The sequence below is a fragment of the Aphelocoma coerulescens genome, chromosome 3 (genome assembly GCF_041296385.1).
Source record: "Aphelocoma coerulescens isolate FSJ_1873_10779 chromosome 3, UR_Acoe_1.0, whole genome shotgun sequence".
In the NCBI taxonomy this organism is placed as follows: domain Eukaryota; kingdom Metazoa; phylum Chordata; class Aves; order Passeriformes; family Corvidae; genus Aphelocoma; species Aphelocoma coerulescens.
In genome coordinates, this window is record NC_091016.1 from 92,590,083 (window position 1) to 92,734,261 (window position 144,179).

The following is a 144,179-nucleotide window of genomic DNA, read 5'->3' on the forward strand; positions in this document are numbered from 1 at the left end:
ACACACCTAGTTTGTCTTTACAGCTGTTATCAAACCTTTCATCTCAGTACCACTCACTTTCCAGCCTAACCCATATTTTTTCCCCTCTGGAAGATTGAATGAGGACAGGGACATTGCACAACAGATACTCGATTTGCTTACAGCAATGTCCTCAAAGCCATCATTTGAGGAACAGCCTGGTCCTTTATGTGCCAAAACTAGGGGGTTTGCCCCCCTTTTTTTGAGGATTTGGAGAAGGGCCAAAGATTTATAGAGATTCTGCTATAAGGTGACAGACATCTGTAGGCTGTTATCAGAAGAGCAGCTTCCTGCTGCTGCTAACACACATTTGTAACAGAAAGCTGTCCTTGCCTTCAGCTATTCCATACAGCACTGCACTCTGGGAGTAAAGAGAAGATTGCTCTAGAAGAAGAAAAACAAGAAGAAAATATATAAGGGTTATTTATCCAAACACACAAAAAAATATAAACCTATTTTTTTTATTAGACTCACCAGCATGCTGAGCTCTGAACTGTGTAAACCAGGGCTTCAGTCAGAGGCTGCAGGAGGCAGAAATGGACCTTGACTGCTGCTCATGCCATGGGATGCAGCTGCTCATCCTGCTAATCCTACTGCAGGAAAATTGACTGAGCACTGTGATGTTCTCATGTGGGCAAAGATGGACCTGTTTGTACCCAAGTTAACTAGATGGCTGGGGCTAGAGCCTCAGGGTGGGACCTCCACAGCAGGACCTCCACAGAGAGGTACCTCGTGGTAATGGGGCGAGGCATTGCTACAGACAGAAAACAGTGGAAACCAGGAAACAGAGCAGGAGCACGTGGACAGCATCCAGCGTGGCAGTGATTGAGAGTGAGCTGGAGATGTCTACTGGTGTTGAACAGGCACATTCCCCATAGCCACCAAATTAACAAGGTATACACAATTTGAGGAATTTCAAAGGAGTGGAAAAGGTGGCATGCCCTTGCTTGAAAGCCAATGAACACCAAAAGCAGACATGCTGTTCAGACATTAAAACATCTAGAAAAACAGTAGCTGCAAGTTTTCCTTTTTTCCACAAGGCAGAAATTTTAGAGAATACAACGAGAATGCAAACTTACACACAGTTCAGCTACAGAGAATTTTTTATTAGTTCCAGCTCCAGCAGAAATATTTCAATGCACACCCACAAGGAAATGCTTGGAACAGTAAGAATTGAAGCTGTCATTCAAAAAATCTCTCACTGCCAATTCTGCTGAGTATCTTCACGTGATGGGGAAAAAACACCACAGGAACTGCTAAAGATAGAGTGTTGGGAAAGACAAAGACCTTCACAAGAAGGCAGAGCAGATGGATGGACTTCAAAACATTCTTCATTTCCAACTGCTGAGAGATATTAAAACTTAAAAATCACTCCTCCACCTCTGCCCAAGGTTTTGACATTTTTTTTCTACAGAAGAAATAAACCTTACTGACTTATACAGTTACATGTTTTCTGAAGAAGGTTAATGGGACCTCTCAGCTTAACTTCTCCCTGTCACATCTGCTGAAGTCATCTGAGAAGAGGAGCCCTACGAGGTCTAAACTGTTTCAAATTGCAGCTACAACAGACACACAGAGACAACCCTCTTCCCATATCACTTTGTTTATTCTGAGCACCAGGTCTCCAGGGGTGGTCTGGACATTTGCCTTGCTGTCCAGAAGAGGAAATTATAGTTGTAAACGGTTCCATTGAAGAAAAAGGTGTGGCAGAGGTGCATTGCCGAAAAATGGTTAGGAGGAATATTTTGAATCCTGACAGTTCTCAGCTTGGTAGAAACCTGAGAGCTCCTTTTGAGAAAATTATAAAAATCATCATAAAAGGCTTCATGTTGGGAAGGACCTTCAAAGGCATCTAGTGTAACCCCCAGCTGAAAGCAAGGCTAACTTCACTGTTAGATCAGCCTGTTCAAGGCCTTTTTGAGTTTGGAATTTTTCTGGGGGTGGAGGCACTACAGTGTCCCTGAGCAATGTGTTCCCATGTTTAGACAACTTCACTGTGAAATTTTTTGGTGGTGATGGGTTTTTTTGGTTCTGGGGTGTTTGGTTTTTTGTTTTTTGTTTTTTTTTTTTTTTTTGCATATGTGTGTGCTTTTTTCCTTTTTTAAATATGAGGGAGTAACCTGGAGAATAATTTAACACTGACATAGGCCATAACTTAAGAACTAATAAGTTAAGCATCTGTCTTCCTCACTGCATACAGAAAAAATTAAGTTTCTCAAGAGAACTGTGGAAAGGTTATGGAGGACTTGTTGTTAGCTGAGGTGAAATTCTCCCCCTTTGCGATGGGGTTTTCCAAATACTCTACAGTGTTGTAGGTCAACAAAAGGCCTCTCCATGCTTGTGCACAAGCCAGCAACACTGTTGTCAGCACATACAAGCTTTCTGAGGACAAGCTTGGGAAGAGCCTGCCTTAGGAGACCAACTTAGCACACACAGAGACACAAACCCTGCTCAGGCATCAGGTCTGGAGGGGCAGCAATCAGGTGCTGAAGAGCAACCTCAGACTTTCTGATCTGTGTTAGCCAAGGATCCTCACCCAGCAGCACAAGCTGACCCTTACAGTCACCCATATTCCCTTTTCTTTTGAAGCAAGATGACGTCAGCACAGTATAAATAACTCAGTTCTTAAACTTTTTGTAAATCAGAAGAGGAATTCAGCTATTGTGAAAACAAGAACTTATCAGTTAGAGAACACAATGAGATTGATGGCAGGGAAGCCCAAATGGCCTTGATGGGAGGGAAACCCAAAAAACCCCACTCAGTTCATCCTGGTGAAAGGACAAATATATCATTGAGCTAAGCAAATTGAGGGTTAACAGATGTCAGACTTCTGCCTCTGATGGGAATTGCATACTTGCAGGTCTGACTTGGGTCCAGAGTCTCTGGCAAACACAGGTAAAACAAACATAGCAGGTACTGAACAACTGAGTCACAGAGGAGAGAGCTCAAAACACTGTGATCCCCTCAGCACTTTGATGCCACCACACAAAAGGACATTCAATACTTTTTATTCTCTTTTTATGACTTGCTAGAGAATAACAAAATTTCTTGTATAATGTAGCACCCTAATAGCTTTGGAGGCTGATTAAATGCTTTATTTCTGTGTCAGCTATTAATTTATCCCAGGGTTACCCACGGCTTTATGTTTCAAATCAATAGAGATTATCTGTTAAATGACCTTTAAGGACATAAGAAAGCAATGCAGAACTTGACTGAATGGTATACATAAACCTCCCAGAAAACAGTTTTATCTCTTATTAACTCAGCAACATCACCACAGGCTTTCAAGGTATGCAGGGGTGAGCTTTTTAAACCAAAAGGGGAGCACTGATTATCTGAGGGCATTTTATTATGAAAAACACAATGATAACTAACATCATACCAGTGACTTCAGGAAAGAACACAGAAGCTGAATGTTGTAAAAGCAAAGGCATCCAGAAGGGTACCCTTCTCCCTTCACTCCTACCACCCAGCCCTTGGGCTTTGTACAGATATGGAGACCAGTCACAGGGGTCTGGGGAGAGAAAAGAGACAGATAGCAAAGCCACTCCAGGACTAGGTCCACTCAGGATAAAGAAAATTTTATGAGGAAATTGAATGGAAGGAGGGGTTGCAAAGGTCTGACCCATCTTTGTAGTCTTTGTGGTGCCTACACAGAATACCTGAAACTTTTGCTCAGGGAATGAAAAAGTCTTGCAAGATTCTTTGCAAACTAATACACAACCATCACACTTCCTTTCCCCCACAATAGCTCAGCTAGGGCTGTTTAAGAATATAATTTGAAAGATAAAATTAGTCAGACTCATCATTGTACTGTTATGATAGTATATAGTATGTACTGTTCCAAAATTTTCTGGACTTCTTTTGTGCTCCCATGATGTTAGTGCTGCACAGTTCTACAAGAAAATTGCGGACAAGCAGCTATTTTGATACAATAATATGTAGAAGAACCTGTCTTCTCATTCTCTTCATCCTTTTCCGCTTAGATCTGTTCCTGGCTCCTCATTCACTAACCTAAATTCCCATGAAGTCTGTATAAAACCACAGAATAATAGTCAAAAGTTCTGATAAATGCCAGTTTTGAGAGGGTACTGCTTCACCCTCAGTATTTCCCAAAGTGCTGAAGAAACACATTTGTTATAACTGTGACATCATCCACTGTGTCTGTAGGCAGTAGCAAAGGCCTTAATGAAGAATCCCAAATATTTTTTTTTTATTATTAGAGACGCCTCAGACATGTTCAGTTTTCAAAATTTCAAAACCTATTTATACCCAGTTTGCAAACAAAGCCACACTGTTGGAAAAAGCAACACAGTAGGAGTGGCCTGAATAAATGAGAATGGGCAAAAGTCACAGGAGTGGCAATTTAAGGGCGTTCAGTGAGAATTATGTCAGACTGCAGGATTCTGTGCATGCATATGTGTACATGAACCCAAGGCCTGGGATGTGCAGGGAAATCCTTCCTCTGATAATCTCTTTTTTATTATGCATTAATATAATGACTAAGACACACAGCAGCTTGTGAATGATTCATCTTGTTTCTTATTACTGACAACTTAAATCAAATATTTTGCTATTACTTAACATGGTATTTGCTAATAATTAGTGCCCAGTTGTTTTTTTCTTTCCTGAGCACAAGCAACATCAGCTCCTCAGCAACCAGAGCAGCCAGAGTAATGTCTCCTCCCCTTCCCACCCCCCTTTAGGAGTAACCTGTCACACAAACAACGATTGCGCCAGAGGACTGATGATAAAACCTCACATCAGTGTAAAGGTCTCTGCAGGGGAGCCAAGGCACCACAGACTCTGGAGACTGAGTTTCAGCTCAGATGAGACAGTAGAGCCTGTAACGAAGAACAAGAAGGAGATGGATGGAGATGGTCTCCTGGGAAGGTGACAGTGTGGTGTCTGTACCTGCTGCACTAACAAGCTGGTGCTTGAGTAGGATAACAATGAGCGTGTATATAAAGGTGATCCAGCAGATGTGATTTATATGGATTCTCTACAACTGACAAGGTTCTTACAGAAAATTTATTATAGGAACTAACAAGACCTAAGGAAAGGTCCCTTTTACAAATTTTTATGTTCCTATTTTTTTAATAACCAAGCTTCCTAGAAATCCCTGAGAAGCTCTCCCATCAAATCTGCTGCTCTTTACAATGTGGTGAAGACACAAGTACCACTATTTACCTTTAGGCCATCTGAAAAGCCCTAAAAGAAATATACATCTTCTATCAGGAAAACCAAGGCCGTGCAAAGTAAAGAAACATCAGCTGCAATCTCAACTCTAAATTTCCAGAAAATCTAAATGCCTTCCCTAGGTACCTGTAACAGGCCGTGTTTTCACATTTACATTTCTGTAAACTGTGAGTCTACATGAAAACTCAGCATCAGCTTGGGGGAAATAAGGTGTAACTCTAAATTGAAAAATCCAACTTTGCTCTTGTAAATGCCAATGGTAAGCAGTCCACCTCTCCAGTTCCCCACCCAGCTGTAAGTGTACTTGATAAGTAAATACTCTTTTACTGCTCATTTTCCTTCCTTCTTTGCAAACTGTATCCCATTCATTCCCAGATTTAGTGTTGGTGGCTATTGTCCTACCTACCTGGTTTTGCATTTCTCCTGAGAAACTGCCCAATCTTATGACTTCATTAATTCAGTTGTAGGAACCTCGGTTCATAAAGCTGCTTAGTAGATGGATGCTCAGTAGGACTCAGCCCTGCTGCTGTCCCACATAGCTTTTGTGAGTATTTAGCTCTAGACATAGCCTTTTAACTACTACCTTTCCAAACCCCTTGTGGAAGTGCGAGACTTGAGCTTCTTTCTTAGCCTCTTGGCCCATGAGCCTATTAAGTTATAGCAGCTTCAAATGATTGCTAGGAAAAAAATATAAGATCCTCATATTCTTCAAGGATGAATCTTCAAGATGTGCAGCAATAAATGGGGCCACAGATCTCTTTCTATGCCCAGCCTGGCTGAATCCAGTCCTTCAGTGGTCTCCCTATGTCAAAAGCCCAGAGAGGACCTTACAGCATGGAGGATGTGTAATTTTCTATTCCTTTTCAGAAACCCAGCACCATTCACAGGAGAGGAGGTGAGAAGAGGAGGTGCAGTTTCAGCCTCAGTTCTTGGGCTTAGATTCCTCCATTTACAGCCTGCCCTTTGACAATAGCACTTCTCCTTTGCTCTCAGTCGCTCTTTCTTCAGATCTTCTCAGGTCCAATATGGCAGATGGCAGCAGGCAGGGCTGTGACTGGGGCTAAGGAAGCCACATTTACATGGAGAGAGTACATGGAGAGCGGGGAAAGAACTGATTTGGGAAGTGGGAGGACCCAGAGACATGTGAGTGTCTGTCAGCATTGACACAGCAGTTGCAGAGAGGAATTAATGACAGAGCAAGAAGAATGATTTCCTATGGCAGGTGGTAGTTAAGTAATATGCACAAATTTTGGGTGGTGAAAGACCCTGAACACGAAACAACATAAAGTATTGCAATGAGAATTTGCAGTGGCATAAAACCAAAGTACTCGGTGCAGAAGAAGCTGTTCTGATTTTCTCTACTCATCTCAGGAAAAATACTTAAGGAGTCCACCATTGTTCCAGCATGAGAACTCTGGCAGCCTTCAGTACTTTCAGGTGATTGTTTGGCAGTTTGAATAATATTGACTTTCTTCTGCCTTTCACAAACAAATAGATGCTATTTTCCACTTACCTCTCTTCATTGCTCTTTTAGAATCTGTTTTCATGTAGAAATCTGTCATTTTTTCTTAGATAATTAAGAACTCATACATACAAGTTATTTTGACAAGAACTAACCTACCACAAAAATCTTATTTGCAAGAATTACAGTTCTGACATACTAACAGTGAATCTTGCTACCTCAAATTTTTATGAGAAGTGAATGTTCAGTTATCACAAGACCATTGCAATGTGCCAGAAATCTACTGACAAATAAACCTGATGTGGGTTCCCATCCATACAGGCATAAATCCTTTACAAATGACAGGAGCTAGACAAGCATGTCAGGTGGAGCCCATTTTACCTAATTTAGACATTCAAATTAGGAGTTACATAAGACTGCCAGCAGTTCCATCCTTTGCAGTCAGTAGAATGAAGTAACAAGTGAAAACATGGGTAAAACACACAAGACAAACTTCCCTGTACATGTGCTTGTTACCTAGCCATCTAGGAAACTCAGGCTGACTAGAAAACTAAATGTTGCAGAGAAAACTAAAGCTATGAATCCCAACAGGAAAGGGGAAGGCAACCACCAAGCAATGCACTCTAATTATAGAGATCTTCCATCTATTTGTTGCATGTCTTTGTATTTGTGAGAGCTGAGCTGCAAAGGGAAGGAAGTTTCAACATCCTCCATGGTTAGGATCTTGGAGGATGTGTGGGACTGCAATGGAAATGATTATTTCAGACAATCAGAGATCTGTTCTGGAGCTAGCAGCACTCAGTGATAGGTTATTTTTTTGGAGCTGAATGGCAAAATTGGGTCTTCACAGTTGCACTAAGCCAGGCACATTCCCTTGCCCACAGTCTGCTTCTTGTACGTGATTGTCAATGAACACATTAAAAAAAGTGTCCCCTGAAAACAATTAATTTGTGCCAAAAGGCAAGGGATGTCACTCATAGAGCTGCCTTTATCACACAGAGCAGGGGCAGAGTAGCTGAAAGTCCTAGCACTACCCACACCATGAGATGGCAGTCACCTCTCCTGGACATCACCAGGGTCAGGCTGAGCCCCTTCAGAAACGTGGAGGGGACACTGCTCACGGGTACAACTTCTGACATTGGAGAGAAGACATTTTATAAACTTATTCCTCCTTGTCTTCAAAAAGGAGCAAGAGGATTAGCAAGATCATCCTCTGAATAAGCCAGACTCTAAAATCTGTGGTTTTCCAGACCCCTCCAGGCTGGTGGGGGCTGGCATTTAGGAGCAAGGCTGAGCCTTGAATAAGAGCTATTTACTGTCCCATGGGGAGACACAGACTGGTCTTCTCCACTGTAACTTAAACACTGGGAAGCATGAACAATTTTGTACAGTTAGCTTCATGTCCAAGACCCATCAATAGCTGCATCTCATCCCCAGGACTAACACACAAAACTTGATTCCAGGGATGACTCTAGAAATACCACACAGAGCAGTCGTCTGGTTGTAGAGCAGTATCAGCAGCTGCTATTGCAGTACTCACTTCCCAAGCTCTGCAGTCTCCTCCTGCCCCTCCTCTTTCCCAGCTTGCCCCAGCCATTATTTCCCTCTGCAGAATGGTGAGAAGCAGTAACAAGATTAGTGCTGCTTGAATAGAGCGTAACTATAGAGACGAAGGATCATTTCACTGATCAGTGGGCTGTAATTTAAACAAAGCTAGTCATATCATACCACAAAAACCCCAGACAATCCAAACCAAAACTCTTTTGCTATTAGGCATATTAATTTATTATAAAATCACCACTTAAAAGCTGGGATTTCACACTGACCAAATTACAATCAAATTAAATAAATTACCCTGGGAAAAAGATAGCAAACACATTTATATGCAACTCATTGGTATGGTTTTTATGGCAACTAAGATACAAAATTTGTAGAGAAAGGGTAAGAAAATATTTTTTCAAAGCCTCAAAATAAGTCCTTAAGCTTTATACACACATGATTTTACAAGAACAGATCCTGCTATTAAATTTTGAATTTGAACAAGTGCCACTTCTGTGTCTAGATGGCAAAGAATTACAATCACAGAATATGCTGAGTGGCAAGGGACCCACAAGGATCACAGATTCCAGCTCCAAGCACCATCCCCAAGAGTCACACCAGGTGCCCAAGAGTATTGCCCAAACATTTTTTGAACTCTGTAAGGCTGGTGCTGTGACCACTTCCATGGAGAGCCTGTTCCAGTGCCCAACCACCCTCTGGGTGAAAAACCTTTTCCTAATATCCAACCTAAACCTCCCCTGACAAAACTTCAGGCATTCCCTTGTGTCCTGTCACTGTCACCAGAGAGAAGAGATCAGTGTCTGTCCCTCCTCTTCCCCTCATGAGGAAGTTGTAACTGCAGTGAGGTCTCCCCTCAGTCTCCTCTTCTCCAGGCTGAACAGACCAAGTGCCCTCAGCTGCTCCTCACACAGCTTCCCCTCAAGGCCCTTCACCATCTTTGTTGCCCTCCTTTGGACACTCTCTAACAGTTTAATGTCTTTCTAACATTGTGGTACCCAAAACTGCCCCCAGCACTCGAGGTGAGGCCGCCCCAGTGCAGAGCAGAGCGGGACAATCCCCTCCCTTGCCCAGCTGGTGATGCTGTGCCTGATGCCCCCCAGGACACACTTGGCCCTCCTGGCTGCCAGGGCACTGCTGACTCATGTTCAACTTGCCATCCACCAGGACCCATCCCAGGTTCCTTTACGTGGTGCTGCTTTCCAGCATCTCATTCCCTGCTCTGTCTGTACATCCAGGGTTGCCCCATCCCAGGTGCAGAATCCGGCACTTTCGCTCGTTGAACTTCATGTGGTTGGTGATTGCCCAGCCCTCTGATTTGTGGAGGTCTCTCTGCAGGGCTTCCCTGCCCTGAAGGGAGTCAGCAGCTCCTCCCAGTTTTGTATTATCTGCAAACTTGCTTGGTATCCCTTCCAGTCCTGCCTCCAAGTAATTTATGAAGATGTTGAAGAGCACAGGCCAAGGAAGGAGCCCTGTGGAACCCCAGTAGTGACAGGTCACCAGTTTCATGTCATGCAATTCACTATAACACTTTGTGCCTGATCTGTGAGCCAGTTGCTCACCCATCTCATAATGTGTTTATTGTGGGCTGGACATTTTGTCCAGAACGATCTTGTGAGAGCATTGAGATAAAGATATTTACAACACTTGCTTTAAACTGAATGCTTTAACTGGTATTCTGAATGAAGAGAAAAAAAATGTACTAAAGTTTAAGTTTCCATCAGAAGTTATAAGGTTTGATTGTTTTATTCTATTTTTCAGAAATCACATTTTCTACTAATCCTTTGCTTCTATTAAAAATATTGAGCATTTCCAGATTGTTACCTCAGCTATTTTAACTAAATGTGAAGAAATCCACTCGTGCTGCCTCAAAACCAGCAGGAAAGGATTTTCCCTGGTTTCTACAGGCAATGAATACTTAGATCACAACCCAAAATCTGAAACAAAACTGTAAACCATTTTGAATAATAAGAACACTGAACTGCTTCAGTTCCACTCCAGCACACAAATTATATTGGCCATTTAGCACAACTTTGATGCAGGAGCTCAGCTACAAGTCCAGTTTATTATCAATCCCAGCAACTGCAAGGTAATGCAATTTCAGGAAATATCAGGCAATTTGTCTCCAGCCAAGCAGCCCATCACATGTCCTACCTCAAGCTGTGCTCATGAGGTCCCTGCAAACAAATTTAGCCTGAGGCACTTGTGCACCCAAAGGACCGTGCAGACCTGAGGCTTAGGGGTACAAACACAGTCTCACTGGGGTTCTGCTGTTACACACACCAAAATGGGGCTGTTAAGCTTGGCTGCTGTGCAGTGAAGTGATTTCAGCACAAAACAAATAAGGTTTGAGGCCCATAATTGTAAGCAAGCAATGATTTGTATTTCTTCTCAACGATAGAGAATAATTGTCAGTTTTTCAGCTCGAAGTAGTTGCTGTCATCTAGGAAGTCATTCATTGTTGAGGAGATCAAATAATTTCCTAAATATCTTCTAAAAATTCCTTTTTTTCTTCAGGGATTTAATCCATTTGATTTATTAATTCATTATATAGAAGTAAAGCACTTGTTAATGATGAAGAAAGATGACAGAATACAATTTTTATCTAATAATACTATAGTGAAGGGACTTAAACATGCTTTTGAAGTGGAAATATCTACTAAAAATTTATAGTGAAAAAATTCCCATTAATTCAGCTTTCTTAGTAGACTGCAGTTTTTATTTATTTATTTACTTATTTATTTATTTATTGTAGAAAGAATGGGTTCACATAGCAAATCTCAGAAAAGTTTTAGGAACACGTTAGAGAAATAGTCATCATAAAATACCTGCTGAGCTTGCACAAGTGGGATGAGATGACTCTTGGGAAATATTTTCAATGCTCCATCTCTTTATGAATGTACTTAAAAATTTGGCACATTGTAAGAAATTCTTCTAGACCTTACAAAGGATGTAGTAAGATGACTATAATCAATAAGACTACACTAAAGCAATTCAGGCCAGAATATTAAAAGAGAATGAAACCAAGGAACATGGATTATTTTAAAAAAAGAAAAAAGAATTGGACTAACAGTGCAGGAAGACACTTGAACTAATAAAATAATTTTGCTTTTTCTTCCAGCAATATTACAAGAGAATGAAACCAAGGAACATGGATTATTTAAAAAAAGAAAAAAGAATTGGACTAACAGTGCAGGAAGACACTTGAACTAATAAAATAATTTTGCTTTTTCTTCCAGCAAGAGTAGAATGATTGAGACAGTGAAAATTCCATAAATATGTCAGAAAACAAGATGGGGGAAAAAAGAAGGGTGAACAAACCCTACAGATATTCTATGTAGCTCCTATAACCTTTATAATCTAAATGTACACAGCTTGTCATACTATGTTTCTTTTCAGTTGTGCTTTAATTCACACACATTCATTTTGTGGATCCACCCCTCCAAGAAGGACTCAGAGTACCTTAGTTCATTTCCCTGGACCCCTGCCAGATCTTTTCAACCTCATCTCAGGTCTTCAGTGAAAACTCCCATACAACCTACTACTTCTGGTCTGTATTCTGATCACATCTATCATGCAAGTTTCAATTAGATGAATTATGAATTAACCTTTGGGCAGCTTCTCCTTGCTCAGGAGTCAGAGCTTTGATCTTGGACAGTAGATAACTGAAACCAAAAAAACTGATCCTGATTACAGTTTTTTTCAATGTTTGCTTTCCTACTGGAGGAAAAAAAAAGGTGTTTCTTCAAAATGACACACTGCCTATGTCTCTCAGTGGAGACGCAAGTTGTCTTGTGAATCTTCTACAGGCCAAGATGGTCAGAAACACAAGTCTTGGTCATGATTTTAAAAATTTTCTTTAAAGCTTCTTGATGAACAATGTTAAAGCTGATGCACTACTCACTAATGTGGTAACAAACATAAACAGTCTTGTTTAGATTACAGATAGAAAAGATACATTGCCTGTGTGAGACCTTCAATGACACCTTGCAATATTCAAGCACAACCTGGAGCATGGAAACACCTCTCTATTGCCATTTATTCCCTCTTGCTTGTGTCAAATTAACTGTAACATGCTTTAAAATAGTTCAATAACCAGTGTCCAGGGACTTCAAGTGACAGTCACACTGTCCCTATGATCAAGATCAGAATAAAAAAATCTTACCCTAAATTCTTAGATAAGAAAATTGAGATCAGAGTGAGTAACTAAAAATCATTAATAAAATAATAAATAGTCTAAACAAACTGACAGAAAAAGATTATGAGGGAGGGAAAGTGGAAACACAGTGACAGTCCTTCACACAAACACTAGCTGGTCTGATTGAGGCCCTCTTGAATGTTTTCTGCCATGTGTAATGCAAAGTATCCTTCCATCTCTGTAATCATTACTTTAGTCTTCATCAGAGAACTAAATAGTTGCATAAGCCTCAAGATTTTCAAACTTTATAAAATGGTTTTTGGTTCACAGAATCCTTTGTAGCCTGTATAAATTCTGTGTACCAGAAAGTTTTAGCAGATCTGATAACACCAGCACATACTGCTATGCAATATATGTTCATCTTCTTCATTAAAAACAGACAGGCAGAACTATCTGCACTTTGTACCATAGCTCCTCTGATGAATTTGTATGACAAACACTACCAAACAATGCATTTCAACCCATTGATTGCTTCATTTAGAAGGATCCTGAATTGGCTCCTTACCTGGTACTAGTGACAGTACCATCTGGCCCATGGATAACAAGCCCCAGAACAAAATGCACCAATCTCCTCAACAGAATAAGCAAACAGTGCACGTGTACATATAAAGTTCATTAAACTAATTTTTTCATGCATTATTTTCAATAAGCTGCATTCTTTTTCACTGGGTGCCTGCAGCTGAAAACCCTAACAATGAGAAATCACTTCTAATACTTTTGTATGTATCTATGACAAAGGATGACATTCAATATTAAACATATTCCTTACTGCTATTTTATTCACTTTTCCCTCTAGATAATAACCTTGGTAGGTTACAGGGGAAAAGAGATTTCAGGTAAAAAAATAAAAACCTATAGCTCTGCTGCCTAGAAGTTCCTACCTCTAACTACATTACTCTTTATATTAAATATTCTTTCATTCCTCCTTTAAAAAGATTTAAACTGTTTATATTTTTCTAATTTGATTAGAATCTGTTGCCTGAAAATCCTGACTTGTATGTTAAATTGAACTGTCAGGGACAGTTTATAGCTGGTGTGGGATCACTTTAGTCCAGGAGGTGGCTATTGCAGTTCAAAAGCAAGATTTAGTTCCCAAAAAACTGAAGCATCTGTATTTTTCATTGGCATTATGTACCACTTATACCTGTATTCACAACACAGTAATTTTGAATTCCTCAGGTAACTTAGTCTTCTTCTCAGTGTCCGTTCTTGCCATGTAAATACTGACTTGCCTGTTAGATAATCTTATTTTTTAGAGAAATGGTATTGTCTGAAGGATATAATATCTCTACTAATGTGAATTAGTAGAGATGTCATGTGAATAAAAGTAACTGGAATAATGGGTTATGTGACTAAACAGTGACAACTGATTATACTCAGTTCAGCAAACATGGACTGCTCATTTCATTTGCCCGGACTCCTTGTAGCAGCACAGTGCAGGTGCTCCTTTGGAGTTACCCAGCTGTGGCTTTTACATGGTCAGCTGCTGCTTGCTTGGTATCATCAGTATTAACCACAAAGCTGGTATTCCACTTATTTTGTAATGTACACCATATGCCAACTAACATCTCATAAATTACTTCATTATTTTCAGTCTGTATTGACAATTTTGGCTTAAGTTTTTAATATTATACACTCCCAGAAAAGTGAGTTTGAGTCAGCAGAGCTGCTCTTCTGTGATTGCACCTGATGGACCCTGCAGAATGGTGCCTCTCCCAGAAAAGGGTGACTGCCTTGGCTACCATGACAACCATTGCTGTGTCTGACAATGAATTCCCTACTCCTTTCAGTTTTAAAGAAGTACCTCTCTACCCTGTCTACTGTAACCTCTAAATTGGTGGTTAAGATAATCTTCAGGACTACAGCCAGGAATACAGGGGCTAAGGAGAATCTTGAACCCAAGACTTCTTTCTTTGAATATCAATCTTTTTGAATGTATATAAAAAGTAAGCAGTACCACCAAATAGCTATCCTTTAAAAGAAAAGGCTAAGCCTTGCCCCCCTATTAATGAATAATCATAGGCACATGCTCTGAGAAGAAGGCTACAGATAGGGTCACCAGAGCAGAAGGGGCTTCCATATAGGTATTTTGTAAGCTGTCTGCTCTGGAATATCAATGCAGGTCTTTTAAGCTACACTCAGACTTCTTCCAAACTTTCCTGGATATTCAGCTTCAACCAACCACTTATTCAGTGTTCTGTCCATTTGGATCTCATTCTGACATGCCAGATGGTCCTCACAAAAGATTACTATGATTGTGTACTGAAGTGAGCTTTGTGTTCCTTTGTCAGAAAAAAATCCAAACAAAAGGATTACAGTATCTTGATATAGCACATCAATATTTAAGTATTTCATTTGGTCTGTTCCTAATTTAGAGATATCTGGCTTAAAGGAGATGATTCTGCTTCTGCCATAGTGCTATCAGCTTCCACAGAGAGCAGCTGTTCCATTTTACTCCAGTAATCACCAAATTTTTCTTAAATAGCTGGATAATTCCTCGATCCTTTTGTCATCTCATTTCAGATGGTGAATGAAGAAACAGCTGTGATAGCTGTGTGCCTTTGCCTTTAGCACATACTCCAGACACACGGAGCAAAGACTCTCTTTAACATGCAAGGCAAAAGATAATACAAATTACTTGTGCTGCTGAGACTGGAGAACTCTTAGCAACTAGAACTCTGGGGAGAGATAGTAAAAGGGGCTGGACAAATTAAACATCCAGTGGGAAAATCTGAATTCCTGTTCTGTTCCAATTATTCTGCATGAAACTTAAGAAAACGGAAACCTCAAACTCTACAGCTGAGACAGAGTTATCCAGCATGGCAAAAGTTTGCCTGGTGTTGGTGTAGAATAGCTGTCATGCATCTGAAGGATCTCTCCTCAGTTCTTCGAAAAAAGGGCATCTGGATCCCTAGGATCAAGACAGTGTTCAAGCCACGTACCCCAAAGTGATGAATGGGTCAGCAGGACTCGGCTTTCAGATTTTTATTTACACCATTTCCCTGTTTTATTCAGCTGTGCTTTCTTTCAATTCTTGGTGACTCCATATCTCACCTGCTTCACTTTTAAAACTATGTTCCCCTTGCACTGCATATGGGAGTGAACTATCTAAATCTAGGTCTATTTTAAGTGGCAGGAACTTACAGAATTAAGAAAGCTTTAATTTTATCTTCTGTAGGCTGCTTTACTCTGTTGTATCTCCTTCCCAGCTAAACTTTTTTCTTGTTTATGCATCTCAACCCGATAAACTAGAGGGCTAGCCAGTTGCAGGATATTATTATGACTTTTTCTTTGCTGGGCACCTTGATTAGGCATGGAATTTCAGGCTCTGACTTTCTTCTTGGAGCCCAATTATTAGGAAAACCTTGAGGCTTTCATAGCTAACATATGCTTTTCCTTCATGTTATTTTTGTTGTGAGAAAGCTTATCCCCATCCTTGAAACTATGCTACAATACATTCCTGCATTCCCATTGTCTGCTTTAAACATCTCGAACACTTTCAGATTTGAAGTCCTCTTGTCTTGACTGTTGCTCATCATCTCTTTAAATCTTCCCAGTAAGTACACCCCACACGTCAGGTGGAATATATTTTATATTCCAGAAGCTGCACCTTATCAGTCGCTTTCCTTAGCCTTTGTGGTATTTTTAAATCAAATTAAAACTTTTCCTCCTTCTCTGAAGGATCTGTAGTAGACTTTCTGACCTCTCTTCTACACTCTCCTCCACGCTTATTCTACACCTCTGATCTTGCTCTCCCCTCCATCTTCTCTATTTGCACCATACTGTATATCCTGAAGATTTTTCTCCCTATCTGAACCTCTGGTTTATGTTAGAAACCTGCTCTACAGTTTAGCCTTTGACACTGAAACACATTTTGCTTTCTCTTTTGTTTCTCACGATACAAGTCCCTTCTCACTAGCTCATCCCTGAAAGTTTCCACCACTCACTCAGAAGCTGTTAAATTCCATCCTACTGTTCTGCTCCTTGCTGTGTCCCTATACTGCCAGAACTTTTTTGCTGGCATAGGGCTCCTACACAGCACACTAATGTATATTACTGTACACATATGACACAATGGCAATATGTCACTACCAAAACTCAAGCTTTCTTCTTATTGCTCAGATAATTTTGTCTGATTTTTTCTTCCTCATTAACCAGAGTGAAAAAACATAGCATGGGATAGTAAATCCTCTCACTATGGCTACCAAAACAATATTAATAACTACTTATGCTGGAAGAAGTGACATTCACATAGCAAACCTGTATGAATTCTACATACTTCTGCAGACAAAAAAAAACCCCAAACCAAACAAAAAAAACCACTACTTTTTTTCAGATCAGGAAAATGCATTTGCTGCTCTGTAGCAGCCCTTCAATTTTACAGAAATGCAAGCTCTCTTTTCTTTAATAGACTTGCATGACACACTGCATGGTACCCAGTATTATTTTAAAACTCACCAGAGACTCAATGCAAAAGTTCCTTGTGTCTGATGGTCATTTCTTAACTGATTTGCGCCTTTATTGAGAATTTTAGTGAGAGTCTAGGACATTAGGTAAACATAAAGCTGGTCTGTTAAATCATAGTGGTTTTTACCTACAAAATTTGGCAGTAACTCACAAACATAACTAGGTGAGTTCTTGTGCATGCACAGTTCACAGTAATTTGCATGCATGCTTCATATTGAATCTCAGTTTCCGTTGCCACATATGACAGTATTTCTATTACTAAGCTATGACTTTTTATAACTTAGAAAACAAAATAAGCATCACTTACATATAGATTGACTTCTGTGCAGACACAATTAGAATACAAAGAAGAAAAAGTACTATCCAAGGAAACTGAGTTGTAAAATAATCCTGTTGGTGAAAGTATTCCAGTTTTATTCTGTGTTTTAAAAGGACAAATAGATTTTAGCAACATTTTAAAAAATACAGTTGTTTATCCTGTGGGAGAGGAAAGTTATTTTTTTGGATGTTCCTTTGATTTTGTTTTAAGGATAAAATAGGAATGGTGAGAAATAATTACTGAACAATAGCTCTGCCTGTGTGAAATTATTACCTGGTTGTGTTTCTCTCTCTGATGTTGATTCATTGATGTGTCACATTGGGACAAAACGCCTCAGCTCGGAGAAACATTGGGCTCATTTAAGCCATGTAGAGTTGAACTCCCTCCTGTGACTCACTAGTGGGCTCTAGAGATACTTTACAGAAGTCTGTTCAGATCCATTGCAAAGCCTATATATTCACAGATTAGAAAAATCAATATCCCCTTCCTTCCCATCAGATGCCATGTAGGGCAGGCACTGGCAGAGCAGCTGCAGGGGTTCAAGGGAAGGCTGGTGGGCTGAGCTCCCCACTGCCCTTCTCTGCCAGGGGCAAGGAGCTCACAGCAAGAGCAGCAGAAGGGTGCACAGAAAATCAGTACAAATCAGCCTGTGACCTCTTTTTCTCTACCATCCATCAACAGCTGGTTCTTTACATCTTCTTGACTCAGAAGATGGTAACTAGGTGTGATGCCAAGCACTGCAATAGCCTGCCCAGGGGAGTGGTTGAGTCGCCATCCCTGCAGGTATTTAGGTGGTGTTCAGGTAATGGTTTAGTGGTGAACTTGGCAGTGTTAGGCTTATAGTCAGACTTGACCTTAAAGGCCTTTTCCAGTTTAAATGATTCCATTATTTTCTGTGGCTTCTGGGACTTGAGAAGGTATAGAAGAGAAGTTTGCAGTTAGATGCAAGTGCTGCTGCCTCCTCAAGTTCATTATAGGCCACGGCCACATCTATTTTAGTTTTCCTACAAATTTGCTGCAGCACTATCCTCTCCACTATCTCCAAAAATCCTCCCTTCTCAATTTTTAAAACAGCTTCCTCAGAGGCATTAACAGTAACAGAGAAACAAAAAAGGAAATATCTATTGATACATGCCACTAGGTCACAGACAAAACAAGACTTAGTTAAATGCTAGCATTTGAAATTTGCAAATACAGTCATTAGAAAACTAAGACTATTGAAGTAGGGCTTCAGTAATTATGAATTCTGAAAGAACTCTACCAAAAGTTTTGAAACAAAGACATAATGCTTATTTGCTTTCCTTTGTAAGGCTGATCGTGTTTCGTCTTACATCAAAAAGGCAAAATTATACAGTTTCCTGTGATGAGGAAGAAAGGGTAAATGAAATTAAATGAATCAATGAGTGTCCTTATTGAAAATCCCGTAATTAACTTAGTGGAAATAATTAAGAACCTGTGGATTTTTTTCAAAATATACATATATATATGTATATTCATATATGTCCTGTTGAAATGTAGCAAAGGCAGAAATATCTAGGAGCAATGTTGGGATTCTGCATTGTATAGAAAGGTTTGGGAGTTGGGTTTGCTTGGAGTTTTTCCCCCTCTTCCCATGGTATTCAACCTATTCACTCAACAGCAAGGGAGTTTTCCAGGTGACAAGCATACTAGATACCATTTCCTATAAGAGTGCATATAGTTGCATCATTAATTGTGAATTAATTTCTGAAGTAATAGAGCTTATTAAGCTACTCATCAGATGAGAGTCTGTCCAGTTCTGAACTCCCAGGTTACTGCAGTTTATGACATCAGTCACAAAATCCATGTGACTCTTGCAAGGGACACAAATAACAATAGCTTTGTTTTGCAATGTTTCCTAATGTGCACATTTACATGAAGCATAATTTAAGGGTTTTGTTCATTTTTTCTCTTAATTCAATGCCTTTCACAAACAGAATGGCTTCCCTGTAAAATACTAACACCAGTTTGGCAACCATTCTAAAGCACTTCATGTGTAACGTTGCATAAAACACTTAGAAAAGCCTATTTGTTCTACTACAAAACCATTTTAGTGCAGAAAGAGGGGAAATTGGTTAGGCTTTTGTGATTTCTGCCATTAAAATTGCTCCTATCAAAGTCTGCTAAGTAAAATATGCCGGTGTTCCAACACAAACGAGTTTTGCTCCAATAATCACAACATATCCCAGGTGGAACATGCTGGAAATGCTTGGAACCAAAAATTATCCAAACCTTTTGAAAATTACTGTTTGCCCTAGGTTTCCCACATAAAAGATAAGGAAATAAATTGATATTGACAGGTGTATTTTTCTAATACTGGAAGGAAAGAAAGTTTTTGAGAGAAAGAAACTTTTTGTTACTTCAGACTGAATTTTTTGAATCTATTTCAATATTATCAAGTAAAAAAGAAAACCATTTCTTAACTAGTGTTTCCTAGAAACGCCCAGAGGAATTAGAATTTATAAATGAACACATGGTTTGATTACCACTTCTAAACCAATAATCATTAAAACTCAGATTTAGATCCCATTTTTTAAATTCAGATGTTAATTTTGGGACCTGAAAAAAAAAATTAAAAGTTATCTTTGTTACGTGGGTTTAACTGTGTAAAGTTATTTCACACCCAGTCTAGTAGGAGCAAATTTATGCTATTTAAATACAGTTTAAACCATATAATTTATTACAGGCTTTTGAAGCACTAGTGTATGTTTATGTAAAATTTATTCCAAATCCTTCAACCAGCACACTATTAGAGAAACTTAATGCCTTAAAATTTCTCCAGAAAACATTTACTCATTCCCTCCAAGTACATAACCACACATATCCTTACAGAACGCCCTGCACCAGAGTATCCCTTCCTTTTTCAAGGCAAGATTTTTGATTTCAGGCTATTGGAGATCTTTTTCTCCAATCATATCAGCATTTGCAGTGTTTAGTATAATTTTTTTTTTTTTTTATATTTTCTGGGGCTCTTGAGGAGTTGCAGTGTCTCATTTTCTCTGTAGGCACATCCTGTTGATTGGTAATGAAAAGGACAGGGTTGGCTCTTCTTAATATTAATGATCAGGGCTTTGCTTAAAATACCTCATCACCAGATCATGTTAAGAGGGGACAAGATGTACTTCTCATTTCTTCTTTCACACAGGACATGAAATAAATTGTTAATTTTAATTGAATACCCTCCTATAATGGGTTTATGATCCACCACTTGTAACACTTACAAAAATCCCCAGTACTTGAAATTCACATATTTTTTTCATAAACACATTGAAGCATGATTGAAATATTAACAAGAAAACATCAGGGGTGAAAAAGATTGTACAACTGATACAATAGTAAAGAATAAAAGCACACATTAAAATAAAATTAGAATAGTGATCTCTCACTCATACCAAAATGCTTTTGCATGCATAATTTAATGAAGATGCTATTTAATTTCACTGAATTTTTATGCATTCAGTGGAGAGGCCATAAGTCAAAACATTTTACCTGAATGTTTCCAATAAAATTGCCATATAAAATCAGGAATAATATGCCTAGAGAACGTCACAGAATTGTTTCAATGCTCTATTTTGAGTCAGGCCAGATCTCTAGATTTATTTATTTTCTCAGAGGGAAAGAAAAAAAAGCAATTCAGCATTTCTCAGAAATCATAAACAAGTAAATGTCCTTGCGTAATAATAGTAAAAAAGTAGTTAATATTAATCAAGTTGGATTCCCATGGTATTTCTTTAAAGTAAAGCCAGATCTATTGACAGTTGCCCTTCCCAGTTTTCACTGTTGCAAAATGGGAATTAGGAACAATGTTCTCCTTTTTGAATCACATTTAGTAAAACAAGCACAGTTGTGTGCAATCCAAATAAGCCATCAACAGCTGGGTAGAAGAAAATCATTGCAGCTGGACTAATAGGACAGATGAGGATTTCCTCTGAAGGTGCTTTCTGGACACATCTTACTTGAGGGTTAGACTAGATGTTAAAGGACATGTTAAAGGTCCCTTTCAACCCAAACTATTCTATGATTATTTAAGAATATAAGTATTTTTCATAGATAATGAAAGATGAAATCAGTGGGCAACAGACACAGCACTGGGAAGCATTATCACAACAGAAGGATGTACCAAAATGAGAGGAGCAGAGGCAGTCTTACACTTGGGAATAATACACTAAAATGCAGCTTAACCAGCTGGAAACCACAGAGGAGCCCCAGACATTAATTTAGGATGACTTTAATGCTAGATTTGAAGGACAGCCCAAATGTGGAGTATCTTACTTCCACAGCTTCCTCAAGGCACCTCACACCACTTAGCAGACCCTGACTGACACAGAGCCATGGCCTCTCAGCTTTGTATTCACCTATGGTATATCTTTCCCTCAAAACACATGAATCTTCCTTATTTGCTTTTAATTACTGAATTTATTGTTCATTTGGGGGGACACAGAAGTATTACTTTAGAAAAAATGGCTTAAGTAACTGAAGTTATTTGCCAAGTTATTGACAAACTTGGAGTTAATGATGCAATTTGAAAGATCAATTCTCTTCTCTGTGTAGGGATTATGATTAAAGGAAGAAGTGAATAGCAATAACAATGACTGGAGCTAAATTACTGCAAATTGTTCAGCTAATTAAAAATAAACAATGAATATATCAAATCAAAGACTGAGTGAATCAACCAATGAATCAATAATAATTTGCTCCTGAATTTTGAAATTATCAAGTCACTGAATTAATACAGAGAATAAATCGGGAAGCTGACATAAGGAAAAAATATCTTTTTAAAACCCCCAAAAATTCATGCATAGAGATACTGCTGGAAGATGTATTACATCCATTGCTTCAGGAAACATAAAAGCCAAAACTCCGTCCGTCCGTCTCCTTCCTGCCCAATAACTAACGCCCTATAGCCTTGACTTAACAGTTGAAAAAACTGAACATTCATTCTTAATGTAGCTCTTTGACTCAGGGAGTTCACCCAAAAGGGCAGCTAATTGTAGGGAAATAATGAGATTTAAGTACTTTCCCTTCATTCAAATGCTAAAATCTCACTGCGGCTACAGTGAGTTTTTCCTCCTGCTTCCTTCACAGAAATTAACAGAAGTCTTAAAAAATAGAGGTAACTACTGAAAAATTAACAACTCCAGCACAATTCTTTCATTTTAACTACATGAATTTAGGTAATAGCCAACATAAAATTATAAAAAACCTCAAACCAATAAAAGAACAGGACAAGTAGATGTTTAAGATCTGAGATCTTGCTTGAACAGTGTTGTTCTTCATGGGGGTTGTTAGGTACAACTAGGAGAAGACTTAGAGGCCAAGATGGGAGTGGTGCCAGAAGAGGCAGGAGCATGGTCAAGCATGAACCAAGGCCAAGAAAGTGAGAAAAGAAGGCACCAGCCTGAAGACCAAGGCAAGATAGGACCTGGAGGCCGAGATGAAGATTGGCCTTTCTACCAGTCTAAATTCTACCAGTCTAAATTCTACTGGGAAAGAGAGTGGGCCAAAAACCAGACATGATTAATGGAACAGAATTCAGAGATGCACTGTCTAAAAAAAGCATGACAGCTTCATAGACGTGGGTAGGAAATTTACTGCAATTATTGCTCAGAATTTGCACTACAAAATATAACCTCACTCAGACCATCTTCTAGTAGCCTATCAAAATTGTTGTTCCCTTAAATCTGACTTGAGAATTCCTAGTGGAGCAGTTCATGGAGACACACATGACTGTGGCCCCACTGTGGGCGCACTAATACTCACTCAAGCACAATTCAGTCTTTTAAAAGTCTGTAAGGAAAAGCACAAAAGTACATATGAGAATGAATGTGCCAAATAACCCTTGTGTTGTACCTTGGAGTCATTGCTTGTAGGCAACTCTTCCCTGATGTGTGAGGCTCAGACTCCAACCAAAATAAAGTACAGCTACAAAATAGGTCACCCAAGGTCCTGAGGGATTATAATGCCAGATAAATTGCACTCGGGTGGAAGCAGCATCTTGGTATGTGTCAGTAATGTGTCAGTATGTGTCCTGTATAACTACCCATAGCTATCTCTTGATGAAAGCAGTGCTTTTATTGAATTCCAGGGAGTGCTGAGGATAGCTCTCATCCTGCTAGTCTCATATTGGAGCTTGACATAACTCATTTATCTAGTTTAAGAACTTCTAGCAGAAGATAATCCTACATTTAGTTTTCCCAACTACCAGCAGAAACAATCTTGGGGACTGATTTCTGTGGTGAAAAGCAATGTGCTTTTGACAAAGGATGTGCTGAAGAATTAGTCCACTTTTGGGATAAGAAGTTCTCAGTAGAATACAGGTTGATTAGTCCTCTGAATTAGATAAATCTCAGAAACTACAGGGAACCCATGTATTTGCATCTAGAGGATGAACAACAGAACTCAAACCTTTTCTCCCCTTCTGATGATATTACCAAAATTAGAAAGACACTTAAAAATCAGATGCAATGTTAACATTGCTAAGGGATGGAAAAATGGGTTCTCAGAGTCCCCTGTGTCTTGAAAGAGTCCTCAGAAAGTGGAAGACTGTCAGTGAAAGCACGATATAGATAATACTTCCTCAGGCCATGGGATTTATGAATTCATGGGACTGTGTTGAAAAAGCTTTTGCTAGAGGGTTACTCAGAGAAACTGAAGGGGGTCTTGATGCAAAGTCATTAAAAAATAGACTCTCAGGGGCTTTCAGAACTTGGAACTTGGCTGGTGCCCAAAGGTATGACACATTCCAGACAAGAAGCTGAAGCCTCTAGCCCTTTTCAGTCAAAGGAAAACTCCAAAATCTGCTTGTGCAGCGGTTTTTTAGCTTACTCTCATTTTCCTGAGATGTTCTTTGGTGAAACAGATGCATAACAGAGTGACTATGTTCAGCCACTGTAGATGGAGGTTGGTGGTTAAAGACAACATGACAAACAAAAAAAGATAATCAATGAAACTTTCATGGCAAACGAGTAGGTGATGACGAACTACACCGACAAGAACAGATGTGCTACATAGGAAATATTACATCTGTCTTGAGCCACTGCTGACCAAAGGAAAAGAGAATCACCACACATTTTGCGTGGCAGTCTTACATAGAGCATTAGAGAAAGGAATGTTTGAGAAGTAACCTATAATAACACAAAAGTGAACAATCCTTCAGTCAGGCATGGTTTGGCATATGCATTATCCAGAAATTTAATGAGAATAGAAGGTCCACCGTGCAGAACTTAAAATTCCATTTTATATAATTTTAATATCACAAAAATGGATTTTTTTAGAATTCTGAGCATGTACTAATACATCATATTTACCCTCTGGACATTAATGCCCAAATTAAAACAATCTGAAAATCTGAAAAAAAAAACCACTTTTTATTATGTCATCTGCTGTTATAGCTGGTCTTCTAGCTTTGGCTTACTGCTGTGTTAAATTTAATTTAAATTCAGAATTACTTATGGCAGAAACTTATATTTTTATTATTCTGTAAATTCCATGTTAACTTGTAGTGCAGTCTAGTAAGAGATGGTGATAAAATTGAGAAGAAGAAATGGAAATTCTGAGTGAAGTTGTATAGAAATCTATTTCTCAATTTATTAAGTGTCTACTGGCCTGGGTTTTTTTAATTTTCTACTCCTATTCTAGCTGCAGAGGTTAGAAGAAGTGGTGTTTTTCACTCCTAAAGGAAAACAGTATCAGTCAAAATATTAGACTACTCAGTTGAAGTTTGAAATGAGAAATTAAATACACCTTCAACATGGACACCTGGGAATCCAGTGTACTGCTACAGAGATGAATTCTGCTTCTCTCAGGAGTGCAGCAAGAAAAAAATGACAGAAATGCCACCACTCTTGAATAGCTTATCCAGTAGACAGAGAGGTCTCCTCTACTTGCTTTCACTTTCTCCCTAAAACATGAGGATGCCTAATATGAATAAGAAGTTTGGATATTTTCTCTGAACAGACATTATTCTCATTCAATTTTTATCTCTTCTAAAAGCTATGGATTAAACAGAACAAATGCCTCAAAATAATTTCTGCTTTCTTCTTTTTTATTTCAGCTGAAAGATCAAGTTTCTGACAGAGAGTAAAGCATGACTTAGTTCTGTCTGTACTTTAAACCAATCCTCTCTAAGCTGTGGTTCAGCTAGAGGATGCTCCACCTGACAACTCTGTTCTCCCATGCTGATTCCTGCAAGTAACTTTATAACCTTCAGTGTACATATGAACCAGAAACTCAGAATCAGATATAATATTTAAATACACATTTTATGTACTTGAAACTGCTATTAATTGCTCCCCTAAGTGTTCTTTATTAGGCTAAAGAATTGTAATTTTCCAGTGTTCCCACAAATATACTGGTAGATATCTAATCATGAAGAAGTTTAAAAAACCAACAACCCCACTGCCAATTCTCTGCCTACATAGAGATTATCAAGGAGCCAAAGCCAGGCTTTTCACAGTGATGCATGAAAAGAAGAGAGGTAACAAGGATAAGTGGAAACAAAAGGCATTAAGACTGAGTAAGGAGAAACATTCTCACCATGAGGCCAAACAAACAGCAGACCATGCTGACCAGAGTGGTCATGCAGTCTATGAACTGGTCATGCTTCCAATTGAGCATCCTTGGAATTTTTCAAAACTCAGTTGGATAAATGGAATTTTCCTACAGTCCTAAAAATCACAAGCCTACATTTTGGAAACTCACTAAAACTCTGAAAAAAACCAGGTGGATCGAATGCTATGTTGTGATGTTCACAAGTTTGGCACATACTGCTTTTTTACTTAACTATAACCCAGTATATTTACCACTGATGCATGAAGTTGCATTTAAACTGTCAGCCAACTATATGGAATTAAATGAGTTTTCTGAGCTCTTATTTTTGTTCCAATGAAGGCTAGAAAAACAAAAGCTGAGCAAACAAAAAAATCCCCACTAATAAAGAACTCTGTGGACATCTTATTTGTCCCTTAATCTGCCCTTTATTGCTTGCCAGTTGCATTTTTCTTTACATTTAACAAGCTCACTTGCAAGGGCAAACAAGTATTCTCCTAATGATGTTCTGATGGAAGAAACATAATTGCACACCATAAAACCTTAGTAGCTACTTTAATTGCTCCACAAATTATCTTTAAGTGCTGTGCATGATTAATAGTAGAAAAACATTCCCCCTTTCAGCAGCTAAATAGAGCTGACTGGGAACTTTCAAGAAAAGTTTTTTTCTTTTTTTGTAGCAAAATGTCCACCAGACAAAGCTATTTTTCAGGGCAGTTTTAATTAAAAAAATAAATTTTGCTGAGTAAGTTTTCTTAAATTTAGGTAGAATTTTTAATCAGAATCAAATACCAGGTAAATGAGATTTTAATCACAGCCAGAATACCTAAGGGGTGAGAGACAGGGAGACAGAAAATTTTTAAGCTAAGGCAGACAAAATGATAGAAACAGATGCAAAATATTTATTCAACCAGATTGGAGAAGAGTAAAAATCTTGAAATTGGGTCTAGGTGAGGGATCTCTCTTGGTTGAAGGTTTGTCTTTTCTACTGTACTGGAAGGAATTTAATTTAAAAGACAAAAAAATTCAGTAAATGAAGTTTTTGTTTGCTGATGAGCCCTATCGTCAAATAACACTTAGGCAGCTGTGAGACAATAAGCAAACACAAATACTTGCATAATTACAGCAATTTCCACACTCCTCATCACCTCAGCATTTTATAACAGTAAATGAAGTGGCAACTTTGATGCAGAAGTGCATCATTTTTAGACAGAAAATACTGCTGAAAGTAGAAATATGAAAAGATCAACATTTTAGAAAGTGAAAACTGTTTCTCTACAACAAAGCTCTACACTAATTAGGCCATATTTTAACGAATAGGAAATAGAAATCAGTGAGGGATTAGGAAAGCTTTTAGAAAGAGACAAACTTTGTAGCTGTTCCATCAAAGGACTACATTCTACTATAATTGCATCTTATGTTTTGAAAGAGTTGCATATTAATGGATTCCAGCTCATTAATGAAAAGTGTGTGTTTCCATAGAATTAATTGTTGACACATCTAAACAACTTTGAGCTGAACTTAATGCAATCTGATCTGCTGAATGAAATCCTTAATTATTAGTACGTTATTGAGCCACTTGCAGTCTAAAACCTTTTCAAACACAAAGTACTGCAACAATTTGCTGTGTACTTAAGATGGATATAATTATTTTCTAAATGAGACAAATCGACTGTGATGTAAAACTCACCTACAGAGGGTTTAAGCTGGAATTATTACAAATGCTAAAACAAAACAGTCCTAAAGAGTAATAGGTAACAGGAAATCTAGAAATCCAAATAAGCTCCGCAAACTTTGTAAGCATAAATTATATGTGAGAACAAAGACTTATGGATAGCAGATCTTTAGCAAGTGCTACTCAAAAAAAAAAAAATCAAACTTAGGTACTTTTCTTCTGTTCTGTGCCACAGACCACTCTCTTAGGAGACAATGACTGCAGAAACATCTCAAGTTTCAAACTGGAGGCACCGAAGACAAAATGACAACATATTCAAGAAGAACTGAGCATCAGCTGCTCATAAGATTTAAACCAAAGAAAAAGCAACAATTCAAATCACAGAAGTTTCAGTTGCTATGGCATATCAATAGCCATTAGTATTTTTGCATAATTTATTACAAAATTACGGCACATAAAAGAAACAAGTCTAAAATAAAAGTAAATATACAAGTAAGGTATATACAAAGTATATGTATAAGTATATATGCATATATATTTAAAAACAGAAATAAACCAAATATATAATAAAAAAATGAAATTCTAAGATAAGATTCTAGCAGGAAAAAAAAAAGAGAAACTATGTCACTCCAAATCATGCATTGTACAAAAAGAGTTACAGATATTATATTTCATGCAAAACAAGTACTATCAAAATTTCATTACAACTCTAAAGCAAATTTTTATGTCAGCACTTTCCAGATTCATCTTGGGCTTAACTTTTTTCTTTGAAATTATTCACAAGTTTGTGTGTTCACACTTTTTGTCTCTGTAACTTACACAGTTTCTGCGCTAGAGGAGGATTATCCTTAAAATTTTGGGCAATTTGAAGACTTGAATATGTGAAAGTTGTTACTGGGTATAGCTGGCCTCAATTTCTAGAAATTAAAATAAAATTTTCAAAATCTTTTTACTTCCATGTATTAATCTTATGAAGTTAATGAGTTTTGAAAGAAAATCCTGTAAAACCAGATATAAATAGAAATTGAATGCTTGATAATTCTAATAAAAGTCCAAAATACAAAAGTTTAATTACAAGAAATATAGACTACTAACTCTAATGTATCTACCTTACTCTCAACATCTGTAAATGAAAACTTGCCCCTCCTGATTTAATGATGATATCTGCACTGTAAAGGTTAATCTTGAAAGTGCTGTGAATAGAAATCTACACTAGCATAAATTCACAACAATCACAATTTTAACATAATTCCTAATGAACTTATTAAAGCTGAAGAAGTCAATATTACTTGCACTAATTACTTTTTATTTTTTATTGTTTATTTATCTTCTTAATTTCTTGCACACTACTGAATTCATCTTCACTTTCATCTTCTCTCTTCTGTAATAACTCAGCAGCAGCTGTTTCAGGAGACAGCCTTTACTGAAAAACAGGCATCTCATTGTAACTTTTTGAATTGTTACAGATTTTTATAAAAGTTCCTTTTTTCCAGAGTATACTTTGAGGCTCTATTCCCACTAAAGCTGTCCTTTTGAAGGTCAAACCAAGATACTCTTCTTTTTCTTAGTGATTTACCCTCCCCTGTGTCTTAATTTCTTTACTGTCAGCTGCTCCCCCTTACAGTTACTATTTCCTTCAGGATGATAAACACCGGAGTTGATAAATGGGTAAGATCAGTGGTGCTATCAAAGATTTAAACAGGTTCTGGGGATGGAATCTGAATATATAACAGGACCCTTAGCTTTGAGGATACCCCCTTTAAGCCTGGCTTGTTCTCCTCTACCTTGGGGACCTTATGTGGACTGTCATTTAAATTTCCTCTTGGAAGTTTGCCCATGGCTCAGACATGCTACTACTTGAGTAAACTGAAAACTGACAAAAGCAGCGTTAGCAAAAAGTAATGATAAATGTTGTGGACTGACTGCAGAGAGCTATCCTGGAGTGTATTGCAGGGGACAGTGATAAGACTGACAGTGGTTGATACTGTCATAAGTGATCTGCAAGATCTGCAAGAGATTGTAGGGCATAAGGAGAGAACTTGCAAATCACAAATGTGGTGCAGAAATCAAGAGGCAAAATTAATCAGAGGAATAAATGAAACACAGAAAATTTCAGTTAACAGAAAAAAAATAAAATTAATGTCTCCAGGAAGAAAATAATCTTGTATGTACTAGAGATTTCAGCCCAGGATGATATCTTGTCTCCAGCTGCTCATTTGTGGTCTAGCTGTCCTATGCCATCTACTTTGGACACAAAGGCACTAGCTCTACTTTTCAGGAATCCTTTTACTCTGACTTCCCTTTTTTCTCCTTCCTGGAAGTTCAGCCCCCATGGCTTGTTACCCATCTAATGCTCTGCTCCCCTGCTTCCTCTAGGACTTTTCCTGACACCCTCTCCAGAGCTGAGAACCTCTGGTGACATTTCCTTTGGAGTAGGATGACATTTAAAGCAAAGGGCACAAACCCTGCAATGAGATTTGTAAACACAGATAACTACATATTAGGCAAAGCCTAACACACCTACACAAATTTCTGGCAACAGCCATATCTGTGAGAAAACCTATTTCAATCTCTGCATGACCTTTGAAACCTGAGGACTTTGTCTGTACTGGTGAATTAGAGAGTGTCAGGACAGAGAAGTTAAATCATCTATTGCTGAAATGTCAGACTGAGTAGGGATCACTGATTTTCCACACTTGGATGAGTGACTCACCTGGATACCACATAAGAAGAACAAACAAATGTCCTTACTACTGCCTTCAGGGGCCGCCTTTTGAACCAGGAGACTACAAATGCCTTCTGTGAGAAGCCCTACAGGTCATATTGGCTTAAGGTAATTCTTTGATAAATCTGTGGGGTGAGTGATGCAAACAGGACAGGCATCTATCACAAGGAGAAAATGAAGAAGGGGAAGGGGGAAAGAGAAAGCAGTTAAGCACACAAAGACGAAAGGAGAGCCCAGGAATAGGTAAGGTTGCAGACACACCTACTTTTTCTTGAACTGACTGAAAAGGTCAGTTCCCAAAATTACTTCTACACTGCAGGGATCATGACAGTCTACTAAACTGCTCTTCTTCATGCACCAAAACCATCTCAGTTGAAATGAAGAGCACATTTGTGCCAGACTGAGCCATCTTAACCAAACACCTATATCAGTGTGATCCGAAACTGGTTAGATCTGGATAGAGTTTAGCCACTTCTTTCTCTGAAAAAATATAAAAAAAGCCATGTCTAAATCTTACTGCACAAATCTGTCCAGTAGTGGACTTAAGTGTCCAAGATACCCAGCACAATGTACGGTGTTCTTGTTCAAGCAGCTACAACGTGCTCAAGGAAGACTTCAATTATACAAAGCAGACCAAGTACCGTCTCAGCTAGAATTACTACTCTCCAAGCAGAATAATGTTATCAGAAAGTTATCAAATCAGTTCAGGATATCAACACAATAATGCTGCCTGGAAGACTGAATCATAGGGGAGAGCCTGAAGAGTTAAATTAAAGCAAGTGAAGAATCTAAGATCTGACAGGGACATGGAATATAAAATGGATGTATTCCTGTTTATCGACACTTTGTAGCACATTACCAAGACAACATGTAAAATGTTCATATATTTATCAGTCTGTAAATTAGTAAGATTTTTTTTTGCTTATAATTTCTCATCTTCCTTTAAAGTGCTGCTGATGTGAATTCAGTCACTGAGCTTGAAAGGGAATTTGATCATTTGGTTATGATAAGCTCTTTTCTTCAAAATGTTTTTGTAAATAATCCATCCAGAAGAAATACATAAAAAACCCTCTAAAAATGACACAGGCTTCTTCATCAGTGTAATTTATAAGGTTTTTGTCTTTTCTGCTTTTTGGAACAAGAGTGCTATGGGAGCTTAGGACTCATGCTTCTGCTTTTTTATTAATTCCTGCATCATGAGTGCTTCTTGAAGCTAAAATTAATAAACCAGGAACAGGAACAAAAAAACCCACTCTAAGTAACCCTGAGTAAAGAATGTAGAATCTAACCCTTAGTTATGTCCATGTGCCTGCAGCCACCAAAATAGAGGTGAAAGATCTTGCAAGAATAAAATAGGTAAGAACACCTTGGGATTGTTTCATTTTAAAGGTGATCACACAATCTCAGAATTTCTTCCTTCTCATTTACTGTCAAACAGGTACAGTTAGCTCTCACTGTATGGGCTGCCTAACCAAGGCTGAAGCCACAAAGGAAGGAGTTAATAAGGGTAGATATGGTATTGGTGTGCAGTCTAGTCACAGAGCACAACAAAGCCTTTCAGCCATCAGCATTTTCCCTTGGTAAAAATGAAAACCCTTAGTTTATTTCAAAATAGCCATAAGGGAACTTTGTGAGGAACAGGATCATTAACTTAGCAGTGAAATGATTTGAGTGCAACCTGCCTCCAGTACCTTTTTCAACTTTACTAGAAACTAATGAGTGGAAAAAACAGAAAGTTTTTTTCCAGTGAGATACATGAATGGCACACACTTCTTTAACTTATTTGTTTCACTTACTGCCTTAAATGGTTTTAATGCTGCAGCATAAATAATGTTTAGCAGATTTTCTTTCTCATTCGGAACAAAAAACTAGAAATGCCAAACAGAATCCTAGAGTTCTAGTCTGTTTACTTCTTACAGTTTGGGATGTCAGTTTTAGTTTATATAATCATTAGGAGGAAAAAAGTGAAGTTGAGTATGCTGCTCAAGAGTATACATTAATGTCACACAGAGGTGTTTGCAACCATACCTTAGTGCAACAAGGAATTTGTAGTAGTATCCATGTGGAACAGGCTTCCTTTGTGCTTCTATTAGCTTCTAATATATGAGTAGACTTTTGACAGCTCAAATAGTACAATCTGTTTTCTGAATAGTAGAACAAATTGCTGCACTAAAAACCTACCAAAAAATCTATTACATTCTAAGGGTGGTAGCCCAACATTTAGTGTTACACAGTTTCTTATAAATTCTCTCTACTCAAAAGAGCATTTTATATAAAAACAAAAAGAGAAAAACAAAGTCTCCTTTGAAATAGTTAGCTTGTTTGCCTTAAAAAGTGATACCTAACAGAAAAAAATAATATCAGATGGGACATTAGCAATCTACCTTGCCTAGTTATGAGGGGTTCCTTTATTTTTTTGACAAAACACACATGAAAATTGGCAATTGACTCTTTATTTAGGAAGCAGACTATGCTTAGTTTTATAAAGAAGACCTGTAGTGAATTACCTGCCAAGTGTCCAGGTGCCTGCCCTGGTGATCCAAACCAGTAATGCTGTGGATCCCTGAAGTGCATAGTGCTGAGGACACTGCACCAGCAAGAGGGAGCATTTTTCTTATTGCCTGTGCTCACTCCAGCCTAATGGCAAGGACCCTGAAAGCCATCACTTTATTCCTGCTGCTTGGACCCTTAGAAGGATGACACACTGCTGAAGGATTTTAGAAAATTTCCCTGGAGTTTGCACTTTCTGGGAGGTCTCATCAGGTTTTATATTTTTGTTTCTTTTTCTCATCTGTCTCTTTTCCCTTTTATTGTGAGGACAAGACAGCCTCAAAGTAATGTGGAATTATATGTGGAAATACCTTAGAATAATTTTTATGGATGGCTACTAAGATAAATTGAAAGATTAGCTGAAAAACACTCGGTTGTCTTTAAGGCCTGAAGAACCTTGATCTTCGTAGGACTCATTACCACATGAATAAGGAGTACCAGTGAGGTTCCAGTGAGGTATCTTGATATCCTGTAAAAGTCCTGAAAACAGGTATTGAGACTTCCCCTGAGGATAGTTAGCCCTCTTCTTTCCACCACACCATCCCCCCAAAAGAAAAAGAACTTAAAGGAGTCAGTCACTAAGAAAAATAGCAAGCTACAAGATTAATCTTTCATTCTTTCTTTTTCTGGCTCAAGATCTATTTTCTAATTTCTGGTTCAAAAGACAAAGCTCAGAATATACAACGGCCAAAAGTAACAACTTTCCAGAGGAAGACAGAATGCAGAGCTGTGAAGGTCAGAAAGGACCTGGTATCTTCATCTGATAACAAAAAGTGTAGTATATAAGTGTGTTCACAGCCTTCTTTGGTTGTAAAACCTTCTTGTTAATTCTTTACGTCAAAAAGATAACAAAAAATTAGGCTGACGCAATTTTTTCTTGCATTCAGCAGAAACAAAGCAAATGCTTCACTAAAGCAATAGAGCTCACTTATGTTACAAGAAAACAGATTAGGCTCTGTGCTTCCCTTGAAATAGTACCTTTGCTTTCAATGTTTTATCTGTTTTATCTTCTTTCAGTACATAATAGTAATTTACAGGAGTTGAAATTTCTGTTGTTTTCTCCAGAGATTTACTTCATAATATTCCTCTGACTGTACAAACTCAGCTGAATACATGAGAGAGCATACTTATGAAATCCGTAGGTGTCGTTATGCTGTGGTCAGAGGAAGTCAACTGCTCTGGAGGACAGAAACGAATTTCAGTCTCCACAAGCTGGAAAGAAAGTCTTCAAAGAATATAACTAAAGTCAGTAATTATAACTGCAAAAAACCTCCTGTGCTTTGACAGAAGAAAACCAGAAACAGCAGCTGACAGAAGAAAGCAAGAAATCATTGAGACATCTTTGAGGAGTAACCAGCATCATTGCTAAAATCTGCAGTGTACAGTTTCTCCTGTATGTGCCAGAGAAATTGTTAATGAATGCATGTGTGCTGCTTTTTAAGCTGCATGTACTGAAGAGCTGAATTCTGTAAGGTGCCAGAATTGGCCTAAGTCACATGAATCACTGGCATTTATGAGAATAAGCAAAGAAAAAAGACTGCCCTTTTAAACAACGCCAATCAAAAGATCTTGTCTTGGAACTATTTCTATTCACTGGGGGATGTTACTGGTTTGCAGAGACTGCTTCCTCAAGTGTAATTTGAGTGATTGTCTCAAAAATGAACTCAAGCCTGGTAAGAAAGTGATATGCAAACAGTTCTCCTCTCAAGGATGAGCCTCTCTTCACTGTAACTATTTTAATGGTGGGCATAACACCTAAGAATTCAAGATGAATTTGAAATCAGCAAGTTTAGAAGAAACCATACTGAAAGAATGGCTTAATTAAAGCAGGGCTTTAAACTAACTTTGTTTGTTCAATTAAAGAAGCAGGTGCAGACTAAGTGAATTTACTTATATGCAAAAAAGAAAAAACTAAAAGATAAAGAGGGTGAAACAATTTATGTAGGGGGGAGATGATTTAATAAAGGCCTAAGTGAAGCAGACCATCTGGATGAAGCTGCAGAAATTGTCTCAAATCAAGGCAATTAAGAACTGCAGAACAGAAAAATACCCTTACTAGCATGTGAGAGACAGAAAAGCACAATCCGGGAAAGCTACAAGTATAAAGCTATAGAAACAAAAAAGCAATAAAACGTCTTTGAGTTAAAGGGAAACATACATATGTGGACAGCTGCTCAGGGAACAACAAACATCCTTTGCTTTTCCTGTATTTGTGCTTAGCATTATGAATAATTAAAAATACTTTAAAACTTGCCCTTCTTTTCATTACTTAACTGAAACAGAGTAAGATGCTAATATTAATGTAGTCCTCTGATTTTATCTGACTGTAGTTCCTAACTACTTCTCTCTCAAGCTGATCACTGAGACTGGCACTTCAGGAAGGATCAGTGCAAAGTGTCCAGCCTGGGAAGGAAGTCTCCTTTGCAGTGATACAGGCTGGGAGTGCCTGGCTGGAGAGCAGTTCTGCAGGCAAAGTCCTCAGGGGCCATGGTGGCCAGTGAGCTAACTGTGAGTCTGCAGTGGCCGTGGCAGTGATGAGGGCCAAGGGCATCCCGGGCTGTGTCAGCAGGAGCACAGTTTAAGGGAAGGGATCACCTCCCTCTAATCAGCACTCATTAATCTGCAGCAATACTACTGCCCATTTTGGGCCCCCAGTAAAAAGATGCTGATAAACTAAACTGAAGTGTATTCAGCACAGGGCTATAGAAATGCCTGGGGCTCCAGCATCTGTGCCACCAGGGGGTTAAGGGAGCTGGGCCTGATTAGCCTGGGAAAGAAATGGTTGCAAGGGGATCTAACAGCAGCCTCCAGTGCCTATGGGAAGGGTATCAAGGGGACAGATCCAGGCTCTGGGTGGTGAAAAGACTTAAGACGCTGGTCATAAATGAAGTAACTGTATACAAGTTCAGACTGCATACAAGAAAACATTTTTTTCACCAGGAAGACAGTCAAGCAAAAGAGCAGTTATCCAGTTTCCATCCTCGAGAGTTTTCAATACCTGACTGAATAGCAACAGACAATATTGATTCAACTAACATTGATTTGATCCCACAGCTAATGTTGATTGAAGCAGGAGGTTGGACTAGAGGCCTTGAGGTCCCCTCCAACCCGAATTTTCCTATGATCCTGTGAACATCAACTAAACATTGCACCACAGTAAACTACAAACTGTATCAGATAGTAATGCATAGATAATTGAATAAAAAAACTCCCAAATTATTAGAGGATTAAAATAAGGTACAACTTCATTTTCACTGTTACTAACATATATAAGCAATAACTTGTAAAATTAATAACTTACAAACAGATTATGAAAAGATTTCAAATTAAGTTTACAAAAACATCCTGAGACAGTTCACTTCAAAATCCCACCCACTGCTGTCATTAGTAGGCATGCAAAACTCTTCAGGGAATAGAACAGTCAATGGAGCAGCACTAGAATAAAAATTTATTTTCTTTGTCTCGTAATTTTTCTATTTTCATAAAAAGAGACACTCTACCACAAAATTCTTTTAAAACAGATAGAGACAGGCATGAAAGTCAGTCACCCAGAAAGCTAAGAATGTGGCAGAATAGCAAATTACAAAATAATAAACTGCTATTAGGCTACTAATAAATAAGCATTGCTAATTCAACCATATAAATATATAATTTAACTGTGTGTGTGCTTATATATACATCTATATTTATAAGGCTGAACAATTTGCATTTGCAAAACATTAACATTTTGCCAACATCTAAAGTACATGTGTTTACAAAAAAAGAGATGTGCAAGAAAAAAGAAATATCCTTGGATTGTTCATTTTAAAACTGTAAGGGTAACTCAGGTAAAACACTCCAGACAGCAATGACAAGTCAGACCAAATTATTTTCAGTGTTTCCTATTTAAGTGTATGAGATGTTATGCTCAGCACATCGGACCTTGAGATTGTTCTTTTGAGACATCCAATAGTCTACACTCAGCAAAGAGCACAGGTACTTTCTCTGGATTTGGTATTCCTCTCTGGAAGCCACACAAGTAAAACTTGGACATGGTCATACCTACTTAGTAAGTACCTGAAGGCTTAAGTCCAAGATACAGGCAGGTTTCTTGTAACCTAGTAGTAACCTCCAGGGACTGTCTCAGTCATCCTCTTAATTTCAAAACTAAAGACAGTGGTGTTTACTCAAGTTACGTCTAACAGTCATTGGATAAGAGCAGAAATTGTCTGAAGAGCAGGGATTTAAACTTATTTTAATTTCCTACTCTAAAACATATAAGGTATCACAAATGTGGGGTTTAGTTTTCAGATTAAGAGAACTAAATGCATGTTTGTGGTGGTGAGGTACATATCAAAGCTTCTGCTATCACCACAATTCAGTTGCCTAAGCAGACACATTTAAGTGACAGTGCCACTAAAGACGCTCCAGGATATCAGAGGCATCTACATGAAGAGAGAAAATGTGACACAGGACTTAAAGAAGATCTGCAGTCCTTTGGGGCAGCAGCTAGATACCCAGACCAAAACACTGGGTTACTTTTCAAGTGTTTCATAGATTAGATATCCCAACCACATGGAGACATCTAAATGTACAAGTCTACCTTTGTGCATTTTTGTCTTGAGCTAAGTCCCCTCTTAGTGAAAAATCTCCAAGAAACAAGAGACAACAATCTAGTAAGTATTCTGACTGCAGGGGTTATTGCCCCCACCAAAGCTGAGGTGTTCATTAATGTGGTTCACTGCCCTATTTAATTCTGCACTAAGCAGATAAGGAGAGCCCAGGTAACCAGTTAACAGCACTTTTTGCAGAGAGGCGAGTGTGTGTCTAGATTGCTACAATGGCATTGTAAGGGGAACTCTCACTCTGCCTCAACACTTCCAAAGCTGCACAACTGTTCCAAATCCCTGTCAGAGCATAAGTGCCATGTAGTTGTGCCACCTCTGGACACAAACCCTTGTCCTTCTGTATGCTGCGAAAAAAAATTTCAAAAATCATGTCTCAAGTGAGCAGTTACTTCAAAACTTACCAAGGATGAATATACTTCCCAAAATATATCCATTGCTTTTCCAGTGGCCTAGAGAGATTGCTGGTGAGAAAGTGCTACAATCTGCAAAGGGGAAAATATGTGTCCCTTTTTACCTAAGTTGCTTTACTAACAACAAAAATACTTTTTGCCAATTGATGAGCAGATATGGTGTGCAATCTAGGGTGGAAACTTTTCTTTTGAACAACAGTCTTGAAACAACACACATTTTGCTATTATATAGATGCTATTATCCTTCTGAGTTATGTGTCTTTTGCTTATATACTACTTTTGGATGAAGCTCTTTTGAAAAAAATTAAAATGAGAATTATTATATCAATTAGATAATAGTTCATTCCTTTCCTTAATGCTTTTGTAATCATGCTTTCAGCACTGTGGAGGGAGAAGGAAGAACTGATCCTCCACCAGACTAAACAAACAAGCAACAAACAAACAAGTAAAGCAGCAACAAAAAGGTCACAGTAGTTTCTGAGTGGCCTCCAAACTTACACATTGATTTATTTTCTTTAGTTTGGCTAAACTTTTCTGATTTTCTCACGTGACTATTCAGGAATGCTTGTTTTGCAAATCAAACGTTTCTGTTGGAAGAAAGTTAGCTAGAAGAAAGCACTAAACAAACGTTACCATGTGACATAGCAAATATGAAGTTTCAGAAAAAAACCCAGGGGCTGGTGTCTTAACTAAGGAATGCTCTCTGGGGAGCCAAGTCACCATCAAAGCAACCTGCTTTCTAAATATCGATGTATTTACATATACATAAAGCAAAGGTTTATTATGAAATAAATGCATTCAAATTAACAAGATAATGGTGTTTCAGAGAATTTTCCTGATATAAAAATTGATCTGATGAAACAAGTCAAGTGGAAGGACAAGGACTAATAATCAAAAATACTTTGTATTTATTGTGAGTATACACTTCTAGGAGGCATAATAAACCTAAAATGTTGTTTATCTAATAGAAAAAAATGCCATTAATTATAATAGTTACCTTTTAGATTTATCAAAGACTCTGGTTCAGTTAAGGTGTTGTTGAACTCACACTTCAAAGACTATTTAAGATAATTTCTGTTAAAATATGTTACTTTAATTATTACTATGAATGTAATACCATCACACAGAAAAAAAAAAATCAGATAATATGGAAATGTACCAAAGGGGATTTTATCAATGTTCATTAGTTTTTAGCAGAAAGTTTTAAAGTAACCATTAGATGAGCTACACTTCTTCAGATTAGATCTCTGAAATCATTACTCAACTCAGAGTGAATTAGGCCTATTGTGCCTAAACTTGTGCATACACAAGTAAACCCAAGCAGTATAGAATGAATGGAAGAAAGTTGTGACACTGAGCACCAGATTTTATTTCGCTCAAGTAATGACTCGTTTGATTATCAGTAACAAAGTCGGTCCTATAAGAATTTGTACTGATAAGTTACCAAGTTTAAAATAAACGTTTCTATTTCAGCCAACCAGATACTGTCTCTAAATCATACAGAAGCTTACAACTCTTAAAGGACAGGCATTAGTCTCCTAACTTGGAAGCTCTAGACACATATTATGACTCTACTTTAAAATTCATAGTGTTTACTTTAAACAGCACTTGAAACAACTTTCTTTGTTCCATTTTCACTGTGTGCACAAACACCAACACACTGTTTTCCATTATAAGAAACAGCATTTATTCAAAATGGCACCTGGATTATTACATTTTTTCTATATTCAAAATTGGAAATAATTGCGTTATCTCTGAAACTGCTGTATAGAATAGTAGTTTAAAGTAAATGTTTTCCAATAAGAACAATTTCCCTGTCTGGCTCGAAAACTTTAGAGTGCAATCCCACAACAAATGCACAGTTAAAAAGTAGGCTGCTTGTTTTAATCAATTTGCATTTGACCTGAGTTCAAAAGAACACTCACTCTCCATAAATATAAAGAAAACAAAGGGAATTCATCTGAGAGATGGAGAATAATTTGATCAAGGTTCTTCAGAAATTTGATTTTTTCTTCTCCTCCATAGTCTGAGCTTGAAATGTTACTTTCTTGTGTCTCATTTTGAAGAAGTTGTTCCAGAATCATGCACAAAAGAAAAATATTCTCATACTGGGTGACGTCATACACAGACTGGACCTGGGAATAAAGAAAAATCAGTACATAAGTAGAGTGTGAAAACATTTCTGCAGCCTAACATCTCAGATGACAGTTTAAGGGATACTGTTAAAATTTGCAGTAATATTTATATAATCGGGACATCTATACACTCAGTATGATTACTTCTAAAAAATGTTTTCCCTTTTGTGGTAACAGTCAAACAACTAACACTGCATCACACTGCCAAATGAGAAGTCAACATAACCTCCTCTTCATGAGAAGGTTTGCTTTACCTAATTATCCACAGGCTATGACATACCATAGTGATGTACAGAAAAATAACAACAATAACAGCTTTGTTTGTTTTGGGCATATAATTAGAATTGGTGGATTTCTGTTTTCTGAGAAATAAAATAACAAGTCAAAAAGAATTTTTTATTCCTATATATAGACACTCATCTATTCAAGTGACACCTCCAGAAATCAAATTAAAAGTCCAAATTCAATAGAAAATGCTCAAGCCAGTTCTGAGCCACTTAAAGTGGAATATTCTGTTTGTCAAATAAGTTGGAACAAGAACACTGACCAAACTAAAAATGTTTAGGTGTCTTACAGCTTTATCCAACATAAATTTACCTGTCCTGTATTCAGAAACTGGAATTTTACACAGAAGCTTTCAGAACTCTTCTCTCCATAGGAAATAACTAGTAAGATACAAACTTAAACCTTGGAGAGTTGTCTCTCTGGAATGAAATTCTGTGTCCTCCTTAACAGCAAAATCTACCAATAATATGAGATGACTTTGTTCTGAAAAAGTCTGCAATTACAGTAGGTAGGTGATCAGAACTGAAAGGTAAAATCATAACTGCTAGAAAATTAATTATATATTTTTAAAAATGGACCAATAGCTCTAGCAAATCTAAAAATCTGTTTAGACCTGTGGTACAAAGTGAGATGGGTGCAGCCTTCAACACAGGTCTATGAAAAAGCATCAAATCATTTTACTCAGTCTAAATTACATACTGTAAGACTTTCCAAAGTGTGAAACTTATTATACAACCATTGCTTTTACAAAAAATGTAAGTTAATTTTGATTCCACTAGAACCTAAGAAAAAGACAGCACTTTACCTTCTCCAGCTAAAACTGTGGAAGATGGTGGCTCAGAAATTGCTCACTTGGATTTTCTGAGACAGTAGTTATTAAATCTAAAATCTGTGTTGAAGCACATTAAGGTAATGGTATTCAGGCAGCCTCCCACCTCAGAGACAAAATTAAGACACACAGCCATCCTATTGCAAAGCCTCAATGTAGCAAAAGAATTTTGCTGAGTTTTCTAGAAATCTTGAAAATTAGGTTCGTTACCAAAACATATACCAAAACAAAACCTAGCCTTGCATACTCCTGTTCTCTCTGTCTGGAACCTGGTAAGAAAAATGTACAATTCAGAAGCTTCTGCCAAGAATTCAGTATTGACATTCTTTTCAGAACAGACAGCAAAAAATGTAAAAGGACAATATTAAGTATTTGCATACTTCTAAAGTCCAGTTAAATCAAACTGCCTAATTTGGGGAAAACCTCCTTCCAAAGCAGAGGTAATAAAACAGTCTGTTTCTTCAAATGTCAAACACCCAGCTCTATGACAATCATGCCTATACACTGATTGTTTTGACTATTAAATAATAGTGGGGAGCTAAATATACTTACTTTGCTTATTATACTAAATTACAGCTTTCAAAGTTGAGAAAATAAGTGTTATTAATGATTTACTGAACTTCTAAGAAATAGATGATTCTAAAGCCCTACAAATTCTGTTCCTAGGACTTTCAGTGTAGGGGTCATCTGACCAAACACAGGCATCGACAAGCTGAGATAGTTATCCCTTGTTCCTGTTTCAGCCGAAGGGAAGCAGGGGGTGGGACACAGTTGCCTGAATGCAGATATCTATTGCCATTTCACATGCCCAAGGGTAGCAACTGTAAGCCAGGAGGAGTACCTTAGATGTGCTATTAGATGGCTGAATTTTTGCAACTGAGTAGTTCCCAGGGTCTTTCAGCATGTAATTCATCCCACTCCAAACCAAAACTTCAGATATACCATGTCCTGGAACTCTTTACAGTGATAAAGTGTGACTGTGCCCAGAAAAAAATGACTATGTGGTAACATAAATAAAATTTCTATGCTGAATTCCTATAATGTGGAAATTAGATGTACAACATTACAAGCAGAAATCTTTGTTTGACTCTCAAGCGTTGGTCTTGAAAATTCACTCCTTTTATATGAGTAATCAATATAAAATGTTTTAGAAAGGCAAATTATGTCACTTCACTTAACTTCCTGTAGCCTCAGGCTCTCCCAAGCAGTTAAGCAACTGTGCTACTTTCAGTGGGTCTTGAAAGGTGCAACTAATTGCAGCTTAGTAAACTATCTGATTATGGATAATAGAATCCACAAGTTAACTAATTAGCTTCCTCTACAAATAGTACTGCATTACAGGAAAATTGCTTTAATCACAGAACTGACATTGAAGAGAAAGGTTAAGTATGATGGCAAAGAGGAAGTATTTTTTTGAGACAATTGCTTTTCTGGAGACAAATGTACTTTGAAATACTGTATTATATAACCAAGGAGGGGGGGAAATCAGTCTAGAACGTTTTCTGGCTCAAGGCTTATTATTAACCTTTCCAATCCATTTAATAATCTGAACAAAATGTGTCTCTCTTTCTTTTGTTAGATGCCTTCTGTAGCACTGATTGATGCAATTACTACCAATGTAAATTTATGCCACATAATTTGTAAAGGGATGCTTTGATTGTTCCCTAATGCTGCACAGTCAGACAATAGGCCTGTTAATCTTGCCCACCAATATGTGTGAGTGGGTAGCTGTGCACGTATGTGTACACACACAGCTATCTTGAAAGTTCAGAAGGTGTGTCTATAAAGCAAGCCTCATATATATATGCTGCTCTTCCAGAATATATTAATACCAACTTTAAGCAACTTTAACACTAACTGTTTTTCAATGAATATTAAGATAATCACTCTTACAAATCAGATAGGTATGCAATATGGATTTTCAGATGCTATTTTTTATGAGATCAGTCCTCATCAGTTTTGCCTCACCAGGTACTTGGAAATGTGTTTCCTAACAGTAATAAGCATTTTTCATGTACCTCAGTATTTAATTTTTGAAATTATTTTCTTATTATGATTTCTCAATACAAATAGACTTTTTAGAGTTAATTAATTTAAAAAATATATATTATTTATATGAAATTGAGCTTTACATAAGATGGAAACAAGGGTTACAAGGACCTCCTGGCTGGATCTGACGATCTGCTAATCAGAATTAATTGTATTTATATCACCAAGTTCAGAAGTGCAAGAAGTGTCAAAATGTTTGGTTGAAATTAATTCTTCAGGCTTCTCCTACATTACATTGTGACCACCTGGAATAGGACACACATTTACTACATAATTTGAAAGCAGAGAAGAAGTTCTGTTACCTGTCTTTGTTACAATGCTATCACAACCAGTACTAATATGTTAAAAGAAACTGCTGTGTCCCAGATCCCCGGCCCTTTATACTTCCTCTTTGCAAAACAACAGACCAGATGGCCACAGATCAAATTCCAAGCCATTGCTGACTTACTGGACAGGTTTGGAGTCTTGGTGAATAGATTAGGAAACAGATTCCAAATTGTACTTAGAATATTTTTGTCTTCTTGGGGTGACTTTATGATGTGTATCCTGTATCGCTCCCCTATGCCCAGAAATTAATTCTTGTGCCTTTCTATGCCTCTAAACTGAGCCTGAGAGGGGGAAGGAAAAACTGAGCAAAACTTTTTCAAAGCAGTTTGCAGCTTGTTCAAGGTCACACAGAGATAGCAATTTTTTTTTTTCCAAGCTGTGGCAGGGGAGCAAGGAAGCCCCCAGCTTGCTGCTTCCAGGTCAGTTTTTGGCCAGTTTCAGCTTCTTTTTCTCCAGAGAGAGACTGAGAGTTGAATTTTTTTCCCTTCCCTGGAATTTTGGATTTTCTCCCTTTTCTGCTGGACTGCTTCAATATCAGAACACATTGGGAGGACTTTCCACTGAGCACAGAGGGCCTGGCCCTGGGCCAAGCCCCAGCTCTGAGGAGACCAAAGGGAGGACTCTTGACACTTTCCCAGGTTTTTTCTCCACAGCAAGAGACTTTATTATTCATCATTATTTTCCTTTTCCCGTGTGTTTGTTAAATAAATAGTTTTATCTCCTTCACTTTCCTTTGAGGAAAATTTATTTTCCCCAAACCTGGTGGGGGAGGGGTGGTGACCTGCCTTCTCTCAGAGGATATATTTCTAAATTTGGCCAAACCGGATCATTGTCTTAGTGGTTCATGCATATTTATATAATTTATTCAAATGCCCTTAATAACAGCAATATAAAACCAGAAAAGAAATCAAAGAAATTCTCTACAATTCTTAAGCCAAGTCACCAGCCACAAGTCAAATTTCTAGTGATGCAGTCTGTTGGGCCTGGAATTTTCACATGCAGAAGGCTGATGGCACTTTCTGGGTAGGGGCAGGTAAATTTTATTCCTTTTACATCTCAAAGGACCTACAGAACAGAGACAATACTTTATCAGTGCAAAAAAAATTAGATGAAAAGAAAGAGAACATGTCCATGGCAACTGCTTTGATGAAGCTCAGATGCTTATGTAGAAGTGTCAGCAACACCTGTACGCTCTCTGGGATACAGCACGAATGACTCAGAAAAACTTTTTTTGGTTTAGAATAGAAGATTTAAATGCTGAAACTTCTGGCAAAAGAAAACAATTAAAATTAATTTAGAAGCACCATTATGTTTGATTAGTAACAAAAAACTTCCCTCCTTTTCTAGCTCCATAATTTAGTTAACATCTGTTTAGGTTTTTTTAGTCCCATGACAATACCAAGTTTAAATATATGTTTCAACAAATAATTCTATACAACATAATGCTACATAAAACACTGACATACCAATACAAACCTTACTCAAACTGGAAAGATGAGTGTTTATATACCTCTGCTATTTAGAAAGTAATAAAATTGACACTTCTAGATAGTTATTTTAGTGGAAAAATATTCTGCCCAGATCTCCCCAGTCCATCATATTCTAACAGCTTTGCTTCTTGTAAATTTTTTTTGCAACTTTTGCCTCTTTCATTTCTTGGCAAACCTCTACTATTCAGCCGGTATATAGCTTTTCATGCTAGCAAAGTGTCTTTCCTATGTTTCATGAAATTCTAAGTAAAATTTCACTGAAATATCAAGTGTTAAAAGTTAGTATTTCTCCTCTTATACATGCATCTTTTTCAGAGAAGCATAAAGGGTAGACTGAAATATACAATGTGCTACAGCCTGGCTCATTTTGCCTTCCAATGGAAGTACAGGCAGTAGGAATTGCAGCAGCATCAGCTGCTGGGCTGTGACTACTTAGTTAAGGAGCATGGAGGATAGAAAAAAACCAAATCTGACATCTAGCCATTTCCAGGAAAAATCCCCCATGGCCTGTCCCCTCCTCAGGCAACAAAATGTAGCCAAAGCTCTTAGAAATTTTCCAGAGCAGGTAGAAACAAAGAGCATACATTTCTCTTGACACAGCCAACTACCAACAAACAGACCATCTCAGCAAACAGCCCCAGTGCCCCCTTGCTTCCTTGCAGGTGGCTAGTACAGGCAGGTATACATGCAGACTGAATTCTGGGCAAGAAAATTAAAATTCATGGTCTAGGAGGCCACAGAGCAAGTGGAAGCTGATGTCCCACAGGAACATGGGACTTACCCAAAGCACCTGAAAATGTTTGAAGAGGAGCATGTCTGTTAGAAAATGCCTGAGCTTGATTTACATGGTTCTAGAGACACACAATCCTGGGTAGGCTGTTTAATGGACAATAACCCCAATTCTTTTTTTGTTGTTGGTTCATTTCATTTTGCTGCCTTGGCTTTCTGGTGGTAAGAGGGGATGCTCCATCTAGAACTAAGAGAAAGGTGACTGGGACTAAGCAACAAGGAAGTGACATACTAAATGTAGCCACTGATGCTCACATAAATGAAAAAATTATTTCTGTGTTCACTATGCCTGCATATAGGAGGCAGACTTGTCTGAAATGGTTTTCTGCATTTTAACACTACAGTTCTAATGAGTATATAATTATAAATATAAGTTCCTAAATGGAGAAATAATTGACATCTTTTAAGTAAAACGTTTCTAAATTAGCGTAATGAAAAACAAGAAAAAAGAGACTAACTGGAAACTCTATCAACTAAGAGTCACCATTTGGTAAATTTTGTGTTTGCTAAGGGAATGCTGAAAACATAAGTTTTCAGTAAAATCAGCACTAGTTTATTCTACTCATCCAGTCTAGGTCACAGATTAATGGAAATACATTTCAAGAATCACTGAATTGTTTCCTCAAGTGTCAATACATTCCCATCTTGTGAATAAAGATTAATTCTCACAGGGAACTCTGCTCCTGACCCTTCAGTTTTCCTTTGAGAAATCCCTATCCAGGTTATTTATTGTTGTGTTCAAGTGCTAAATACGAGACAAACATTTTTCAGAGTACAGTTAAGAACATATGGATAGTGGGCATTTTATTTCAAAACAACACAGAAATCTTCTTAACTGGATATTCCACAAATACATAAATAACCTCTATTTGATCACTAAAATTTACAAACCAAACAATATCCACAGTATAAGAAATCAAAGTAGGATAAAAGAGATTATAGATAATTTTTGTTTAGTGTTTAAATAACATGCAGATATGCATCTCTAAAACATTTAAGGCAGGCATGCATGAAAGTCTTTACTAGAAATCTTTTTGCTCTTTTTTCCTTCTACTGTGTTAATGTAAAGGGTAATTACAAATTGTCATGATGCAGGATTTAGTTTTAGCTAATTAGCATAACTCTTTAAGATCTTTTTGTTGTGATTTGAAATGCCTATTTCCTGAACAACCTTTCCAATAATCATAATCCTCATAAACATGTTAATTATTCACCTGCCAAGTAAGTTCAAACTGATATATGTCCTCTTTCAGTAGTTCAAGCAAAATTCACATCATGTACAATTCTTTATTTAAATTTATAGCCTCACACCCCAAATTTTCAAAATACTTTCATCTTTTATTCAATGGGTTCTGAAATTCTATTTGTATCTTTATTCATGCTGAGTATCACTTTACTCTCAAGTAGCTCCTTAGGTTTCAGCTATTCTGCTTGCAGACCAAGACAAAAGTGACTACAGAAAGGATCAAGGAATTACCAATATTCGTGAAAGTTAAATTCCAGAGGAGAAACCATCAGATAAACTCTTGGAACAATTTAATCTACAGCATATGCAGTGACTAGTCCTGAGCAAGATAGTGCCACCAATACTTTAGAAGTCCCAGACAGTCTCATGCTAGAGAGGTTTCAAAAGGAACCATAAGAATCTTGCAAAAATAGTATCTGTCGAGATATAATTATTTGGCATACCCTGGAAAATACTTTTGATAGAATTTAAAGTGTTTGTTCTCTTTGCTATCTCCCAAGGGGTAGATACTTATCCCGGAGGCATCTACACATTGTGCCTGTTCCACATATCACTTAGCAGGGTCATCTGTTACTAGCCCTTACTATGACACACTGAATTACGAGGAATTCCCAAGACATCTTGAGCAATATTATTCTTACCTAGTAACACAATTTCCACAGCATATTGTAAGAAATTAAATATGGCAGCAGCAGAGCACTGACGTTTCCATTTTGGAGTAAGAATCCCAACAACTGCCTTGCAAATAACATAACAAAGACAGAGAACATTTAAAAAACAAATTCTAATCCCTGTTACCCTATTAAAGAAAGCTAAAATATAAGTCACAAAGCTATCTCATTTAGAGAGAACAGACAAAAAATATAAATCTGTGAACCTTCTTAGGATAATGGGAATTTATAAACACATTTTATTCCAATCTACAAGGCATATACTTCAAATTTGACTTCTCTCAAGTATATTATTTTTGAAATTTATTAAAAAATGGCAAAAATTAATTCTTCACAAGTCAAAGCATGTGAAATATGTTGGTTTGATTTTGGTTTTGTATTTTTTTTCAGAAAAGAATCTGAAATAAAGATTGGGAATATATCTATTATAGTGTGGGTCCTTCCAAATCAAATGGGTGACTTAAGAATATTTCTAGCTTAAAAATGAAGTTATAGATCAGACAATCCCATGGAAGATCTCTATCAGGAGAAAGAAATCAACAAAACAATCTAATAAAATTTCTCAGTTATGAACTTCATTATTAGAGAAAGGGTTTTGTTGGGGTTTTTGTTTTTGGAGGACTTGTGTACTTACAAGTGTAAGAGTACCACATGAAATAACCATATAATTGAAATAATAGATGCTGTTTGTTGACATAAGAAATTAAGTTCTCATCCTGTGAGAAATGTCATAAGCATACAGCAAGGCCAGTGATCTAAGCAGATCTTGAAAATAAATGTCATATATATAACATTTTTATAGGTAATAGGACACTAAGGTAATAAGATTAAGTTTTGAATAATAGTAATAATAAAAAGTCCTCCATTAATTAAAATCAAATCAGAAAACAATGGAATGCTGAAAAATACAGCTACATTAGATTAAAAAGATTTGACAGTTCACCTATTTTAGAAAATGCACAGAAGTATTGAAAATAAATAGCAATCACTTTGTTTTAGTGACTCTAGCACTGGATGGGCAATCCTGACAGTAATGCAAGATACACATGTATTTGTACTTAACCATAATTCATCAATTTTTGAAAAGAAGCTTTTAAACATGCTTTTTATGTTGTAAGGCTTTTCTTTTTTTTTCCCTATAAGCATGATAACTTTGCCTCACATTGAGCTTGACTTCCCAAAATTATCTCTTCCTAAAATTATCTAGGGATGGAAAGAATCAGCTGAACCTAGCAAATGGCAGATGGGTGGTCCAGGAACAAATCAAATCAGAAGGCTGTTGCAGAACGTGCACTTAAATTGCTTTCCACAGGATACTGTGAAAGCTGAAAGCTTGTATGGGGTGAAAGAAAAGTAAACAGCTGTAGGACAGTGAAATTCATGGATATACATGTAAAAACAATCAATCACTCTTCACCTGGGATAGCACAAATTGATGGACACTGGGAGAATGCTCTTGAAAACATCTCCAAACTCCTCTGAACATTTACTTATAAGCACTGTGAGAGGCAGAATGGCCATTCTCACATTTTTCTATCTCCCAGTGTAATTTGCTGCCCTGCCCTCCACTAATGTTAAGTTACTTCAGAGAAGAAAATCTTCCACTTTTCAGTTTGCAGCTCTGGAAGCTTGCAACCAGTGGCTCCACATGCACCCCCCACTTCATTTTCAATGAGATCAGTCCTTGCTTCAAAGAGACAGAATCCACCACTCCAGGTTCAGAATCACAAAGAAAAACAGCCCAAACATAAGCAAACCTAGGTGGTTTTGAACTAACTGAGAACAAATGTGTGCTTGATGCAAAAGAAAACAGGAAATTTTATCTGCTGCAAAAGAAAACAGGAAATCCATGATAAACAAGACAAAACACTTAGGAAGGAGCAAGTGGAGTGATTCTAGGAATTGCCCTATTGTGAGGAAAAGGACAAATCTGGTTGGAACACAAGCTTAATATTTGTAAGAAAAAAAGCTGACATCTGCTTTCTGAATCACTTTCATCCAAGGAATCAAAGTTTCTGTATACTTTTAACAGATAAAAAATGATACTGCTAAAGAAGACAGGTTTCCTTCTAATTACGCAGTTATTTTTCCTCTTCCATAGTTAGGAACTTAATACTCTATAACTGTATATATATTTATTTAATATATACATCATATTTATTTACTATGTATATACATATATATATTTTATATATATTAAATACTATATATTTAATTTAATGTCAAACCAAACTTCGTCTTTTATTTAGGAAGAAGTGTTTTATCTATTTATTTTTCCTCCTCTTTTAGAAAAAATCTTGTATTTATTGTCCAGATGAAAAGTCTTTAGGAAAGTATTTCTGTTACACATACATACAGCATTTTACCAAACTATTTTCCTAAAATGGATTAATGTTTCCATTAGATATAACTGAAACAAGACAACAACGTTTTTTCAGTGATTCTGCCATCCGTCTTAAACACCCACTTTCCACTACAGTTATGTCACCAAATCTCGTAACAACCCCTGAATTTTCAGAGAACACCATGAGAGTCTTCCAAATTTCAACTGTAAAACTCAAGACACATGGGAGACATGGAAGACTCAAGAGATATAATGTCATAAAAATCTGAAAGGGTTGACAAGCAGTGATATTTTTCTTATTTATTGTATTTAAAACTATGTGGAATATGTATATAGAAGAAATATTGAGTGGGTTAATAAAATTTAACACTATGAAAAACTGTTTATTTACCTTCAATATGTGAGAAATTACAGAATAAACATATTTAATTGAAAATTACACAAAATATAAAATGTCATGAAATCATGAGAACACCACAGTGTATCTAAAAGTTTGCATACATGTGTCAAAACATAATTTTGGAAGGAATTAGACCTTTTGACTAAATATAACAAAACAGAAAATGGAACAATCTTTTTAGGCTTTGCAGTAACCAAAGGGGTATGACTGTAACCAAATATATTTTTGCTTTCAAATTTTACTTTTCCATTAATTATCTGGGAGACTCTCCTGGAAAGCCCCAAAATCAGAAGTTGCCTAGACAACTTTACTTTTTAAAATGTTAGTTTGTTTCTTTGTTTCAACTGCTTGAGCAGCACAGTAGTGTAAAAAGACAGGTTTTGAAGAGCTAGAGCAGCAGTTTAGAACGCGTGAGGGTCATGGTGCTGGAAAGCAGTGCTATGCAGTTCAAGATTGGCCCTCTAAAGTTCAACATGCCAGCAGTAACTCTAAAGACAGTTACACTTAGGAAGATCCTTTTGAAACTGAAAATCTTCTGCAACTTGTGTGAAAATTGCAGCATCCTGACAGAACAGAAAAAAGCAGAGTAAACTTGAAAGGGATTAAAGTCTAAATTGACCATCAGAAGCCAACTAGTTTTTCTAGCTTTGAAGGAGAAAATAATATAAGAAATACACAGAAATGATTATGTACAGGAAAATGCTTATAATTCTAAAAGTTATGATATCAGCTGAAACAAATAATGAAAGAATTCTTGAAGAAAGTTCTGTGCTCTGAGTACTATTATATAGTGAAATTTACTAGGTCATAACAAGTCCAAGGGCTTCCTTTCCATAAAACTGGAATAGTCTGACTCCCATTCAAAGTAGTCTGGGGAACTACTTTGTCTGGGGTTTGTTCTGGAATCTGGGTGAAGTTCTCTGCTATGCAAGTCAGTTGTCACATGGCCAACCTGTCACCTGGATGATTCTGTAAACCTCAAATATGTAGGCTGACAAGGGTACAACTGGCCTTAACTAAAGGAAAATATCTTCAAGAGCATAAAGTCAAGCCAAAATTTGGATGCACAACACCACCATTTTCAGCAAGCACAGAGTTTTTTATAGCAGGCCTCCTTCCTTGTGCTAGATGGATTCCATCAAAAAGGAATCTGGGAATGCCAGGATTTGAAATGACCCAGAGGAAAGCTAAAGAAAATTTAGGACAATTTACATATGGCAAGAGAATCATGTGATTTTTCACTCTGGTATAATTTCTTATGCCAAAGCTTCAACACAGCTCAGTAAAACTAACTAGAACTGAAAAGTAGTGGGGAACTAGTCTGTTTGAAGGATATGTTCTGAGGTTGAATTGGATACATTAGAGCTGGATACCCTAGGAAAAATACAGATGATTTTATCAAATGGCTTTGCTAAGACAAATATCTAAGAAAAGAAAGCTAAAAATGAGCAGAAGTGCTCTCTTTTGCATTGAGTCACCCAAAAGGAGACTATTAAAACCAAACAACAGAGACATTATAGAAGTTTAAAGCAATTAAGTTCAAATCAGAAGCATTAATTCTGGAAAAAGTTACAACCAGAAAAAAACCAACCCAATCAGAGCTCAAAGTACATTCAAAGTCAAGAAGGATATGAATGAAGCCCAGTGAAGCAACACTTGACTCAAGAAACCTAAAAGACAGTGTTTTTGGTCAATGACTGAGGTGTCTGGTGGGGGACCTGTAGGGGTCCATATGGGACCCTGATAACAGTTAGTAAGCTAGGTTTCCAGAAACACTGTCATTCATGGGAATGTGGTACGACAGCTGCATAAAAGAAATGTCATAGTATTGAAAAAAACCAGAATAACAACAGAGAATAACATAATGGCAGCAAAAGAATGGCACGTCAGGGATGCTACTGGAAGTCAAGAATACACATGAACTTGTTGCAGCTGAATTTGAGAATGGCCTGGGTTGGAAGGGACCTTAAAGATAATCTAGTTCTAGTTTTTTGTAAAAAAAGACAGCTGAAATCCACCTTTCAGCTACGGCTGTGATTTCCTCTGATGGCCTGAACCAATAATATTACATGAGCATCTGAAAACCTCTCCTGTCTTCCTTAGTGGTTACAAACTGCCCTGCCACTCCTTTGCCTGCTGTATTCCCATCACCATCCTTTTGGCTTTGCTCTATTTTTTCCCTCCCCCATCTCCAGAAAACAGAAGAAAAATGTCCCACTGGCATGACTATGAGTCTGGGCCATGTCTCTGATTTTGAAATCTGGACAAAATACTTTTTTTTTTTTTTTTTTTTTAATTTCCCACAAGAACATGGTATTGGAGAAAAAATGCAAGACTGGAAAATGAACAAATCTTCAAACTGAAGAAAAAGATACAAATCTCATTACATTCACTACATAACTATGGATGTTTTGAAGGGGACTGGACTATCAGAATAATTAGCACTGCATGAAACACTGCACGTGGCTTCTATGGAAAAGAGGTTAAAAAATGCAATTAGGATATGGCATTTACCTGAAAAATTTCAAAGCTTAATAGAGTTTCAAGCAGGTTACAGAAAACACTCCCTAATCCTCACCACCATTAAGACAGCACCTGACCTTTCGTGTAAAACAACAAATAGCATCATCCTACCAAAATTAAGATAACTGACATTCAGCCAAGATTCTCAGAGACAACTCTGCTCTTCCTGCAGCTTCCAGCACACTTGTCAGGTTTACTGGGCATAAGAATGCATTGGTAGATATAGCATGGTATTTATTAAAAAATTGGCCTGAAAAGATCAGAAAAATTTCAACATTTCAGAGGATGACTAGCCTTTCAAAAAGATAGCTAACCTTCAGTTTGAGACAGATTTTTTTTTTTTTTAAATTAAATGGTCTAGAACAAGAAATAAAGCATATTTCTAACTGCGGACCAGATGTAAGAATTCAAAATGTTAGTATGTTATTTTCGTACCACATTATTTACAATCAGGTAGTAATTACCAGTAGGCAATACATACAAGATTCTAACAAAGCTTTTAAAGTGCCTTTAGCAACACAGCTCTATTCTCTTTGCTGTAAATTTAATGCAATTTAACATAATTGCTTAATTTATCAAGCAAGATTTAAATCACTGTGAAAGATATTAAAAGATCATATTAACAAATCATAGTAAATGCACAGGCCACCTAGCTCTTCAAAATTATTTCAGATGACTGCAGAAATACATTAACAAAAATATGACAGAAAATCATTAGAGACTGACTCATTGAAAGAGGAGAGAAGAAACAAAATCAAATCCTATCAGAACTGAGGTACACAGATCATCTTTGTTATGCTGTAACTGACTCCTAGCAAATTCCTAGTTTTTAGAAGTCCTGGACTATCTGGCATCGTAATTGTAACATTACAAATGAGTGAAAGACATCCACTGCACTACAAAGAAACCCTCCTATTTTAATGCTTAAACTCATTTTATAAAAAAAAAAAAAGGTCACTATTCTTGTCCTTATGCTTTTGTGGAGAATATGTATGCACAGGGAAAACTTCTGGGATAATACAGCAATTTAGAGAGTGAACAAATAAGAAAGAGAATACTGCTACATTTTTATGGCTCTAAGGTAGCCATGCAATACATTCCTTCAAGATTCCCTGATGACAGCAAATTAGCCAATAGGGAACTCATGCTCCAACTGTTTCTGCTACCGAATTTAACTCATTTAAATTGAATTAAGGCTCTTCTATGCCATATGGGCACAGTCATTTATTTAGTAAAGCTTTTAAGCTTTCCAGTCTGAAACGTAAAAATTTCTCATTTGGTTTTGTCCCATTTCCATCTCTCTTCCTTAATACTCTGTATTTTATATTCCCTACTGGAAAGAGAGGAGATAGGGTTATCACAATGTAGAACTATGGCTCATTTAATGTTCTTTTTCGTTCTCAATCCTCTGGACAATAACAATTTAAAGACTTTGACTTTCTTCATCCTAAAGGGTTAATTAGGCTCCTTCTACCTACTGTTCCCTCAGTGGGATCTTAGTCTAGTGTTCAGCAAGGTCAACCTTGAACCATTACTACTCTGTCTGTTGCTCCACTTTCCCATGAAACTTTCTTGACAGCGATAATCTCTTTTCAGAATAAAATTTGACCTATCATTTGTTCCAAACACTTCTGTCCCCAAGTGACACAGGATTTAGCAACAAGAAGGAAATCCATTTGTGTTATTTTTTCCCCAACCCAGATCTTGAATGTCTGATATTGTATCAGAGTTATCACCTCAAATACTCATATGAAGATGAAGAAGCTTAACTTATCTTAACTTTAATTCCACTTTAGGAAAAAAAAAAAAAAAAAGGCAAAATCTTAGCTGAAGAGCCTTCTTTCCTTTTATAGGAACCTGAACTTTTTTTTAGGACCAGAAGAAAACCTGTTGTGAAAGATCTTCATGAGCATCATTCCTTGAAAGGGGCAAAGTTAACAGCAGTTCCAGGTGACAATACGGAAAACGAAATTGAACCATTTCTGGCTGTGACAATACAAATGTACACACAAAGATATAGAGTAAATATAATTCTTAAGGGATTATAGTCAAAACTGGAAATATTAATAATTAAAGGAATGTATTAGGCCTCTTGGGTCTACTACAGTGTGAGAGTAGGTATCGTATCAAACTTTTCTCAAACTAGGCTGTTGTGTGAGTGATGCTAACACTATTATTTCAGTGGACCCAACTCTGGCTGTAGGTGTGGAACAGTGAAGAAGTATAGCCCCACTAAGTATGATCCACAGAACTGGATTCCTCTGAAAAGTAACTGTCATTAAGGCAAGGGATCTTAATATGGTTCTAAAATCTTCAGTGAAAAGAAAGACCTCATCTACGCTATCATTTGAAAGAATTAAGTTACCTATAGGTAGATGACCATAGGGAAAGGCATTTCTCTAGGTAAGCATAGAGACTCAAACTTGGAGGTACTCTTTATGAAACACCTTGCTTGACAGGGAATATCAACACAACCACTGCTGCCTGTAACATCCATGTCATAAATTTATAAGCCTTGGAAGAAAAACTCTTGAAGTCATTACAAAAACATTGGTGAGAGAGGGCAGTTTATACAGAACTTTAAATTTGCATACATAGCTTAATAACTAGCTGGAGAAGCTGATGATGCAAATAAGTGCACTTCTTCCCAATTCCAATGTTGTGCTTCTGGTCTTATGCCTAGAACTTAACTTGTATTCACATTTCCACTTGTTCCCATGCAGCCACAGAAGTAACAACAAACCTCCTTCACCCAAAAGAAATTAAAAGTAAATCAACTTATGTTGATTTTTTTGGTTTTGGCTGGTTGGTTGGCTTGGGGGTTTTTGTTGTTTTTTTTTTTTTTTTTTTTTGTTTTAATTTATCTATTCATTTCACAGCTTGAAACTGGAGATTTTTATGACTTTGCCAGATTTAAAACAGCCTTGTTAATAGAGAGATATTCTGGCCAACATCTGGTGACAAAGGAAGCATTTTTGACATGGATGTACGGTGATCTTACGATCAAACCAGAACGAGGGGCAGGCTGAAAGACCTCAGGGATCAACCTGGGAAAAAACACGTAGGGTCAAACCCAGAAGCACAGAGAGTATACAAGTGCTGAACAGTGAAATACCCCCTCATGACTTTCATGAGGATGATAACTAATTTTCTAGAAGGATTTGTGTTGCTTCTCCTATGCTCTCACTTAGCAAACAATTGAAGAAAGGAAGGAGGCAGAATCCCATGCATGTGGAAAGTCAGAACTCACAAAAGCAAGTCAGTTGTGGCATCATGAGGAGCATAACAAGTCTGAAGAGAAAGAAGTTTCAAAATACTACCAAATCCCCAAGCCAGCTGGTCTAGCCTGAGGTTGTGTGGAAGAATTCAAGCAATTCCAAAGGTAATTCTTCTGAATTTTTCCTCAGTTTAGAGGCATAGAAAGATACAGGAATTAATTTCTGGGCATAGGCAGCGATATGGGATACACATCATAAGGTCACCCCAAGACACCATGAAATAGTATTACTATTACCATGAAATAGTATATACCATAAAATATATATATATATACACCATGAAATAGTATTACTATTACTTTGAATAGTAATTATGAACATGATGCCAGACACAGTATATGCCTCTCTGGCTGGTGTTGAAACATGAGACTGAAGACTTCCTTCTGGATAAAGTCAATGCCTTCTGCTGCCTTTCTTCGGCTTTACTGGATGTGAAGGAAAAAGTTACTACTAACAGCAGAAATTATGCAAAGCTTTCTGAATTTTTTTCTTTAACACTGAAAAAAGGTAGTAAAACCTGAAAAGTCAGCTTTCTGCCTTCTTCACTCATCAGTTGGAAATTGTCATTGTTTGGGACAAGCATCTTTCATTTCACAGCTCTGTCTGAACATTAAGTTCATACTGCTAGTGACTTAAGATACTGCCTTTTTGTCAAGTAAAAGTGCAAAACAGCAAAAAAGGTGAACTCTATTCAACAACTAGCAGGACTGTAAGAATTGAAAGATTCAGACAGTCAATAGAACATTCTTTCTAAACCAATGTTTTCTCACTGCACTTGTACTGGAAAAAAAAAAAAAGCTTAGCAGATCAGGTGGGTAATCCACATGCATTGCTTTTAAAAGCAATCAACATTCAAAGATGGGAGACTTTTGTGACAAGGTAATAGTTATTACTATAGTTATCGGATCATCCCATCCTTCCCAACAGGTATCCCATTCTCCTTCTGAAAACCCAAAACAGTTTTGGAAACATTCAGAAACACCAAGTGAGGGTTTTCAAAGAAAATTTACAGTTTTTTAATTCTTTAGTACGTTTAGAACTCCTTTTTTAAATTGCAGCATCCTCTGACAGTTTCTGAGAGCAAAGAATCTCAGTACTTCCAGAATTTACTCCTCTTACTCACCCTTTAGGATCCATTAGATGTGGATCATCAGAGAAGCACAAAGTATTGGCTGAAAATTCTGCCTTAGAGAGAAGCACATCTGCAGTGATACCAAGAACCCAAAGATAAAGGTGAATTAGGGAAAGAAGAAAGATTACAGAGAATTAGCTCATATGACAAGAATTTTCATGGAGTATTCACACAGAGAATGCAGCTAGAATGTTCTTGTGCAGGATCTGAAGATCAGGAAAGAAAATATACTAGATATTACCTTTGAACAAAGGGGTCTCTTTCTCAGATGCAAGGATTTTTCTTGTATTCAAATTTCAATCTAGTTCTTGCATAATGGTAAGGGCCAGGAAAAAATACTCAGTTCATCTCCTTTATATCATACACTGGTTTATACACTTCTGTTGTAACTCTCATTTGTTTGCTCTTTAAATCATAATCTTTAGTTCTCTCAGAATAAATGATTTTACAAGTCTCTAAATCTGTTGTGTTTATCCAAACTCTCTCTAGTCTGTTATGTATTTTCTGAGAAGACATTATCACATGACCAATTTTGCTGCAACTCATCATTTATTTCTTTACTTGCTTCTCTTACAATCTTAATTGTTCTAGAAGAGTTGCTCTCCATTGAAACAATAGCTAAAACCCTATTTTCTGTACTTGGTTAATGACATTAAAAACTAACTCTTGAGGGTTAAACAAAATAATCACTCATTACATTAATGAATAAAAAATTACACTAACCACAATCTTCAAAATTTAAATTTACAATAGCTAGCACCACCTTGCTACATTAATTGATGAAAGAATAATGACAAAATACTTGGAGTGGTTTTTAATTTGCTGCTCTTGCATGCAGTATGATTTATCTTAGGATTTAAAACTGTGCCTAATTGCATATTAAGCGATGGCAATATGTGCAACAAGTTTTTATTAATATCACTGCCTGTCATATTTCATATTGAAAACAATCTACATTGGCTCACCTATAAAACGAACTTGTAACAAAGGCCTACTTCACACTAAGTAGCACATTAGTATTCTACACAGACTGTAATTGCCATTCTACTGGTTTTATAATACTCATGTTTTGAAATGCTCTCCTTGCATTTATATTAAAAGCATTTGAGAAGACAGTCACTGAGTGGTGGGAATAATTTTGCAGGAACACAGGTACATTTTTGAGATTTATTCTGACTTTGTGCATGTCTGAAAGTATTTCTTTTTTTTTTTTAAGTTAACTAATTCATGTACAGTGATTACTCCAGTATCTGCAGTATTCACTGCAGAGACAATCAGGCTCAAAATTGTTTTAAAAAGATACAGCATGATAGTAACACAATTAGAGCATACTGACACAGATGACTAAGAGACTAATGTAAATTTATAATCTCTTTTAAGAATGAACTCTGGGCATTAAAATGGTGTGAAGGCAAGTGAAAGAGGAGGAAATGCAATACAAATGATGTATAAGAAAATTAGCATAACACAATACTTAAGGATAGTTTTGGTGAGAAACCATGAGATAGCAAGATTGGGTGTCCTGGTTTAGGAATGGTATTCTCCAATTTAGTGCTCCCGTTGAAACCACCCTGCCATTTGCTTGCTCCCCTCTACCTCTGCACTGGAGAACTGGAGGCACAAAAGCTAAAGATCTTGGATTGAGATAAGAGCAATTTACTGGAAATAGCAATGAGATAAGAAAATGAACAGTAACAGCAACAATATTAATGACAGAGTGTACAAGAAAGAGAGGAATGATTCACACGGAAACAGCAATACCTGACTGCTCCCTCCCCATGCTGTGGTGATACAGAAGGGACCCCTTTCTCCTCAGAAGAGATGCCCTTCCCCTTGCTCCTGGCAATGACGCGAGGTGGTATAGAATAACCTCCTGCTGCTGGCCATGCCCCTTCCTGGCTACTGCAAAAATTAATCCTGTCCTGGCTGGGACCAGGAGGACACTGGGAAAATGTAATGTGTCTGAGAGGAAACATCCCGTGCTGCTAACCCTTTCATGTTGTCCAAGTGCTGTGGAAGGCAACACAAGGGCGCTTCCTGTTTATTCCCAGACTGGTTTTACTGTTCTTATTTATCAAATGTGTATATTATGTAAGTGGTATTTCAAGTGGTATGGTAAAGAATATAGTAAGCTGTGAAGAACAGCACAATCTGTTAGTCTAAATCAGCAAGTAAGCTGTACAAATCTCTTTGTAAAAAAGTAATTTTTTGTAAGAAAATGAGACATCAGAAGCACTTTAATGTACTGACTTCATTTAAAAGGACATATACAAATCTCTTTCCCATTCCCAACTTGAAATAAAAGGTTTAGGTGTTTCACTATGGAAACCACTTAGGGTTTGTAAACTGCAATACTGCAGGTGAGCTGCACAGAAAAATAAAATTTAAGGTGAACTCTTTTCTTTAACCAACAGTACAAAGAATACCTTTTGGGTTTTTTAAAACAAGAAACAAATATGAATATTTACTAAAAATTAGATGAATAGCAGTTTAGCTTCCAAAAGTAGTCAATCAAAGTATGAAGTTCTAAAACTGGAAAAATCAACAGTCTTAAAGCAAACTGTATAGTGAAAGAGTAGGGAAAAATTATTAATAATGCAAAGCTGACAGAGTTGCAAAAAGATTTGAGAAAGACAGCAAAAACTGGCTGACAGCAAAAAGCCAAACTATGCTAGTGACTCACCAGCCCACTTTGAGCAGTGCCCCCTAACTAGGAAAAGACATCTATTGCTCAGTCTGAAATATTATTCACAAGGAAATAGAATATCGTTAAGTGCTAGAGTAAAAAACCCTGTCCAACTGAACAACCAATCAAACAACACAACCACAAACCAGAAAAACCAAACCAAAAAAAAACCCCAAAACAAACATCCCCTCACAAAAAAAAAGAAAAAATAAAAAAAAATATATAGTGAAACACCTAAACTTTAAAATATATTAGAAGTAAAAGTAAAGCCACAGATAAAAGGAAAGACACCCTACTAAATGTAAGTAAGAAAATTTTAAGTAGCTATGGAAAAAAACCAAACCAGAAATAGTCTGGAATAGTTTCTGCTCCAAACCGGAATTGGAAGAAAAGGACATTTCTATTCCATATGATGGTGTGGATGGAACTAAAAAACTGGGGATATGAAAAATCATCTGCAACAACCGAACACTTCATGAGTAGATGCTATTAAATTTTTCCCAGAGCACCTTTGCAGTATTTCCCACACTGAATATATGTCAAAATCCACATTAGAACATCAAACTTGTATATCAATCCTAGATGACTGCTTGGAAGATCTGTTTCAACAAAATAATGCATTTGACAAAAAGGCAGTGGGGCCTGTCTTCTAGGGAATTTCCTTTATCCTAGTACAGTTATGAATTGACTGGAACACAATTCTGGCCCTATGTTCACACTGAATTTTATGAAAATACAAATTTTCTAGTGTAAAAAGCGTTATGTTCAATACAAACATAGTATTTCATGGTTTGGACTGCAAATAAAGAATATCAAAGGAAGCAGACCTTTCTTCTACCCCAGAAAGTTCTTGGCACTAACAGATATTTGATTAAATTACAAAAACATAATTTTACTTTTACATAGTTAATTAATTTTAAAATAGCATGAAGAAGTGGAAAAATAAAATTTATTATTAAGGCTAATCATTTCAGGGACTATAATTATTTCTCAAATAGTATTTGTAAGATGCCAATTTATTTTAAGTATCACAGTTCACTGCTTGTGCTCCAGGATACAACTGGCAAGTAATAAAACCCATCTACGTTTTATTTATTAACTTAGCAGACAGATGTGCACTTACTGAATTTCACATTAATTGCTAATATTTCCCTATAGCAACAAAGCCCTGAAGGTCTTGTTAGAAATATGTCGACTGAAACTGGAGTTCTGTTTCTGAGTTTGTTTTTTAGATGCAACTGCTTTTACACTTAACTATTCAGACCTTGGGGAAAAAAAAAATCTTTTGCCAATGATAGAAACAATTATCACTGGATAAGACAATTGTCCATTGCTGCTCCTGCAGACCCTCAATATACCACAAGGTCAATTAAATCAATATGCCTCAATTGTGACATAATGAATTCCATTAAAAAATCCACAGACTGCACTGTCAACCTAGTTTCATAACTACACTCATAGCTACAAAATTTTAGAAGTCTTTGTATTTCACATGATGCATTTGACTGAAAATCCTGTGTCTTTTAAATTCCTACTGGAAAAACAGGTTCCTTAGTAATAAGTTGGTATTTTAGACTCTCAGCTTTAGATTTTTTTACTACTTTTTTTAAGTCTTTGGAATTTGGAACTTAGCATAGGGTGATAATTTACAAGTAAGATATTACTGATCAAATGGTTACAGGCATGTTATCTTTGTCAGTGAAATTCTAGAAATCTGTCTCCTGAGTCAAATGCAATTTAAAAAAAAATTGGTACCTTGTGCACAGACTACAACAAAATTTGCCATGTTTATTTTATTCCAGTTCTTGTATGTGCAGAAATTCATTGGGAGCCATCACTTCTGCACACATAAACTGCACTCAGTTGCTCACAGAGAATTAAAATCTGCATACTGGCACAGATTAAGGAGGAAAAAGAAAGTCACATTCTTTCCTAACACTGAAGTGCTTATTTGAATAAAAAATCGTCATAAGGAATGCATCTTTAAAGACAATACAACCAGTGAAAAACGGAGATCTTTTGGGTGAAGAGGTAGTGGCACTGTATGTAGAGTTAAAAGCAATGTTGCATGCTGCTATTCTGGCAGAATTTCTCATACCTGCAACAGTGACAGTAAAGTGTCTTTAAAGCTGCCAGCAAAGATATTTAAAATGGTCTGCACAGGTTCCTTTGCCTTTACTTTTCAGTCAGGAGAATCAATCAGGAAGCAGCTCAGGATGATGAAAGATGTGCCAAGGTGCCAAGTCAGCAAATGATCCTTTGGCTCTAAAGGGAGAACTGCTGCTCTGCGGCTTGGCAGCAGCTCTCCGGGGCGCTGTCCTACAGGACCAGAGACTGATGGGCTACCAGGGTCCCACGGAAAAGCAGGAGCCCTCCCAGTTGCTTCCCCTGTCAACAGAAAGAACAGCTTTGCCATGGCAACTGTGCCATGTACTCTTCTATGTTTAGTACATCTTATTTTGGATATATCTTTCTGGGGGTTGGGTTAAAACCAAAAAACTTCTTCCCCATTCCAATAGTGTTAAGAATCAATAAGACTGAATTGCTGGAGCAATCTCAAATACCCTTTTCTTTGTATCTTGATAACCCCGCAAAACCTCTACTTAATTTCTTCTTTGAGTATCTTACACTGCAGTTTAAAACTGTTCATACAAGGGCAGTAAGAGAAGGAAAATGTGGATGGCATGAAAACAATCATAAAGTAGTATAGATATTTTAAACTATTAAGATTTCTTTTTTCTTTAAACTAGACATTTGTGTTTGTTACTGAATACATATTACTGTAATTGATGCTTTCTTACAGGAATCATAACAAATGTGGCCAATAAAACTTTTGAAAATGCAAATAGAATACTTCAGGTTTGCTAAATGTGGTACACTTTGTGAATGAGGAGACAGAGGAGAGAATCGTGTTTCAGAGTATCAGGCAAAAGAGACAACCAGGGCAGACATGACTGATAAGTACAGGTAGCATTTTGTAATAGTTTGCTTCATAAACAACAAAAAATGATGAAATCATGCCTTACATAGGGCCATTATAAAAATTAGTGATACAAACTAAGGGCAATGTGAAGAAGCAAAAATTATAAATCACTAGATAAAAGGAAACTCAATTAAACTCACATGAACAAATTCTTAATTCTTGTCTTAAATATTATTAATTCTAATTTAATTCTATTATTTCAAGAGTACCCAAACTCAGCAACTATATAATGTTATCATAGTATAAATCCAAGCATTTAATATAATTTCACTGAAAAATGGAGTCCTCTAGTGATTGCAACAGGCTCTGGATCTGGTCTTTTAATTTTGAATTAAGTACTATACAGAATTACTATTAGACCATGAGTTCTAGGAAAAATTTAGTTTCCCACAGATGGATTTCTTCCTCAAATAAATATTTTGACAAACAGATAATAAATTACAAAACAAAACAATATTTAGTCAATGCTATTAATTTGAGTGGATTCAATGTAAAACTGGTTGGAAAATTGCTTACATTTCATTCATAATTTCTCTAACTTACTATACAATTAAACTTTATATATATATAAAAAATATAACCTTTTGTAGCTGCAATACTATTTCAGCATATTTTATCAATTTTGATCAGGGAATTTTTTTTGTTGGCTTTTGCTTTTTTTAAAGTTTTTTAATAGCTGTTACTTCATTTTATGCAATAAAATTCAGATAGAGAAAGCCAAAACTTATAAGCTATTATTAAAGAATGAGGAGAATAATAATTGTAAACAATGAACAGAATCAATAACAGCTTTCAGATTTGATGTATTAATAACACATTCTTAAATTCAGCATCTGGAAAGATCTATTGCCTGTGTAGAAAGGTGTTTGGACTAAATGACTCCCTCTGACCTCAGAATCCATGAACTAATAATATAATTTAACTTTCAAATGAATTTAAAATATTTTGCAAGGAAGTTAAGAAGTAGGTTCTGAAATTGAAATGTATGCTAAAATACATTTTGAAGAACAGCTCTTACGATAAATAGACATATTTAAAAATGAGAAAAGCATTACTTTTTTTAAATTGAGTATTACTAATTTTGTCATTAGCATAAAACAACCCAGAACAGTCCATATTCCTTGAAACACTATCCAAGTGAACACAGCTGTAATCTACTCATTACTCAGATCCTTACATTTAACTGTGCACAACACCTAATGTCTCGATCAACGGTGCAGTCCAGTCTTCAGCTACCTTTTTCTCCCAGTTTTCAAGCCCTCTCTTAAGATTACCATTTCCTCCACCTTTAGAGATAAATTATATTATAGACAGATGTTACGGTGAATACTGAATATAAGCAGGGACACCAGAAGTCATCTGTCTGAGAAACACAGAATTCACAGGACTCCAAACATGAAATCCCAAAAAGGCTTCCTCTGATGCAAACCAGTCACTTCTGTGCAAAAATTACCTGTTTAAAGTGCCTGCCAGGAGACATCTAATCTACATCCTGAATTTTTATTACTGCCTGAAGAAGAGAGTTTTAACCTCCTGCAGTTTGAAATCCTGACTCTGTGATGTGTTAGTAATTTTCTAAAATGCGTCAAATTTTGTAAATTTTCTGTAAAGCCTCTTTCCTGACTTACTAGCATTAATTATTACATCCTTATTATCCAATCTCCCCAAAACTAGCATTCACATTGTTAGTTAAATAGTATTTCAATTTCTTCTAGAACTCAGAAGCATTGGAAACCTGCAGTGGAGTTTTGCCTCCTTTCCCCTCTGTGAAAATTTTGACCACAATTATCAATGTTAATGTAATATATAAATAGGAGTTTAAGAGTTCAGATATATGGCTGAAAAGGTGCTGAAATGTTTAATCCCACCCCTCACCTTGAGGTAGGTCCAAATACAATTATGTCACCTCCAAAAGATGCTCATCATCAATGTATATTGATACTTCAGTAGGTCTGACAGCTAACCTTGATCATCAGGTATGTTCCTTCTTGTTCACTCCAGGACACAAAAGGATTACTCCTTGTGTAACAACTTTTCTTGTTCTGGAAGACAATTACAACTGCCCTTTCCCCTCAGTCCTCTCTTTTTCCAGGTTATTTTATGGAAACTGACATTTTGTCAACAATGCCTCTAAACACATCAAACATGCACACAAAGAATCCCATGAAGAATACCTATAAAAAGATGTAAATGCTCTATTCTATGATTCATTGTATTTTTAAATAGATGCAAAACTTTAAAAAAAACCCCAAACCACAAGCTACCAATAATAGGGTTTTTTTCAGTAATCATAATTTATTTTTGACATTTTGATCAACTATTTCTCAAATATCATATGTTGCCTAGTTATATACTAGCACAATTATAATGAATTATAATAAAAATTATAATGAATATTACACTACAATTATAATGAATACTGGGCAACATTTCACAGTCCTCATCACAAATCACCCTTTACTGCTTGGCTATTTAGCAACATTATCTGTAGAAAACAGATGAATTTTGAGAAATATATTAATAATTTTTCCATGATTTCAAAAGTTACACTCTAAAGGTGATTAGTAATGCTGTATAGCAAATAACAAAATATTATTTCATAAAAAAGATAATTCTGTAAGCAGTTTAATTCCCATGTGACTCTTAAGCCATTAGGGGAGCAGAAACCCTCTTCCTTTTTGTTAGTCTTAAATCATGTATAAGGAGAATCCCAGCAACTTTATGCTTTCCCTGAAAGTTAACTTCCTCTACTTTTCCTATAATGGTATCTACACTCAAGTGAAAGAGACAGGTATAGTTTAGAAAGAGCTGTCTTTCGCATGGTAATAATTTTAAGAACCTGTGACCATGGAAAACTGTAGCTTAAACTACAGACTGGAATCGGCTCCTGCGTTACAGACAGAAAACATAGGTACAAACTTCTAATTAATTAAATTCAGACACTTGAATTTAAGTAGATTCTTCTTCCAAGCTAAAATTGAGAAATTCTTGAGCAACCACCATACAGAATAAACTAGTGGGACGCATTCCAAAGGTTGGCCAAAGCATTCACTAGCAGAATCATAAAACCTGAGGAAATTAAGGTCTATGATTCAGACTATGTTCTTTAATATTGCAAATAATGATTTTATTTATTTTATATAGTTTCTTAATGTACTACTAGCTCCCTGCTTTTACTAGGAATGGCGATTTTAAATCCATATAATGACACTACAAGCCTAATTTGTTTCTTTTATACCTACAGGTGCTTGGCTGTGGTTTGTTTTTTTTTGGTTTGTTTTTCCTTTTGAAAAAGGTTGTTGTTTCTGTTACTATAGAGAATGGATGATGCTCAATTAGAAGAAATATTATTCAGCATTTTTTCTGTTCTTGTTATATGCATAGGCATGAAAGGTGTAGTATTCAGTCTCTGCTCTGAATACAGAATACTGTCTTTTTTTATGGCAATCATTGCTATAATCCTACACATACCACAAATATTACTTTAACTTCATAAATGCTTTTAGAGTGAGGTAATGCTTTCCTACTTTTAAGAAAGAATCTTTTAAATACTCAATGTACCTGCTAATCCATTCTTGGCTGTCTAGGACATTATTTTACAATGTCTGCTATTACACAGAAGTGCATAAATTCAAAGCAAAGCCCATGCTGGCTTCTGTGAAAACTGTGGACACTTATGTCTTCCTCTTCACATACAGAAATAGCCTGAGAAAGAAATCTGCAGAAAAAAAGTTTCAGTCTGAATGGTAGACATTTTCCAAAACTTACAAATTGAAAAAAAGCTCTTATGATAGAAAACACTATCATTTACCTGATCTAAAGTGTGGGTGAATTTCACTGTGCGAGAATTGATTCTTTTATCTTGCTACCATGAGAGAAAAGTATTCTTTTCACATTATACCTGAAAATGTATTCTGTTTTCAGCAGATGGTACAATAATGTCTTTCAACCATACAGCATTTATCTGACAGAAGCACACCTCACTAGCCTAATTTTGCTATCAATATTGGAAATACCAACTGGAATTATACACCATACAGTTTTGAGAAAAACATACCAATTATCTAGAATTACTTATTTTCAGTGAGAAAGCGTTTTCAGGCTTAAAAGCGCCTTGCCCTCTTCAGCCCCAGACTTCTGTTGATACCTTCTCCTGTCTACTCTGGAGCTAAGAGTCTGTGAAAGACAGACAAGGTTTGGTATGTAAACAGGTCTGAGAAGTAAAAGGAAAGTAATTGTGATGGTGTTTAGGTGGCTGGAAGGGAGGTGTGATAACATCAAAGAGATAGCAGTAACACAGTAGTAGCAGACAGGAGCGACTAGACAATGAGAATACAATGAGAATCTAGATGGACACAGAAGAGAGATTAATCGAAGCAAAGAATCACCATGTTGATGACTCCTGCTTGTGGCAAGCACTGCTCTAGATGTAATTTGAGTTCTCAGTAATCCTTGGTCATTTTCCTGTTCCCTCTGCATGGCCAAATCAGCAGCAGTTTACCTCCCCCAGAAGCAAAAAGAATGTATGTTCTCTGACATGAGTGGACATAAAGAAAGGTTCAGCAAGCTTACCATATAAGCTGCAAGGCTTCCCAACTAAACTACATATCCAGATACAAAACAAAACAGCTCCTAAAAGATCCAAGTACTACAGTTTCTAGATAAATAATTTTGCTAGCTTGCTCAAGTTATTCAAGAGCCTTCTTAAAATCAGGCAAGTTCTCAATTAAACAGATAGAGAAGCTAATGTGTTGCTTTCCTTGAAACTGCTTCCTTCATTAAAATAATTTAAAAATAACAACAGCAAAGATATGGAACATACTTAAATATCATTAGTTCTAGCTGTTATTTAAGCTCCCTCTGAAATATCTTTCAGCCCTGGAAGACTAAGGGCTAACTTAGTGGGTTATGTGCTATCCTCCTCCAGGTTTCTTAGGTACATGAAGAGTTTTCTACAGGATGTTTGAGAAAAATGAGGAGGTTCAGAGCATGTCTCAATATTCACCTTATGTTCCCATAAACTGATAAATATTATATTCACAGGTTTGTAACTCCTAGAGTGTTACTGAAACTCCTATAAGCTTTCCTGAATAGTATTACTCCTTTGCAGGTAGAAAAATGACTTGTCTCTATATGACTTAACATCTTTTCTTTTAGGAACTCAACTAATTTGCAACTATAATCTCGCTTCTAGAAAATTTATTAAACGCAGCAGGTTTAGAGATGATACAACAGCAGAAGAGATGAACATACCAGACAATTGTGCTATCATTCAGAATGACCTCAAAAGGCTGGAGAAACTGGACAAGAGAAATCCTGGGTTGCCACAAATGGAAGTTCAAAAAATGCTTTGAGCAGGTTGTTATACTAGATCATCTCCAGATGTTGTTTCCAACCTTTTCCATTCCATAATTCTACAATCATTCAATGAATTCACTCTGTTTAAGTTAATCAACAGGACTGAATCATAGTTAACATAATCAAATTATGTAGGAATAACTCAAAATGGTTAACTTATTCAGTTACTCTAAAATAAGTTCTTTTATAATTTATTCCAATAGGCAGAAATACGACTTAAATTTTTAACTCTCTTACTCCACTCTCTCATATTTATCATACACAATTCACTGTAGTATTCTGTGTTAAATGCTGTAGCTAGGCTTAGTACAAGAGCTTTGATTAAATGATAAGGCTCCACAAAGACTTCTTGAAAACTGCAAGTTCAGCTGGAAGTTTAATAATCTGAAACCTCAAGAGACACTAGTACTAACTTTTAATGAAAGGATTAATTATAAAGATGAAACAGAGCCCAAATGATCTTGTTTCAAGACAATACACCCAGAGGTTTAACTGCGCTTTGCCAACTCCGTTCCAGGAATGACAGATGCCGAGAAATTCAAAACATACAAGCTACATCTTCAAAGTCTGCACTATAATCATGGAACCCGGCATGCCACTGTCTATGAGAAAGGAGATATACACATACAGTTTTCTTTGACTTTTCTCATTTTCCTGCTCTATGCATTTGACTTCTTCCTATGTGAATTGCTATTGGAATCAAGTGAAAATAATCCATTCTTATATACAGGAAGCTAAACTGGAGTGGATACAGGAAGGTTATTTTCTAAAATTACTTTAAATTCTGTAATGTTGGTGCTACATGCATTTCAAATGTATACTACAGCAGTAAAGAAATAATTCTACAAGACATGCAAGACAAATTGTGCTGTCATAAATTCTTCTGTGATAATGTCTGCATGTGTGCATTTACAAATGTGGTTCAACTCAGTAGAGGTATCTGGTTACCTGCATTTCATACAAGTCCAAGACTGCAACCAGCAATGTCTTAATCCTTAGTCTAATCAAGCCATATAAATCACATATCCTGCCTGAGCACACTTCAGCTTCTCTGTCAGGAACACCTCCAACTTCATAAAACGTTCTCTGCTGCACAAATCCTGGAAATCCAAGCCAAGCAACTCACATAACTAACACTCAGATCTGAAGACACTTAGCGGCTGCTGTCTTTCTCCCTCACTAGAAACCTTGTCCAGTATCCCATTCCTGTATCTCCAAAGTCGCTATGAGCCCAAATAAGCTCACTCTGACACTTACTCAGGCCAACCAATACATTAGCCCCACTGAATCAGTTGTGGACTGAGGCTACATGGTCTGTGCCTACCTTAAATTGAACCCCCAGATTCCTAAGTTCTCAGCACAACAACTTTAAATCCACCTCTGATACCTTCTATAAAGATGTTCAGCTTTAGCTCATCACAACCTATCTCCCTAAATTAAATCTACACTAGAAATGCTGTCAATGTAGCAACGAATGAGTTGCTGCTGACACCAGTTGAGAAACTCACTTTTCCCTCTGGGCACAGAATTAATAGTGGTGTGCTGTCCTGCCAGATCAAGTCTCAACCAGCCAGGGAGAGTGCTGTCACCCAAAATATATACACTAAGTTTAAAATACGCTATGGAACCAGATTTCATCTTCTACATGTCTCAGCCTTAGAAACCATAATTCCAACCTTAGCTGCAAAGCAAACTCTATGCAGCTAATCCCTTCCACCCCAGATATAAACCTACTCTGCTAATAACTTCTACATCAGTTAAATCCATGAGAGACAAATTCTGCTTGTTTCAGAGCCAAACTTGGGATAGCAGCTCCTTCTGACTGTGGTGGCAGCACTTGAACATTTTAGACAGCACCAAACAAACCAGTTAAATCTTTCTAGTCTTTCATATAGTAAAGGTTATGTATAAACGCTACAGTAGATAAACACAGCTTTAAATGCATTTTTAGCAAACCAAACAAAACCAACAAAAGAGGTTTCAATGGGGCAAGCTGATGTTTTAAGTCATTATGTACAGATCTGTCACGTTTAGAGGAAAGTGTGTGCAAAGCTAAGAAATCCAAGATATTGATGTGTCCTGTAAAATGAAAAGGTTTTGAAAGAAAGATGAAGTTATGATTTTACCCTAGTATAATCTATAATTTCATAGTTTCCATTTACAATTTACTAGATTTATCTAAGGTCTTAAAGACAGTTTTAATTATTAGCTGTAGTTACTCTTTAAACAAAAAATCATTTTATCAGTAATTCCCAGTTAGAAATTCTAGGGCTACAACTCTTTCCTTTTCCATTTTATGAAGATATGAAATACTAAAGCAGCAAATAGACCGCAGTGCCACTGACACAGGAACTGTGCATTTATACCGTATCCCAAAAAAGCATTTAGTGAAACTGTGGTAAAAGCACACATAATAAAGACTTTAAACCATTCTCCAAAACTAAAAGCCAAAGGTAAATCTGTAACAAAATCTGCTACCTTTCCTGGAAACTGAACTTTTAAGAGCACATATGGCATATATGCTAGTCACATAGACAACTGCAATATCCAAAAAGCATTAAGGAAGCGGAGCTCAATTTTCTGCAACATCATTCCATTTTGCAAATCATTGTCTGTAAGCAGGAATGCTCAATGAAGGAGGGACCTTAACAGGAACATTAAAACTATCTATTTGAACACACAGGTTTAAGCAAAAATCAAATTGTCTTCCAGACTAGCATGTATACCACATATGCCACAAAAATCTGACGCTTTTTCCTTATCCATGCACTGCTTCCAGGCATGCACAAGAACTAAACGAGCTGTAAAGAAAGCAATAAGAAAAGGACAGTATTAACACTGAGAATAAGGAAGCAAAAGCAGAACCAACCCACATTAAAAAAAAAAAAAGTGTAATGAAAGCTTAACTGCATCAGAAATTCAAATAGATAATTTTATTTAATTTATAATCATGTTATTTTTGGTTTTGTTGGGTTTTGGCTTTTGAGGCTTTTTAAGCCTGAATTTTGTGCACAATTTGAAACAAGAAGATTTCCAGGAATATTACTTAGTAGCTTTTTGAGGGATGATATATTTTGGTATCTGTAATTAAGCATTTTTCCTTTTCCAGTATTATGTTTCCATGAACGACATGATTCACTGATATTAAGAGTAATAATACTCTAGTTGACAGAGCTCCCTCATGTAATCGATATTTGCTGCTTCTGCTCCCAAACACACCTGAGGTTTTCTGATTACATGTCATCCTCAATTTTGGGAAGCACCTAAGTGTTGTCAAAGCCCTGCTACCTTTTAGCTCGGTAGGAGTACTTCTAAGCTCCTTTCTCCTTAATACTATCATTTCAAGATAATATGAGAGGGAAGAGAAAACTGTATGAACCATTTGTCATTTTCCAGTTCTGTCTGACATGTAAGCACCTTAAAATCTAATCTGTAATAGGGGATGACATATGCAGCAAAAACAGGTATACACTTCAAAGGTGTATGGCACTGTTTTAGCATATACCAAGTCTTGACTGATTGTTTCATTCCTGCCTTTCAGGGAAGACATTTACATTTTCCCAAATCTGTATCTCTACACTAGGTATGTAAGAAAAAAATGCAGATTATTCTATCCATCCATTATTTCCTTTGTTATCAGTAGCATCAGTAGTCTCATGGAATAAAAATTAACCCTACATTACACAGAACACAATTTTGCAGCATCTTTAACAATTCACAATTTGAAATATGCTACAATTGTGCTTACCAGCACAACAAGGAAAGAAATGACATCTTAAAAAGGATGAACAGATGTCCAGATGCAAGTTAAATTATTTTCATAACGGGTAAATAACACCAATCTCTTTTTTTACCTCAGTAAAGTATTATTAATCTGATGCATCAGAAAAAGTCAACAATAGAAATTACAAATGGCTACTACTTGATAGCCATTTTAGTACCTCAAACAACAGTAGACTGCCAAATGTATTTAGCTTCTCTAGCTGCATAATATTCTCAGTTGTTTTTTCTTATTAACTATTTTAGCCATTTTCTACCTTACTTGGGAAAAAATAGTATAGCTTTTTTAAAATAAGAAACCCATAAAAAGCCTTTATTTCAATGCATATAAACTTATGTTTGAAAAGATTAGACATACTGCATAAATGAAGTAAACTTCTTGGAAAGAGGAGCTTGTCTGAAGAATTTTCTACATCACATCAGACACACTTGCATTTGGAATAAAGCATGTCGTGGGTGTGACACCTGCCCAGAGCAACCACTGGATACAGAATGGATGCATGGAGAAACTCTAATGTTCCTAGCTCAGTTCTCAGCACTTTAAACCTTTTGATAATCTAGCTGAACCCAGCTACAGGAAAACTCCATTTTCCCTGATGAACTAATTACCAACAGAGCTAGTCCAACTTGACATTCACAATGTCTGTAATTTGCAAGCCAGCTAAGAAAAAAAACAGTCCCTCCAGCCAGAGGAATATTTCAGCCCTTCATTTACTTCCATACAGAGATGTTCCTGTGTAGTTTGACATTCCAGTGACACATCTGTTAGCGACACTGTGCTGAATAGCAATGAAAATCTTGGAAAATGCTCAAAATCATAGTCCTTTTGTGCTCCCCTTTGTTCTTTTTCAGCCTCAATATACTGCCTGCATAGACCGCTGGTTTTACAGGTCTTCCTCTTTAGAGGCACATGCATCAGACACACCATAGCTGAATGCATCTACAAGAAGCTCCAATCCACATATCCTGTACAATCAATCATCATCAGTCACCAACCTCTTGTGTACACTAAAAGAATCTGAATACTGGTAACTAAGTTAACTTATTAATTACAGTAACTAAAATAGAACTTGTTCCAAACATCTAATAATGTTACTCATTTAAGTTTATCAGGATACAGGCAGAAGTATGCTTTCCATGACTACCTGTTATAATGTACTGCAGGATTAGGCCTTCCCTGAAATAACATCTCTGGCCCAGATCATCCAGAAAGACATTTTCATGGAGATATTATGGGATTTTTATCCCTTAACTTTGGAATTCTACAACATAAATATCTGCATTTCAGCTTATCTTCAATGTCCTTTCTCATAGCCAGAAGAAAGAAGCAAACAACTCTAGGGCCAATTACCGTAATTATATACGAGAGCATAGGTTAGACAAGAAATGACTTTTCCCCTCCCTTGACTACAATTGAAAATTGAAGTAAGAAAGTCAGATAGAAACATCATAGAAATCTGAATTAAAGTGAGACAAATCCCACCTTATGTCAACCTCCTTGGGCTCTTTGGAGTCAAAGCTGTGTTGTTGTACTGAGCCTGATTCTCAAGGATTTATGTAACATTCAACAAAGCCTTGCATAACTATCTATCTATCTTCATGTTCGCAAGTTTTTTAGTTAACCTTAGCTGCTTGGTTGACTTTTACAAGAAGCGGACAACAAGGTCTACTACATACACCTAAACTAAAGAGGATAAATCTCACCCTTTATATCCTGTGTCATTCATTTCAGGTGAGAAGTCAGCACCCACATTTGAATTTGGACTTAATGCTTACGTATAATATTGAGAATTACATATAACTGGGTGTTTTGATTAAAAATCCCTAAACAAACAACTATTCCGTGTAGAGATTTTGTGATAAAACTGTTTTAAAGTTTTAAAAAAGTAAAAATGGTACATAGAAAGTAATGTGATATAAAACTGTAATGCTAGATGAGCTATGCATCAGCAATTACTGAATAACAGAGCTTTCCAAAACTTCATAGTATGTCTTTCTTATTTTAAAATCTATTTCCTAGTTTTTAATTTTCTTTTTCAGAGTTCTTGGAATTAACATTTGGGGGGTTAGAAATGGGCAGTAAACTACCCTTTCTGGCCCTCTGTCTTCGAAAGTTATTGTAAAGGAAGATCTGCTACCATGGAGAGGAGCTCAACATTTTAAAAATAATCCATCTTCCACAGCATCACTCTGAAATCTTAGTATCTTACAATTTTATCTGTTCTGCAGTAGGAATCCAATTAGGGATCAGAAAATTTCTATTTCATAGTAAGTTAAGGTTCAATTACTGTATTCTTATAAATTGTATTTATGAAGCATGTAAGGTTTCTATTATAGATAAAACTCAAAAGCCCATATACAACATCTGTAAAAATAAAGAGATCCAATTGAGTTTATATTAATATGCTTTTGCCTAGAATTCAGCATGCTGGTGTCAGCAAAGCACCTAAGTATGAGCTTTACTTGGAGCCCATGATGAAGTAGTTACATGAATTAAGGCAAACTACTAACTTACTTGAGAGTTTAGTAACATAAAATTCATCTTAACTGTGTGGAAAATCAGGATAATTCTACTGTTTTACCTGCTCCTTAATTACTTTTATTTTCCATGTTAATATGTGGAAATATGTATAAAAATTTTTATTACTCAAGTATTTGACATAAAGTTGCCATATTGTAAGATTAAAGGATTTAACCAACAATATTAGACAACAATATAAAAATAGAGTAATCGCTGTACTTTTTTGTTGTGGTTTATTAGAAACACTCTACTATATACAACCTAATTTTTTAATTTGAAAAGCATGGGGCATAGATAGCGCTTTAAAACTGTGGGTCATAGACTGATAAGCTTGTTCCAAGAGGACACAGTTAAAAACTCTGTAAAATCAGACAGAATTCTAAAGTAAAAAATTTTCAATATTTGTCGAAAATGTATACACAAACCTGCAGGGCGTTGAGCTTAGCACACTTCCTACTGAAGATGTGATGGAATATAAAGCTGCATATTCTTGAATTCATGCATTTAACAAACTATTTGGAACTTAGTTCAAGTTTTAATGAGGAAATTAAAACAGAAATGTTGAGCTATCTAGATGATTCATTTAGAAAAATTAAAAGGAATTTTGGTTTTAATCCACGTCAGTGTTGAAAAACACCTTCAATTAAAAAAAATTATTACTATAAATAAGCTATTTTTTCAATTTCTGTTTTCCATCAAATGCTCAAAAGTTAATTGCAAACTAACCTGAATAAATACCTTAGATAATTCTTTATTTCTCCTATCTGCTGACAACAACAACAACAATAAAAGGAACTAACAACAAAGCAAAACAAACCTCAGGTATTTCCACACCTCTAATCATAACTACAGTTCAGAGTCTCTAATTTGATTGTTTTAAATGGGAGACCCCATTTGCAATTAACAGTGGTTTTCTTTAAGTAACAAAACCCAATTAGGATACTTGTCAGATAATTAAGTTTGATTACATGAAGAATTATCTTTCTGCAAATTCTAATTTAAGTATTTATGAAGAGTTTTTTTTAAACTGGCATTTTGTTTACTTCAAACTGATATTGTATCATTAGATTTGATTATAAAACAAGAAAAAATTATTTGGAAGTATTTTTAGAATTGTACCTACCAGAAGTCATGCTACACAAATTCAGAAACATTTAGAAGCAAATCTGTAAATCAGGCCATCAGAATTAGAGTCCTATTGTGATATACTCCCAGAATATTATCAGATGCACAATATATGAGGGTTTGTAAATGAACACAATACATCTATTTGGACTAAATGCAAGAATGCATGAACTTTAAAAACACTGAATTCACCACAAGCTAAGCAAACCAGAACTTCAGTTACTTTCCTTACATGTACTGCAGCTTTTCAAAGTCCTACAAAGTGTTTGCTACAGATTGACAGATGCCCAGCTCCTGAGGCTTTGCCAAATATGACAGCAATAAAAATAATTACAGTCTGGCAAAGGTAAGCAGTTTCATAGTAACTAGCTCAGCAAAGTGCAATGTTCAGTATGAGCTTGACACCACTGTGGAGCACTGAAAGGTTCTGTGTTGCCACTGGCAAAACCCTGAAAAGAAAGATGAGTAATTCTGTTAAACAGGTGAGATTTAATAATGTTAAAAATGAACACCTGTTTCAAACTTAAAAAAAAAAATATTGTTTTTAATTACACACTTCCCTATCCCTACAATTGTTAGAAGTCTGTTGACTTTTGGTTGCCATCAACAAGTCTTGTATGCTAACAGTGACCTAAAATAAGACACAGCTCATTGTCTAATTCTTTCAAAACTGGCATTTCCAGAATATGATTGAAACATACTAGAAATTTGTGTTGGAAATTACATATTCCCTCTCCAACAGTCCAAACTTACTACTGTATCATATCCTAGAAGGAAAAAAAATAAAGTTAAGACTGCTTGAGGAACACTTAAGTCTTTTGTTAGATTAGACCACTGCAAAATATATTGATGGTGAATGTTCTCAATATGTATCAATAAATTTATCTTCCACCAAATAAACAGTTCTCAGGACAGTGCAAATTCAAGTTGCAATCCTAAGTGAAGCTGAACACTTTGCATAAAATACATACCAACACATACAAATACATGAAAAACCTATGAAACCCCTATTTATTTCACACATCTCTTTCTCAAATGTTAAAAAACTTCCATTCTCTCTCTCTCTCTCTCCTCTATAGCTCTATAGTTTACTGGAAAAAAATTTAACTTAAGAATAAATTTTACCAACAGTTCTACTCTGATTTTTACCTCCAACTTATTGAAACAAATTAAATACAATATTATGTGTTGGATAAGTTTTGCATCATGAAAATTAATAAATTTAAATAATAATAAAGCGAAACATTAAATCTAATTTTGAAATAAAATAAAGCAGCTGACTTTCCAGTTTTGCATGAGCTAGAGAGAGAATATTGAAGCTGATTGTGTGTTCAGCTGAATACCAAAGTTGTATTGCCTGCAAAGTCAATAATTTTTACATCGTCCTAAGTGTTCTAACTAATTAGTTCAAGTGTTTTGCAAATTGTATAGTATGATCTAAAAACCTATACAGTCAATTTCTTATACAGTCTGATAATTTTACCTATCCATATGGAATTTTCTCCTACTTTATGCCTCTTGTTTTGAATCTGCTGTTTAAGGTAGTTCCTAGCATTATCTGGGTCTGTAAATCTACGTTCTATAGAATGATGCTTTTTTTTACATCTGAAGAAACAACTAAATACAGCCAAAACACTCCCCAACACCACTCTTTGGTCTTTCTCAAAAAGAAAAGATGACAGCACCTGGTGAGCCTGCAACAACTGCTCAGCAAACTGACGGACTTCCAACAGGAGAAGCGATATTAAAGAAGTTCTTAGTATGTTGTTCCTTCCCAACAAACCCAGCGTTTGTGATACAGAATGCAGTGCCTGAAACTAAAGAGAAATAACAGTAAATTTAATCTTTCAAAATGAATCTCAATCTTTTTTATCCCAAACAATTACCTTAAGTAGAAATGGGAGTTACATATAAAAATGTTAAAGAAAAACATCAAATTCAAAATTTTAGAGTTTAAAATTCTATTGATTACAGACATATGAGATCTATGAGAAACTGACATTCATCCTCAAAAGATTAACACTACAGGAAACTGTCATGTGAACAAACTCCTGCAAAAGTGTGAACTCCCCAGGATACTGGTTTTCAGCATTAGATGTCATCATGCCCATCTGCTGACAGAAATTGGTGACTACCCTGCACATACAGTTCTGTATTTCACAGCTAGACAAATGAATGAACAAATTCTTTGAAATTCAAACATGTAAGTTGAGAGCTGTATTAGGGTGTTCTTTGACTATAGTTATCAGGAAAAAACTTGATTAAATGCTAGCTGCTAGAAGACATACTGTATTTTCAAATTCAAACAATTCACTTTCATATTGTTCTTTAATAATGCATTTCTCCTGAACCACAAGAGGAGTGATGTAAACTTACATGAGAATTATGTTAGAAATTTTTTGCCACAGTTTCTTCTAATAAAAAAAAAATTAAAACTGTTGTCTTTTTTCCCTGAAATCGAAACAAATAGTTATTATGTAATGAAGCATACTGCTCTAAAAAGTACACAGGACTTTTCTGTATATAGATATATTGGAGTTCTTTCAAAGGAAAAAGAAGTAAGACACATTAAATACAATTACTACAACTTGTACTTTTATATAAATGCATACCCCCTGTAACATTAAATTCAGTAACTCTTTGTAAATGAGTATTTTTAACTGACAAAAGGATATTCTGACCCTAATTTGTATGCCTAAGAATAACTATGATGTCTTAACCACTCAAAACAGATCACTCTATCCTATTAACAATTTAGATTATACCTTCAGCCAACTCCCACGTGTATACCCACACAGACACATATATATATATATGAATAAATATACTTGCCCGCCATTTACAAGTTTGCATTGGATGAATCCTGCTGGAAAACTTTTCCAAACACACAAAAGGCAGGAAGGTGTTCCAGGAGCAGTCAGTATGATTTTATTTAGGGGAAATATTTACCTTGCCTTTACCATGGTTGTCAACACCGTCTCTTGTAAAATTGTCACTCACCAAATTTAGGGCTAGGTAGGTGGACAGAAAGGTGGACTGAAATATTTTGCTGTAAAACCCATTAATTAGGCAACTTTGCATTTACAGTTCTTGCCTGATCAGCCTGATCAGCAGTTGATGCAATGCCTATTTACCAGCCTCTTCCAGCTGAAGAGTTGGATCAGCTTGGTTATCATCCACCCAACATGAGACTCCTGTGCACAGTCATAACAATCCAACTTTAATAAAACTTTGCCCTTAACCAGCTCACTTCTGCATGTAATCCCAAAACAAATATCAAAAGAAATCTACAAAAAACACACAAGTCTTAAGTACAGAATCAAATCTGCAGGCAGAGATACAAAGTAAACTCCTCCTATTAAAGAGAATGCAATAAATTGTACACATATAGCTTTGAAAAGCTGTGTAATTAAAATCATTCATCAACATATACACCAAAGAGTCTCTAAATATGAAATGTGAATGATGAGATAAAAATAGGTTTCTGAACAATTAAAATGATATGAATGGATAATGTAATGCATGCACCTACCTGTGCTTTGAAGATATATGAATTAAAATAAGACTGTCATATACTGGAAATATATACCCTTCCAAACAAAACAATGACTCCTCTTTCTAAAAATAAAGTAGAAATTACAGTTTTGAAAGTGTCTTCCACAGTATCTACTAGAAACAAGTTTGCAACACCTGCATAGTTCTTTCTTGACAGCACCCATGTTCCAAAGGGTACAACTGCTTCAACTCAAGGTTTAAAAAATGCTTAAAAAATAGCATATTTTTCAGTAAAGTTGCCATTCATTTTTATTTCTTTTAATAAATTAAGGATAATTTAAATTAAGGATAAATTTTACAGTTCTATATTTTCAGAGCATAACATTGAGTATACTTGCTAATTTGCCTTTGGCGAGCAAGCAAACTAGGCAATCCAGAGTAGTTTTCCAATGTAACCTCTCTCAAAGATCATACTAAAACATGAATATTGCTGTTCTTGTTTAAGCTCTATTTCTTTACATGATTTTTTGACAGACAGTGAAGCAATGAAATGTTTTTGTGCAATTATTAATGCTAGCAGCTGAGATTTAACTAAAGTAGGATCTTTCACAAAATTTCCTTATCTTTTATGGTTTGGCAAGAGTTGCTGTTTTCTAGTTGGAATTTCTGAGGACTAGATAATAGGGGACTTTGAAATTTAAAGCCTGAGCTTCTACTAAGAGAAATAAATAGGTATTTTGTATTTTGTAATGCTGCCACTTAGGGTACTTGAGATATGGGTATCAACGCCACTGAAAAATCCCACTGGTGAATTTATTAATATTTAATAAATATTCTTATTAAACATGCCCTTATAATAAAAATATGTCATAGTAATATATTATAGAAAATGTATTATAATTATATTTAATAAGTATTAGTACTGATTTTTAAAATCCTGCTGATTTATTAAAGAGCTGTGATTTTACATTGCATCTTGGTGGATCTCTTATACTCCTATAAGAATATTTTAAGAAAATAAGTATATTTTAAGAAAATAAGAGACAACAAAGAAGGTTAAAATTATGCTCACAGACTGTATGCATCAAAAGCATGCAGAACACATTTATAGCATATAAACAATAAATCTGCAAATAGCAAACAGAAGTAAGACTGTTGTACAGCAATGCTCATGTATTATACTCTGGAAACATTCAAACAAAAAAAAAATCTAATAGTATATAGTTTCATTAAAGATAAAAGCGTATGTTCAGCGCTCAAATCTATCCAATGTTAAAAAGGAACAGAAATCTTTTAATCCCTTGGGCTTGTTTAATGTAGTAGATGAAATTAAACCAATGCATTTCAGGAATCCACAGGTAAAAGCAGTCAGAAAATGAGATTGTAAAAAATACACAATTAGAAACAGGAAATAATGGAGCCTGGTTCACTGTTCAGGTCCTGCATCACCTCTCCCCAGCCCTCCTCCCACACCCCGGGTTCTACTGTCTTCCCATGTTATCCAGGATACAGAGCAAGAGAGGGCAATGCTGTGACAGCAGCTGGGAAGGATGCGTGGATTGTCGACCAGGCTGCTGCCAAAATGAATATATAATGTCAATGCTTGGCTTATCTCAGGCATACTAACTTGGTCTTTCCTCCACCCAACTACAGATTTTAAAGCCTACTTGAAGGTATTATTGACCTTCCACTCCTTTCAAAGTGATTTCAAGCTGGCTATCAAAAGTTACTTGTAGAGTAAATGACTGATAACCAAAGTGGACAGCACAGTCCTGTAAGTCCTGTTTCCCAGGAAACAGCATAAAAAACTTATGAATTAGTTTTTTAGAACTCATTTATCAGCATGTTAGATTTTATTTAATAACAGATATCTAAAATTTATGAGTTTAATTCCTTCATGAGTTTCACGATTCACTACATCCTGCAACTATGATAACTGCACCTTAGTTTCTGTTTTGCTACTTTACAGTTTTTGTGCCAAGTAACAGCTCTCTTTCCCAAGCAACTGACATATTTGGCAATACAGAACAGGCAAATAATTATTACAGGTATCCTCAAATTGTGAAGTGTTATAAACAAAACTATCTTCACCTTTGATTTCACATTACCCTTGTCCACTTAGTCCAACCTGACTTCCACTCCTAATCATCAATGCCAGTTGGAAAGCTCACTTTTATACAGTGAACATTAGCTCCCCTTTTTCTTACCTTACTTCACATTGCTTCCTTTGTTAGTTGATGGTTGTCATATATCTCACTTCCTTTTACATGCCAATATTTCTTCTATCTATCAGTCTTGGGAATTGATACATATTATTTCAACTCTTTGGTCTGTAGGCCACATCTCAAGCCCTTACTCTGCCCTTACCCCTTCACAGACTCATAAAATCATAAAATGGAAAGGTTGGAAGGGATCTTAAAGATCATTTAGTCTCAATCCTCTCTGCGACAGGAAGAGACACCTCCCATTAGACCAGGTTGCTCAAGGCCTGATTTAGTCCGACCTTGAACAGAGACAGGGCTGGCTCATCTACAACTTCTCAGGGCAACCTGTTTCTGTATCTTAATGCCCTCACAGTAGAGAATTTCTTCTTAATACCTGGGCTAAATTTTCCCTCTTTCATAATCTTGTTCATGCTTTTCTCCATGCTTCTTAACCTAATGTTCTCCACAAGAACCATCAGTTGGCTTCACTGCTGCAGGCTGTCAGTATCAGGCTTGTCCCTGGCAAGCTGTGGGGTGATAGGCAAAGATTAGAGGGATGAGGTGCTAGTGAGGATCCTCTGTTGCTGACTCTGAAATGTGCTAGCTGCAGTGAAGCACACTTGCAGTCTTAGGGAGATGAGCCAGGGACTCCTGAGGTAACAGAAGGCAACAGGGAAACACCAAGCAAATGTTTCAATGAAATTAATAGGTGTTCCTCTAGGAAGGCAACACAACCGAGAGCTCAGGTGAGGTGCCTTTACACCAATGCACACAGCATGGGCAAAAACTGGAGGAGTTGGAAGTCACTGTGCTGGTAGAAAGCTGCAACCTTGTTGCCAGTACTGAAGCTCAGTGTGACAAATCCTATGACCGGAGTATGATTATTGAAGGTTAAAGAGTGTTCAGAATAAACATAGGAGGAAGGAGAAGCAGAGGGGTTGCCCTCTGCATCTAGAGCTGGATTGAATGTGGAGAGTTGTCTCTGAAGAACAACCATGAGCAGCTTGAAAGACTGTGGGCAGAAATCAGAGACTGAGGCAACAAAGGGAACCTTGTGACTGGGGTCTGCTACAGGCCCCTGATCAAGGGGAGCCTATTGACAAAGTATTTTTGCAGGAGGCATTGTGCTCACAGGCTCTTGTCATGATGGGGAACTTCAGCCCACCCAGCATCTGCTGGACAAGCTAACTTTATCCTGTAGTTCTTCCGCAATCGTAGCTTTAGTGTATGATCTGTATCAGCTGAGGCTGGCTGAGAGGGGAAGATGGACAAAATTTTCTTTCATTCATTCCTGTCTTTTTACTTCTATGATCCACTTTACTGAAGTAAATGAGGGCCAGTCAGTTTGGTGATGGCTTTAGACAGTAGTAATTTACAAGACAATGGATTTTGATTACCATTTGACTTAAACAACTCTCTACATAAGGACAACAGATTGCTGAGAGAATTTAATTCAATAATCAAGAGATTCAAACATTGACTCTTATTAGACTTAAAAATCCAGGCAACATGTTTTAATATTCATACAAATGAAGTGCTCTTCCCCTATAAAAGTAAGAATTTTTTGGCTGATGAAAAATGCACCCATGGTATTCCCCTTGCGACTCAATTAATTAGGAAAACTGAAACCTGCTTGTTTTATACTTGAAAACAACCAGTGACATGAATAACTATTTTTAAATCTTATTTGTCCCTAAGCAGGAAGGAGTCTTGTAAACTGATGAGTTAAGTACTGTCTTGGCTGTTACTGACAAAGGATACTGTAAGCTATACGCAGTTGGGGGAATTTATGGTCACCCACAACTAGCTGCAGCATTTATTAAATGCATACTGTTGTACGTATTAAAGCATCAGAGTACGTTTATGATTACTCTCTTCCAGGCAAATTCAGTCATTAATGAATCATACAAATTGTATCCTAGATAAGAAAAGATTCAAAACCACGGTTCTGATGAATGTGTGCTGTTTCAACTGCACAAGCACACATACACATTTCATTATGTAATTGCCACTGAGATTTAAACATTTCTCTTTCTGCTTTTCATTGTATTACTTTTCAAATTGTTATTTTCATGAAGAATTGTGAATTCCTTCTTGCACAAATATCCAGTAAAGGCATTAAACTACTACTCAGAACTTCTGCATTTGCTTTTCTGTTAAATACATCAATAGTAATATTTTGAGCACTGGCAAAATTTTACATAAAGGCATTCAGATGAAACATGAGAGAAAAAATTAAAATGGGCAGTAAAGTCCCAAACCGGATAAGAGAAGTTCCTAAAACTATGTTGATGTCTCAATGTCCCTCCAGATTCTGTTAGTGCTAATAACTTCAAAACAACTACCCTGAAGGTAGCCAATTTCTGAAAGAGAAAAAGGCTATGAAAAAATGAAGGAAATATCACATAACCTTTATGTGTGTGTGTGTTGTTTGACTGGAGTGGCAATTCATGACTTAACAGCATCTTCGAAGTCAGTATTGATGTTTAAACATAGCATGAGAAGAAGCAAGCAACAACAGACCACTGAAACACATCTCTCTTCCTTCTAGGTCTTGTTTGAAAGAGACTATGAGTGAGATGGGCCAGAGAGATGAGATATTCTTTGAACAGGAGCCCAACCCAGCCCAACTTCAGAAGCCTAAAAGTAGGGTCTTTGTGTTTTGGTTAACTCCTTAAAACATGAGGTCCAAGAGAAAGACATAGACCTGTGTAAAAAAACCCAGGGTGAAGGCCAGGATCTTTTGGCCCATAACTGATGCACTAGCCATGCTCTGAAATACAGTATCAACTGCACCTAAAAGAAGTACGATCAGTGAACTGAACTGTCTACAGTGCTGACAAACTACTGTGACACCACTAAGGATCACACCACAGAAATCCTACGTAATGCAGCACTCTGTGATATATTGGGCCATGACAGCTTTGAACACAACTGAACTGCACTAAAAAAGGCCAAAGATAAATCTATTTTTCTTCTATCCCCAAAGTAATAAACAAGACTCTGGATTCCTTAACAATAACAGTTTTGAAGTTTCACACAGCTGTATATACAAGAGATGTAAATATGACACATATAAAGTATCTTTCTGTTAGACAGATTTGACTTATAAAACTAATTCCATATATTATGGACCTACAGCCAGCCCAGATACACCACAGCAGGCTTCCAGGCAGGCTCCAGGATGTCATCTCTGAAGTGCCCTAGAGCCATGAGCTGTTCAAAACCTTCACCAGAAATATGAAACACATATGCTACCCTAAACAGCACAGGGAGCTGGGAATCCCCAGTGCCTCCAACTGTTGCATTCTTCTAGTATAGGAGAAATTACCCTGTTTCAACACATTCTGGACAACAGATACAAACTTCAACAGAACAGGCACATTTCAGTGCCAGTGAGTGAGTGATGCAACTAGGAGCAGGAGAAAGGCACATTTGCTATGTCTCTGTGGAGGTGGATGGAGACAACCGTTGTTGAATCCCAAACAGGTAGATTAAGCAAAAAATAATGTTCCAGTGCTTCCTTTGTGAAGTTTCTACTCCACTGTTTCTACTCCAGTTTTAAGGTTCTTAGAAATGCCTCTGCCTGAATTAAGGTGCAAACGAGACCATATGCCAGTGACAATAGTAAGGGGTTTATTTGATGGTAAATATGAGAGAGAGAGAGAAAGAAAGAAGTAGAAAATAGGTGGGGGGGACAGAAAGAGTGACAGGGACAGAATAAGGAAAATATCACCACTCCGTGGATCCCAAGATGTCCCGCTGATCCTCTCCAGCTGGTCTTCTTGGTGGTGAAGGTCCCCCTGGGAGGCACAGAGTCCGATGGGTTTATATGCTCAGGCTGGGTGGGCATGTCCGGCCATGGCCCCCTGGAGGGGGGGTCAGTCTCTCACAGCAGACTCTGGGTCTGTTGCACCATGTGCAGTCCTGTGGGGCCAAGCCTCTCATGTGAAAGTCCTGTGGATGTGCCCTGTGGGGTTGGGGGTTCCACAGCTGGGCCAGTTTGTGTAATGGAGGATGGGTGTTTATTGCCTCTCACCAGAGGTTACACCATGCACCCAAAACCTCCTCCTCCCCCTCGGTTGGGAGGAGTCTGTGTAAACCTGGCTTCTGTGAGCTGTGCTCTCCCCCAACCCCAAACTCAACCGGGGGTAGTTGCAGCAGGTGGCTTTGGCCGTTTGTGGATGCACACCTTTCCCTCAGCCTGAGGTGACTGAACAATGTGTTTCCCTTTATCTAATCAACAGTTTGACTTTCAGTTCAAAGTCCCACTCTTCAGGGACGCTTCTTCGGTTGTAGCTTCTTTATAACGAGCAAAACTTTATATCAATGTTTGAGGCATGGACTATTTTCAGTCTCTGACAACTGGGGCTGTAATCACAGACCATAGCTGTGATTGTGACTGGGGTTTTCCATGCAAAATGTTTTCCCATGTTTTGTCAGGCAGTAGAGTCCATTTGAAAGCCAGAGCCGGCAGCTCTGCCAACTGAATACAATCTCACAGAGTTTTATAATACACTTTGGTCTGTTTGAAAGTGGGACTTACAAGGAACCTACCTAAATACAATAGTGGTTCTGCTGACACAGCAGAGTGTGTCAGTGGAGTGACAACAGAAATGAACAATTTGCACATTGAAAGGCAATACGCACCCCTACAAACCCCCAAAGGTCTCAGTGCTAAGGACTCAAAAACTGGTGATGATCAAAGTGCTTACTCCGTAGATCAGCAGTGACTGTCACACATTTTGCAGCATGAAAGCAACAGCTCATCTGTACCAGAGTTACATACAGGATCCTCACAAGCTTTTCTGTGGCAGCCATACAGGAATGCAAGATCATGCCAGCAGAAGGTGCAAAGTCAGGCCCTTGCACAGATGGTTGAACCTCTGAACATTCATGCTTCACCCTTAGCAGCTGTGACTTGAGGCTCCATTTTTCAGACATTTCCAGAAGGTTTATTCCAAAGGATTGTGTGTCTAACAACTGCATGCATACTTCTGAGCTGCTCTCGAAACATGGGGGGGAAAGGAGAAAATTTAAAAAAGGAAAATTCAAGAGGCTACTTTTAATTTTTTGATATAACTAATTCAATATTCCAAGTAAAATTACCTTTTATTTTCTGTCACATACCTTAATTGACAGACTTACTTTTTTTTCCTTTTGACACCTATGTAAATTTGGAGTTTCAGATCAAATTCTATCCAAAGTGCACAGCTTTAGGCAACTGAATCCAGGAAAAAATTTCTGAGTACATGTCTTTGCTGGCTCTTACAGCTTCCAATGCTTTATAATTATAAATATTTCAAACAATAGGACTCAACAGTTACAGCAAGTAATTCTGCTGCTGTTTTTCTTCCTTTACATCTAAGGATTCCTTTTCCAATTCTCAAAAATTATTTAAAGTTAGTTAACTTGCTCTGAAAAATGCTGAGATTGCTTTTGAAAATGTAATTAATTGATTAAGTGTAATCCACAGCACTTCTCTCTGTTAGCTTTTTGAAGGTGTTTCTCACAGCCGTTTGTCCTTGAAAGTTCCTGACAGTTTTAATGGTGAGGATGGTAAAGGGAAAGCTGTGTCAAATACTATATTGCTGCATCAATGGCTGTCTATACAAATGCTTTTTGACAGTAAAGTTAGATACAACAGAATTCTTAATATTTTTATGCTGGAGGGATTTAAGCATTTTCCTGGAACTGAATTTCATACAGTTTGTGACTCTTTTCAGAAATTAGCCTTGTAAGTAATGGTAATTTTTTTTTAAACCTTGATATTTCAATCACCACCTGTATAAAGTGATCCTGGGAGATATCTGGTACACAGCACATAAAGAATTAGTTATGCAATTTACACTACTAATTCTGAATGCTACATGTTTATTTCCATTTTCAATTCAGTTTAAAGAAAACCAATCCTCTAATCTGGAAACCTCCAAGATTATCCCTTAGTAATAGGCTTATATGATTTTTAAACTCTTTTAATCTGTTTGACTAAAGCAATGGCTGCCAATAGTAATGACTGTTAAGTCAATATTTTGGTGGAAGCAAGATACAACACATCTCATAAAAAGCCATCTGTTTTAGTGAAGTTATTCAGAGAAAATATGCCACTTTCAAATTATGTGGACATACTTCACCTCTCCTGAATGATTCATAAAAACATTTTGCAGACCTGAAACATCCCTGATCTATCAGAGTATTTTCTCCCATTTAAGATGTGACACTGTTCACTTAAACTTTGCCAGATTCCTCCAATCAACATAAAATCCCTCTCTGGATAATGTCTGGATTGCTCTTCCACAATTAACCTTACTTCAATTATTTACTGACTTCCCATTCAGGCAGAGGATGGGAAACAGTGGAAACACAGGACAGCATCAACTATAAAAAAGTCCTTAATGAAGGACTGTTCAAACTTTTTGTTTTGTATCCAGTGATCACACACACACACACAAAATGAATCACACCTGTATAACTCCATTCCTATCGCCACACAAATGGAATGTATCGTCACATCCTTTCAAAACACTGACCAGGGACACCTCTAATTAAAAACTAAGTCTTGTACCATGGTGACGCTAAACTGGAAATGTTTCTGGTATTAGAAACACAAGTCCTGGAAAGATTTCCATCTGAATGCTTTCTAACCAAAATACAGGTACATCCTTTCCATCCAACACTCTCTTAATTTGGTAATAATATTTGTTTCATGTTCATGTTCTGGGGTAAACAATACACAGTGAGTGGGATTCATTTTAAATTAAGACAAATGAGTACATCCATCCACGAGCATAGCAGATGTTCTGGCTCTCATTTTGCTAAAGGCAACTTTAGAATTTACCCTAAAATAGAGACCTAGTACCCAGTGAGCATTCTTTAGGCTCCAAGGATTACAGGGACAAGATCTTCATTTGCTCTAATGGTAGTGTAGTTGCCTACATGGGGACACTAGATTGGTATGTCTGTGTCAAACAATACCACCATTGTGTCTGTTCCAAGTTAACTCTAAAAGCCAGAATGAAAACTAAAAATCCTAAAACAGGCAATGAAATTCATTACCTGTAGGGCATCTTGTGAGGACAGACCAGTGATATTTCAGTTGAATGAGGAAATTAACAAGATGATACATGGAACAACACACACTGATGAATACAAACAAAATGCAATTCAATCCTATTTGTTGTTTGTCATGGGGACATATTATTTTTGAACTCTTCACTCATTTGCTTATATATTTTCAAAACACAATTTGCAAGTATTAGAGAAAGATGGATATCTGAAGCAAATTAACTATTTTATCTAGATGCTCAAGAAAGATTAAAAAACTGTATATTAATTACATATGAATGAATATCTACAGTATATCGTCATAAAGCAAGAGAAACAATGTGGTTTTCCCTCATATTTTCTATAAAGTTGCTTTAAACTGCATTTTTATCAGTTGTTTAAAGGTCCTGTACTTGGGAATAGGCCAGAACTTCTTGCAAGCATGAGCAAGAACTTTTTCAAGTGCTTCAGAGCATTTATTGTCCATATTGCAGAAAAGAACAATCACAAAAATCTCTGAGTAGTACTCTTCAAAATATAAGACAAACTTGTATTTTAAAAGTGCCTAAAACCAGGAGAATATTACAGCATATGGAAGTGGGATATGAAAGATAGAAAACGTTTCAAACTTACCCTATTGACACTCCTATTTCTTAAGATAATTTGAATTAGATTTTTCTTAAATTCTTCCATCTTCTTGAAACACTTCTTCAAAACATGATTAGATAATTTAGTATCAGTTATTAAACTGATCAAAACAGAAACTCCTTCAGTAAGGAAACTTGGAGATGGGAATTTAGGACTTTTGTAAAAAACAGTCAGTCCATCAAGCAGCTGAGACACTGAATTCCATATGGTGAAAGAATCATTCTCAAGCTCTGAGAAGTCTGCTTGAAGAATTCCTCCTTCTGACAGTTTTCTTATTTCAAGCAAACATTGCAAAAACTGCACTGGAGCAGTCAGAGATTGCTCTTTGCTACTACGGCAAAGGTTCAGCGGGGGAACTCTTTCCAACCAATGTTTAGAAGTGTTGACATTATGCTCAGATTGGTGAAAATCTGAAGCCATGCCTAAAGAATCAAATGCAGAGTCATTACAGACATCACATCCAGAGTCTTCTAGCTGGCTTGAGTAACTTGTAGGGTTTATAGATTCCCGACCCAGAAGAGTTTCAGCAGACGTATCCTGTTTTCCTGAAATGCAAACATGACAGTTACATTTGTGCAATGCTTAAACACATGCTTATTGAAAGTGCCATAGATACTTTCTCCTTTTTGCTTCCATGCAAAAATCACGTAATACATGTCTATGTTGTCTCCCCAAGAACTTCCCATGACTAGAATTTAGCTGTGGAAGAACGTATTTTTAAATTAAAGTAAAAAGTTTCAGAAATTAATGTCTATTTGTGAACAAGATGTTTTATGCTCATAGTAATATGAACAGCAATTTTCAGTTTAAAATTGTCAGAAATTTTCAGTTTTCCTATATTTAATTTAAGTAGACATAAACCAAACAATTTAAGTGAATATCTATACTCCCATTAATTTACAGGGAACAAAATGCATGTAAATTCCTGGTCTTCCAAACATTTTCACTGCTTTATTCTCAAAAACTCCGACTGCTATTAAGAGGCAGTGAAAGTCTGTTCCTATAACTGCATCAAATAAAATATTCTTTTTTATGTGTGCTCTTTCTCCCCAGTCAGGTAAGAAATTCTAACAGTCAAAGTTGAACAGAACATTAGATTTGATTTTTTCATTATTTAACAAAGAGAAACATTCAGAATCAAAAGCTTCTTCAGTCATCACCTATCTCATACCATCTTCTTCAAAGACACACAAACTACATTACAAGAGGTATGCAGTACATTCACACCAATAAATTACTTTCGTGTGCTACTGTAGGATCTCTTTCATCCCATTTCACAAATTAAATACATTTAAGGCAATGCCTCTCGACATAAATTCAGCTCCAGGTGACAAAAGACACCTGTTCTACATGCTACTTATGCCAAAAGATCACCGTCAAAACAAGCCAGAAAAGTGAAGTGGAAGACCAACACAGGTAAACATCTCAGTGCCACAAGGCAAGGCTAGAACCCCATCTGACCAACTCCTGGCTCAGCCCTGCTTACTGGGACAGAGTCACAAACTGCTTCCCCTCTCACTCTTAGAAAACATGCCTACACTGTTCACATTTTCCACAAGAATCCAAAGCAGTACCATACTCCTCTGCTTTTGTATTCTTAAATTAATTTTAAAAAATTATAGATGGTTTTGCCAGGAAATAAATGTTGTATTTCATAGAAATTTAAAAAAAGCATTTTTAACACAGAGAACATCCCTAGGCAGCAACTTACAGTATTCCGTATGTTAATAAAACACTACTCAAAAATTTCAATACAGACTTCATTAAATTCACAATTTCAAATTAAATTCTGACCATTAGTTCAGTCTCTGAAAACATACCAGTACCAATGAGAGTACTATTACTGAGATCAAACCTGGAAATGTGGTTTATTTATTTATTGTTGAGTTTCACATCTTTAACATTCAGACATATTTGAAATTGTACAGTATTGGTACCAACTGACTCAAAATGAGAGGTCTAACTGTAGGAAAATCAACTTCCATTTCCAGGAGGTAGAAAAAGCTGGACATTTAAGGCCAGCCTAGCATTTTAAAGATTAACACTGTTTCCAAACGCCCTGCATATCCAAACTTGGAAAGCAAGAAAAGAAGCAAAGCACACTTCCCATGGTCTGACTAACAAGAACAGGCATCCATTTTCCATGTCTTCTCTCCCTAGGATTTTGAGCAAAACACATTTCAGAAGAAAAAAAATGAAAGCTGTTTTTGGTTCCATTTAAGGAAAATAAGCTTCCCTTCCAGGGAATCCATCTACAGGAGTTCTGCTATGTGGGTATTTTGTTCCTGTTCTTAATCCCATGAAAACATGAAAATTGCTCATGAGGATTTAATATCAGAAGTCAGAAGTAGCAAAGCAAGAACTATGTGCAAAAACCCCATATGTATGTTTGCTGATTCTCTTGTGGAAGTAAAAAAAAAAAAACAAAACAAAACCAAAAACAGAAGAGGTGAAAGAAAGGGAAAGAAAAGAGAAGAAAAAAGGAAGAATAGTACAGCAATATCCATAGAAGCCAAACTTAAGATGTTCCCAAATAAAAGAGGTAGGGTATTCAATGAAACACTCCTTCTAGTATGAGACAATGTTGCATTTATGGTTGGATTGCTATTCATTGCAATATCAAACTCCTGCTCCATGACGAGTGTCCGGAAAACCCTGTTACAGTAAGTCCCCAATAGCAGTATATTTCCATCTAAATGAGTAATTCCATCTAAAATACTTAAAATTGTTAAGCCATTTACATGTTCCAGGCATTTGGGGAGGAGGTAGCAGTTATCTTGTAAAAAAAAAACAACAAAAAAACCACCAGGAAATACTCATTATTTCCCTCAGAATGTCTAGAAATAGCCTGTAATTTATTTCTTGAAAGAAGCTAAACTCATCACTTTGTACTTACCTACTATTTAAATGAGAAAGCAGTCTTGATGTTCACACCATGTGGTTATCAAGTACAAAAATAAAAAAATAAAAGCAATGGCCTTTAAAATAAGCCTGCCTGAGACTAACAAGAATCTGTAAATAGTAATTTCAAGAACATTTGACTATAAGTGTATTGGAACAAGAAATATGAAAATTTAGTGTGTGTGATAAAGTGACCACAAATTTACACCACCATAAGTAATGAAATATCTGGTCATCAACAATTTTACAGTCTCCTTAAATTTGTCACACCAAATTCAGGAAATATTTAAATTCTTAACTCCTATTTAGGACTTTAGCTCCTTACTAAATTAAGATCCGGAGATGAAAAACAAAGCAAGATCCTGAGCCCCAAACAAAGCGAGATGTACCACAGAGTCTTGGGGCACAAAGGCTGAAGAACTCACATGCTTCTACACATATCCACTACTGCAGAAAGAGTATGGCCTGAAAATCAGAAGCCACTCAAGGGATGAGGGAGTGACTTACATACTGAGCAGCATGTCAGCAAGGTGTGCAGGCACTAGAACTCAGATGTACATACCGGTGTGGGACCATAAAACAGAGGTTTTCATCAGGGCAGTGAGATGGCAATGTGCCCCATGATTAGAGAAGGGGGAGTCTTCAGCTAGTTCTGAGGAAGCAGAGCTCTAGAAAACACCAAAGGCAATTCAATGTCCCACATTCATTCTCTCCCTACCCAATGTGGAGTAAAAGAGGCAGCTTGTATAAGATCCATGCAGCAGGAGCAGGGGTGGTGGAAGATGCTTCCTTAAGACACTCAGCTAGTGGCTGCCACAGACTGGAGCACATTTGAGTGAGAAAGGCCAAATGCTACATGTAGTTCAAAATTTAAAAACTGAAGAAGGGTCCTCAACTGATGAAATTGCTGTGAAATGGTAAAATGATCTTCAAGTCTTTTGAAAAACTTAATCTACCTGCAGTTCCACCACCAACAGGGACTGCAGAACAGAAAACAGGCTTGAAGGTGGCAGAGGTAAGAAATAAAGTGAAGAGGTGACCTGAGTTCTGCAAAGAAAAAATTACTTCAGTTTCAAGCATTAAACTTTGTTTATATTCTCTCATTTCCTGAGCAGACACATGGATTATCACTTGAAAATAAAAAACAGTGACATCAGACAAGTAAAGTTCTCTTAAAACTCAGTTACAATTGATACTCTCAGTTCCACTTCTAAAAGAAAAAACAAGAGACAATTAAAAATGAGACATTCTTAGAAATCTCTTTGATGATACTGCATTCTGCTTTCCATGTAGGTGTTCAGTCAATAACCTCTAAAAGGAAATTAAAAATGTAAGTGAAATTATGTCCACGTCTACATTTTTCAGGACTCTGTTATTCGTCATTTAATTTTCATTGATTGGTTTGTTTGAAGTGCACTTTCCATGAACAATGAATCAAGTTTATTCTCTTATTTCAAAACCCATATGTTTTCTTTGCCTTTCTTTCATGTGTGACTGTCTCTATTCTGCTGCTTTCATTACTAACCAAGCTGACTGGCCGAGGAAAAAAAAACTCTCCCCTGCTTATGAACTACTAGGTGTTTAACACCTCATTGTTGTCCCGACCTGGAACCAAGCCAAACTTCTATTTTCATTATTCCAAAATAATAATGCCAAAGTATTATAAAGATTCTAGAATTCTCAAAAAAAAGAAGTTTTAGAAGCTTTGTACTCCACACTTGGCTTCTGCATCTCCATGGGGGTTTTTTTGTAACTGGCTTGGAAAAGAAAGGTCCTCTGTTTAAATGCAAGGTGCTTTTTTATGCTTTTTCATTCTAAAGGTGCATGCTGACATATTTTATCCCATTTAGGGATAATTTCACAGAAATGAATATAGGACTGAGTATCTAAAATTCTCGAATTGTTCAATGCTAGGTTAATATGATTCTCTAAAGGCTTAGAAGTATATACTTCAATTTGTTAGGGATTTTGCTTAAATAGAGCATCTAAATGTTTAGAATTCAGTAAGAACTGAGAAGGTTTTTGAGGATTGAAACACTCATTTTTAAGGGATCTCTGTAGATGACAGCACAAATCTTCTGTAGTTCGAGTCAAATAAAGAATACTTGCAGTAAAGATATTAAATGATAAATAATCAGGTATCACACATATGGATTTGGCTCTGTTAATGCTCATCAAGCAGCTTTGACAACAAAAAATCTGACAAGCTTTACAATATTGACCATCTCAATGACGTGACTGAAATTTGAGTTCTAAGCCAGATAGGCGACATTTCAAAATACGAAATGAATTAATGTATGGTACCTCTGAAGGCTACCTCACTGAACTGGTTGTACTGAATTGGAAGCATTATGTCTTATTAAAAATGCTCTGCATTATGAAACAAACTGAGCTTTGCTGAGAGACAGGACATAGCAGCCAATGAAGACCGCAATGATCTGGATGCAACTTAATGAGATGAAGGCTGAAATGAGGTGGACTCCTTAGCAAGTCAGCTAAAGTGTGCCTTCCTAAAAACATCGCTTTTCTTGAATACAACATGGTATAAATACTTGGCTTCTCTGTTTATATATCCAGAAGGACACAAACAAAGATCTGCTTGAGGAACTAGATTCTAAGGTTAAGGTTGCCCAAAGGGGTTGTGGAATCTCCATCCTCAGAGATACTCAGAAGCTGTCTGGACACGATTCTGCACAACTGGCTCTAGGTGTCCATGCTTGACAAGAGGCTTGGACAGGATGATCTTTGGTAGTCCCTTCCAGTCTCAGCCATTCTGTGATTCTGTATTTCCAGGGAAAACATTGACTGATCCTTATTTTCCCACAGCAGACTTAAAGGCAAAAGGATCCCAACTGCCATGGCCACACTTCTTAACCTGTTTTTACCATATACATTCAGTTTTCCCCAAAACTATCATTCTGTTACCCAGAAGAAAAGAAATTAATCTACACTAAATTATGAATCCCACTTGCTTTTATGAACCTTATTCCTAACAATCACTATCCATCTTATAATGAATTATTAAAATAATAACAAGCCTCTTCTCTTGCTGGGAAAACTGGGTTGGTTTTGCCTCTGAATGGGTTCCTTACACAGAAATCTGGAAAGAAAAGGATGCTTCTTGGGTCCCTTTGCCCCAAGTATGTGCTTAGAACAGCTGTAGCAATGCCACCAGATAAGACAGGCAGCACCTGCTTTCAAACGGAGAAAGTTTCCACAACCAAAACAGACCTGTTATCCATGGAAGGACCAGTATTCCGAGATTTCAGTGAATCATTACATTCCAGCTGGTGCTTTTCCAGATTGCAAATTAACTTATTTAATTATCCTGAAAAGGCCTCAGCTTTCATAAAGTTCCCCATTGTGTCAATACAATTACGGAGAACAGATTTATCTCATCATCATATTCCAAGAGCCATATTCCTATAAATCTGTGCTAAACACAATTTAACTTCATTTTTGCCATCTCACATATCTGCTCTCATTTCTTTGCTCTCCTCATAAAAACATAAAATACTTCTGAGGTTGTGAGACATTCCTTGCCATGCTGCCTACTTGCACTATTGCCACTGGTAGAAGCATGGGAGTACACCAGTACACTTAAGATGTCAAATGACATTTCAGAAGTACTGTCTGTCTGACATCCCCATGCTTTAGAGAAAAAAATGTTGAGATGACACACTGGGCTGCCCTTATGGATCTGTATGGAGAGAAAGACGCCTATTTTTAATTGGGGGGGTGGGGAGGCAAGAAATAGGGAGGTAGAATGTCTTCATGCAGAAACATCACATCCCTAAGCACCCAACAAAAAATCAAAACTGTTTTCCATGGCAACATCAAATTAAGAGTTAACTGCTGCCCAATGAAGAATCCTCTCACCTTAGAAAAAGGAAGATAGAAAAAGAAAGAAGTAAACTATACCCCTCAGAAACTGACAGCTCCTCTGCAATTGTCATGCTTTTGTACTCCTTCAAATACCAGAGGGGGAAGTGATGAAGCAATCTGTAACAGCAGCTCACTTGAACACACCAACCTGAAAAAATAGCTTTTCCTTAAACACACCACGATAACTTGGAAATTCTACTCTATAGTCCTCTACCCTATTGCCACGTTATAGGAACTAAAATTGTTGCTAAGTGCTATTCACAACAGATTTCACACTATTTAATCTACCTTCTGGGGAGGGAAATAATTTCTCCTAATAGACTAATGTGTTTGTATCATTACTATTCAGTCAGATGTGGACTGCTGTTATCTCCACTAACAAGGAAGACTCCTTTATGAGGCTGCAGATAACATATCCACTGAGGAAATCTTCATGTTTTGGTCTGACCTTTCTGAATTCATCTGATTGGTTTCTCTTTGAAAATGAGCTTAAAAAAATCTATTATCAATTATGTTCTCTCACCACTCCTTTTAATGTAAGGAGGTAGAGGAAACATCACAAGTACACTATTTAAGTCATGATGGAGAGCTTTGCCCTTTCAGAAGTTTGAAATCCAGTTACTCAGAAAATATTTTGACTGGCCACTGTTCCTGCCATTATCAGAGCAGGATTTACCTGATCCTATCTTTGCCTGTCGAGGAAATCCTGGGGTATAACATGAGCACCCAGAGTTTCTGCCTCTCCATTTTGAGCAAGAAATTCCCAAGCCATGACTTACAGGGAAGTGGAAAGAGAAGAGAAGGCTGAATTCTGTGGCCCAAACCAAGGCTGCTGGTAAACAGTAGTTCTGTATTAGTTATTATCAGTTTTACTTCAGCTGTTGAACTGGCTGGTTCCAGTTCTATAAGCTCCCAGAGAGAAGAAATGAGACTGAAGTGTCTTCATGCACACTAATCTACAAAGGAATTTATTCCTTTTTTTCCACATGTACAACTAAATTCCTTAAGAACCACAACAAGTTAGGGAGTGAAGCAGGAGATACAAAATTCTTTTTTTTCCTCTGGGTCTTATTCCTCAAAGAGATACAAGCTGCTTCTTTGACACAGAGAATAGAATTTAGAGGACAGTATCCTGAAAGGTGAAACATAGCCTCAGCATACAGTTAAAAAGCAGACATTCACGTTAATCACATTCCCCCTCAGAGTTCAGCATTTCCCTAAACACACAGACACACTGTGGTAGGGTGGCTGGCAGACGTGCTACTGTGGAGGTTAGGAACAGGAGAGAACTCCAGGGCATGGCAGAAGAAGTTCTACTGTAAATGATCTGTAAAAGGAAGATTAACCTAATTCTAAAAAGGTGCGGTGTGGAGAGAATCTGGTTTTTATTTTAATTAGAGGAGCAAGCAGCTCAGTAAATTCCTACCCACCGCGTAAGAGGCGAGTAACTTGAACCAAGTTTGAAGGTGAAGCTAAGGAAGAGAGAACACATACTTGATACATGTTTTGCTAAACATATACCCTGGACAATCGATTTGGAACCTTCAAGAGTATCAGCCTGAAGCAACCAAGGCAATAAACATCTATCCTCTAAACTGTCATTCCTAAAATACGCGCTTGGCCAAAAAAGGGTAGAGTACTGCATTTATGCCTTCTTGGACTGAAGTAACAGCTGCAGGCTTTTCAGAGCCCTTTAACACAGCTTGCCAAGAAACAATATGATCATTGATTTTATGAGTTGATAACAGGGAAGGAATTTGTCTCAGAGGACAGGTGCTTAAATCCATTAATCTATCAATTCATCGATGCTTTTTAAGACCCTTTATCTTTTCATGTTGCTCCAAAGCAAAGTGACAACAGAATGCTCAAGTATTTTATATGCTTATTCTTAAGCGTAACACCAAGAAGTTTCTATCCTCCTTTCTGTGGAATGTAAATTTGGATCAAAGAAAGACAAGAAACTCTGATTTAACATGAAATTTGACTTCTGTTTTCTACCCATGGGCATAGTTGTCAGGACAATACTGTCAAGGTGAAAAATAACAGATAATTGCAAAAAGATTTGCTTCTCCTCCTCCTCAGATGATTGGCATGCAGCCAAAAGCACCACGAAGGAATAGAGTCCTTGTATTCAGAAAGACAACTGAACAGTAAGTAAAATAAAGAACTTCCAGACACAGCACAGTCAGTGAATACAGACCACTGCGCTTTCATAAAGAACACATTAAACCATAAGAACTCATACCGCCAAGCAGTTTACCTGCAGCAAAGCATGCTTCTCCCCCTAAGTTAGGAACTGACAATATTTTTAGTGTCTCTGAGGACAAAGAATTATTCAGGTGGGACAAAAAAATTTAGGCACCGTACCTTTTAAAAATGGATTCTCTGTTCTTTATCCTTCATGTATTTGCACATCCATACTGTGTTCAACTGTACGTGGAGGGGGAAAATAGGTACCACTCCTTCAAAGAGCTCACAGATTTCTCACATCAGGGAAATAAAACTCCATGGGCAGTTTCTAATCATTACTGAAGCCCCTGAAAGATCTACTATTATTATTACAAACAGCAGGTGGGAGAGGAAAGCTCTCACATTCGGAATGCAAAGCAGAGAAGATACAGCTGCAAAATGAACCTTGGCTGAAGGACTCAAACTCTTCAGTTCTCAAGAGGCACCAGCAGAAATAAATGCAGTCTCATCCTTACTGCGTGAGATTTTCTGGTGGTGAATTTTGTGAAACCCAGATATTCCTGTATCTAAAGATTTGTTAATCAAAACACAAGAAAGCCATAGAAAAGCTGGGGGCTTGAAATATTTTTAAAAGGCTGCATTATTTTAAGCAAAACATCAACTCCAGAAATGAGGCTGGAGAAATGAGTGGAGGAGGAAAAGGATCCTTGATATGTTAGTGCTAAGAACAAGCCTAGTTATTACCCTCAGCCCTAAAGAGCATACCTTTGGTGTGATATTAGGTGGCAAACCTAGTATCATCATCCATAAGGATGGCTTGATGGATCTGTAGTAGTCTCACTTGAAAAGATGAAACACCGCTTATTACCACTTTTTCTCTTAACTTAGATTCAAACTCTTTGTGCCTTTGTATTTCAGCAGTAGCCACCCTTTAGATTCTAATCTCCATGGGCTTGAAAAATCTCAAAACAGGCACAACACATGAGAAAGGTGTTGTATTTTTTCTTGGGGCAGAAGATGCCAGTGGTGTAGTGGTCCCTGTTTCAGGTAGGCCTTGCTTCTATGACCATCTTCCCATACATGTCAACCACAGGTGTTCTACTATTAATGTACATCATCAACTTGATCTCCTGAGGAGTGTGTAGATCTCACCAACAGATCAGGTACCAGTAACAACCTTTCTTTACTCAAATGCACATGACCCAGCATTTATCTCTAGTGGAACTGTAATCATGAATGCACACTCAGCAGAAACTTAGCACAGGTATAAGACATCTAAAATTAGAAAAGATTTATCACCGTTTAAATCTGTGACCAAACTTCAGTGTAACTTGGGCAATGAAAATGAACATCCTTTGCAAGACGTGTTTTCTGCCAGGGACAGTTTTCTCTGCCTATCTCACAATAAAAATTTAGAGTTTAGAGAATCTTAAAAAAATTAGACTTAGAACATGGAAGTTGAAAATGAATTGATTTTGTTTGCTATGTTTTGCTAATTGATAGTATTTGCTGTGTTCTGCTTAATCCACAATCAGAATATTCTCTCCAGACATTAGATGTTTATAAATCTCTCCTGATCATATGCAGCCAGTTCTTCAAAACATAAGACACCTGTGGGAAGCTGCATCTTAAAAGTTACTTTTAGTTTTATATGTCATATTTGCAACACGTTGCAGAAAACAGACACACAGATAATAGTGAAGTAAGAAGAGTAATGAAATCACTTCTCTGTAGAGAAAGGTCTGTTATACAAAAATACATAAACCATTAGAGCTTCTAGCTGAAGTCTAATGATCCCCCCTATCAGTCAACATTACAAACTAGAGATCATTTCACAAGGCAATAAAGAAGCTACTCCTTCAGTACAAAAGCAGTGTAAAGGTAAAGCCTTATCAAGTTTTCCACCAGGGAACCTTTTAAAAATCTCAAGTCATAAAGCAATTAGTTATACATCTTGATTTTAGAGATCCCTTCAACAGTGAACTTTCTCTCTCCTTCAGCCCAGAGCATTTTGACCTCCATCTCCCAGGAAAGTATCTCCCCAGAGACTGCAGAAATCCTCCACTGCCTGATTTCCAAGTTCACACAGTGCCACTGATATCCTGAATTGAGCATGACTCACTCCACACGCACAAGTCAGAGAAACAGTGCTGTTTGAGACCATCTTTTTTTTTTTGTATCTTCTTTGAATAAATGCTTTCCTGAATCCAATAATATCAGACTCACAATATTTTATATGCCATAAAAAACATTCACAGTACCCACAGTCTCAGTACACTTGCAGAAACAACAGATATATTGTTCTTTGCCTGCCCTACCTTCCTGTTACACATATTAGGGATTAAGGCTTCCAAGACTTTAGGCTTAAATTCTGATTTTAAACATCTGTAGGGTGGTTAAAAAAATATGCAATATGTCTTTAAGACATGTTCCAAATGTAAATACAAACTAGTTCCTACAAACTAGTAGCTCCAAGGTTATAGAGTAACATTCTGTATTGACAATTTTGGTCTGCAAGTATTTTGTATAATACATATTGATTCTGAAGGTTAAATATGTAAATTCTGCATCAAATTCTCAAGCACAGTCCCATTACAAATAAATTAAGTGTTCCACAACCTCAGAACTGTGGAAAAAAACAAAAAACTGTACACTGAAGACTCCCACATCTAGGTAAAAGAAATGGTACATGAAAGGCAACATGAAAGCTGTTTGGTTCCTTGCTATTGCAACATAGCCAGAAATTATTTGAGTAACTTACTATTTTCCAAACAGAATCTTGGAGAGATCCTGTTCAAAAGAAGTTCCTGTCGTAATCGAAGAACTTCAGCTTCCAGCACTTCCACTTTCCATTTCCATCCAAAATCCTGTTCGGATGCAGTTTTGGTAAGGTACTCTATGTATTCTTTGGAACTCTTCCCAGGTGGTTTTGAGTGGATAATTGCAAAAGCCAATGCTAGTTTTGATATTTTCAAATATGAAATTTGATCTTCTCTTCCATCTTTGATTTCTGTTGCATTAGAAAAACAGAAAACAAAAAGGTTACTTCACTATGACTCCATTAAGGAAATGATGCACAATATTTTCTTGGCTGTGAAAACTGTTCAACAGTGAGACCAATTCTTTTATTTCCAGTGCATTCCTAAATCACCAAGGAGAACAGAAATACAAGCATCTCTGCTCAATGTGAGAACAGAACATACATGAGCTGCACTCCAGCTATACAAATAAAATTCAGCTGGTATTTGAAAATAACTCTGGAAATAGTAAGCACTTCAAATAGGCTTATCCTAGTGAAATTTTCAATGCAAATCTTATCTCCACTGAAACAAAGATGAAAAAAGTAAAAATACCAACCTCAAAAAACCCACCCTGACACTCCCTCCCCTCTAAACCCATGACCAAAGAATGCGTTTGGGGTTCTTTATACTTAATCACAATACATATAAATTTTTGAAAGTGTACCAAAAGGTCCCAGTGCTCAAAAAATAAAACTCTGAGGTTGTCTTTGGTTTTGGACACCTTGTATTGGTGCCCTTGAATTTTTAAGTCCACATTAAGCCTTAAGCATGCAGAAAGCTAGGCAGACAGCTTCAAAGTGATGCAAGTGGCTAGTAAGGTAGTAAAGAAGACAGTTTTATAAACTCTGTTACAAACAGTGAGTTTGGGGCAAAAGGCATCATAAGAGTCAGAGAAAAAAAATTTAAACAGATGATTATGTCACGTGCAACAGCAAAGGACCTAGGTGCAGAGAAGGAAAAAATGAAATTAAAACCAACTAATAATAACCAGCCCATCTAATTAGCAAAGTTACTTTTTTTCCTAATTCCACACCATTTTCATTCAGTTGTTTAATGTATTCTTTTCTTGAAAAAATATCACTCCCAGAATAATAATTAGAAAAAAAAATTCACTTCCTACACTTTTGCCCCGGCCTTGACATCTACACATTTTTCACAATGCTGTTTTTTCTCGTTATCCAACAAAACTGCAGGTTAAGCACTACAGTAAGTTGCATTGAGCAGCTCTGAAATAGTTGAAGCACAGCTTAGAAAAAGGTATTTTAGGTCATCCTTTCCCCAGATCATCCGCTATCACTAAGCTGATTTCTTCCTTTGGTTCTACTTGACTTTGGATAGTAACTCATAAATCATCATATATTCATTTATCCATCAGGGACATTTACAAAAGGCACTGCTCTTTAAGTATTTCTTTCACCTTTCAAACACTTCTGAAATGCATAAACAATCCCTGTGCAACCCTTGCACACTGTCCATTAAGACACAGCTGCCAATTAACACGTCACATTGTAAGAGCACAAGGGACAAGACTGCAAAAATTCCTTGGGATCTATTTACCTACAGCTATATCTTAAGCTACTCTTCTCCACGAAACACTCCATTCCTGCTGCACGTCAGGGCAAAATCACCTAATCTAAGCTACCAGTGCATTTTTAAAGCTAATTAAATAGTAAGCCTTTAGAAACTGAACTATACTATGTATGCCTCTTACTTAAAGCAGCTATACATTAAATGGTATGTTCTGCAAAATTTCTTATAAAGAAAATCTGTTTTACACAGCTTTTCAATTCATATCTAGAATTTCAGTGAAAAGCAGAGGTTGATTCTCTCAATCTCAAAGGATTAGCACCTCTGTGGGACAGCTAACTGGTGTAAGACTTGCTTGCCTAATACATCAAAGGAAATGTTTACAAATACAAAACCATGCAAGTAATTGAACTGCCTTCAAAGCTGTGAATAAAATTAAATACGTAGAAACACACTGAAAGAAGATTAAGTAGTAACAGTAATATCCAAAATATTCGGCTTTGAACCTGAAAGGTGTTTCCCAGGTTATCTCATCAATAGAAATTTCACCCAGATATTACTCAAACAGTGTCTGTCAAGCTCCAGTCTTACAAAGTCCCTTTGCAGAGCAGAATGATAAATTAGGGCAGGCAGAAAAACATCTTACACTGCTGGCTTAAAATTTTGGTACCTCCAGAGACTACTCTGCAAAAGCTTTCTGATCCATCTTCCTTTTAAGGACAAATCTGCTTCATAATATGCTTTGTCAGTATTAGCATTTTCCTTTAAATTACACTCACAGAAGTTGCAAAATGACCAACATTCCAGTATGGGTCAGGGAGTGGTATTTATTCCAGAATTACATGAATGCTCAGGTGCCTTTTATCATCAGTCACCATCAATACCTTCTTATCTGTTTATTTCTCCTTACAGGATATACTATTACAAAGAAAATATGAAGAAAATACGAAGTTTGCTGTCTGACCACTGACATATTACCACTACGCTACTAGTGTGAAATGCTACCTTGGTAGCAATTTTCACCACTCGTTACCAAAATAAAGATAGTCACTTTTTCATTTTGTTTTGAAAGGGACTCCTTTGTCCCTTTGTTATGATTAAAACTATGTGTTTTAAGCATAACAAAAACCTTAGTGCACAAGGTAACAGTACAATGGAGATGAGTAAAAGGATCTTTCAGCTGGAACATTCCAAAATGCTATTTTCTAAAAGAGATGTAAGTAAGTCACATAAACCACATAAACCATTACCTAATTTTGCTTTGAGAATCTTAAATAGCATTCTGCCTTATAACAGTTAAGACATAAATTTAATTAATGAATTAATGAAATTTGGAGTTTGAGGGAGGCCTTTTCCTCTTTAACATCTTCTACAGATTCACTTGCACAGTAGGAGTGCCTTACACTGAATGAGTTTAGGAAGATATTCTTACTCTGGAGAAAAAGAATAATTTTTCTGCAAAAATGACTTCTGTTAGAGAAAATCCCCAACAGCAGGACAAATCACACAATCAGTTCTTCTTAGGAACAAGACACAGCACAGTTTTTGGAGAAGTCATTATGTCGGAATCACAAAATCTCTTGTTTAAGAACAGATAATTAATGACAAATAGCAAGATTCCTGCAAGCATTTCCAGAAAGAATGGACTTCTTAATGATTTTATGGAGAATATACAGCTCTTTTACTTGCTTTCTGTTACTGTCACTATCACCATCTCTCTTAATTTCTTTTCTGATTGGGAAAAGAGAAGTTTGTGCATCGAAAAGCAGAAGTTCTAAGAGTTGATTAAGGTTTTTCACCATTTCCCTAAAGGGACAATTGCTCTCTCAGAAACTACTATATAAGTCTTCTAGAAAATAACACACCGGATGACATTATTAGAAATATGGGGATGCTGGCCAACTGTGCATTAGCAAAAATTGCACAGCAATCTGTTGCTCTCAGGAAGTGCTGAACCACCAAATATATTCCACTGAAAGCATATTGGCAGCTACAGAGTTTTATCAATAATATTTTTGCTCCTATCAGCACAGAAATTACACCACTGGTTGGGCAGAAAAAAGTTTTAGAACCAAACCAGAAACTTTCCTTGATTGAGAATAGTACCTGGCCAAGAGCGGAAAGGAGTCACCAGTCTAATTCTAGCTGCTAATGCCAAAATGTCTGACAGAAAGAGAAAGATTCAAGAATTCAAAGCTCCATTCGTGTGCTTACTCAGTGTTAAGAAGAGAACCAGTAATGCCTTGCAATCTCTGCTGGAAGCAGGGCCCAGCACCCTAACAACAGATTCCACCTGGTGACAGGTTCCCTGCATAACCCCTCAATCCACAAACGATATTGGAAGAAAGAGTACTCATAGGACACAGTGGGTTAACAACACTGTTGAACAGGGCTGAGTCTAAAGATTTCCAACACAAGAATGACATTCCACGCTTCCAGCTCTCATGGAGGGAGAGGGTACTGAGACCTGCTGAGATCCCAGCCATGGAAGACTGCTGAGCAATTATTCACCTGCTGAAATAATTACAAAAGGAGTGATGAACTGTCCTGTACAGCTCTGTGTAACATAGCCAAGGGGAACTGAGATGTGGTCCAAGATTCATTGAAGACCTTTGATATAAGCAGGAAACAGGATAACAGAAAGAACCAGGATAAATCTGATTCATAAGCACTATCCTAATCCACCAACATGCCAGTCCTGTCTTGCAGCTGTATTTGATGTAGCAGCTCATACAGAGAAGCTGAAATGTTAAGGGTTAATGACTCAAAGAATTGGCCATTTGCAAAAGCTGCGGGTGCCTTGCTGAAGCCAGGTTTGCACCACTCAGCTGAAGGAGAGGAGGAGAGGTTTTGGGTGTGTGGCAGCAAAACCTCTGATCTGTGCAAGAACAGCCCAGGTGAGCATCCACCGCTGGAGAAAGACCATGGCAAACCAACCCTCCTTTACACAACTGGCTCAGGTGTAAACTGTGCCTGCCCCACCCCAAGGAGGTATCAAAACATTCCCACATAGGCCTGAAGGTTTTCATCCCTTCTGACGGGACGTAACTGGCTCAACTACACTAACAACAAGGGTCGTGTCTTAGAAGATGTCTTAACCACCAAAGACCTCCAAAATGTCCCCGGACTCATTTCTGGGGCCTTCCACCAAAACACTGTGCATGGTCCACAGTGTTGCAGCAGACAGTGTAAAACCACCCCCACAGGGAAGGTACCTGGATGTTCCCACCCAAAGCTGAGCAGATGTTTCGAATGTCTTTACATGCAAGTTTAACTGTACCTCTTTCCAGGTTAATCCTGTTTGGAGGGGCCAGCTCCTCTAGTCCACATGTACTAATGTGAAGAATAATGAAGGGATTCAACTCCCACTGAAGTTGGGAGTTGAATTTATGTTTTATGTCTTTATGAGTTTATGTTTCAAGAGCTTCTGCCACCCTTGACAGATCAACATTGAAACCATCACTTTGGACATCAAAATTCCACCAGTCAAGTCTGGTTGCTGGATCCACGGGTGGTGGTATCTTTCCTCTACACTATTTACTCTTATCCTTTCTTTTTCTTTATTTTCGGTATATACTTTCTTATGTGATATTTTCATGTTTTTATATTGTTATGTTACTAGAGATAATAACCAAAATGGCTATATACCCCCTTTCCATTCCAACCAAATTGTTCAAAAATAAACCTGCCACATATATATTTATATACACAAATGCTGGTCATTCAGCATTGTTTTGCTCTAGTCAGGTCATAACATCATATTACACCATTAACTACAACAAGATACTCTTCTGGTGGGTCCCACATTGTTTTTGACATGGTCAAAAAGTGAAAAGGAAGTAATTCCCACAAATTAGGAAAAATGTCCACCCCACTGGTTTCAGATGATCATCTTTTTGGTTCATTTTCTTCTTAGTTTGAAACTTCCTATCTGTAATTTCATTCCAAAGGTCAAAGGTTTCATATTATTGGTTATAAACCATAAAGAATTAAAATATTTCATCATTATCGGGGGAAAAAAAGAAAACATCCATTAGAGCCATGAAAGTTGCATCTACACTTAGGCTATTCATCAAAGTGATTTCAACATGCTATAAAATCTCCTATTTCCAAAAAACCTGCAATCCCACAAGAGGGCTGCACCTTGCTAGTTAGTGGTCCCCGCTTTCATACTGATAACATGCTGGCAAAATCTGGAAGCAGAGGTCAAACGTGTGGCATCTTCAAGAAACATGGACAATTCTCCAAGCCCACCACTGGCCCAAAAGCATTCTCTCCTCCCCTAGCACTCTCCTGGCTGTCAGAAGATGCTTTTCTGCCTTTTACTTCAGTGGTTCTTTTTTTTCCCCCATTAACCACAGACAACTGAACAGCCCAGCCTGAGTGCACAGAAGTTGCTTTCATTGCTGCACACCAAATTAAGTCTCAAGAAGTGAAAAAAAAAAATACTCCTGTATACTATTCTGATTTTTTTACTCCATGCCAGAATTGCACCAGATTCAACAACGTGCTGACAGGGATAACAATAATTTCCACTCTGTAGCTGAAGTATAGAGATGATCCCTTCATTATTCTTCACATTAGTACATGTGAACTAGAGGAAGTGGCCTCCCGAACAGGATTATCCCACGAAGAGGTGGAGTTAAACTTGCAGTCACATCAAAATAGACTGCTTCCTGAATAAAAAACACAGTGATCTTGGGATGAGCTTCCTCCAGCTCCTGGGACCATGTCCACTGATTTTCCTGTGCCAGCTCTGGGTTCCCCTGCCAAGAGGAACCACAGAGTGTGCTGCATCCATTCATCAAAAGATGAGCTACTCATTTTGTACAGGTGAATCCTCAGCTCTGGAGCTTTTAAAAAGTCTTTCAGGGGTGTTCATGGGTAAAGGAGGTGAATTTTATGTAATTTACTCTTCTGAGCGGTACATATAGTTTTCTGACTGACCTTGGAAACAAGCAAGTCACAGACAAATTGGGAGAAGGTAGCTAAATTATGCTATGGTTTAAAATTATAGGGTACCTCAAACCAAACCCAAAACCCAAACTCGTTTGAAATAATTCAACACTGGAGTAATACTCATTAATGGCAAAGAATTATAGACCTTAGGCATGACTTCCAACTTTGGCCACGAAATTCATGGCTAATAATGGAGAAAACTGCTCCAAATATAGACAAAACCTTATTGCTTACAACAGGACACTCATTTGTTATTCAGACCACTGCCATCTGAATTTTAAAAATAATTTTAAAAATTAATAGCATAAGACACAAAATAGACTGTAATTCATTTAACTTCCAGGCCATTCCAGGGCTCAGTTTTCTTCACACGTGAAATTTTTATTTAAAAATTAGAAGACTTGTCAGGACAGAAACAAATTGCCATTCACCACTACTACACAGCTAAAAAATCCTCAGAAAGCCCTAAATATCAAAAAAATGCTTTTCCTTCTAAATTTAAGAGTATGATCTGTCCTTAAAGACACAAAGGGAAAAACCATTTTGTTGCCATGATTTTTACTTTAACTCGTCTGTCAATTACACAGTGCAAAAATAAAGGTGAAAAAATTACCCACATCTTTGTAACCTCATCTGCTTTATAAAACAGAAATCAAGATATTAACTCATTAAGATGGAGCACAAAATGCTGCAAGTGCTCTAGCAGAACTGGGCTGAGCTCAGACACATACGGCCACAACACTAAGCAACAATAAAATAAACTTGATTTAATTGGTACACCTAGCACGTCATTTGTGTATATAATAAACAATGATAATAGGACAGCTACATAATCAAGATGAACTGAAGTATGCCTTGTGTTCCAATTAAGCAGTTTTTATTGTAAAAATGTATATTAAACCAAGGCTACTCCACAGTGTCATCTTTAAACAACCTATGCTCATAATACACAAAGATATGTAATGTGGACACACTCGGGGAAGAACTTGCTTTTCCTACAACAAGCCTAACAATAACTTCAGCATATTTTTTCAAATGGACTCAAAACACTAAAAAAATACTGAAAATAATAAATATTTAAAATACTTTATGTCAAAAGCACATGGAAACTTAAATGTAGCATGATTTTTTTCCTCAAACTCTAACTTTTAAATAATTTTAGCTTCTAAAATCAAGTCTTATAAATTCTCCAAATCCAAATAACATGAATGAGCTGAAAAAACATTTTAGAGCTTATTAATGTTTCCCAATTATAACTGTTTCAGAGAATTTAAGAACATAAGCAAGTATAATCCCTCAGGATTTCAGTAACATTTTAGATGTGGGATTTATCTCCTCTTAATTACAGAAACCTACAGCTTAGATGGCTACAACTGAGCTAGCTGTCCAGACTCCTTTTATTACCAATGGGCAGAAACAGAGATTTCTAATGTTAAAAATAAGCCAAGTCATTTGTACATTTTGTGGTAAAGTCATGACCCAGAAACATTTGTTTCTCTGCATGGACTACAAAGAGTGTTAAGATGACTACATCAGATGCACACACATGTACTGTGGGCAGCCAACTGCACTGAGATGAGCTGGTGCACCACAGGCAGCTAAAGCTGAGACCTTCAAAAACCTATTTAAGGTGCCTAACTAACAAGACAAATTTTGCAAGGCTGAAAGCAGCACTCCTCAAAAGAAGTCTGTCATTCTAGATCTAGACATGGAAAAAAGTTTGTGAGAATAACCTTGTGAATATATTTCAATGCACAACATAGCAGACAGGTGCAAAGTAGGAACATGAGAAACAGCCAGTATGCTTGGAATTCTATGAGCACAAAAAATCAGTTTGAGTCCTAAAAGCTTCTGTGCCTCACTCTTCAAAAAGATCATTTGAAAATAATAATTTAAGCCTGAATTTTCTGGTAGTTTAAAATTGTGTTTATATTCTCCCTACAAGCTGAGAGTTCTTTCTTTTGCAATCCTTCTTCTCCTCCAACAGGCCTTTTTCATGTGTCACAATATAAAGTGAATTTGGTACACAGTATCATTACCATGTTTCTCTTCACTATTCTGACTATGAAAGACATGAATATGTTTCCAGAATAGGGAATTTATTCTATAAAACCTGCTGTTCAGAAATTAAAGTATAACTTAGTGGTGTAAATTAATCTATTCTTACGTCAGAACAGATTTCTTCCTCTACCAAAACAAAACTCCTCACTTAGTCAGCTGGGTGTAAATTCGTTGGGTTTGGGAGCTGAGGACATACTTTTCATTATAGCTTTATGAGATGAAATTTATGAGACCATGAAATTCAAACCCTTATTCTTTTACAGAGTTTCATATATGTGAATAATAATTACATAAAGAGTAAATTTACAGTTGGCATTAGGGACTGTGGAAAACAATCCCAGCCTTTATATACTGCCAAATTACAAGAAGAAAGCAGCCCTTATCTCCCCAGTTTTACCTATTGCAATGACTAGCAATATTAGCTTTTGAATGCAGAATTTCAATGCAGAATTCAGGAAAAGGCAATCATCAAGAGTTTGGAGCATTATATGAAGACTATTTTACATATCTCCTTTTCCCATGTTAAAATATAGTGACTAAAATATCACCATAATTTCCTTTTCAGTTTCACACTTTCAGCCTTTACCTGAACAGTTCAGTTTCCATAAGTTTTTAAATCTACAAGATCAGTATCTTTCAGTGAACAAGTTTCATTGAGGTAATGCATCCACTGTATTTTAAAAACTTTAGCTTTGGGTTTCTTACAGAAATTTAATATAGGCAGAATGAAAGATGAGATTGTTCAGAAGAAAGGAAATGTTTGTAATGGAGGACAAGAGGGAATACTGCTAGGAATCCAGTACTCTAAGAAGCATACAGTATGCAATAAAGAATGAAGCCTTACATATAATATGGATAGTAACATAACTATAATCACATTTAACTATGTAGTGCCTAAATATTAATTTATGAAGCACTGGAGGTTGCAAAAGACAGTGAACCACTGAAGAGACTTGACAAGGCTTCATAGTCAAGTCCATAGACAAGTACTTTTCACACTTTAATTTGGCTCAATTACTAGTTTATTCAAATTAAGAAAACATCTAAGCCACAAAAATGATCAGAGGGCTGGAGCACCTCTCCTTTGAATACAGATTGAGAGAGTTGAGGTTGCTAAGCCTGGAGAAGAAAATGCTCCAGGGTGCCCTTCAGCACCTGAAGCGGGCTTACAAGAAGGCTGGAGAAGGACTTTTTACAAGGGCAAGACAAGGGGAAATTACTTTAAACTGAAAGAGGGCAGTTTTAGATTAGATACTAGGAAGAAATTCTTTACTGTGAGGGTGATGAGACCACTGGAACAGATTGCTTAGAGAAGCTGTGGATGCATGCCCTGGTTTTAGCTGGGACATTTTCTTCTTAGCTGATACAATGCTGGTGGGTTTTGGATTTAGTATGAGAATGATGTTGATAACGTCCTGGTGTTTTGGCTGTTGCCACGTAGTGTTTACCCTCAGTCAAGGACTTTATAATGTCTCATGCTCTGCTACTGAGGAGCTGAACTGAAAGCTGGGAGGAGAGCAAGGCCAGGACAGGTGACCCAAACTGGCCAAAGGAATACTGGGACAGTGGGGGGATGATCTCTGTTCAGAAATGGGCTGGGCATTGGTCAACAGGAGGTGAACAACGACATTCATCACTTGTTTCTCTTGGGTTCTGTCACTCTCTCTCCCTTTCGTTATAACAATTCCTCTTATTAATCATACTATCTGCATACTTAGTATCACTATTACAATATTTTATTTCAATTATTAGATTGTTCTTATCTCAACCCATTAGGTTTACCTTTTCTTTATGACTATCCCCACTGGGGTGGGGGAACTGAACAAAAGGCTGTGTGGTACTTAGTTGCCAGCTGGGGTTAAACGCCATCCCTAGAACTGCTCAAGACCAGGCTGGATAGGATTTTGAGCAACCTGGTCTAGTAGAAGGAGTCCCTGCCCACGGCAGGAGGGTTGGAACTAGACGATCTTTAAGGAACTAGAACTCCAGGCATTTCTGTGATAAGACAAAATTAATCATTACTTTCTTCCATCAGTCAGTGAGAGAAATGCAAGTGACTAAGCCCTATGATGTCTGTATTCCTAAGGTCAGAGTGATCAGAAACTATCATTTCCATTCACTGACATTAGAAATAATCAGCTCAAAATGTTGGTAACTTTGATCATTCTTTTATATTCTGTTATATCTGCATATTCATGTAACCTTTTTTTAACAGGCAGAGCACTAACAACATTAATTGAATCCCAGAATTCATCCAACAAAACTTCACAACAATAGTGGTTTTCCATGTGACTTAGGTGAAATGGACAGGAAAACTTGAGATTTGTAATATATAAAAATAGAGACAAATAATTCATAGCTGATATTCTTCATTATTAATGACCAAAACAGTGCAACTTTCATGGGAAGGCTCCCATTTCCTTCCAAATAAACTCAACCTTTCCTCAGGAAACCACTCTTGGATCACCTAAGGCCTCCCGCACGGAGGCGAGGCAGGTGTCCCAGGGGAACCAGGGGGCTGTTCCGGGAGAACCAGGAGAAGCAGGGGGCTGTCTGAAGCAGCCCCCATACCGCACCCCTGGGCACAGGATTTGCACATGGGGGATGTCCCCAAAGACCACTGACACCTCGGGCCGATGGTCCCGGCTCGGAGCCCTCTCCCAGCCTCCCCCCCAGCCTCCCCGGGCCTCCGGGAAGCCGTGACGGCCTCGGGCACCCACCCACCTGCAGCAGCGGCCGCGCCGCGGGGGCCGCGCCCCGGCTCCATGGCCTGGGGCCGGGCCGGGATCTCTCCCCGCTGGGGTCAGGCACAGCCCCGGCCCCGCGGCGCGGTGCTGGGAGCTCCTCGGTGCGGGCCCTCCGCGTCCCACTCGACTTTATGTCGGCCGAACACGGGTGCTCCCTGGGGAGTTGGCGGAGTCCGCGGACTCGCGGCCTTGCCTTCCGCTCCCGGGGCTGGAATGAGAGGGAAGGCCAGCTTTTTGCAAAGGCCGCCTCAGTCGGGAAGGTGCAGGAATGGGGAGGCCATGGAATTCCGCAGGAGACATCTGGAGCCCCCTCGTGCTTCCGCCAGGGAAGGAAGGGAGCGGAGCTGTGAGCGGGCAGGCTTTTAGCGAGCGTGCCGTGCCTGTCCCAGCCCCGGACTCCGGCCGCAGGCTGGGCCTGCCGAGGGTCCAGGTGGCAGAGCTCACCATCACCTGGAACGACCCCCCACGCTTCTACAATTCTTACTGCTATAAATTGCATGAGGGCCTCTCAAAGTGTTTTGCTAATTAATTCAGGTCTCTTCAAACTTTTTTGCCTAAGATACAGCCCCATACTAGCCACTGTGCAGAAAATTAACTCTATCCCAGCCAAATTCAGCCCAGTACCTTAAGAGGAAATGGGATAATGAAACTTCAGAACAGTATTTTTTTAAATACTGCATTGGAAATAGAATCTGCCTTTTAGTGGAAACACTGTGAGCCAAGCTCGCCAGTTAAGAAATTACCTTTCTATGAAAAATTACACTCTCTCCACAAACTATGCTGAAAAGGCTGTGTTAAGGCTTGTTGGTCAGAAATGGCGTCTATAGAGGCATAGAATCACAGAATCATTTTGGTGGAAAAGACTCTTAGGATCATCGATTCCAACCATTAACTGAGTACTTCCAAGTCCACCACTCAACCATGCCACTCAGTGCCACATCTACATTTCTTTTAAATACTTCCTGGGATGGTGACTCCACCACTTCCCCAGGGAGCCTGTTCTAATGCTTGACAGCCCGAAGAAATTTTTACTAATACTCGGTTTAGGAGGCTGAGGTGGAGGACAGGAGAAGAGATAAGAAATGAGTAATGAAGTCAGATGCATTAGGTGCAGTTAAGCTTATCACAATACATCAAGTTTTTAAGTGGGGGGGGTCAATCTTTCTGAACACAGAAGTATTCAGATGTGACAAACAATACATACTTTTAAAACCCTCATCCCCATTTATTGGCTAATTTAAGCAGCACTGTTTTTATCATGTTCTTTTCTTCAAAAAACTATTTTTCATCAGTACACATAGTGAAAAATTTCTGAGCTAATGCACACTGTCTTTTTTTTTTTTATTTTGAAAAATTTACCTTCCCAACTACGGAAAACTGTTAACACTGGAACTTTCATTTTAGACTTCAAATGATAAAAACAAATTAGACAGAAAAAGTTAGAGAGGATTTTCATTCTGACAGCACTACTTATTTCTCAGTGAAACCCGGGGGGAAAAAATAACTAAACATTCTCCAGTCTTCTATTGCAGTGACATATCAGCAGCTACACTTTATAATTTTCTGTGTATCTTTTGTGCATGTAAGTGATGCAGATGCTTTGCAAACTGGACACTCATTATGTAGACTGGAACGTCCATATTTTCATATCTTCTCAACTGAGACAGAAATAAAAGATTCAGAGACATCAGTGTTTTTACCTGCAAACCTGTCATCTGTATACAGAGAGCTGAATCTAAAAAGTAGAATTAGGCAGGGGCAGCATTACTACTCTTCTAAAAAAGAAAGTGGCTTTGCTTTTTCTGAGAGTACCAGTTCTGCTTGCAATTGTAGGTTTATTGAGAGATGCCTAAAAATCCTGAGGCCTTCTACCATTAGGCAGCTGCCTGGAGGGATGTTTTTCACTTTATTGTTTTGCATTTAAACGACATAAAAAAAAAAAGAAGAGCTGTATAAATTCAGTTTTAGGTGAGCAGCTCCTTATTTCTTTTTTAATTTGGAGCTAGTAGTAGTTAGAAGAAATTTTTCTTGAGCTTGCAAAGTAACTGTGCACAGCTTCCAGAATACCAACCAAGGTACAACTTAGTAAATTTTTTAGTTTTGCTTTTAAAGTAAGTTGAAGCATCCCAATATTTTCAAGGTGAAAAAAATCAGGTGTACTGCCACCATTAACAGAGCATCTCTAATGAGTTTTTTATTCATCTGAAAGCAGCAAAATCTGGACACAATCAACTGCAGGATCACTGAGATGTGTGTTCCTGTTCTATTGAAGAACAATTTTCCAAAATAATGTGTAGAACTTGCATTAACTTTATTCAGTGAGTATTCCCAGTGATTACATAGAATCATAGAATCATTAAGGCTGGAAAAGACTTTCAAGATCATCACGTCCAGTCTTTGACTGATCGGTACCCTGTTAATTGGACCATGGCACTGAGTGCCGCATCCAGTTATTTTTTGAGCACCTCCAGGGATGGTGCTTCCGCCACCTCCGTTGGCTGCCCATTCCAATGTCTGACCGCCTTTTCAGTGCAGAATTTCTTTGTGACATCCAAGCAGCATAATCTAACATTACTTTTTTCATAAATGAACAATGTGTATGTGCACGTGTATTGGTGCACGGTGCAAATTCATGTTATATCCAATAAATAAAAAATAAGCTATCCAAACATGGGATGATAAGCACTGTGTGTAATCTCAAGTCAGACAACAGTGAAATGAAGCTTCAGTTTGAAATAAGCAGTCCGTAGTTTGTGAAGGAAGCTGATTCTACTAGTTGCACAGAAATTCCTTTGATCTTTTTATGTCTTTTGATCTCAAGAACAGTCAAAGGATATCTTTGTGGCAAAAGGTCATACAAAATAATTAGCTGCTTTTGTTAATAATTAAAAGCAGTGAGGTGTTTAATCACATTAGAGGTCATGAGTTCTCAGTATTTAACCAATCCACATGCTGAATAATTTTAAACAACTGAGTGGTCAACTAAGAATAAACCCAAAAACCACAGTCTTCAATCAGTTGTTAAAAGTAAATGGATTATACTACTGTCAAAGGGGCATGCCCTGCTCTTACCAGATGGTTACGGTATCTACAACAATTTGAGCATGGAAGAATATATTTTCATTTGGTGAACTATCTGTCATAATTTATAAGACATCTTTATATTTTAATGCATGTCTATTTACCTGAGAACTGGAAGTGTCTGAAAACACATATGAAACACGCTGTCTCAACTATCATAGCTGCAATTTGGTTTAGCTGATGTGGGGCAAGTGGTACACTGTTCTGAGAAAAGCATGTGAAAATCATGAGCAGAAGCATCATAATCTTATCATTTGAGCCTTTTTTCATGGGTTACAGTGCTATATTTAATTTTAAAAAAATTATTAAAATTTTGAATTAAAATATGGCATAATAATTCTTCATTACTCAGCATCAAGCTGTTTTCAAAACAGATTATAATGTGTTCATGATGGCTCTATTTTGTATGTAATTCTGATGGAACCAATATGGCTCAAGCAGTCCCTTTGAGCATAATCTGCAATTCTAAATAAGTCATCTGATTCAGGATGTTCAGTGAGTTATGCAATGACATCTTTTTTTCTGTTCAGAAACAAAGCATTACCATCAGGAAAAAAAGAATCACATTTCAGCATCTGATGCAAGGAAAACCTTGTTCTGTAAAAGCAATATAAAAAATTAGACATGATATGAGGAGAACAGGGAAACTAAAAAACTTGCTACTGTTTATAGGCATCGTACCATCAATTATGAAGTGATACTTTACAGTGCTTTGTCATCAGTTACATAAAATTACTGACAACGGATTCCATTCCTTTCTATACAGTATATACTAAGGAAAGATTAAACCTTTCCCTCAAAGAATTTCAGAGTCTGGAAATCAATACTGAAAGATTCTCATGCCTCTAGGTAAGAAAAACAGTAAAAGCATGTTAGCAAGTAATCAGAATAATACTTAAAAATTAATGTGACAATATAGCAGATAATTTGCGCATTTACATTTCATCATTTATCTAAGAGTAACAAAACCGTGTTGCAAGACTTTCCTTGTATGCTGCAACAGATATCTGAGGAGAAAGAAGAATTAAAGTAAGAACATATAAAGAGCTTTCATTTAATTTACTACTTTTTATTGTAGTTCCACAAGATTTTCTTCATGAAATTTATAAAAAGGCAGAGAGGCAAACAGGTAATTGCTATGATATAGCTGTCCTAGAGTATAAAAATTTAGGTTACACTTCTCTACACTGAACTTTAACCAAAGAACATGTGAGCAGTCCTCGCTAACTACCTCATAATAGAGAAAATTGAGTGCATTAAAATATCCACATTATTGTGATTGAATCCTGAGGCATTTTGATTAACATTCCTCTGTGCAACCATGAGGGGTCAGCTGAATCATGGGTTACAATGTCCATTTCTTTCTACTGACTCAGCTGGGTCAGGCATAAGTTTCAATGAAATGAGTTTCATTTCTTGGAACATACTGACTTAATCACACTTTACTTGCTAGAAAGGCCAGGTGCCCACTCGAGATGCAGTGGTTGTGCTATTTCTTCTACCACCTCGCCTTCTAACCAGCTCAGAGCTTAAAGGATACAGAGTAAATTCTTTCTTCTTGAGATAGCTTGTGCTTTGTTTCCAGAAGCATTGCACCCACCAATCACAGTGATGCTCTGGAAGAGATTTGTCTCAATTTCTTTTGCCAAAAATGCTCTGCTTTGGGTGAAATTAAGTAGTGTTTAGGCTACAGGAAGCTTTAACATGGCGAAAGAGTAATTACCAGGCAGTAATACAAGGGCTCTGGTTTTGATTCCCTGGTCCAGATAGCATGTATTTTTCTTTAGAGGCAACTGAAGTTTGCCATATTTTCAGATAAGAAACCAAATTACCATCATGTGAGGGGTTATTTATGATACCACATGACATGGTTTAGTGTTGGACTTGGCCATGTTGAGTGAATGATTGGACTCAATGATTGTAGAGGTCTTTTCCAGTGATTCCTAATGATTCTGTGATCCTGTGCTGTCTCAGCCAAAGAGTCATTCATTTGGTGGAAGAGCTGTAATAGCTGTGTTGTCTTGGTGATTGTCTTACTTGAAGTGGAACATAGGACTGACTAGACACCCTCTAGAAGTTCCTTCAAACCAAACCAAACCAAACCAAACCAAACCAAACCAAACCAAACCAAACCAAACCAAACCAAACTGAGTATTCTGCTCTGACATTCTCCCTGACCACCTAAAGATTGACTGCAACCTGGTGAATTGGGCTGCAGGGTGAGAGAGGTGGGCTTTAACAGTGACACAGAAGTGAAAGGAGTATGAGTGTGCCAGCCCTCTGACTACTGAGTTATTGGACAGAAACTGGTTAGAGTAGCTATTATCTGTATTTTGTAAAAATTTTAGTATTCCAGATGTAAAATCATAGGAGAGTTTTTGGAGGTTGTTAGCTATATGTGGACATACATGCTCTGATCTACACTGGAGGAAATATCATGTGGTCTGGCAGTCTTACACACAAGTAAGACTTTTGATTCATGCAAGAATCTTCCCCATGGCACCTGCCTTTGCCAGTTTCATTCCTCCGAGGATCCTTGGCAGTGGTGCTGAGAAGTCTCCTACTAAAAAAGATCCATGATCTTTGCACTGCATGGCAACATGGAAGCTGTTTTATGGACCTCTGCTATATTGTGGCACTATCATGGTCATGCACTGGCATGTCAGGCTGGCTGCACATGTTAGTAGTGTGTAATAAATCTATTCTTATAGGCTGTGCCATCCAGTTTAGTCTTCAGAGTTATGCTAATGTCTCTCCTCAAAACTACCATACTGTACTGCTCTTGTAGGTGAGGAGAGGGACTGCTGTCTGCTCAGCCATGTAAATTGTCACCATTTCATTCACTTAAAAGGAGTTTTGTCAGTTTGCTCTAATTGTAAATATGTCCCACTGAATTTAACAAGCTTAAACCATTAATTAATTCATTTTTTTCTGGTGTGAAATGTAGACTTCATGTTAATATTAAAAATGTAGATTCTTGAAGCCCAGAATTCCTTGTATATGGCAACTATGTAAATAAGATTGGAGAAGAAAAAAACACTCCTCAGAAAAACTTAAATGTTTTAGACTAGTAAAATGAATTTCTAATGCAAATGCTGTAGAAATAGAATAGGTCATTTATAGAGGTATACATATGCAAATATATATATGTATATATATATACATGCTTTTAGACAGATGGATAGATAGGTACACAAATTACAAGGTGACCAGGTTGTGCTACAGAGGCAGAGAAAGTAATTTTTATTTATCTGGTGAATATGTTTCAACTGTAACAAGTGGCTTCCAAAGATAAAACTTTGTTTCCTTTACATGAAACTTTCCTTTACTTAGAAAAACCCTTTACAGCTGATGGGTTGTAGATAATTCTAACAGACAGAGGTAGCTGTAATCAATATTGTAGCTGCTTCAGAACTCTTAACCTGGGCTTCCTGTGGCTCCAGGCACTCATCAGGGAAGGGCTGTGGACTGACATAAATCCTTTCTCCCAGCAGCTGGGCTGTTGCTTCAGAGAAGAGCATCTGCTGCAGCCTGAGAGGGTCACATTACCATGGTTTCTGTGCCTGATATAAAACGGTGGTGATATACAAATGTGAGCACCAGCAGGTACAAATGAAGATACCATTTAAAAGTTGCATGATGTGGCTCAAGTGATACAATTTAAAATTCAAATCAGTCTGTACAAGTTATGTCCTGATGCAGCTGTCCAGAAAGCTGAAAGTCCATATGTGGGACTCAGGTTGCACATTAGAACTGGAAAGATTGTCTGTGTATATTTTAAGGGGAGAAAATTGCATGTGCCCATAAGTTGCTACAAATATCAATTCCATTGGAGGTTTTAAGAGGTAATCACCCATCTGCCAAAATATCCATGTTATCTTTAATCATGTTTCTGCTGAATGAGTAGAAAACCTTAAAAAAAAAATGTTTAAAAAACCCCAAAACAATGCCCACCCAAAAAAAAAAATTCCAAAAAAACCAAAACCAGAATGAAATCAGGATTGCCAAACCCTGTAATTATGAAGAAAACAAGTGATTAAAAGGAATTGGCTATCATGAAAGTGAACCTATATTTTATTATGTGTGTAATTTTGGGACTTGACATAGTTGTTATGACTTGCAACAACACTAAAACCCCTATTAAAGGGAAGGACACTTCATTTAAATCTGTGGAAACTACTGTATAAGTATAGTTCATAAAATGAACTAAATTCACTTCTAACTAAATTCTGTTTAGTTTAGTTCTAACTAAATTCTAGACTTTTGTTGAAATAATTCACTGTTTGATCTTTCAGTTATGTTATGTAAAATAAATGCACAGTTCTTCATTTCAACTGTGACATTCATTTGCTCTCTCCTGTAAGCTTGATTGACTATATAACTTCATGTCTTAAGGATTTAGGAAACAATGAAAGAAAGAGCAGCAAATCAGCAGAATGAAATTCTTATGTAGGTTACTTGGATAGTTCATGTCTGAGAATAAAGAAATATGAGTTCTGTGGGGTGCATGTGATAGTTGATATATGTGCTTTATATATAATTTCCTTAAGGTCTGTAAGAAAATTAAATTGAAGTTTAATCAGAAGTTTTGTTCTGCACTGATCTGTGAGAACCTAAGGTGAAATTGGATGAAGAAATGTGTTTATGGAGATGATCCTCTTGCATTCCCATGCACCTTGCATTTGGAGAGAAGCTGTTTTCCAGCTTTCATAATTTTTATTTCTTCTTCAACTCTAATATTTTATTTATGCTTTATTCCCATATCCTACACACAGATAAGTGTATGAATACATTGAGAGCCATGCACATATGAATATGATTCTCTCAAGAGAAAATGTGGCTGTCAATAAATATGCAATGTGGCACATTAGTGACCAGGGCAGGCAGTTCTAAGATGCATGATTTGATTATTTCAAAACCAAATTTCTTCAAACATGCCAAAGGCAGGTATATGTCAAGATAAAAGCTACATGAATTGGAGTGTAAAAGGGCAACCTAAACATTATTCAAAGTATTCAGAAATATGTTTGCTTATATTCCATTCCTCAGAATCAGCCAGACTGGATTTTTACTACACTTTGATAATAATTTAGAGTTGAGTAGTGAACAAACATGAGCCATATTGGCACAATAGATCATGTTCCTAAACCTCTAAATGCCATAATAGAAATTAAATACCTTCTCAACCAGAACTGTGGCCATTGCAAGTGAGGTTCTATAAAAAAGTAAAAAATATGTTTTCCCCTTTGTTTCCTCATTTGAAATATTCATTTATGTAGCCCTCAGAACACTGTTCCTTGCTATTAAATGTCTTACACATTTAGATACTTCAGCTTTTAAATGCTTCAGACTGTCCAGAGTTTTTGAAGTACTGTCAAAATTCAAAGAAACCTATGCTGCCACTGGTGTTTCTTCATATGCTAAGAAACCCTCTCTTCCTCATAAGGAATTACTTCTACACTTGTTTTCAGGGCTAAGTTGTTCTGCCAGTATTCATGAACTTGTCCTTGCTACTTATATTTTATTTTTGGAAAACAGATCAGATAGACTGCCTGAATGCTCTGGGAGTTATTTCAGTTTAAAGTCAATAGTGAGCCAAAGAGATGGTCCCAATGTCCCACTGATCATTCCTTAGACTGTCAATCAATACATTTCACCTGGGTCTCTCTAACTACTAAGTCAAGTAGCAAGTAACACCAAGGAGGGAATCATACAATTGTTGGAAAGATAATGAAAACCTCGGTGAGACCAAGGATCTATCTAGCCCAGTTTTTGCTCTCATATAGTGCAGTGGGAAAGGCTGTTAAAATGTTCTTTAGAGCTTACTTGCCGGCATGTACTTTCTCCATTTTGTCCTGTTTCAGCTTGCAGACACTGTTGAGCTCTTCATTACTGCCATAAATGATTATCCTTCATTCCTGGTCAGTATTTTTTTCCTGTAGAGAGTCCAGGTCTGGGGTCCTCAGCATAAGGAAGACATGGACCTATTGAAGCAAGCCCAGGGGAGGCCACCAAGATGATTAGAGGGATGGAGCATGTTTCCTATGAGGAAAGGCTGAAAGAATTTGGTTTATTCAGCCTGGAAAAAAGAACACTTTGAGGTGACCTAATTGCAGCCTTCCAGTACCTGAAGGGAGTCTACAAGAAAGATGGAGAGAGACTTTTTATAAGGGCTTGTGTTAACTGGACAAGGGGGAATGGTTTCAAACTAAAAGAGAGTAGGCTTAGATTATGTATTAGGAGGAAGTTCTTTACTGTGAGGGGGGGTGAGGCACTGGAACAGGTTGCCCAGGCAAATTGAAGATGCCCCATCAAAGTCAAGTTGGATGAGGCTCTGAGCAACCTGGTCTAGTGAGGGGTGTCCCAGCACATGGCAGGGGGTTGGAACTGGATGATCTTTAAGGTCCCTTCCAACTGAAACTATTTTATAATCTTATGATTCTACGATCCTTCTATTTTGCTTGTATCTCTTTGGTAAGAAAGTGCCATTGCTTCAATTTTATTGAACAGAGTGACACAGGAAATCAACCAGTAAGGGGTTTTTTAGTAAGCGAACTAAACTTCTGTCTCCAGTTTCTTTACTAGCACCCTACCTGTCCTGGGGTGACTTTATGATGTGTATCCCCTATTGCTGCTCTATGCCCAGAAATTAATTTTGTGCCTTTCTGTGCCTTTCAACTGAGCCTGAGAGGGGGAAGAGGAAAAAAAACCGAGCGAACTTTTCAAAACAGTTGTTCAAGGACACAGATATACACACTCCTCTGCTTTCTCCTGCTGCAGCAGCAAGAGCAGAGGAAGGACTCTTCTTGCTTTTCGAGCTCCTTTTTTCCAGAGGGGAGACAGAGAGCGGAACTGTGTTTTCCTGGGACTTCAGTTTTTCCCTTCTTCTCTTCTGGACTGTTTCAACATCAGAACACATTGGGAGAATTTTCCACTGAGGCCCCAGAGGTGGGCCCATGACCCAGCTCCGAGGAGGAGGAGAGAGACAACACCCACAGAAGGACTCTGAAATCTTCCCAGGTTTCTCTCCACAGTGAGAGGTTTTATTATTTAGCATTATTATCCTTTTCCTGTGTGTTTGTTAAATAAATAGCTTTTTATCTCTTTCACTTTTTTCCGAGGAAAATTTCTTTTTCTGAACCTAGTGGGGGAGGGGTGGTTGTAACCTGGCTTTTATCAGAGGATATTTTCCTCCAAATTTGTCCAAACCAGCACACTACCTAATAAGGTTAGTTAACCTATTTGACCCATGTGATTAAGAAAAATACTAATTAGCAACTAACTTGGACGGAACTTTTGCCATTTTTTTTCAACCTAGATGCTTTCATAGATGTTCATTTGCTTAGCCTTCTTCAGTGTGTTAATATTTGTTTCCAAGATCACCCACTAGGTTTTCTTGTCTGTTATGTCCGAAGCAAAAACACAATTTATACACATAGTCTTTGCTAAAATAAGTAATGTTTTTAAACCATATCTCCTTCCAAGTGTTACTTATCACACTCAAGATGATTTCAGCTATTTATCCACAGGAAATAGGTCACCTGATAGCCATTGGACACTCCATTAGCAGAAAATACCAAACCCTTTTAAATTTAGACAGTAAGAGTAAGAAAGGCTGTAAGATGAAGAAACTGTCTTCAATAAAGCAAAAGGGAGGAGTTCAATAAAGCTGACAGAGAACTTGAAACAACAAAGAATTTGGAGACATCAAAGAGAAGTTGGTTTCCATTAATTTGCCTTTTTCAAAAGTGGCTTCTTTCCATTTATATTACCCTCAAAGCTCATCAACTAAATTTTACAGAGCCTTACTTCACTTTTTTGCTGGAGGACTTATTTTGATGGGTTGGAATTATGCAATGGTTTTTTTCTCCATCTTTGGTGAAATGACAGCTGTAAATCAGGCTGCAGCCATACACAACATCAGAATTTATATTTTCCAAAGATATATATTTATGCATCAGAGATGTTAATTCAGTTTTGAAAAACTGGGTGCTTAGCTAAATTGATTATAAATTAAATAGAGTAGGTTTTGGCATGTGTCCAAACCACTCTTCCTCAAACCTAAATTCTTTCCATGTTTCCAGGAGAGAGTATTTATATTTTTCTAACAGAACTCACAAATAAAGATACTACACCATTTGTAACTGAAAGAGTTGCTGGTGAGTACTGTGTCAAATGTCATCCCATACTGATTTTCTATGCTTAAATTACAGTTGCATGACTTAAATGCAGTAAGCTTGCACCAGAAGACTAAGAAAGTCCATGTGAAATATCTAAGTAGCTCACAGAAACCTTGCAAAATCCTGTCAAATATGAGAAATGCTAAAAAAATCATTCCGTTTTCTCTGAAGGAATTAAAGGATGACATAAATTTCCTTGAAAATAAAACTTTATAATTCAAAAACTGACAGGTCCTCCACTATAAAATCATAAATGCCACTCAAATTGGACTTTTATAAGGGCTTAGACAGTGAAATTTCAAAGCAAATCCTTTAAAGGAATTATTGAGTTATTAATATCAGAAAATCATGAACATTGGATTGCTAGGTGACTAAAACAATTCAAACTAAAATGAACAAATGATAAAGCATGGATTTGTATTTTCAATTTAAAACAAAGAAATAATAAGATCATAAAATAATTTTGAGTTTCCACAAGACCTACAGGGTAAATCTGTGCATTGGAAAATTTCCCATCCTCTTCATTATTTTTCCCTAGTTTGATTTTTGATTTCTAGGATCACTTAGAAGCTAAAGTTTCTTGCATGATGATTAGCACATTGAACAGTCTGCTAACTATTTCAAAGAGAGAAAAAAAGTAAGCAGTCATGCTTGGTAGTGAGTTCTCTAATGTCCTAGTTATAAATGCTACCAAAAATAGTGTTAAAAAATTATAAGGGTAAATGCGCCTTTGATTCTGAAAGATGCTAAAAATATTTGATAGTTTTGATGGTTGACCTGGGCTGGGTGCCAGGTGCCTTCCAAGCCATCCTATTTCTTCCCTCCTTGGCAGGATGCAGGTGGAGAAAATAAGAAGCAGAAAAAGTCATGATTGAAGGTAAAGGCAGTTCAATAAAGCAAAAGCAAAGGATGTACATGGAAGCAAAGGAAAATCAAAATATATCTTCTGTACTTCCCATCAGTAGGTGATATCCAGCCACTTCACAGGTAGGGCTTTAGTATAAATAGCAGTTGCTTTGGAAGACACATGCTGTACTGATGGACTCCCCTCCTCACCCTTCTCTCCGCCTTTATTGCTGAGCAGATGTCCTATGGTATGGATATCCCTTTTGTTACTTGGAGTCAGCTGTCCTGGGTATGTCCCCTTCCAAGATCTTGCCTACCCCCAGTCTACTTTGTGCAGCAGAGGGAGTTTTGGAGGGACAGCACTGGTGCTGTGGTATCAACTCCTTTCTAGATACCTCTACAACGCACAGCACTATGAGGGCTGCAATGGGGAAAACTAACCTTGTCTCAGAAACACCCAATATGGCAGCATCTCATTTTAAATCCTGGTTTTTAATCTGTTGAAACAGGTCGCTGTCTTCTGATATCTAACATTAAAATAAACCTCCAAAGCCTCATAAAGAAATGTCTTCTTGTTTAAATAGTTACTAATAATAATGACTGAAATTAACACAAAGACTCTGAAACTGCATAGAAGTAATTGTAGAAACTTCTGTAGAAACTGGAAACAAGAATTGTTACAATTCCTTTTATTGTTTTCCTTGATGCAAGTCTCTGCACAATATGTTTAAGCACAAAAACATGCTACTCAGGTACAATTGAACTGCTTAAAAAATAGTGATACACATTTGCAAGATCAAAGCAAGTGTCCTTTCTTTCCAAAAATAAAACTACTGCTGCAAAGACTTAAACATAAACAGCCAGTTGGATGAAAACCACCTGAACCTGCTTTTTTGATACCATTTTCTGGGAGGGTGATTTTCGGTCACTTCAGTTAGGGTCAGTGAACAAAGAGGAAGTAACTTACTGGCTGTTCATTATCTGCCATGGTCATTACTTGTTTGCACCAGTCTCACAGAGACTGAAATGTAGTCCTGAAGGAGCACAATTGACACGGTGGTTTTGACTTCATTTCACTCATTGAGATATAATGCTGTGAAAGGTACCCAGATTTTCTGAAGACTGAGATAATGTGTTCCCTTACGTAAATGTTTTGGAGATCAAGGAGTTGCTTTTATTATCAGGAGATGAGCAGAATAGACTCTTTTTTCAAGAAAGATTTCTCATTGGTTTGATTCAGCTCATTTCACATATACCTTAAAGTAGTGGGCCTTTGGGTTAGCACCCAGGAAACTGATATCTTTCCTTCTGAGGTCAACAGAGGATCTGCTGCTTTCTGGCTCTTAGCTGGAATCTGTCAGGCTTCTGCGTTTAATTGCTGGGCCAGGCAAACAGACAACTGAGTAGACAAGTGCACACTGTGTGTGCAAGTTGTTTCATGCAGTTTTGCACATACAGGAAGTCTGAAACATCAGGCATCAGGGTTTGGACCCAGAAGTGTTGGCAGATGGAGGACAAGGTGTAGGTCTCCTCAGTTCCTAATAGAATCACAGAATATGCTGAGTTGGAAAGAAGCCACAAGAATCATCAAAGTTCAACTCCTGGCCCTGCACAGCACCATCCCCAAGTCACACCATGTGACTGAGAGTATTGTCCAAACACTTGAAATTTGTCAGGCTGGTGCTGTGACCACTGCCCTGGAAAGCCTTTTCCAGTGTTCAACCACCCTCTGGGTGAAGAACCTTTTACTAAAATCCAACCTAAACCTCCCCTGACACAGCTTCAGACAATTCCCTCAGGTCCTGTCAGTGGTCACCACAGAGAAGAGATCAGTGTCTGTCCCTCCTCTTCCCCTCATGAGGAAGTTGTAACTGCAGTGAGGTCTCCCCTCAGTCTCCTCTTCTCCAGCCTGAACAGACCAAGTGCCCTCAGCTGTTCCTCATTCATTTTCCCCTCAAGGCCCTTCACTATCCTCATGGTCCTCCTCCTTTGGACACTTTCTAATAGTTTAATGTCTTTCTCACTTCGTGGTGCCCAAAACTTCACAAAGGACTGGAGTGAGGCCGCCCCAGTGCAGGGCTGAGCGGGACAATCCTCTCCCTTGCCCGGTTGGTGATGCTGTGCTTGAGTTAACAAAAGTGAGTTATTACTAGCCATCTCAATTAAATCCCCCTTAAAAAAATTCCTTGCAAAATCTTTATGATAAGTAAAGATCAGCCAGGAATCTCCTGTGAAATTAACAGAAGGGGAGAAGGAATACAGAAATTTGAAATGTAATATGAAAATGGGGATGTTTTTACTGATATTTTGGAGGCAAGCCAAACTACTCATTTGGATTCCTACTTGCACAATTCATTTTGTCAGTCTTCTTTTTACATTGCATAAGATAAGAGATTAATAGGAAAAATAAGGACACAGAAGAAAGTTTTAATGTACTTAAGCTGACAATCTAAGTATCATAGATGTTGAGTCTGGCAGCAGTAAATCCCTCCTGCTGCAGTGGGCAAGTCTCTGCCTCCAAAGAGCTTTAGGAGAGCCATAGGATGCTTTGGATTCAGCAGGATCACTTTCATAGCTTTCTCTGATGTAAGAGAACAGTAATGTGCATTAAAAGTAAGCTTTGTTGGTGGATTGGATTAATTTTACTAGTGACATAAACTGAGTTTAGATGTACAAACTGTTTAAAAGTTGGAGGTAAGAGCTTCACAGGTAAACCCAGCAGGCTGAATTCTGGGGTTCCTGAAGTGCTAAAGATTCTGCCAGGTCTGGTTAGAGTTTTTTATAGGCTGTAGAACACAAACTCTGAAGAAAGTCCTCAAGATTTGATTCCCTGTACCATTTAATATCCCACACCATTTTCTTTGGCACTGCATTCTTTATGAATGAAAGCTTTCAAATTGAAATCAAGTTTTCTGGCAATTGACTTTCTGAGAGCAAACAAAAGAACCAATAAGGAACTGTGCAAGAGCCTTTCAGGAAGTCATTTAGGAGCTTGAAATTCTGCTTGAGAGTTTTGCCTTTGTTATTGAACTGATTGCTTCCTCCTTTGGTATCTCCTCCTCTGCCCTGCAAATGAAACATCCAGTCCTGTCTTTCTGAAGAGAGTTGATGGATGAAACAGTTTCATACTATGCACCGCTATCCAAGCTCTTTTTTATCCCAAATGGATTCTGCATATGGCTGATTTTCCCTATACAAAGTAAGAAGTAAACAGAGAGTGATAGATATTGGCTTTCCATCATCTGATCTGTCAGCTGCTGTACATTAGGAAGTTATCTACGCCTTTAATTGTGAGTAGGAGAGGGATTTAGAGCTTGCAGGAGCGTAATTGTTTCACAGTAAATCTACAGATAAGCCCCTCTTCCTCACTGCCCACACAGTTCCACTGGTTTAAGAATATTAAATTGTCCTTTTCCCTGCAAACACTGGTGCCTAAAGGAAGATCTATTATCCTGAAGTCTTTGTAGCTTAGACTGTAATGGGATGCTGATATTGCAAACCAGTAACTAAAATGAGGAAATATTAAAATGAAGCATAAGGCTGCTTTTATTACTGCCGTTGTTCTTTACTGCATTCATTTTGAAACATATTTCTATTTCCTATCTAATCCTAGTCTTAAAGGTTTTTGGTAATTGACAAGTTTCTTTCTCATGTGATGTATTCCCGGACACAAGGTGTAAGAATCTGAGGGAGGGTAACAAAGAGGAAGGATTTCTACCTCTGACTGTTCCAGAGACTGTGAAATTTTCTTTTCAGTTTACTTCAGCAGCTACAACAGACTTGTTTTGATGTCTAATTCTCAAATTTCAGTGAATTGCTTATTCCTTATTATGAACGGGTTTGAATTCAAGTGAGCAAATACCTTATGAAAATCAGGTAAGTGGTCCTTAGTGGTGATTAAATAAATATCTGCAGTCCCTCTGGGTTTGTCTTTGGTTTTTTTTTTATCTCCATCAATCTTGTCTTGTCTGTGTAGTGAGGATACAAGAATATGTGCCTATTGAACAAAGACTACTTGTATAAATGAGATCATGAGCAGCTGCAGTTGCTTGTGTTCCCCAACCTGCCTAAGAAGAGAACTGATGTTGCTCATTGTTATTATTAATTAGACAAATGCACACAAGTAAAATGTCTCTGTTTCTCCATCCTCCATTCACTGGCAGGAATTTGCACTACAATAATACTGCTCATGGATGTAATATGAAGTGATTTCTTATTGAGTATTAGTCTAATTACATTCTTTGAATCAGTGGGTGATGAAAGGAAATCATGATACAAAAAAAAGGAAACAAACACTGCTTGCACCAGCCCCAGGTAGGACATGCTGTTCCTGTCCTACCTCTCTAAAGAAGCAGAACAAGTTACTTCATGCTAACCTTGAAAATTTCATGGGACAAGAGTGACCAGGTCAGGGGACACAGAGATGTGGTTCTGCAGCTGGAACTGGAGCTTCTCTCCAGGTGGACTTTGTGCTCCATGGACCTGAGAAGACTGGATACCACCAATGAAAGCCCATACAGTTTGTGCTGAGGTAGTGCCTCTTATATATCCTTTTTCACACAAAGCAGCTAATTGTCTCACTGCCAGGGATATTTGGTATTTTTGCACAGAGATGCTGACTATAGATAGTTTATTTTTGCCTTGACTTCAATTTTTATTTCTACTGTCCTATTTTTTCATTCATCAAAATAAATCTCATAATATACAAAGAGGCATAATGAAAAATAGTCAGATACATTTTGGGAATAAAACCTTTTGACATTGTGCATCTTCTTTTAAAATCAGTGTACAGTAATAGCATTTGGCTTGGTATTTCCTCCAACAAGGAGGTAATTTACTTTCACAGCTACCTTATACAATAGGATGATGTTAAAGCAATAATTAACAATTAGCGCGATTTTTTTGTGCTTGAGATTTGTGTTTCCATTTGAATTGAGTTAATAGGGTTCTCCTTTCTCTTCTGTGTGTATTTCAATAATCACTCAATGCTAAAACTATCAGGTAGAACTTCAGATAGATTGGAGCAACATTTTGTATGCTGAAGAGGGATGAACAAAACCCACAATTCTCTTTTCCTTTTTTAGTTTTCTAAGATGATAAAGTGGAGTGTATACTGTTACAAAATCAGCAGAAATTATGAATGGTGATCCCAGTATTCTTTTGAACAATGCCATCACAGGACTCCATGTAGGTACAAACCTAAGCAGAAAAATAAGAAGGCTTTGACAGTAGCACCAGAGATTGGCTTGACTCCTTATTTACGGCCCTCTGAACCCAAGCAATTTTTGTGTGCTTAAGCAAGTATTCATAGTGACACTACATTTTAAAGATAATAGTATTCATATTATTCTGTAAAGGTGAGAAAACAGGCAAATGGAAGTTCAATAAAGTGTTAAGTAATATCGCTAATGCGGACCACAAAAAAAGGCAGTGGAAAAATAAGGGAACTGACCACTGGCATTGTTCAACAACCCATAGCAGTATAATATTAATCTTGAAACACTGACTTGTGGACTAACCTGTAAATTGCATAAATTGCTTAAGGGCCTTTAACATTAAAACATTTAATAATTTATGTAATTTTCAATGTGCAGCATGTCACATCCTGTTGCAATATTCAGTATGTTATGTGTAGCCATCTATCCAGAATATTGTTGCTAAATTTGCCTAGCTCCTCCTCATATATGAGAGAATAAAATTTCATCTCCTTATATAATTTAAGGAAGCAAAATGAAAATTTTAAGCTATGTGGAAACCATTTGTTATTTTAACATTGAAATTTCTTTTCTAAGATCCTATCTAGAGCCATGAGTTTTCTCAATCTGACACCAGGGCTGTTGTTACAACTGATTGTGAAGATGCTGAATAATCAAAAATTGGATAGCTTCTGATAGTTTATTCACTTAGCTTCATAGCTTTTCAGTTCTATTGAGTACTGCTAAGTTAAACTGAGAAAAAAAGGCTTTTAGGAGAAATTCATTCTCCTAAAAATTTTGGAAGTTTTGGACATTTTAATTCAAATTTCTTCACTAATTCTATTTTTTTTTATCAATTAGCAATACTATTATACCTTGATTTTTGCCATTGATCTGTAAATTTTTGTAAACAGATCAAATAAAATCTCCACATTCTTTGATACTTTACTCACAAGTAAATGAGACCTAAACTGATGAAGCTTGCTGTTTACTGAAGTGTTACATGGAACTTCATGCTTCCAAAACTTCTGTTTAAATCTATCTTTCACCTACAGCAATTAAAAAATTAATTGATGATAGATAGGAGAGCTCTGTCAGTTATATCAGTGGTCACAGTAAGAGGAACAGTTTAAGAAAAATATCCCCACCTTTTCAGTTCAGTATGAGCGTTTGTATGCTCTTGTGTGAAACAGTCCCTCTTTTTAATTTTGGGCGTAGATATTAGGAGTCTGACTGATGTTGTGTATATGTGTTAGAGCATGTGTGTGGGTAAGTGTGTGTGTTTGTGTGTGTGTATACATGTTCACATTCAGATAGTTTGTTTTGCATCTTCTGAGATGAACACAATGTAAAAAAGGAATTTTTTATCAGCTAGCAAAAACTTTCTACAATAAACATGCTGAATTACTGGAACAGAAACGACTAGGGATGAGTTTTGCAACATGCTGGAAACATTTACTGTGATGCATGGAACTGACATTCTGCTTAGAGTTGTACATGTCTGGTACGAGTTTGCTGAGCTGGAAAACTGTATTTTGTAATTCTATTGAGATTTTGCCAACAAAGGTCTGACTCATACAAATTGATAATATGCACTCTGAAATCTTTGTCAGTTGAACATTTTTATTGCGGCAGTAATCAACATAGTCATGTTGTTTTAGAAAACAGTACTGGAGAACCACTGGAAAAGGAAAAAGACATGGAAGTATTTGACCTGAAAGCTACTTTTGCTAGCTTCAATAAATGGTCCTTATGCTAAGCCAACTCTGTCACCAATCAGCTCAAACCTCTCCATCCACAAAACACAAAGTGAGAGGGAGAGTTGGTCTTCTAAGGTTTTTAAGGAGAAACTGTGGGGGTTTTTATTGTTTTGTTTTGTTTTGTTTTGTTTTGGGGCTTTTTCCCTGCCTTTGTCTCCTGTCACAGAGAAAGCCTTTGTGTTTTTCTTCCACTCCTGAATTCTTTGTTCATGAGCAGAAAAAAAAGTTGATCTAAATGTTCTAAGAGACATGCTTTTGTACTTGTTTCAGTTTTAAGAAGAAAAAACAATGCCTGATCAGGGCTTCCACTTCAGTGAAACAGATTGTTCACTGACTTTTAAAACTGTGACATCAGTCAAAACATCTCCATCATGAAAAAATAAGGTACAGAAAGTGTATTTGTAAAAAAGTACCTGGTAGTGCTAGAAAGAAAGAAAGTAACTTTTTTTCTTCAAAAAGAGCTTAAAATTCATTTGCTAAACTGCAAGGTCTTCAAAGTCACATCTGTCATAGGTTAGCAAGCATAGTCCCGGAAGGGATATCCTTGCTAAGGGGTGCTTACAGCTTCCTCTGGGACCTGATAGAACCTATCAGCTGGCCAGTTTGAATATGGACAATTCTTTAAGCCACTTAAAGTTGTGACCGCCTCTGTGATACACACTTAAGAATAGACAAACTCCCCCCAAGCTTTCTCTCGTTTCCGGCGCTGGGACAGGTGGCTGCAGGCCCCGTGCGGGGGCCAGCAGGCCCGGCCAGGCCCTGCTTGGGCCAGGCCGGGCCGGGCCACGGCCAGCCTGGAGCCATGGGCCTGTTCCAGCCATGGAACCCCCCTCCACTGCCTTGCCGTGGGCAGCCGGAGCGGCTCGGAACCCCCCCCCTCCACTGCGGCCGAGATTCAGCAAAGCGGCACCTCTGTCCGGCAGAGGTCAGTGACCAACTGCGATAAGCCACATTCCAGCTGCAAGGCCGAGGTGAGATTAACCCTTTTATTGCTGTGAAGAGCTGAAACCCTGAGGGAAGAGAGAGAGGAGATGCTTAAAGCTGAAAGTCTGTTGTGAAGCTATGATATATCAGAGTATCCTGTTGTAATTTCATGAAGATATGGGGGGTGGAGTGTTCAACTCATAAGCAGAAGCACCTGCGCTGAGATAGGCAGATGCTGACGCAGCTGTAATTTCATGAGAAGTTTGGACAGAGAGAGATGAACCAGATGAACCAGATGAGGACTTTTTGCTCCAAAGAGGAAAGGAGAAAAACCTCAATTCCTAGAGATGCTTCCAGAGATAGTTTTAAAGATGAAGATGACCCTTTGCTCCCAGGGAAGGAGAGGGGCCTCTGTTTTTTTTTGTTTCTGAACAGCTCAACCTTAAAATTGTACCCCAGAAAACTTTCAAGAGTGGACCCTCGAAAGCAGTTGCGGGAAAAGCTGCAAGTCGGGGGAAGGGACTCACATCGCAAGCAGAGAGACTCCTCTTCCTAAATGGACTGAACAATATTTGGAAGTGGGCGGCTGTCTCGGTGTGATACTGTTTTCATAGCATGAGCAAAAAGAGACTTCTCTTTCTAAATGGACTGAACCAGGTTATTATGGAAGTGGTAAACAGACTGAACATCTTAAGGGTTGTCTTTACATTGTCAGTGGGAGACGGGAGGAAGGTGGGGGGAGGAGGAGAGTTCTGAAGGTGGTATAATTTTTTTCTTTTCTTCTTTTAGGTCTGTTAATAAACTTCTTTATATTCATTCAAGTTGGTGCCTGCTTTGCATTTCTCCTAATTCTTATCTCACAGAAGATAAACAGCAATGAGTATTTTAGACCAAACCACTACACTAAATTGGTGTTTCCGCCCGGTTACAAACCCAACCCGCGACAGAAAGGTACAGAAAGTGTATTTGTAAAAAAGTACCTGGTAGTGCTAGAAAGAAAGAAAGTAACTTTTTTTCTTCAAAAAGAGCTTAAAATTCATTTGCTAAACTGCAAGGTCTTCAAAGTCACATCCTAATAAATATATTTAATCAAATTTCAGATTATTTCGTATTTCCAAATGCCTTTCTATTCAAATATACCTTTAACATAAAAAAATCAAAGAGTAGTGACAGGGGAAAAAAGTTTCAGAAAGTTTAATTTGGCACCAAACAAGAACTTTGTATTGAATACTGACAGATGTTTTTTGTCCCACTGATTATCCTTATCTTCTTCTGTCCAGGTTATGAATTAGAAGAATTTACTCAGTGGTTCACTTATTTATTAGGAAACACTTCACATAATGAGGCCACTGGTTTTCTATGCTATATGGCTTTTAATTGGACTTGCTGGAATTTCTTACGTAATATTACTTTAAATGTGTTGAAATATAAATAATATTATTTTCAATTTCCTCTTTGTACTTACAGACATAAACATACTTCCAGCAATTATCTTTGAAAAATATACATAATCTACTTTTACTTTTCTTGGTTCCACCTTTAATTTTGCTCAGGTAATGTTAGTGTTGTTTTATTTATCTTATTAATTTTCAAATATCAGTATTCATAGTCCTTTTGCATTAACTTAGTCTGCACTTGACCTATTGGCAAAATGGTTTTAAATGGTCTAAAAAAGTATTTCACTAGCTTCTAACGATGTTTCTTCATCACTGAGGAAACTTTTTGTTTGTATTGCTCTTGCATCTTATAATCTGCAAGATTTGAAGTATTAGGCCAGGTGCTGGGAGGACCATGTGCAGGTCTTTCCTTATGTAGAGCAACATGCTTGCCAAAAAAGGTTCTGTTAACGCTAAAATAATTTTGGTGCACATTAAGGTCAAGCTCTGTCTCTGCAAACTCTTGAGACCTGGCAATGCCACATGCAGTTAGAGTTAGCCAGCTGATGTCCCTGTAGGTGCAGGACAGACACCTTTGGAGAGCAGAGAGGTCCACCCAGAGAAAACTTGGCCAGCTGTTCCTGTCTCCTTCCATTAGCTGGAAGAGGAATAGACTAGTATCTATATTTCTAAGAAATACAGAAAGCTGAGGTTAGGTGGGAGGAATTGCAGCCTCAGTGTGGACATGTTACTGCAGACCTTGTGTGCTGGGGTTCAGGTGTGGCCAGCAGCGTGGGGGTACCTCAGAGCAGCAGCTGCCACAGCGCTGGCCTGAGCATCGCACGGAGGGGGCAGAGAAGGGCTTGGGTGAACACAGGTGGGTGAAGACATGCAGCTGAGTCACAGTGGTATGCCTCCAAGATACCTGAGCAAATAAGGTTTAAAATGTCCTGCTACAATATTTGCCATGTGCCTCTCACTCCCAGAGTACACATTAGGACCAAAATTCATTTTCTCTCACTGAAAACTCCTGACACATATGGGATAAAGTACTGCATACTAAGATTTCATTAAATAACTAAGAATTCACTGCCAGAGCTGAAGTAATTATTCAAGAGTTGTGCTGTCATGAAAGGCTTTTTTCTTGCCTTTAAATCTTCTTTTAATGATGTGCTTTTCATTTAGTTATAAGGAAATTACTTGAATTGTCTCAATAAAAGTTTAAACAATCTTTATTCTGTAACTAAAACCATGCACAAGAACAAATAATTTCAAAGATATATATCAAGGGTATGCAAACTCCACAGAATCATTTCTTTTGAATCAATTTTGTAAAACCACTTAAAATCATATAGTGATACATCAGTCTTAGAAACTAAAGAGCAAAAATGAATTTAAAATATAGAGAACAAACTTTGTGCTTGTTTGTGAACATTTATTACTAAAAGATATTAAAACAGAATTTTTAATGTTCACAGCTGACTCACTCTAACCTTACCACTTCCAACATTACTGTAATGGATACAGTTTTCTGACAAAATATTATTGTTTTGTAATTAGTTGTATGACTGTAGAGGGAAAAGTGGTTCCTTTATTCACTCAGCCATAGAGTGGAGAGCAGGGTAGTCATCTCTGTGTAGGCTCATGTACCTTTCCAGGGTCTTATGGAGAAATCTTGGTCAACTGTAGCATTGTAGCTCTGCCTGTAGTTCCCAAAATAATGGGAGCTATGCATATATGCCCTGCAATATAGCACTTAGATGGTCAGGGCTCCCTGCAGTGGAAGAAAGTCTTCACACATAGTCAGAGCAAGCCAGCCCAAAAAAAGCCTGGGTACCAGATTGTTTTCAATTAAACACCCAGGATTCACTGGTAGTAGGCAAAGGAGGGATTTTTGAAGTTTTTTGTTGCTTTATCAGGCATAACTTGTTTGGTTTAGCCCAACATACAGCACAAACCACAAACTTGATACACTGTGTTAAAGCCTGAAGATTTTGTTGTGCTGAACTGTGAGAGTTCTCAGGAAATTTAATGGTAGCCCAGAGAGAAAACAAGAAACCAGAAGTGTCAGCAGTGCACAGGACTGTAGCAGCAGTGGATGGGTACCTGTGCTGGGCAGCAGCCCTCGTCTGCTCCCATTCCTCAGGTGAGTAAGGGGCAGTCCAGTGTCTTCCTGTGCTAAAAGAGCTTTTGAATTCTGGAGCAAGTTGCACGTGGAGATAGATGGGCATGTGTGGAACCTACAGAGAGCAGGCAGTGCAGGCTCTCTGGCCATCCCTACTGAAGCCCATGTCTTGAAGGAGTCTTTGGCAGCTAGATTAAACCAGTTTTTGGTCCACACATAGCTCATAAGCAATTGCTATGTCACTTCCAGCCTGAATAAATCTCTCCAGCTGTGGCAGATGCATAGCTTACCCCAAGACCTTGCTTGATTTTTCCAAAGAAAGAGAACATCCTCCAACCCTGTGCACACAGAACCATCTGTCATGTCTGTGTAGCCTCAGACATATCTGTGGTGTTGGTGGTGCTGCACACGTGGCCAGCTGCCCTGTGTGCCTTTCCTGTCCCTGAACCAGCTCTGTGTCTTTATGAGGATGGCCAGCTTCATTCTCAGGTATGACTATTTTTCTCACAAAAAGGGATACAGAGGTAGGAGTTTAATCTCTTGGTATTGAAAAATTAGGACAGGCATAGGTGATCTGTTAGGTGCTACCAGGAGGTGAACAAATTAAAATGTAGGAGTAATGACCATGTCAGACTTTTAAGTCTAATTCTTGCCTTGAGCCAATATGTGAGCAATAATTATACTCTGGTGAGCTGCTCTATGGACACGAGTAATTATAGTCCCCGATACACAAAAACGTGTATCTCATTATAATGAAGCACAGAAGTAAACAAAAATAAATGGACTAGAACTAAGTGTTCAGAATGCCATTTATATGCTTGGCTTTAGACAGTCACCCCAGGTTTTACATTAAAAGGAAGTCGGCATATGGAATTCTGGCCTCATAAGTAGAGCTTGTGTGAAGAGTAGTTGTTAGAGATATTTGTCCAATACCTGAAAAGAGAATGGTTATTCAATTGAAATATTTCATTTGGTAGTAATCAAAGTGAAAATTTGGCAGCAATACACTGCTTCTAAAGTTAAAGTGCAGTTCCCTGGTCATATTTCTGTGGTAACTAGCTCAGTAACATTAAATAATTTAGTAATCCAGCCCCGTTTCATTAAAACCCTAGAGTACTTACAAAGAACGAGTATAAAAGTGTAAAATGCATGTGATTAATTGTAGTCAGTTACTGCAGACTCCCTGTAAGAGTCAAAGCTGATCTAGGGAGTAACTCAGTTCATCCTAGAATAGATGTCTTAAATATACTGTGGATATGTGTGTTTAATCAAAAGAATCTAGCCTAGCAATATATAAAGTTTAGACTTAGAAATTTGATCTCCATGTGTTCAGATTTTGTTAAAGTAAACCTGCTACCAAACTTTCTAGGTATCCACAAAATTTATAAAGCTTACCATGCAAAAAGCTGCAGTGGAAACCCATGCTGGCCATCCAAATGTCAAGACAGATTTGGAGATCAGTCACTTATGTTCAGTCTGATTTTTCTACTTCTGTGGGGAAATTGACTACATGGCTACATAAAGTCATATCATTCCCAGCATTTCAATGTTTTCTTACCTAAAAGATCATGGCACTGAAACATATATGTTGGAATTCTGGTTCCACTGAAAGACAAAGGGAAACTTTCTTTGATTTCTTTGACTTCAGAAATGCCAGGATTTCACCCAAGGACAAGGATGGTTGTCACCACAGTTGTTCAGAGGCAATGAAGATAATTCCCCAAACTTCAGAACAAAATCTAACAGCCCCCCCCGTCTGGCAGGCTCCTCACTGCATGTTCCATTAAGGCACCTGCAGGCAACCCCGTGGTAGGGAACAGGTTGTCTGGTGCTTGAAAGGTGAACAAAGAAATGAGTGCTAGAGTTCAGCAGTGACTCACATCTGGCAGTGCACTTTCCTGGCACTTCTGAGTGGCACTGCCCTGCTCTGCTCCAAAAAAACATTTTAAATGATGTGGGAGTATTTTATATGGAGAAGCAAAGCCTGCTGTATGTGACTCAAAAGGATCTTGTTATTATTTCATCCGTTATTCAAATGATTCTTTAGTTCAAGATTGTATTAATGCTCATAATTAATTTGGCCTTACATAATGCATGTAATCCAAGGATCTCACAACACTTCTTGACCATTCTCTAATTAAGCTAGTCACAATCTCTTGGTGAAGTACTCAAGGAGTCTGTGGGACTCATTTCATCCTGCATCAAGAAGCAGTCACCTCTGGGGTCAAGTAAGGCACAGCAGCATGTTCAATAACGCATAGCAGCATTGTGCCACAATGGAAGTGAGGGAAGTGAGAAGTAGAATCCCTAATTGGAAGTACAGGGGATTTAAGGAAGGAAAATGTATTTATCTGTAATTTCAGATTTAAAGGTCCTAACTTGTCTTTTCCTCTGAAGATTGTCAAAGGCCCTTTCATGTCCAGTTGGCTTTTTTAGTTCACAAGACTGAGAGGAATGCCTTACCATATCATGATTTCATGACCTATTATTCTTTGAAATTTTATATCTACACATAGCACTTACCAGGCCAAAGTAAACAGCTATTGTGATTCTTTGATAGAAATCTGTAAGCAATTGCTAATATTTAACAATTGTCTCTAAAAGGCTTATTTCAAGCAGTTTTATTACCCCCAGCATACAGAAAAAAACCTGAAGCACTGGGAAAATAAATGAGCTTCCTCTACATACTGAGAAAGCCAGTGATTAAAAGGTCATCAAATCTTGTTTTCCAAGCCTGTATTAGTTTGCTAAGCTCTCACTCGTTGTTCTTTCTGCCTGTTAAAACATCCCTAGCACTCAGGCTGTATGACACTCTCTATTTTTGATACCCTTAATTAAAATACAGCTTGAGCACAGAGTCTATAATATCCTGCCTAACAGGAGAGCTTTCACGTATCCATTCTCATTTTTTCCTCTACAAAAAGCAGATATAAACCCCCAAAAAGCTACCCATTGATGCAGAAGCTCCCCAAGTATCTTTTGCACAGCTGCTCCTCAAAGCAGGAACACCTCTTTTGTGCTTCATCCTCGTGGGGAAATGCACTAGGCACAAGTCACCCAGGCTCTTCAGGGCTCCACAGGCTGAGGCAGATGGGACACGGGCTTCAAGGGTCATTGGGGGACAAATGACTTCACCTGCAATTCCCCCATGGACAGGATTGTCACTGATAATCGCTCTGAACTTTTGACAGGTTCTTGCTGCCAGATCAGGCTGTAGTGATCTCCCATAACCTCCTCCATAGCACGCAAAACAACAGATTATCACCAAGGAATTTTTACATAGGATAAAAACCTCTAATTAATTTAGATCCCGAGAGAAAAAGGATCTGCTGTGTCCATAGGTGAAGTATTGTAATGGAAAATTACACTCACCATTGAATAGCAGAGACTTTACTGTTGCGATTATAAAAAACGTCCCATGTAGTTATTTCTAGACAAGTTTGCTGAGACAGGGGAAGAGCCTGATAAGCCTAGATACTTTTACCAGGCCCAGGAAAGACAAGAGTGCCAGAAAACTCACCTTTCTCCATCCTGCTTGTAGTGTAGCAGGAAAATTACATATATACTTTTCAAACCTTGACTTTCATGTGCATGTCTTTTTTTTTTCTCTGTAACAGAATCTGTATTCATAGGATGAAAATGGAGAAAAATTATAAGAAACATGCTAAGGATTTATGATTTCTATTAAATTTTGAGAAAGCAATGCCACTGCTGTAGCACATGAACAATACACATATTAAAATACATAGAAAACTACATAAAAACATCTATCAACCCAGTATTTTTACTATGCAGTAATTATATAATCTGCAGTGATTTGTACTATCCTCCATTTTATGAAAACTGTGAGAACTGATGTACAGTATTACTGTCAAGGGAGCAGACAGCCAACATGCCCATTCCCAAGATGAAAACACCTTTGTGAGGTGACACTTCAGGTAGGGCTCCCAAAAGGATGACAATTCCACTTTCTGAATGATTTAATTTATTTCCAAATCTTGATGCTTACAGATCTTTTATGCAGTTGTCTTGTGAAAGAAACATTCCAAGGAAAAAAAAAATCTATCAAAGTTATTTTTTTCCAGTTTTCTGATCATAGAATTATCACAATTATGAAATAATGTTGTTTCTGAAGGTAAAAAAAAAACAGTTTCACATTTCACCAGAACATCTGTCAAAGTTTTAATAGCTTTTGTGGTGTTCTTTAAACAATGTTACTCACTTTGAATAATAGTAATACTAATAACACTACTACTACTAATAATAATAAATTAGGCTTTTCATTTCAGGAAAAATTCTTTAAAAAGGAATATAAATTCTCTTTCTGATTACACAAAAAAGTCCACATCTCCTTCACAGTAGACAATAAACTCCAGATGACAGTATGAATCATGTTCACTATGGTGTACATCATTAACAGCTGTAGCTGCATGGTCACAGTAGCTGCACTTATATTTTCTTTGTAGAAAGATGCATGCACTTTCTCCTCAAGAGAGAAAACGACGTAGTCTCTGGAGTCAGATACTAATTGCTGAAAAATACTGAGTTCATCACATTGCAGGCCAAGGAAACACTTTGGGGAGTGGTGAAGTTAACTTCAGGGAATTAAAAGAGAAGTTAAGATTGAGCTCTTCATAGTGATGAGGAGTGTGGGCTCCTAGGTGATACACCTTACTCCAAGTGAGGCCCCTAATTACACACCTTCCCTAAGTCAGGAAAAATAACTGCATGTTGGAAATTCCTTGTTATTCTTTGCTGACACTAAAGGGAGTTAAAGGTAACCAACTCACTCCTTGATAGATAACTATATCTAAATTTTAGCTACATGATTCTATTCTAACTGCCTACAGTTATCTTCAAATACTAGTTTTAAACTGTTTATGATAACCATTCCTAAAACCAACAGGAAGCCTGGGAAAGTGCCAGGGTTTACATGCCTAAGGGTGATGCTAGGGCAGTGGCATTAGCAGTGCTAACTGTGCAACAGGGTGTCATAAACTCTTATTTCATGTTTAATTTTTCAAACAATATTGCATTTGTTGAATGAATGAATGAATGTGTTATTTGAATATTGATATAACTGTACTTGCTGCTCTACATAAAGTGGATGAAATATCAAAGAAAGCACTGTAGATATAAAAACCCACACTGCTATAACCAAAATGACCAGATGTCTTGGCTTGGCACAGATTTGTAAATACTTTGCTATATGGAGACCATAAGAGACCTTTGATTTTATTTGCATAAATTTGTACAAAGAAGCAGAAGTATTATTTAAAGCCAGGTTGTGTGTGTGCTAATGCAAAAATCTAGCTAAAGCCATCAGCTGTTGTTAGAAATGTTAAACAAAAGTATTGCTGTGTGTCATTGCTCTGTTAGGATTTAGAGGCACTTAGAGGAAAAAGCGTAGACAGCCAGCTGCACTGATAAAAAGCGTCTGAAATCTGCTCTTAAAGGCACTGGCACATCACAGCTGGCAGAACAGCAGAAATACCTAAATTAAAAGTTAATTTGGGTATCTCCATGTTGTGCAGCAGTCTGGCATGTTCTAAGTTACCTTTGGTGGGCCTGCACATATGTTACCGAGGGGAAAGTAAGCCAGTAGTCATAAGTTTACAGCATATGTTTTGCTGCACTGCTCAGATCTGCTTGGCTTTACTAGCCAAATTGAAAATGCATAAAATGGTGGTGATTTCTCTCTAGTTGTAACCATTTATTCCATGGCAAAATTGGATCACTGGTAACAAAGGAAAAAATCAGGCAGTGGGGAAATGTGAACAGAAAAGCAGTGGAAATACTCATAGAAAAATGTTCAAGAGTTTTATTTGCACTGAAACAATAAAAGGTATCTCAAATGCTAGAGTTCAACACCCTACCCTAATCATACTTAACCTACTATACAGATTAAGACCATTATAAATAAATTCAGCCCCCACCCCCATACAGAGTTAATCAAATATAGAATCAAGACAGACGGAACCTCGAGTACAAAAGGAAACATCTCATTTCTCTGTCATACTCAGTCATCCAGGAGAACAGATGGCCCTTAATAGCATGCCCTGAAACATCTAATTACATGAGAAACTTTGTATAGTTTTTCTGGACTTTTAATTGATTCCCCAACTGTGTGTGCAGACAGCCAAATGCTTTAATAGATTAAATAATAAATATCAGGATAGACTGTGTTACAGCATGTAGAAGACCTGGCTGACTTAAGGTGGTTGTAAAAACATGTCAGTGCATGGAGGGATTCAGCTCTGTGAACCCAGATTGTCATGCAGACAAGCTGTACTCATTTCTTTGGAAGTCTTCCTCATAACATGTTAGGTGCCTTGACGTCTCACAATATAGAAACAACCAGGTGTGTATGGTAACACATTTAGAGTCACTAAGAATTTAGCCTACATAAATGACATGAATCCAGCAATGGTTGGTAACTATAGCAACCAATAAAACCCTAACAGGAGAGGGGAATGGACATTACACATCAGCATGCCCAGCTGAAATGTAATACTATAACAACAAGATTCACAATATATTGGAAAGATGTAATCTACTGAGATAATATTTTTTAAAAAAACTTATATTATTAAAAGAATTAATGCATATTTAATGATGGAGATGTAATTACCTAAATAGTAGCAAAACCAAAGTATAATCAAGTTCACAAATGTTGTTAATGAGCAACAGACAAAGAACCTAAGCGTGAAGTGAAGCACAAAAAAGTCAACAACAGCAAATGTGTTTTTCAGTGTGTACTGAACTCAGAACCTTATCCAGAGATACAGGATCTATACTTCTATTGCTAAAGCCTTATATAATATTTCCCTCTAGTAATAAAGGCCGTAGGAAGGCATAGGAGTTCTGCTTAACTGCTCGATCATATAATTTAATCCAGGTTGTGACTGTGCTATTTAAACACATTAAATTTTGTGCTGCAACTGAAAATGCTGTTCTGAAATGTTGTTGCTCTGGTGCTTAGAAACCTTCTTTTCAGGATAAATTTATTAATAGCCAGTTTATACCCATTTGTTCTTGTGCCAGCAGTGGCTGTTAGTTCAAATGGCTTTTCTCTGGTGCATTAACATGCAATATTATAGACATGCAGCATTTTGTTAGGCTGTGAAAGCCAAGTTCCTCTTGGAAGACAGAATCCAACAGGGGACCTGATTTGATGCAGAAATTCTAGATACTAGTCCTTGGCCTTGTGTTTTGTGCCACTGAATATTGTCCCATTTCTATTAACTCAATCATCAACACAACTCCTCAGGGTGCAAAAACCTCTATCCCAGCTATAGTTGGTATTTCATTGTCTTTTATTCCTGTACATGTGGCTATGTAGTAGTAACTGAGCTTTGTCTTTATTATTTATACATGCCCTCCAGCATATACCTGGAAAATTGTAATCACAGTGATAAGAACTTACTGGAAATATAGAGATGTCTATTCACTTGCCAGCGCAGTATTTCAGAGATTGTCTCAGTGAAATCCCTTCTGCAATCCTTCCACAATACAAATGACCAGAATCCTTTCTGTTTTCATCCATATAATCTTTATTTCACTGTTGGTTATTACCACAATGATTCCCACGCTTTAATCTTGTCTTTCCTGGACAGTACAAACCTATTACCTGTTAGTAATAGTAGACTGTATTTTCATTATGCTTCTGGTTGTTGTACAGGAAAGAATCAGTTGATTTAAAAAGATCCAAACTGATCAGCAGTATTTTACATGTATTTCCAAGAATGCAGGAGGATACAAGAAATAAAAGACAATGGGTGATCACGGCCATAAGGTCTGAAAGCAAAACCTGTTCTGCACAGGTGCCAAGTGTTGCAGATGTGAAATAACCATGTAGAAGGTCTAACATCTAAAAAGATAGTGCTTTCCCTTTTGGTTTGTATAGTTAGTCAGGATGGCATACCTTATTAGCTATCTTTGCTGTCTCCTTTTCTCTGTTCACCGGTGAATCTGGTTGAATCTATGTTTACAGTGGTCCATAAAGATGCTTTTTTTTCCTCTGAAAAAATGCAAAAGTTACAGAGCAAGATTTACAGTGCTAGGCCTATTATCAGCCAGGAGTGACCCCAAGAGCTCCCTCTCTGGGTAGAACTGCAGATGTTTTCTGCACCATCTGTGGTGGTTTGTGCCAGAGGTTTGTAGTGCTCACTTCCCAAATACAAGGTCTCGCTATAAAGTCCACTCCCTGCCCTTTCATGCACACCCTAGTTGCTACCTGCATATGGACTGTGACACCACAAAAAGCCTGCATTGCAGGCACTGCCCACTCCTACCCATATCAGGGTAACTTCTACCGTGACAGGGTTAAGTTGCAGTTGCTGAGGTTGTCAGATGAGACGGTCAGACCCCAGTCCCTCGTCCCTCCCTAGGGATTTTGTCCAGCTGCAGTTCTGTAAGGTGTACCCAGGTGCTCAGCAGACAAGATGGTTCTATACCACTAAACATACCAGTCCCAAGGTCCACTCATAATCTCCAGGCTAGCTGGCTTTGACTGGCTGTGCCCACA

The 144,179-nt window shown here is 37.3% G+C and overlaps 1 protein-coding gene across 1 annotated transcript; it reads right to left on the reverse strand.

Annotated features, from left to right (window-relative positions):
• Positions 1 to 39,415: 39,415 nt before the first annotated feature.
• On the reverse strand, positions 39,416 to 112,443 carry MEI4 (meiotic double-stranded break formation protein 4). The gene is made up of 5 exons (XM_069011292.1): positions 112,143 to 112,443; positions 100,832 to 101,080; positions 89,080 to 89,639; positions 77,389 to 77,520; positions 39,416 to 39,887 (listed from the first exon to the last, which is right to left on the reverse strand). Exons 1-5 carry the CDS (start codon positions 112,183 to 112,185, stop codon positions 39,636 to 39,638), a joined length of 1,236 nt encoding a protein of 411 aa, XP_068867393.1. The 5' UTR covers positions 112,186 to 112,443; the 3' UTR covers positions 39,416 to 39,635.
• Positions 112,444 to 144,179: the final 31,736 nt, after the last annotated feature.

Excerpts from the sequence above, each read along its gene's own strand:
- MEI4 (XM_069011292.1), bottom strand. The coding sequence starts at position 112,185 with ATGGAGCCGGGGCGCGGCCCCCGCGGCGCGGCCGCTGCTGCAG. Across the intron at positions 101,081-112,142 it reads CGGCGCGGCCGCTGCTGCAG|AAATCAAAGATGGAAGAGAA; the intron begins GTGGGTGGGTGC and ends CTAATGCAACAG. Across the intron at positions 39,888-77,388 it reads AGTTGTTGCAGGCTCACCAG|GTCCAGTCTGTGTATGACGT; the intron begins GTGCTGTCATCT and ends CTTTATTCCCAG.